Raw genomic sequence first — 137080 nt, forward strand, 5'->3', positions numbered from 1 at the left:
TTCACCCTGCAGAAATGCAGCCTTAGCACTCAGTAGAGGTGCTTAGTGTCAAGGAAAGGCTTACAAAGCCATGTCTCATCATGTATCACACCCTTGTTCCTTCTAACAACTCACAGCATCTTTATGACACCCTTTCAGAAGGGCATCCTCAATTCCCTTTAGTAATTTCCTACCTTACATTCAAAAATGTCCCCCAAAGACAGCCTGATGTCGAGTATGGAGAACATAACAAAATCATTATGTTTAGGATATTTGCACCTACACTTCCATCTGAAATACGCTTCCTTTTAGATGCATGTCATTTAAAACTCCACTTCTCTACATTAAAAGTGTACACGAGATATGTACTGATGTTGAAGAACAAAGTACCTCATTAGCTCTCTGAGCACAGTGCACTGCAGTTTGTCATTATCCAATGCATTCCTTGCAAGCCACTGCGCGGGGATATGACAAGTCTCTGAGTCTGCATTGCAGAGAAATATTATTGACATCCAAGCAGTACCAGAGACAGGGTATTGCCCGAAATTATGTCATTGGCATCTCCTTGAATATTAGGGGTGGAAGGCAAATCAAACAAACAAACAAAAGAACACTGGGGAAGTGGAGGAATATTGAGTTAATTTATAGCTAAAAGCCATTTATGAGACACCTCTCTGCCTCACCTAGGGCCTCAACCCAACATATAGCACGTCCTAGGGTGATTCATGCACCAACATGTGGCAATGTGAATTTCTCACTGTTAACCGGCAGTTCAGCAAAAGAGTAATAGTAAGAGAAAAGGAGAAGTTGTTACTGTAGTTTATAAAGCATTTTAATATGAATTTTGTTCAACTATGATTGTTCTAGAAATGGTAAAATTTCTATCTGCCGCACAAGAAGAGTTTCTGAAATGCCTATGGAGTCTTTGTACATAACTGCAAAGTGATGTCAATAACTGCAGCACCAATCAGGACAATCCTCAGCACTGCAGTGGCAATAAGATTTCTAGTGGATGAGCTGAGAGCGGGCTGACTCCAGAAAGCCCTACAGCATTGCAATCTAATTCCTCCTCAAGCCCTGCTACCTGCTGTGAACTGGAATAAACACCCTCTGCAGGGGTCCTTCTACCCGTGCCACGTCACCCTGTAAAATATGGGAACATGCAAAGCTATTCTGCTATACCTCAATCGTCTAGGAGTTGGCATATAGAGGAATCCACCACAGGAATTCCACAACTGGACATCCTGGGTAACCTTGAATAAACTACATTCTCCTGTCCCTCAGGTGTCACACAGGATAGTGCATCTTCCACTTGTAGGTGTGCTAAGGGGCATTAGTGCTCCCAATAGTAAGATACTAACAGCTCCACACGGCCAACCACAAATATGGGACAGCACAGATATCATGGCAGTACCACAGAATACCCTAGTCCTGTGCGCACAACACAGTACTTGTTTGTAAACTGCCCTTCTTTTAAACACTACTATGGTTATTTATCAGTCCAGTCTCATTTTTGTTTGTTTATTCTGCCACTTTCTGCTGTGCTCCAGAAGCTTCTGGATATAATCAAGCCACAAACATGTTTTGCTTTGGTTAAAATTTTGTTTAATAATTGTTTACTGACTAACTGTATACAAAACTAATCTCACATACTCACAGACATGTATACACAAAGAAAACACTCGTAACTTCAGGGGTTTTTTTAAAAAAAAGACTGTTCATTTAGTAAATGTTGTAAGTAAAATCATTGCAAGAGAAACCCAACCATCACAAGCACAGAAATGCAGAAACAAGGCCTTCCTGGCACAGAGAACACCCACTTTTGAACCAGATTTCCTACCAACAGGAGGGTTCAAACAACGTATTTTTTTCCTCACACATTCTATTTGTGAAATCTTCAGGCATCTGGAAGTTCTGGGCGTCGAGTAGGAAGGACAAGATAGAGTGAAAGAAGTTCACAAGCTGCCTTTGGGCTGGATGCTACTGGTGTCACAGACTGACAGACAAGCTTGTCAAGACATAATTCATTCTCCTAAAGCTTGAATCATTCACTACATGAAAGAAAATGGGTGGGTTTAGGATATTTTTTCAAGCATCCCACTGCCATAACAATTCTTCCCTCTCTTTGTTTTTGGGGGCTAACAAAGGTCAGTCCCCCTCCTGAGTGCTGTAAGTAGCTCGCTCTTTGCTAGTTGAAGTTAATGACCTTTCCATAGCCTCCTGTGACCCCAAGATTTCTCCCCTTGCTCTTTTATGACACTAAGGGCACAGGAAGAGGACTTCCTAACAATGAGCCAGAAAAAGTTACAAGCTGGAGACATACACCAAATCAAACTCTGATCTCCCTTCCCCTGCCCATCTTTTGCCTTTTAATTCTTCTTTAATTAGTAAGCACAGTCAAAATAGACCTCTTCCTTATTTAAATTAGCTTATTTCCTTTTTTCTGGCAGAAGATATGTGTCCTTCCTGCAGGAGAACCAACTTCACTCTTCTATAAATAAAATCCACTTGGGTAGATGGAAGTTTCTTTGAGAGGTTTCTTAACACAGCTAATTTTAAAAAATGGAAGACGAGAAGATGCCAAAGCTAAACTTTTTTTTTTGCCTCACGAAGGTATCTAGGAGCAAAGACATTTATTTGGAACATTTAGGGAACACGTTATTTTATGTGAAGCACAGTATTTGACAAGCTTAGTGTATAACCTATCAGTATTCTAGCAAAGCAAAGATAAATTTGCTAAAGTGCACAGTGAGACAATGTTAACCAAACATTGTCCTTTTCTAAATAAATGATCACATACAAAAATATATCACCTATTGCTGTGCTATGTAAGCAGGTTTCAATACTGAACAGCCTGACTATTTACAGATGCCTGGGTTATAGAAGAGAAAGAGTATAGATGGCCCTTGTCAGCACTATAGAAGGGTTTGGCAGAAGACACGAAGAGACAGAAAAGCTGCTAAGGATGAGCTGAACATACTGGTAGCCCTTTCATACCATATATGAATTGTGAACTACAATTGTGAATTACTTCTTAAATTGTGAAAAAGTTCTTAAATTTCACAGAAATGCTTAGTATCTTGCAATTTTAACTGTATAGTCTTCATTTTAAAGTATGACTTTATGTTTCACAGGGACAAAACAGAACTGTCAATTTCCAATAACAATTGTGCACAAAAAATACTTTAATACAATCTATATATATGCCTCTTTATGCTTTGTAGGAAGGAAGAGGTGGGTGAAATGTGACCATCCCAAACTCTGCTCAGAAACAGCACAAGCTAAACAATTGCACTTGTACACTGAAAAAAAGAAGTCAGTATCGGGCACACAGAACAGGCATACACAGTGAAACAAAAAGAAAATGAATGTCCCTCAGTCTATGGACTGATGATAGGTTTGCTGTTATTGTTTTTTCTCCCCTGGGAGATTATGTCTCTCAGGAGGTGACATCCATTTAAGAGACAATGAACCGTTATTTATATAAATGTCCATCAAGGAAACTCTCTAAACAATTGCAAATATTGACCAACATGCAGCAGATTAATTTGGCTTCACTGTCATCGGGATATGTGGTAGACAGCTATTGTGGAGTGGCAGATCTTTTATATTCACACTTGAGACATCACAACTGAACATGGAATTTCCATCAACAACAAAAGCAGTGTTTAATAGTCACTTTGCTTCCCTGACAGAGACGTATGCCTTCCTAATAATTTAAAGACAAACAGGATTTTTTTTCTAACAAATAGTAACAGGGTCTTTTTCGTCATAATACTAGACTGTACCTATGTAAGCAGTACAATCCCATGCTAACAAAAAAAGTTCCTGCTTTCTCTCCACAAGGAGTATCTCCAGCAATCCTGAAACACAAATCTGTGTTCAGCTACAATCATCGAAACATGAGGGGAAATCAAGGTCTATGACGTGCAGAAGCATTTTCTGTGGTTGCAAGAGTTACTTCAGTGTGGGGCCTGTTTTTATTAATACAGAAAGCCCTTGAATTCAACTGCAAAGCAATTACAACAATCTCAAATCTGAGCTAAGAAAGTGTCTGATGACAACCCTTGAAATAGGGCAAGATAGCACTGAGGGGAGTACATTGCATCCTACTGCTGCCTCAAAGTTAAAGATCACAAACACTATCTCCTCACCTTCACAGCTTCCCTTATGGAACTGTAGCTTTACAATCCTGCAACAAACGGACATTTCTCAGACTCATTGCAAGACATTCATTCCCACAACACAGGCAGAACAGCAGTATTTCAACAGAATGCAGCAGAACAACTAGTGCGCAGTTTTCAGAAACATCAAGTAGGTACAGTGTCTTTGATCTCCATACAGTTTTGGATGCTCAACATCTGAAAACCAGACCATGAGAGGAGCTCAGAAAACAAAATCAAATCAACATTTCATCTTGCTCCAGCTTAGCCGCACCCTTTTTTGGTTTAGTAGTTTTAACATTATGCTCTTAATTGGCATCATACTCATATTCCTATCTGAGATTTAAAGGAAGAGTGTGTGTGTGTGTGTGTGTGTGTGTGTGTGTGTACTTTAGTGTTAAACAGGAGGATGTAGCAGCAGGAAACTGATCATCAAAACATTTTTCCTTTGTAGTGCATTTTAATTTGTCGTCAGGATTTGATTTTGAACAACTTTCAGAGCTGTAAATCCTTGCTTTATTCTGCTTACTTCACCTTTTCAAGTCCTCCAGCAGGAGAGAAGGAAAGTTGTGGTGAAGCAGGATAATTAGAGATTTATACTGTAATTGTTAAAAGCACTGAGCACAAAGGCAATACTAAGACAAGCTGCCTGAAGCTTTTTTGGCTGTGGGAAGTGGCGTTACCAAGGTAATTACTTTCAAACTGTCCAGCAAGACTGAGGAATTCTGTACCAAGAGGGATGTGTAAGCCAAAGCGTACTTCCTGAAAAGGAGAACACAGGCATTCACTGATGATTTGTAGGACTTCCTTGTTTTGTCTTAAATAAGGATTTCTATCTTGCTGAAAGTTGGAAAGCTGAGCTCATTGTGAACATTTAAGATCCTTCCCTGTCACATCCTGGATCTTGCAGTTGATTTGAAAATCAGATGGAGGTAAAGGAAAGTAACTTGAGAATCACTGAGATACTAGCCAAGTTAGATGAAAACAGGTTGGGTATGGCCTATGTATGTACGAATCCTCAGAGGTGAAAATGCGAGGAACACGTTTCAGCTAAACAATTTACAGTACTTGTGCTTTCCTGCCTTGGCCCCTTACAGCAGCCCCTTAGGTGCCAGTGCTATTGTGTGCTGCAGGAACGCAGCCCATCGCTCAGCTGCACTGCCACCCCCCCATGACAAGGATGTGAGCCTGACAGCTGCTGCACTTAACTCAGGGGCTGCTGTTTTATTTCTGAAGATTCACAGGGAAGCATCCAGTCTTCACCAAGACAGCAGTTGTTCCACTAATCTAAGGCCTCACCGTGCTAATTGTGGCACGAACAAGTCACGACAGAGCCATCTCCTGCCCCACACTACCTAGCTGTTATATTGTCCCGTTATGCAAAGCAGACAAAACCACATGCGTCATTTGCAGATGGAAGGAGGTGACACGAAAGGAAGGGTGACAGCAACAACAAAAGGGCAGATGAAGGTTTCCTGACGAGCAGCAAAAGAAGAAGGGCACACTGTTGCACTGGTGGCCCTGTGCTTTTCACATGGTGACATGGCATGACCCCTGCCCGCTGGGGCATGTACATCTGAACTCGGCAAGAGCCTAGAAATTACCCTGCTGCTCCAGCATCCCAATGATACAGCTTCCTGAAAAGGAGCAGAAAGAGTTTTCAGCACATGGTGTTAATGTGCCTCCTCTTTGTTGAGCTTTCCACTTTCAGATAACTATCATGCTCATTATCCCAAGGTATAAAAACAAACAAAAAGACAGCAGAGAGAAAACGCAGTCTCATTTTAGATGATGTTTAGACTTGTCCATTTTATATGAATCAAACTACGTCACAAAATTATCTAGGAACTACTTAGAAGTTTTCAGTTCACTATCAAAATTTGTCATGAGATCCCATTTGCACAGAGCCTGTGGATACAATTACATAAAGGTGGAAGGACTTGCAGTACTTTTCCTCCCATTGCCCTGTATTCAAAGCTAGAAGTAACTGCCTTTATGTACATAGTTTTAACTGTATTTCCATGCTTAGGATGCACAGGACATTTGTCACAATATGTATTTTCTCAAGCCTATGTATCCTAGCCTCAATCTGTCAATCAATCCTTTACCTCAACACTAGAAAGCATCTAGTAAAAATCTGGTCAGAATTTTCTCATCATAACCAGATGTGAACCTCTATGAAAGAAAGGAAGCATATATGAGACCTAAGAAGCCTTTGTTAAGGACATAGAACTTGTCATGACCTGTCTCTTCCTAAATTTATACAGCACCTCAAATTATTTCAACTGACACTATATACAATTCTGCATCAAGGGATAATCCTGCACTTCCAGTAGTTATTTATTTACTTCAGTTCTTTAGAAGTCTACATTGTAAGAAAACTCACAGAGACAAGATAGGCTGTAAAGTTGTGAGTAGTCTTCATTCCTTATTGACAACCTTCTTGAAAAATGGTAATCCTTTAACCTTGCAACATCATTTTTCAGAGAGCTGCTTAAATAAATAGTCTGTTTTGGTCAATGGTAATTATAGTTGCAGACCTCAGGGTAACCTTTTGTGTGTACATTCTGCCTTGCACACAATGCCAATAAAATTCTTGACTGTCATTTCTTAGGTTCATCTAAAATCACATTCTCTTAAAAGATAAAATATTGCCAATACAATTTACAATATAACTCTTCAAACTGCAATACCCAACTAAGATTTATTTCTTCCAGGTCAGGTCAAGAATGGTTGAAAGAAAAAAATTATATATATATATCTCTCTTAATACCTTTAAAATAGAGGAAACACAGATTTAAGGCGTACAGGAGATTGGATTTTTTTCCTTCTCTTCATAGAGGGGTTGTTTGGGTTAGAGTGGGGTGGTTTTTTTGTTGTTTGGGAGGTCTGGGTGGCATTGGGTTTTTTCGGTTGGTTTGTTTTCAGTATCCTGCCTTTTATCTTTGTATGCAGCTAGTTCTTCCCTTGTTGCTCTTATGTTAAGCTAAATCTTTCTGAGGTTCAGAAAAGCACTGATCTTTCAAATATACAGGATAAACACTGTCTCGGGTCATATAATGCCCCTTTATATTGTCATCAGTGTTGTTAAATACAGTAACAACTTTTTAGGAAAAACTAATTTGCAAATTTGCACCAAAAACAAATTGAAAAACTTACTTATGTGAGGAAGTTGCCGAAGAGTAACCCAGGGCATCAGCTCACAGAGCACCAGTTTACAGACTTCTGCCTTCCCATGCAGGATAACCTAGAAAGTTACTCTCTGCTTTGTTCTTCCCTATTAGTTTTACATCAGTGAAGCAGTGGAGGCTGAGAACATTTCTTCCAGCTGTTTCTAATAGGAAATCAAAGTGAGGCCCACTTTTCCTAACAATTCCACTTGACAGTGATTTGAGTACCAATTTCAAATCTCTCATTTAAAGTATTTGTTTTTTACTCTTTAATAACGTAATTCGTCAAAGATAAAGCAGTTTTTGAATAGTTTGTAGTTAACTTTGTTAGATTCTGCTAAACTGTTAGAGATTTTAATACCATTACATTTCAACCCCATTCCCTACTATGCACAAAGAAATACAATACTTTACAGAAGACAAACTTGTGAGTCAAGACAGGAGTCATAGCAAAGGGAGCATCATTTCAGAGCACAGCCCTTCCCTCAATATGTCATCAGAAACATTGAGCACGTTTACCAGTTTCATCCAGATTTTCTGTTGGTTTCAGTTTAACTTGTTACTGCTGGTCTAACATAAAAAAAAATCCTTTCTACACCCCTCTCCAGTAATGCCCTTTGTCTAGTTGATTCTCTGTTGCTGTTTCCAATTAGGATAATAACATAGCATGACTTTTGTCAGCCTAGATCATATTTCATCCAGAATACCTCTATTCGTATTCTTTTACCTCTATTAATTACTGAAACTTTATATTTTAAGAATTCTAAAAACTATTAAGTAGCACAATATCACATAACCCTGGTTTAGGGGATCATGGCTTAGCGAATGAGAAATTTGTTAATGAAATTTATGGTGGTGATCAAAAACAATAGTGTAAAACATCAAAAATTTAAAATGCAAATACAGAAGATCTAACTGAATTAAACCAACAGGTATTCAACTGTTAGCCAAATGATTATGAACATGAAGTAATCTTTTCTATTGTTGAACCCATCTTGAATGCTTTAGCACATTTATTTATCTTTAACACAGAAAACTACTATCAAGTGGATCTCCAAAACTTCCTGAAGTGCAGAGATGACACCACACTACCCATACTATTTGCCTTTGGCTCATTTGTCTTTGGGAAAGACCAGACACTCAGTCACGGTGGATATAAGTATAGAGAATTCATCAAATAATGGGAGGGCATTTTCTGTTCAGTTTTGCTCTACTAAAATCTATCAATCCCTATTGATTTCACCTCTTCACTGAAAGAATTTGAAAATCACAATGTAAAGTTTCTGCTAAACAAACATTTCTTTGTTTTGCCACATGCTGTTTTTTTCCAATAAAATAATGGGCAAACATAGGCAACTATAGAACTTGTAAATTCAGACTTTTGTTTTCCATCATATGGCAATTTTCATTCTCCGAGCTTGACTTTGAAAGATACAGCATATTTGTAGAAGTGCTATAGGTATCAAAGATACAGTCTATCCACTGAAAAATATTTAGGCCTCGTCATTAATCAGAATATCCTACTGGTGCCAAAATTCTGCAGAAATTGGTATTTTTAATTTTACAGTCCTTTGTAGTTTGAAATACATAACCGTATGCCTACATGTATGACAGTAAGTCACCTCTCACTCAGGTGAAGTATTATGGGATTAAAATAAAGGATGCCTTCCAACTTCCAACATGAGACAAATTATCATAAAATCATAGAATCACCAGGTTGGAAAAGACCCATCAGATCATCAAGTCCAACCATTCCTATCAAATACTAAACCATGCCCCTCAGCAACTCGTCCACCCGTGCCTTAAACACCTCCAGGGAAGGTGACTCAAACACCTCCCTGGGCAGCCTGTTCCAGTGCCCAATGACCCTTTCTGTGAAAATTTTTTTCCTAATGTTCAACTGCATTTATATTTCATGTAGTAGTTAAATTTATGTATATTTCAATTGAATTATTATGAATAAATCTGCAAGCCAGAGTAATCTCTTATTCATAACCACACTAGTTTTAAAGGTATTCGAGAGAACAATTTCCCGTGTATTTACACAGATATTCCCAAGTGCTTCGTAGCAATCTCCTAACATTGCTGAGAAAAGCTGACATCAATGGCATCGCTTCCCAGACTGCATCACCACCCATACGACCACAACAATAAGGATCACCTTCTGCCATGTGATCATTACGAAGCCCCAAGGGAGAGCAAACTAACAAGCATTGTCCCAAAAGCGGAGAGGTGGGATGGGGGCAGGAGTCACCACAGCCTCTGCAGTGACTACCAGGTTCACTCCATCTCTCCTGCACAACTCTGTCCGGCACAGGATGAAGACTCTCAGATTCAACCCATGCAACAGCAACTGGAACATGTACTATGCCAATTTTAGAAATTGGTGTTTTAGCACAAACATGGAAACATCACAGAGAGGAGATGAATTTTGTATTAGAGTGGTCAATGTGCTCACAAACCAGAGTGGAGTGGCAGTGACAAAGAGGCCATTGCTCTAGAAGTCCTCACACTTTCTGGTTCCTTCCCAGTTCCTCAAAGAATGTATAGGTTTGACCTATAAGTGACTCGACCACGCGGTTCTCAAGATTACACATTTAGAAGCTCTCTAAGTGCATATTTGTCTACAAGGGGTAAAACATCCCATCCTGATTACTGCTAAACCAACATACTCTTCCATGAGCCACTGGAAATGCAATGCCTGATTTCCTATAGACATGTCCTAAATTTCTTAACCCACTTATCCCCGAGCACTCTCAGCACTCTGTTCAGCCAGGCAGGTGACATATGGGCCATAATATTTTCACAGCTACATGTGTGACAGCAGGCAAACCGGGACACGACCAGGATGCGCGTGCTCATTGACCAGCTGGCTGATGTCCAACAGAGCCACTAGGAGCCAAGATGTAGCTGCCTTTTCACAACAGGGAACATTAATCGGGCTGTTCTCTTTCACTCAACTGTTGATTTTCATTAAATTTGTAGGAACTTAAATATATTTGAGGTATCTCATTGTCCATTAAATTCTGCAGCCAATAGGTTCAAGAGTTACAGCAGACTAAAAGGAAGAAAAAGAGGAAGTATTTTATAGAGAGGGAGAGAGCAATACCTGTTAATCGTGCCACTGTTCAACCACAAATTCTGCATCTAATTGCACGTTGCTATCCTGCCATGCGGACCACTCATTTGGCTACAGCTCTTTGGTGCCACAGCGTCACCTGCACTGAACAGCAGTAACGCAGGAACAACATTGTGTCCGATTGTTGAGGGTTTTGGGGAACAGTTGTCAGCATTTCAATTTCTGAATCTTCCTCAACTTGACATAGGATAGCCTGAGCACAATCTGCCAGTACTGGAAGCTTCTTTCTTGCCCCCATCCATCAAGGTGTACATGCTTTTAGAAAGAAATATTCTAGCATTTAAGCCTGTAGAAAACACAACCCCAGATTTGTGCCTACTACACAGCAGGTGTTTCCATAATATAAAATAATGTTTCTAATATTTCCAGTAAAAGCAGTAAAATTTCCAGTAAAAGCATAAATTTCCAGGATTGTATGAAGAAGGGTTATTCTCTAGAGGTGATAATAAACAAAAAAAGGGCTCACAAAGCTCATGGGGTTCATATCTGCTGACACATGTAACTCTGCCCAGCTGGACTGCTGGGCAGAGTCCAATGGCATGAGGCCAAATGCCGGGTCCTGCACTTGGGGCACAACAACCCTGTGCAGTGCTACAGACTAGGAGAAGTCTGGCTGGAAAGCTGCCTGGAGGAGAGGGATCTGGGGGTGTTGGTTGACAGCGACTGAATATGAGCCAGCAGCGTGCCCAGGTGGCCAAGAAGGCCAATGGCATCTTGGCTTGGATCAGAAACGGCGTGACCAGCAGGTCCAGGGAGGTTATTCTCCCTCTGTACTCGGCACTGGTGAGACCGCTCCTCGAATCCTTCTTATGAGGAGCGGCTGAGAGAGCTGGGGTTGTTTAGCCTGGAGAAGAGGAGGCTGAGGGGAGACCTCATTGCTCTCTACAACTACCTGAAAGGAGGTTGTAGAGAGGAAGGAGCTGGCCTCTTCTCCCCAGTGACAGGGGACAGGACAAGAGGGAATGGCCTCAAGCTCCACCAGGGGAGGTTTAGGCTGGACATTAGGAAAAAATTCTTCACAGAAAGGGTCACTGGGCACTGGAACAGGCTGCCCAGGGAGGTGGTTGAGTCCCCTTCCCTGGAGGTGTTTAAGGCACGGGTGGACGAGGTGCTAAGGGACATGGTTTAGTGTTTGATAGGAATGGTTGGACTCGATGATCTGGTGGGTCTCTTCCAACCTGGTTATTCTATGATTATATGATTCTATGATAATTTCTTTTGTTATTCAAATGTATAACATAACCAAATGCAATTGCTCAACTACCTCTAACAACCTGGACAACTGCAAATAAACTAAAAGTGCAGTTTCATAAACAAATCCATATGAAGATATATCTGAGATGCAGTAGCAATGGTAGATTTGCATAGTATTGTTTACAGGAGTAATACGAGCAAGCCATTTTAAAAAGGCTGCAGAATGTCTGCACGATTGTTTAGAAATTACTGGGTCCAAACTGACTTCAGAATAGGTGTGACTCTAGTAGCCCCAATGTACAGAAGACCAGATTCTCCCGCCTCAAGGATGAAGAGAGTACTCCTAGCTATTACTTCTTTAAAGCCCTAGCCTGGGGTTATGGTAGTTCTATGAAAACATCAGCTCACTGCTTGGCCACCACCAAAACCCTACTAAGTTATTAACAACAGAATACTGAGCAAAAGTAAATAACATTATGCTGCTGAATAAATCCATGCTTTTTCCAGACCTTAAGAACAGTTCAGACTAGTCCCCTTATCTCAGCAAGTGAAAGGTTCAGAAGAGACAACAGAAGTATAGGTCAGCTGGGCAGGTTACGATCCTTCAGCCTGGGAAACTGATGGCGTCAGGAGCTGCTAGCAAAAAAAATAGGAAGGAGGGGGCAGAGAACTCTGTTCATGGGTTCTTCTGATGCTGGAGACAGGGCGCAGCAAATGAAGCCACTGGGAGCCAGTTCAGAACAAACATGCATGGCATTTCCTCACACAACTGCCCAAACTGTGGTGATCTGAGTCAAGCTGTGACCTGAAGACATTTAAATAGACCTGATGTGGTGTGGAGGAGCAAACATACACTTGGAAAGAAGCCTGCCTCAGGCTGCTAGGTAGACAAAGCACATCAAGCTCAAGAAACTATCCTGCCCTGTCCGGGTCTGTTGCTTTTGCTGAAGTAACTAGAAAATGTTATTAATAGAAAGTGTCTTAAACCAGTTAGGAAGACCTGTCCTAGCAATGGCCTCAGTGCTCACAAAAAGCTGAAAACACATAATAAAAAACCTACCAGCCAGCCACTTGAAGTCCTGAAAAGCCAAGCCAGGTATAGTAATAACATTTTCCAAGGACCACGTTGGGTCAACATGCTGCCAGCTAAAATGGGCTACCAGCCTTGAAAAAACAGTTCATCATTTCAGTTTTCAGAAAGTCATAATGATACAACTCCACACACAGACATCATTTACTAACTGATCAGGTCAGATTTGCCACTCTGTTGTTGCAGAGCAAAGCTAGAGCAATTCTGCTGTAGTCTTGGAAAATGTAAAACAAAGCAGTAAAGCAGAGAAGCAGCCCTGGCAACTATTATTTTGAAGGCACAGATTAAAACATAGTCCAGGAGGTACTACAGTATTTCTATTTGTAACTGACAGAATGGAAAACTAAATACTCACACTCATCAACATATCTCCCATGTCAACAATTTCCAGCCAAAGAAACATCATAGCATCACTCAGCCAGAGTCCCTTTGGGTTCAGCATTATCATTCACTGTGCACAGAGCCAGGCTGATGTGGAGTGTATCACCAAGATGATTCTTTACACTACAACTCAAGTTCATCAAAATATTTTTGTTGGTTTACATTAAGTTTTGTATAATCCTTCCTCCGTGATCTGTTGCAGAAACAGAGAGCAGATGTTTCATCCTTCCAGCTGTAGGTTGTTTGCTTTCTATGGTAAAAATCACACGGTTTCTTTTAGGCAAAACCCACGAAGCCTTGTTAAGAAAGCTTGTCACTACTCTAAACCCAGTGAATAACTTTTCTGTATATATTTGATATAGACTCCTCACACTCATGAGGTAAAAATGTTACCAGACACAGCAGGCAGACACAGAAAACACATGAGCCAACAAATCTGTGTCATAAACTTATAAATGGAAATGACTTAATCCTTGACAACCTATTGAGATCCTTTTAGGAAAAGCAGAGAGGGCCAGGTGTGGTCAGCACTTGCACGGGAGAAGTTCCAGCTTTATGTGCCACCATCTGGGTAAGGCCCACTTCTGCTGCACTACATTCATTACTCACAGCATGATGAATATCACAGCAGCTGTGATGTCTGCACAACATCCAATAAAAAAATTATGAGAAGTAAAAAAAGGGCTATTATTGCAGTAAGTCGTTAGAATGAGAATTTTATCATTTTTTAAATGATGTATGTGACACTCAAAAATGTATCAGCTGTTATATTGAAACTCCTCCTGCAAGCTACAATGCCTGCCATGCAGCTGACATCTTTGGAACGTAAAGTAAAATTTCACACTGGAACATTTCACCTTCAGTGGAAGCAGATTACTGCTGTGTCTTCCAATAACAATATCAGCTGATATAGCATGATAGCCTTCATAGGAAATAAGATCTTACCTTTGAAATTAGAAGTAATCAAAAGGCAGCGTTCACAACTGACAGGAGGTTATTTGATTCTTATGAAGACCAATAAGGAAGTTCTTGGTCTATAGAGAAATACAATACAGTATGATATTGCATTTCAGACCCCCGTGCAGATAAAGTGCAAGCTCACATTGGCTGGGGGAAAGAAAAAAAGCTTTTTGTCTGATTTTGAAGATCTCCTAAAGCCACAAAACTGATTTCTAATTGCTAAAGCAGTTCTAACACCATCAGTGCTGTACAGTAGCCATAAGATAACAATAACATGTCCATTCGGTCTTACCATCACAGGAAGAAATGGTCCAGGCCTGCAAAATCTATTTCCTAGCAACAAGCTACAGCTGCATGGTATAAGCTGCTGCAAGTTAGGGAAATTAATCCTTCCCTCCTTAACTACCAGAACCAAACATTGCTGCTTGTTATGCAGCAAGCATTTATTTCCCTTCTTTCTTCACAAGCAACTACAGCGTAAGCCTTCAATTCTAGTTTGAGGGAAGAGATACAGCTTGTGTTCAGAGTAACTGAGAGTGGATGCAGAAACAAGCTCAGCTTTTGCAACCACACAGCAAATGGACGCACAGCAACATGCACCACATCCAAAAGTTTCAAACAAGAAAAGTACAAGAAGCTCTACAAGGGGTTTACCTCACATACATGACCAACAATCAGAAAAGGACTAGTAACAGTCTAATAAACCTGTAACAGACATCAGCCTTTCCTGTCAAAGATCTGTTAGCCATCTGTCCAGGTATGGTTAAAGCTCAGGGGTACACAGACGTGCAGGATGTTTCAAGGTTATTCGTACAATCCCATCTTCAGTACTTGTCAACACTTGAGGTGTTCAGAATTAGCTGCAATGTCTGAAGACAGAATTGCTCGGCCCATAGATGGCGTTAATAGAAGGTGAACAACACTCAAGTCCCTGGATTTCATGTTAAGAAATAAGTTCCTTATCACTTGGCATTTTAATAGGGCTGAACATAGGTATGATTCACAAAGCACGGCGGAAAATTGTGAATATTCTCCTTTCAAAACACATGGAGTCTCCTCTACTAAAAGCAAGGGCCCCGGGCGGGGGCCGAGCGGACGCCGGCCGCGCCGGCGGCGGGGAAAAGCGAGGCCGCCCCGCCGGGCGGCTTCCGGCACGCGTCCCGCCTCCCGCCCTTCCGGCCGCCCGCCGCTCAGGGGCGGCCGGGGATGGAACCCGCGACCTCAGGGGCCCCGGCGCAGGCCCCACCCCCTGGGCCACGGGCGCCTCGGGCGGCGGCCGCCCGCATGGCGGCCCCATGAGGCCTCCCGGCGCCGCGCGACCCCCCTGTGGGGAGGGGAGCGTGGGGCAGGAGGACGGGAGCCCTCCCGTCTCCGGAGGGCGACGCCAAAAGAAGGCGAGGCGAGGCGAGGCGAGGCGGCGCCGCGGGCGCCCAAAAAACATGGGATCCGTTGGGGGCGATGTAGGGAAGGTGCCGCCGGTGGGCCTGTCGGTCACCGAAAGGTTGGTCCGGGCGCGCGGGCCTTGAACTCGGTGCCTTTAGTCCCACCAAGGCTCAGGCTCCGATCCTCCTTAGCCGCCACCGGATCCCCCCGGCGGAGAGCGGGGCGCGGGGCGCCCTAAAGCCCTCCCGCCCAGCGGCCCGCCGCCCCCGGGAGGGACGGAAAAGCAAGGGCCCCGGGCGGGGGCCGAGCGGACGCCGGCCGCGCCGGCGGCGGGGAAAAGCGAGGCCGCCCCGCCGGGCGGCTTCCGGCACGCGTCCCGCCTCCCGCCCTTCCGGCCGCCCGCCGCTCAGGGGCGGCCGGGGATGGAACCCGCGACCTCAGGGGCCCCGGCGCAGGCCCCACCCCCTGGGCCACGGGCGCCTCGGGCGGCGGCCGCCCGCATGGCGGCCCCATGAGGCCTCCCGGCGCCGCGCGACCCCCCTGTGGGGAGGGGAGCGTGGGGCAGGAGGACGGGAGCCCTCCCGTCTCCGGAGGGCGACGCCAAAAGAAGGCGAGGCGAGGCGAGGCGAGGCGGCGCCGCGGGCGCCCAAAAAACATGGGATCCGTTGGGGGCGATGTAGGGAAGGTGCCGCCGGTGGGCCTGTCGGTCACCGAAAGGTTGGTCCGGGCGCGCGGGCCTTGAACTCGGTGCCTTTAGTCCCACCAAGGCTCAGGCTCCGATCCTCCTTAGCCGCCACCGGATCCCCCCGGCGGAGAGCGGGGCGCGGGGCGCCCTAAAGCCCTCCCGCCGAGCGGCCCGCCGCCCCCGGGAGGGACGGAAAAGCAAGGGCCCCGGGCGGGGGCCGAGCGGACGCCGGCCGCGCCGGCGGCGGGGAAAAGCGAGGCCGCCCCGCCGGGCGGCTTCCGGCACGCGTCCCGCCTCCCGCCCTTCCGGCCGCCCGCCGCTCAGGGGCGGCCGGGGATGGAACCCGCGACCTCAGGGGCCCCGGCGCAGGCCCCACCCCCTGGGCCACGGGCGCCTCGGGCGGCGGCCGCCCGCATGGCGGCCCCATGAGGCCTCCCGGCGCCGCGCGACCCCCCTGTGGGGAGGGGAGCGTGGGGCAGGAGGACGGGAGCCCTCCCGTCTCCGGAGGGCGACGCCAAAAGAAGGCGAGGCGAGGCGAGGCGAGGCGGCGCCGCGGGCGCCCAAAAAACATGGGATCCGTTGGGGGCGATGTAGGGAAGGTGCCGCCGGTGGGCCTGTCGGTCACCGAAAGGTTGGTCCGGGCGCGCGGGCCTTGAACTCGGTGCCTTTAGTCCCACCAAGGCTCAGGCTCCGATCCTCCTTAGCCGCCACCGGATCCCCCCGGCGGAGAGCGGGGCGCGGGGCGCCCTAAAGCCCTCCCGCCGAGCGGCCCGCCGCCCCCGGGAGGGACGGAAAAGCAAGGGCCCCGGGCGGGGGCCGAGCGGACGCCGGCCGCGCCGGCGGCGGGGAAAAGCGAGGCCGCCCCGCCGGGCGGCTTCCGGCACGCGTCCCGCCTCCCGCCCTTCCGGCCGCCCGCCGCTCAGGGGCGGCCGGGGATGGAACCCGCGACCTCAGGGGCCCCGGCGCAGGCCCCACCCCCTGGGCCACGGGCGCCTCGGGCGGCGGCCGCCCGCATGGCGGCCCCATGAGGCCTCCCGGCGCCGCGCGACCCCCCTGTGGGGAGGGGAGCGTGGGGCAGGAGGACGGGAGCCCTCCCGTCTCCGGAGGGCGACGCCAAAAGAAGGCGAGGCGAGGCGAGGCGAGGCGGCGCCGCGGGCGCCCAAAAAACATGGGATCCGTTGGGGGCGATGTAGGGAAGGTGCCGCCGGTGGGCCTGTCGGTCACCGAAAGGTTGGTCCGGGCGCGCGGGCCTTGAACTCGGTGCCTTTAGTCCCACCAAGGCTCAGGCTCCGATCCTCCTTAGCCGCCACCGGATCCCCCCGGCGGAGAGCGGGGCGCGGGGCGCCCTAAAGCCCTCCCGCCGAGCGGCCCGCCGCCCCCGGGAGGGACGGAAAAGCAAGGGCCCCGGGCGGGGGCCGAGCGGACGCCGGCCGCGCCGGCGGCGGGGAAAAGCGAGGCCGCCCCGCCGGGCGGCTTCCGGCACGCGTCCCGCCTCCCGCCCTTCCGGCCGCCCGCCGCTCAGGGGCGGCCGGGGATGGAACCCGCGACCTCAGGGGCCCCGGCGCAGGCCCCACCCCCTGGGCCACGGGCGCCTCGGGCGGCGGCCGCCCGCATGGCGGCCCCATGAGGCCTCCCGGCGCCGCGCGACCCCCCTGTGGGGAGGGGAGCGTGGGGCAGGAGGACGGGAGCCCTCCCGTCTCCGGAGGGCGACGCCAAAAGAAGGCGAGGCGAGGCGAGGCGAGGCGGCGCCGCGGGCGCCCAAAAAACATGGGATCCGTTGGGGGCGATGTAGGGAAGGTGCCGCCGGTGGGCCTGTCGGTCACCGAAAGGTTGGTCCGGGCGCGCGGGCCTTGAACTCGGTGCCTTTAGTCCCACCAAGGCTCAGGCTCCGATCCTCCTTAGCCGCCACCGGATCCCCCCGGCGGAGAGCGGGGCGCGGGGCGCCCTAAAGCCCTCCCGCCGAGCGGCCCGCCGCCCCCGGGAGGGACGGAAAAGCAAGGGCCCCGGGCGGGGGCCGAGCGGACGCCGGCCGCGCCGGCGGCGGGGAAAAGCGAGGCCGCCCCGCCGGGCGGCTTCCGGCACGCGTCCCGCCTCCCGCCCTTCCGGCCGCCCGCCGCTCAGGGGCGGCCGGGGATGGAACCCGCGACCTCAGGGGCCCCGGCGCAGGCCCCACCCCCTGGGCCACGGGCGCCTCGGGCGGCGGCCGCCCGCATGGCGGCCCCATGAGGCCTCCCGGCGCCGCGCGACCCCCCTGTGGGGAGGGGAGCGTGGGGCAGGAGGACGGGAGCCCTCCCGTCTCCGGAGGGCGACGCCAAAAGAAGGCGAGGCGAGGCGAGGCGAGGCGGCGCCGCGGGCGCCCAAAAAACATGGGATCCGTTGGGGGCGATGTAGGGAAGGTGCCGCCGGTGGGCCTGTCGGTCACCGAAAGGTTGGTCCGGGCGCGCGGGCCTTGAACTCGGTGCCTTTAGTCCCACCAAGGCTCAGGCTCCGATCCTCCTTAGCCGCCACCGGATCCCCCCGGCGGAGAGCGGGGCGCGGGGCGCCCTAAAGCCCTCCCGCCGAGCGGCCCGCCGCCCCCGGGAGGGACGGAAAAGCAAGGGCCCCGGGCGGGGGCCGAGCGGACGCCGGCCGCGCCGGCGGCGGGGAAAAGCGAGGCCGCCCCGCCGGGCGGCTTCCGGCACGCGTCCCGCCTCCCGCCCTTCCGGCCGCCCGCCGCTCAGGGGCGGCCGGGGATGGAACCCGCGACCTCAGGGGCCCCGGCGCAGGCCCCACCCCCTGGGCCACGGGCGCCTCGGGCGGCGGCCGCCCGCATGGCGGCCCCATGAGGCCTCCCGGCGCCGCGCGACCCCCCTGTGGGGAGGGGAGCGTGGGGCAGGAGGACGGGAGCCCTCCCGTCTCCGGAGGGCGACGCCAAAAGAAGGCGAGGCGAGGCGAGGCGAGGCGGCGCCGCGGGCGCCCAAAAAACATGGGATCCGTTGGGGGCGATGTAGGGAAGGTGCCGCCGGTGGGCCTGTCGGTCACCGAAAGGTTGGTCCGGGCGCGCGGGCCTTGAACTCGGTGCCTTTAGTCCCACCAAGGCTCAGGCTCCGATCCTCCTTAGCCGCCACCGGATCCCCCCGGCGGAGAGCGGGGCGCGGGGCGCCCTAAAGCCCTCCCGCCCAGCGGCCCGCCGCCCCCGGGAGGGACGGAAAAGCAAGGGCCCCGGGCGGGGGCCGAGCGGACGCCGGCCGCGCCGGCGGCGGGGAAAAGCGAGGCCGCCCCGCCGGGCGGCTTCCGGCACGCGTCCCGCCTCCCGCCCTTCCGGCCGCCCGCCGCTCAGGGGCGGCCGGGGATGGAACCCGCGACCTCAGGGGCCCCGGCGCAGGCCCCACCCCCTGGGCCACGGGCGCCTCGGGCGGCGGCCGCCCGCATGGCGGCCCCATGAGGCCTCCCGGCGCCGCGCGACCCCCCTGTGGGGAGGGGAGCGTGGGGCAGGAGGACGGGAGCCCTCCCGTCTCCGGAGGGCGACGCCAAAAGAAGGCGAGGCGAGGCGAGGCGAGGCGGCGCCGCGGGCGCCCAAAAAACATGGGATCCGTTGGGGGCGATGTAGGGAAGGTGCCGCCGGTGGGCCTGTCGGTCACCGAAAGGTTGGTCCGGGCGCGCGGGCCTTGAACTCGGTGCCTTTAGTCCCACCAAGGCTCAGGCTCCGATCCTCCTTAGCCGCCACCGGATCCCCCCGGCGGAGAGCGGGGCGCGGGGCGCCCTAAAGCCCTCCCGCCGAGCGGCCCGCCGCCCCCGGGAGGGACGGAAAAGCAAGGGCCCCGGGCGGGGGCCGAGCGGACGCCGGCCGCGCCGGCGGCGGGGAAAAGCGAGGCCGCCCCGCCGGGCGGCTTCCGGCACGCGTCCCGCCTCCCGCCCTTCCGGCCGCCCGCCGCTCAGGGGCGGCCGGGGATGGAACCCGCGACCTCAGGGGCCCCGGCGCAGGCCCCACCCCCTGGGCCACGGGCGCCTCGGGCGGCGGCCGCCCGCATGGCGGCCCCATGAGGCCTCCCGGCGCCGCGCGACCCCCCTGTGGGGAGGGGAGCGTGGGGCAGGAGGACGGGAGCCCTCCCGTCTCCGGAGGGCGACGCCAAAAGAAGGCGAGGCGAGGCGAGGCGAGGCGGCGCCGCGGGCGCCCAAAAAACATGGGATCCGTTGGGGGCGATGTAGGGAAGGTGCCGCCGGTGGGCCTGTCGGTCACCGAAAGGTTGGTCCGGGCGCGCGGGCCTTGAACTCGGTGCCTTTAGTCCCACCAAGGCTCAGGCTCCGATCCTCCTTAGCCGCCACCGGATCCCCCCGGCGGAGAGCGGGGCGCGGGGCGCCCTAAAGCCCTCCCGCCCAGCGGCCCGCCGCCCCCGGGAGGGACGGAAAAGCAAGGGCCCCGGGCGGGGGCCGAGCGGACGCCGGCCGCGCCGGCGGCGGGGAAAAGCGAGGCCGCCCCGCCGGGCGGCTTCCGGCACGCGTCCCGCCTCCCGCCCTTCCGGCCGCCCGCCGCTCAGGGGCGGCCGGGGATGGAACCCGCGACCTCAGGGGCCCCGGCGCAGGCCCCACCCCCTGGGCCACGGGCGCCTCGGGCGGCGGCCGCCCGCATGGCGGCCCCATGAGGCCTCCCGGCGCCGCGCGACCCCCCTGTGGGGAGGGGAGCGTGGGGCAGGAGGACGGGAGCCCTCCCGTCTCCGGAGGGCGACGCCAAAAGAAGGCGAGGCGAGGCGAGGCGAGGCGGCGCCGCGGGCGCCCAAAAAACATGGGATCCGTTGGGGGCGATGTAGGGAAGGTGCCGCCGGTGGGCCTGTCGGTCACCGAAAGGTTGGTCCGGGCGCGCGGGCCTTGAACTCGGTGCCTTTAGTCCCACCAAGGCTCAGGCTCCGATCCTCCTTAGCCGCCACCGGATCCCCCCGGCGGAGAGCGGGGCGCGGGGCGCCCTAAAGCCCTCCCGCCCAGCGGCCCGCCGCCCCCGGGAGGGACGGAAAAGCAAGGGCCCCGGGCGGGGGCCGAGCGGACGCCGGCCGCGCCGGCGGCGGGGAAAAGCGAGGCCGCCCCGCCGGGCGGCTTCCGGCACGCGTCCCGCCTCCCGCCCTTCCGGCCGCCCGCCGCTCAGGGGCGGCCGGGGATGGAACCCGCGACCTCAGGGGCCCCGGCGCAGGCCCCACCCCCTGGGCCACGGGCGCCTCGGGCGGCGGCCGCCCGCATGGCGGCCCCATGAGGCCTCCCGGCGCCGCGCGACCCCCCTGTGGGGAGGGGAGCGTGGGGCAGGAGGACGGGAGCCCTCCCGTCTCCGGAGGGCGACGCCAAAAGAAGGCGAGGCGAGGCGAGGCGAGGCGGCGCCGCGGGCGCCCAAAAAACATGGGATCCGTTGGGGGCGATGTAGGGAAGGTGCCGCCGGTGGGCCTGTCGGTCACCGAAAGGTTGGTCCGGGCGCGCGGGCCTTGAACTCGGTGCCTTTAGTCCCACCAAGGCTCAGGCTCCGATCCTCCTTAGCCGCCACCGGATCCCCCCGGCGGAGAGCGGGGCGCGGGGCGCCCTAAAGCCCTCCCGCCCAGCGGCCCGCCGCCCCCGGGAGGGACGGAAAAGCAAGGGCCCCGGGCGGGGGCCGAGCGGACGCCGGCCGCGCCGGCGGCGGGGAAAAGCGAGGCCGCCCCGCCGGGCGGCTTCCGGCACGCGTCCCGCCTCCCGCCCTTCCGGCCGCCCGCCGCTCAGGGGCGGCCGGGGATGGAACCCGCGACCTCAGGGGCCCCGGCGCAGGCCCCACCCCCTGGGCCACGGGCGCCTCGGGCGGCGGCCGCCCGCATGGCGGCCCCATGAGGCCTCCCGGCGCCGCGCGACCCCCCTGTGGGGAGGGGAGCGTGGGGCAGGAGGACGGGAGCCCTCCCGTCTCCGGAGGGCGACGCCAAAAGAAGGCGAGGCGAGGCGAGGCGAGGCGGCGCCGCGGGCGCCCAAAAAACATGGGATCCGTTGGGGGCGATGTAGGGAAGGTGCCGCCGGTGGGCCTGTCGGTCACCGAAAGGTTGGTCCGGGCGCGCGGGCCTTGAACTCGGTGCCTTTAGTCCCACCAAGGCTCAGGCTCCGATCCTCCTTAGCCGCCACCGGATCCCCCCGGCGGAGAGCGGGGCGCGGGGCGCCCTAAAGCCCTCCCGCCCAGCGGCCCGCCGCCCCCGGGAGGGACGGAAAAGCAAGGGCCCCGGGCGGGGGCCGAGCGGACGCCGGCCGCGCCGGCGGCGGGGAAAAGCGAGGCCGCCCCGCCGGGCGGCTTCCGGCACGCGTCCCGCCTCCCGCCCTTCCGGCCGCCCGCCGCTCAGGGGCGGCCGGGGATGGAACCCGCGACCTCAGGGGCCCCGGCGCAGGCCCCACCCCCTGGGCCACGGGCGCCTCGGGCGGCGGCCGCCCGCATGGCGGCCCCATGAGGCCTCCCGGCGCCGCGCGACCCCCCTGTGGGGAGGGGAGCGTGGGGCAGGAGGACGGGAGCCCTCCCGTCTCCGGAGGGCGACGCCAAAAGAAGGCGAGGCGAGGCGAGGCGAGGCGGCGCCGCGGGCGCCCAAAAAACATGGGATCCGTTGGGGGCGATGTAGGGAAGGTGCCGCCGGTGGGCCTGTCGGTCACCGAAAGGTTGGTCCGGGCGCGCGGGCCTTGAACTCGGTGCCTTTAGTCCCACCAAGGCTCAGGCTCCGATCCTCCTTAGCCGCCACCGGATCCCCCCGGCGGAGAGCGGGGCGCGGGGCGCCCTAAAGCCCTCCCGCCCAGCGGCCCGCCGCCCCCGGGAGGGACGGAAAAGCAAGGGCCCCGGGCGGGGGCCGAGCGGACGCCGGCCGCGCCGGCGGCGGGGAAAAGCGAGGCCGCCCCGCCGGGCGGCTTCCGGCACGCGTCCCGCCTCCCGCCCTTCCGGCCGCCCGCCGCTCAGGGGCGGCCGGGGATGGAACCCGCGACCTCAGGGGCCCCGGCGCAGGCCCCACCCCCTGGGCCACGGGCGCCTCGGGCGGCGGCCGCCCGCATGGCGGCCCCATGAGGCCTCCCGGCGCCGCGCGACCCCCCTGTGGGGAGGGGAGCGTGGGGCAGGAGGACGGGAGCCCTCCCGTCTCCGGAGGGCGACGCCAAAAGAAGGCGAGGCGAGGCGAGGCGAGGCGGCGCCGCGGGCGCCCAAAAAACATGGGATCCGTTGGGGGCGATGTAGGGAAGGTGCCGCCGGTGGGCCTGTCGGTCACCGAAAGGTTGGTCCGGGCGCGCGGGCCTTGAACTCGGTGCCTTTAGTCCCACCAAGGCTCAGGCTCCGATCCTCCTTAGCCGCCACCGGATCCCCCCGGCGGAGAGCGGGGCGCGGGGCGCCCTAAAGCCCTCCCGCCCAGCGGCCCGCCGCCCCCGGGAGGGACGGAAAAGCAAGGGCCCCGGGCGGGGGCCGAGCGGACGCCGGCCGCGCCGGCGGCGGGGAAAAGCGAGGCCGCCCCGCCGGGCGGCTTCCGGCACGCGTCCCGCCTCCCGCCCTTCCGGCCGCCCGCCGCTCAGGGGCGGCCGGGGATGGAACCCGCGACCTCAGGGGCCCCGGCGCAGGCCCCACCCCCTGGGCCACGGGCGCCTCGGGCGGCGGCCGCCCGCATGGCGGCCCCATGAGGCCTCCCGGCGCCGCGCGACCCCCCTGTGGGGAGGGGAGCGTGGGGCAGGAGGACGGGAGCCCTCCCGTCTCCGGAGGGCGACGCCAAAAGAAGGCGAGGCGAGGCGAGGCGAGGCGGCGCCGCGGGCGCCCAAAAAACATGGGATCCGTTGGGGGCGATGTAGGGAAGGTGCCGCCGGTGGGCCTGTCGGTCACCGAAAGGTTGGTCCGGGCGCGCGGGCCTTGAACTCGGTGCCTTTAGTCCCACCAAGGCTCAGGCTCCGATCCTCCTTAGCCGCCACCGGATCCCCCCGGCGGAGAGCGGGGCGCGGGGCGCCCTAAAGCCCTCCCGCCCAGCGGCCCGCCGCCCCCGGGAGGGACGGAAAAGCAAGGGCCCCGGGCGGGGGCCGAGCGGACGCCGGCCGCGCCGGCGGCGGGGAAAAGCGAGGCCGCCCCGCCGGGCGGCTTCCGGCACGCGTCCCGCCTCCCGCCCTTCCGGCCGCCCGCCGCTCAGGGGCGGCCGGGGATGGAACCCGCGACCTCAGGGGCCCCGGCGCAGGCCCCACCCCCTGGGCCACGGGCGCCTCGGGCGGCGGCCGCCCGCATGGCGGCCCCATGAGGCCTCCCGGCGCCGCGCGACCCCCCTGTGGGGAGGGGAGCGTGGGGCAGGAGGACGGGAGCCCTCCCGTCTCCGGAGGGCGACGCCAAAAGAAGGCGAGGCGAGGCGAGGCGAGGCGGCGCCGCGGGCGCCCAAAAAACATGGGATCCGTTGGGGGCGATGTAGGGAAGGTGCCGCCGGTGGGCCTGTCGGTCACCGAAAGGTTGGTCCGGGCGCGCGGGCCTTGAACTCGGTGCCTTTAGTCCCACCAAGGCTCAGGCTCCGATCCTCCTTAGCCGCCACCGGATCCCCCCGGCGGAGAGCGGGGCGCGGGGCGCCCTAAAGCCCTCCCGCCCAGCGGCCCGCCGCCCCCGGGAGGGACGGAAAAGCAAGGGCCCCGGGCGGGGGCCGAGCGGACGCCGGCCGCGCCGGCGGCGGGGAAAAGCGAGGCCGCCCCGCCGGGCGGCTTCCGGCACGCGTCCCGCCTCCCGCCCTTCCGGCCGCCCGCCGCTCAGGGGCGGCCGGGGATGGAACCCGCGACCTCAGGGGCCCCGGCGCAGGCCCCACCCCCTGGGCCACGGGCGCCTCGGGCGGCGGCCGCCCGCATGGCGGCCCCATGAGGCCTCCCGGCGCCGCGCGACCCCCCTGTGGGGAGGGGAGCGTGGGGCAGGAGGACGGGAGCCCTCCCGTCTCCGGAGGGCGACGCCAAAAGAAGGCGAGGCGAGGCGAGGCGAGGCGGCGCCGCGGGCGCCCAAAAAACATGGGATCCGTTGGGGGCGATGTAGGGAAGGTGCCGCCGGTGGGCCTGTCGGTCACCGAAAGGTTGGTCCGGGCGCGCGGGCCTTGAACTCGGTGCCTTTAGTCCCACCAAGGCTCAGGCTCCGATCCTCCTTAGCCGCCACCGGATCCCCCCGGCGGAGAGCGGGGCGCGGGGCGCCCTAAAGCCCTCCCGCCCAGCGGCCCGCCGCCCCCGGGAGGGACGGAAAAGCAAGGGCCCCGGGCGGGGGCCGAGCGGACGCCGGCCGCGCCGGCGGCGGGGAAAAGCGAGGCCGCCCCGCCGGGCGGCTTCCGGCACGCGTCCCGCCTCCCGCCCTTCCGGCCGCCCGCCGCTCAGGGGCGGCCGGGGATGGAACCCGCGACCTCAGGGGCCCCGGCGCAGGCCCCACCCCCTGGGCCACGGGCGCCTCGGGCGGCGGCCGCCCGCATGGCGGCCCCATGAGGCCTCCCGGCGCCGCGCGACCCCCCTGTGGGGAGGGGAGCGTGGGGCAGGAGGACGGGAGCCCTCCCGTCTCCGGAGGGCGACGCCAAAAGAAGGCGAGGCGAGGCGAGGCGAGGCGGCGCCGCGGGCGCCCAAAAAACATGGGATCCGTTGGGGGCGATGTAGGGAAGGTGCCGCCGGTGGGCCTGTCGGTCACCGAAAGGTTGGTCCGGGCGCGCGGGCCTTGAACTCGGTGCCTTTAGTCCCACCAAGGCTCAGGCTCCGATCCTCCTTAGCCGCCACCGGATCCCCCCGGCGGAGAGCGGGGCGCGGGGCGCCCTAAAGCCCTCCCGCCCAGCGGCCCGCCGCCCCCGGGAGGGACGGAAAAGCAAGGGCCCCGGGCGGGGGCCGAGCGGACGCCGGCCGCGCCGGCGGCGGGGAAAAGCGAGGCCGCCCCGCCGGGCGGCTTCCGGCACGCGTCCCGCCTCCCGCCCTTCCGGCCGCCCGCCGCTCAGGGGCGGCCGGGGATGGAACCCGCGACCTCAGGGGCCCCGGCGCAGGCCCCACCCCCTGGGCCACGGGCGCCTCGGGCGGCGGCCGCCCGCATGGCGGCCCCATGAGGCCTCCCGGCGCCGCGCGACCCCCCTGTGGGGAGGGGAGCGTGGGGCAGGAGGACGGGAGCCCTCCCGTCTCCGGAGGGCGACGCCAAAAGAAGGCGAGGCGAGGCGAGGCGAGGCGGCGCCGCGGGCGCCCAAAAAACATGGGATCCGTTGGGGGCGATGTAGGGAAGGTGCCGCCGGTGGGCCTGTCGGTCACCGAAAGGTTGGTCCGGGCGCGCGGGCCTTGAACTCGGTGCCTTTAGTCCCACCAAGGCTCAGGCTCCGATCCTCCTTAGCCGCCACCGGATCCCCCCGGCGGAGAGCGGGGCGCGGGGCGCCCTAAAGCCCTCCCGCCCAGCGGCCCGCCGCCCCCGGGAGGGACGGAAAAGCAAGGGCCCCGGGCGGGGGCCGAGCGGACGCCGGCCGCGCCGGCGGCGGGGAAAAGCGAGGCCGCCCCGCCGGGCGGCTTCCGGCACGCGTCCCGCCTCCCGCCCTTTTAGTGCTTTGCTGAAGTGGGCCATCCCACTTTTCTCTCCGGAGATTTAAGTGCAGTTAAGCCTTTAATACCACTTATTCACTGGCATCCAGTGGGAGGACCGTGAGTTTTTAGTCTGGGTGGCTCTTTCTGGCGCTGGTGAGCTTCCTTAAGCCGGGAAAATCCCAGGGAAACCCACGCGAGGGCGCGCTGGGCGCCACTGGGCTGTCGACAGCCGGCAGTGGCCGGTCCCGCCCGGGGCCTGACGGGAGGGGGCGGTCCCGCGGGGGATTTGAAGGCTCCGTAGGGAGCCCCGCGACCGGGAGCCCGGCGAAGAGGAGCCCGGCGAAGAGGAGCCCGGCGAAGAGGAGCCCGGCAAAGAGGAGCCCGGCAAAGAGGAGCCCGGCAAAGAGGTGCGGGGCCTGTTATTGTCACGGGGCAGTTTGAGCGGCAGTTCGAGCGGGCAGGGCGAGCCGGCAGGGCGCAGAGAGGGGCTAGGGACTAGCCAGAAGGCACCGCACACGGGGTTTGAACTCGCTGCTTTTAGCACCCGCCGTTTTCTGAACTACCATTGTAATAGCTCCTGACTATTAGCACTTCATCTGCTTTCCAATCTCTGGCTGTTTTAAGGTAACTCTTTGCACTATCTTCATGGTATGGAATTCATTCCATGATATTTGAGAATTCCAAGCCATTATATACCTCTTAAATGTTTATGAACCACTCATTCTTTCCATTTATGAGTCAATTATCATTATTATGAGTCAATAATCTGTCAATTCCTTTTTTTCTTGCAAGTGTAACTGCAGAGGAGTATACAAAATCCATTTTCATTATGGGAGTATAATATGAAATTCAGTACAGGGCGCTTTACTGTCAACTACACATTAATATAATATCATTATTAATAAATTTAGTATGTCTTACATGGAAAAAAATAGAAAATATTTCACTATATTTAAGCAATTGTTTTAATTGTTTAATTGTTTTAATACAATTGGTGCTTTCTTAGTATATAAACTTAAAACAATTGCTTAAATATAGTGAAATATTTTCTATTTAATTGTATTGCCTACTGCAAGTAACAATTAAAGCTCTTTCTTATTCTTATTTCTGACTCATTGAAAAAACTCTGATTAAAGTGCAGACACACATAAAGGGAAGTTTTATGTGCAACTTCAGGTGACTCTCTTTGAATATTTATTAGGCTATAAGTCCACAATTACATTATTGGAGCACTGTTTTCTCCATAACACTCCTTCATTTATTATTTGAGCATTCAGTATTTATTTTTATCCTTTCCAATAAGCCAGTAACTGATGCTTTAGTCACTCACTGTGTCTAAACTACTGAACCCGAAATACACACAAAAATTTAATTCTGAGGTTTCCTGAACATCCTTCACTCTGCATTTATCATATGTTCCTTTAACAGAATTTATTCATATGTTATTTCCTAACTTTTAAAATAAAAAATATGGAACTAATACAAGCCACACTCAGAATAACAATTCCCCTTGAATCCATGCACATAAGTTTTCATCCTCAGGCACAGATCAAACAGAAAATACCGGTCCAAAAGATTAAAAACCACCTTAATTTCAAGCAATACTAGCAGCTCTATTATTAACACTTAAGGATACATGTTGCATATAGTACACTTGTATTTCGCACGCTTCAAAAAGTAGTACTGCATTTCCTGTGCTCCGTGACCAAAACCAAACAACCAAAAGCAAAGCACATGACATAATAAGCAACAGTTAACATACACCTGGATCGCATTTGTTGTTAAGAACAAAGCACTCCCAAAATTCTTCTTGGTAGAGCTAAAAAATTCACTTGTTCTTGGTCAGAAAAGTAGATATGTTTGACCTCACTTTCAAAGAAATACATAATTTTAATTTTTAATTATCTTATTTAAGATATTTCATTGTTAAGAAATCATGTCCTACGATCCTCACTGTTACTCTCAATAAGTGCGCATGTGAACAGAAAATTGTGCCTAGCTCACATTTTGCAAAAGGTTATCTGTCCATAGCTACTATTCATAAGTAGATTTTGTCACGTATTTCATTCTTATAATAATAACATCATGGCAGTGTCTAGTATATAGCTCAGGGCAAACATACAAAAATTCTCCTTGTGCCAGTGAGGTTAATGAAGTGTTAATTAAGATATTTTAAGAGTCAGGTCAGGTCAATCTTAAGAAACTTTCCAAAATATGGGTAGCTTTTCCTTAGCTAAACCTGTTTCATTTCCACTTCATCCTACTGTATCCAAGCTGAAGGTGAAGATTTATAAAGTCTTATCTATATTGCAGCATTTTTCCGCCTGCAAACCTGTCCTTTGCAGAGCCATTCTGAAGCAAGGTCAAAGCTGCCACCGAGGCAGCTAGTTTTTTGTCACAAGGGAAAGCAGAAAACACCCTAAGACTTTGTAAAAGCAGCCCAAGAATTTCTATTCAGGCAGTAAGTTGAACCGATGGCTAAATACTGGTTTTCTGAAATGTTGATTTGCATAACAGTCAGACAATTCAGACATGGATTTACAGTTTCAGTAATTGACGGGATGAACACAGAATGGAAGAGACTATGAACACGTGCTGCACCATGTACTATGCCCAAAGAACATTTCATTTGCAGAACAGCATCTGCCAGGCCTAGGAAGCTCATTCATCGTGAGATATGTGAGTCAGGTGCCTGTTACAAAGGCATTGTGAATCAATCCAGGACTCTGGATCATATTTAAAATGCACGCAGAGCATAGACAAGTTTCTTACGTGTGAGTAAAGTGAGCATCTTCAGCATACAGTCATTATTACAATTTTATTTTAGAAAAAAGGTCAAAAGTAAAGGAAGAAAATCAAGGGAAAGTTTCAAACAAGCTCAGCAATTCTGACTTCTCCACATCAAAATAGTACTAATAATGTGACATTTGTCATTAAAAACAAAAGCAATTTCTCTGTAAGATGGCTGTAAACCTAACATTTATGTTTACATTAAACCCAATTGTGCTGGCTCAGTGATCCCCAGCCTTTGCTAAAAGGAGACCACAGCCCCAGACAAACAGTGCTATGGACACTTTTCATTAGTCTCCAAAAGGTTTACCAGACAATTTCTGTTTCTATAGGATTCATTCAAATATGACAGCACCACTTCCTGGCTACATAGGGGTAAAAGTAATACATCCTATCAATATACTGTATTATTAAAGTGCAAAACTCAAAGCTTCATATCAAGTACTCCCAAATTTTATAATGCTCATATCCATGGAAGAGACTCACCGTTCTCATACACTACATCCTCTCCTAAGGTTCATATTGTCTCCCAAAATATCAAGATATTTTGGCTATGAGAACCAGCAAGGAAGGGCAGGAGTCTGAAGAAACTACTGCCAATTCTCTAGGTTCAGATGACATAAATGCAACAAACAAAACAACATTATCTTTAGTAAAAAAACAAGCTCTCGTTTCATTCCAGGAAAAACTCAAGCTATTCTAAATTTCTACCACATTCACCTAGGACAGCAACTCCTTGTCTGGCACTGCTCTCCCAGCCTACATGCCTAACTGTAGGATGAGATGTTCTCCTGACACAGAGACCAAAGCCAAAGTGCAGAGGCTGTACTTGTAGACTTCCTGAATGTGCCACAGCTAGAAACATAACGGAAAAGCACAAGTCTTATTCAGAGTATTGCAGAGCAGCAACTCAGACCAGTAAAAGACTTCATAACCCCCTGGACTCTTTTCTCCACTCAAAAGAGGCAATCAGCTTTGGGTGGGTATACCCAACAGCCTCCTCAGTAACTACCCCAAGGTGATCCAGGACTTGGAGGTGTTACCACAGCAGGTAGGAACCAGCTGTGTTTAGACAGGTGTGACAGCAGGCTATTGGTTCACCAGCTGCACCTGGACCCCTCACTGCAGGGCAGCAGCAGTGCTATGCAATGTGGGGCAACAAGAGTTCGCACAGAAGAGTCGAACTGGCAGGTATAGTAATACTGCTATTCCCAAACTAGGAAGGTTGTTATTTCAGAAGAGAAAGAAAGGCAGGTGACTCAGAAACTAAATAAAAACAACAGAGAATTTAAATTGTGACTGAAGTATAAGTTAGAAGCAAAAGCAGTTTAAGGAAAGGATTCCTTAAACTAATTTTGCTGCTAAAAAGCTAAGTTTGGCAGAAATGCTGCAATTAATTTTTTATAGTATTGTTGTCCTCTCTGTAGGAGCTACACACCGATACCAGATTATTTTATGCTGAGGGCATCAGGTTTCCTTACAGTGTGCCCGCTCCTCCTTCAAGCCATTGCCACCGGGGAATAGTAACATGCCAGGAGATAGCAGCAGTTGCCTCTCTCCTCTGCAGAGCCGGCCAGAAGACTTTCCCCTTCCCAGAGAGGAAGGGGCAACTGGCAATTGCTAAGAGCCTCACAAACTAATTAATGATGGGCTTCCCTGTCTAAACTCTACAGGTACAAGGTACATTTTGCAGCAATTCAAGTATTCTCATTTCATTCCAGGACAAAGTCTGTGGAAAGTGGGCACCAGACCTCAGATGCCACAGGGCTGAGGCAGCTGACTGAGAGTAGCAAGTTGTTCAGCAAGTAACTCGCTGCTTTCTTCAAACAAATGGTATAAGTTGAAAGAGACAACTTGTTCTCCTTGTTATGAAACAGGCTCTGGAAGACAAATGTTCACAGGACTTCACTCCAGCTTTTCTTTTGATAAGACTGCAAAGGCATATTTCATTCAACACAGACAGGCTTGTGTCAGTTATGAACAACAGGAAAACACTGAAGCAAACAAGATTTTACCTATAAACTTCCCAATAACTGCTTATATTCCTTCAGAATCCTATCTTTCCCTTCTGAATCAAAACACAGGGCAATGAGACAATGTGTGCTTTACGACTTTCTCTCAGTATTTGACCACCACTTCCTTCTCTGGACCACAAAAGAAGTCCAAGTGCAAATTTTACTTAACCTTAAATAATAATTTTTTTAAAATCTCTTATTTAATAGAAGTGTTTTTCTGGAACTGCTATTAGGAACTAAGGGCGTCAAAGCTAAGTGAGGCACTCAAACTTTTCAGGAGTAAAGGCAGATCATGGAATCATAGAACAGTTTGGGTTGGAAGGGACCTTAAAGATCATCCAGTTCCAACCCCTCTGTGATGGGCAGGGACATTCCACTAGACCAGTCTGCCCAAGGCAGAAGAGAAGGCTCTGAGGAAACCTTATAGAGACCTTCCTGTACCCAGAGGGGCTACAGGAAAGCAGGGGAGGGACAGTTCACAAAGGCTTGTAGTGATAGGACGAGGGACAAAGGATGTAAACCGGAGAGGGGCAGATTTAGACTAGGCATAAGGAAGAACTTCTTCACTATGAAGGGGGTGAGGTGCTGGCACAGGCTGCCCGGGGGAGCTGCGGCTGCCCCATCCCTGGGGGTGTTCAGGGCCAGGCTGGATGGGCCTTGGGCAGCCGGGTCTGGTGGGAGGTGTCTCTGCCCATAGCAAGGAGTTGGAAATGGATGATCTCTGGGGTCCCTTCCAACCTAAACTATTCTATGATTCTATCACGTATCCACACAGTGTATATGAGAAGTACCTTCTGAGAGCAATTTTCAAAATATTCTGTGCCTTCAGCATGAAGAAAACAGACATTAAATTGTTGACAGAGATAGCCAGTTATTTCCCTGCTAACAGCTCTACCAAGAACCAAGGCCATATTCATTGCTTGCATTTAATTTGCAAGTTCACAAGTAGCACCAGGCCACACAAGTAAAGGGACAGAGAACACACGGCTCCCTACAGATATCAGTCTAGGACTATTCTCAGTGCTGAGCTGTGGAATCATGGAAACTGCATTAAATATAGAAGGCAAGGAACAAAAGCTGACCTGCCCAGGAAAAGAGAATGTTTGATAGCTCCCTTAGGCTGAGGGAACAGAAGCTGGTTCCCAGTGTTCTTGTCCAGTCGCCATCCTTAAGTCATCTTTTAGATTGAATCAGATTAAGTGGCTGCAAAAGTCTATCTGTTACATTGCATAGGCTGCTTCTGAACAACCTTAGTGTCCATTCCAAAATGGTTTTGGATTCCCTCCAATAAAGCTAAACAGTCTCAGTGGTACTGGAGAACATGATACTCCAGTTGATACCAGACTGGAGCGCTCTCAGTCCGAACAGGCGAATGGTTAAGCGTAACATCCACCACATTTTGCTTTTGGAGATTTGAGGCAAAGAAAACCAAACTGGCTTTTTTCAGACCATACTAAGTATTTGCCTAACTCGGCTGCAAAACTGACAATCATTTCATGTTCTCAGATCCCCATGTGGCCTTAGCCACAAAATTATTATTCTGATATAATGGAGAAACAGTATTCACTGCTGTTCAATAGGATGAATCCTATGCTGTCACTACTAAATGTAGCTATCTTAATATTATGAACTTTTTATTTATTAAAAGGAAAAAAAAAAACAATAAAACCCCAGAAAACAGAACGAGATGCTTAACATTATAAAGCAACAGTCTTTCAATGCAATTCAGAGTATGAATACTGGGGAAATGCAATTAATGTTTATATTGAAGATCAGAACAATGTGCTTGTGTTAGACACACTTTCATTTTTAAGCAAGTGTAAGTACACGAGAATGTATTACCTTAAATAGATTCTGTTAGATATCATAGCAAGTAGATTGGACTGAGTTCATACCATGTAGAGATTTAAAGAAGTACTTTTCTTCCTCTTTCCAAACTATTCTCTACATCCAAAAGTAAACAGACATGAAAGCCACCTCTTACCCAGCTGGTGTTTTATCACTATTATTGTTGTTTCAGTTTCCATCTTTCGCCTATGCAGCAGTTTTCTTTCAGTCTCAAAAAGCTTTTATCACTGGTCAGCAATACTGTTCTTTTAATGATTAACTGAATAAATTAGCACCAGATTCACAGATGAATGTTGTGGAACAAGACACTATCACAAAGCTTTATTTTAAACTATGAGAGCAAACAGTTACTCACAGCTTAGCTGAACACTGGTTGAGTCCAATACAGTCTTTTTTCTAAAAAAAAAAAACCTAAAACTTAAAAAACTTTAATCAGCTTTGCTACTTAAAAATCAGTCTTCCAGGGAAGAGGCAGCAAGAGATTAAAGCACACATAAAAATCCACGTAACAATTCTAAGGGTAATAATCTAATATACGCTCCAGCATCTTAAGGGCAGCTTATTCCTACACACATCCATCAACATAGATTCTAAATGAGACCAGCCTGCATTAAAATAAGATCCACCAAGCAACTTTTGAAAACAAAACAAATGGAGCTGGCTATTTGATATGAAATTTCTGATAAAGTACTGAAAAAAAACCCCCAAGAAAATAGGCAATGCAGCTTTATGAATCTATTGATGTAACTTTATTCATCAATAGACATTTACTGGTGGCCTATACTTCCTTGCACCTGTCCAGCACCAAGCACGATGTGACCAGAGTCCCTAACTGATTTCTAGGGATCAGGATAATGCAACTTTTAAAAATTAAGTTATTACAAAGAGAAGCGACTTTTCTCGTTGTGGAGATTTTATATTTCAGTCTTCAAAACATAAAATAAAGCCTTGCTGTGAATACCTGAATTTCATCTGCCAGTTGCTTGTGGACAATATAGTAATTATCTGAGCCTTCTTTTAGCTGCAGCCCTCATACTGCTCTGTTTCACACCACCGCACCGCTTCTGTTTCTTATTGTTTAATCCAGTATGGTGTCAGAATGTGGATAAAAACTCAGATTCTAGACAGACCAATTTAGCCTTGTTCAACTGGCTCCTGGTCATATGTGTCTAGAGGCGGTACATTCCAGTGCCAACACCTTGCAGGTTTTTCTGTCTGGAATAAGATAAAAATGAGCAATCTTCCTTCCTATAGTTAAGCACGTCCAACCCTCACATCTTGTCTTTCCTTTAATCCTGGTACAGAGCTGGAAGCTAAAGTTTAAACCAGAACTCTGTCACCCATTTTAATTCCATACACGCTGCATGCAGTTCTGCACAGATGGGCCAGATGATTCAACTATCCAGCAGAAGTTATCACTTGGCAACCACCCTGCCTTCACACGCTGCCACAGCCCAGGAGCGCACGACGGCAGGTGCTTCCCAGCTCCTCCCCAGCCTTCTAGGGCTCCAGAGACACACTGCTCAGAGTACACAGCCTTGCAGCCACGTGCAGCCCAAGTGAGATGTTTTGGCAGCTACAGACACCAAGTGTTAATTAAATGCCTTTTTCTCTCCTCTTCAAGAACAGTTCCAGGATGGGGCACTTCTCTCCTTGCCAGTGCTTATACTGCTGGAGCAAAAAGGTGGCAGCCTCTCTCTGGACTGGTTATCATTGCCATATACTCAACTCTGTCCTTTGATGTGCTTCACACATTGTCCTCTGATCTGTCCTGACTAAAAGCTAATTTATACCTTCAGTATAATGGCTTTTGTGTCTTCTGCTACTCTGGAATATATTACATGCAGCTGATGCAGACACTGCCTGCCATCATCTTGTAAAAAGGACAAAAAAGCAGGGATGAGAAAGAGGTCATTTACATTTTTACAGAACTCATTTTGTTTCCAGACCTTCCAGAGTCCACGACACTCACCTTCCTGTTAAATACTTCTTTCCTGTATGCCTCTGGGAGCAACCCAGGGAAGGGTACAAATATCAGAGATGAAAGATATGTGGTATTTCAGATGCAGAAAAACACTTCTGAGTATTAAAATGTCTTCCCTGTTTAGAAAGGGCCTCTAATTTCCTCACTGAAAAAAAAATCCATCCTCAGTTCTATCACTCTAGAGACACAAGAGGGCATAAAGAGTGGGATTTAAAGAGCCTAGCATTGAAATCTTCAAAACAACCCTTACAGCTCAAACCTGTGTTCCCAAGTCACAGGAAAAAACATGGGGGAGGAGAGGGTAAAATCCCCCTTTTCCTGCCTTCCACTCAAAAATTTTGCAACGTGTTTCTCAAACCTAAGTCCTGTGTCCTGTGCCTCAGGCCATGCAATTAATTGTCTCACTCTGCTTAAGGACACACCTTAAGGTTTACGTAACACTATGTGTGCTAACCACATACAAAAGTGAGCTACTTAGAGGCACTTTACGCTGTCATTTCACTATTAAGCCACAGTACTGTATGCACAGTTTACCACAAGAACACTTAACGCCAGCGTGTGAAGGGGTCAACACACCAGAGTGGAGAGCGACCAGGGCAGCAGGACCATCTCTCAGACACAGTGCCAGCCTTTGCCAGCCTAATGCGATCGCACACCTGAGAGTTTAGTGTGCAAGGACAAACTTGACCAGCAGAGGAACAGAAAATAGCTGGATTACCTAACATCCTCATGTAATTTAACTTCCTTTAGGGATTTATTAAAGCTTTCTCAGGATGCCCCGGAGCCATTAGAGCAGCCTCAGGTATCAACAGAGGCCCAACCCTGGGTCCTGGGGAGAGTTTAGGGGTGAAAACAAGGCTGCAGCGAACTTGAGAGACCTCAAACATTCCTGGGTTTTGCACTCAGGTACACAAGAAGCACAACATGAAGTAAAAATGAGCCACACAAAGCCAGAGGAGTAGATGGGCTAATTGAGACTGCCTGCCTCCCATGCGAGGGCAAACAGTAGTGATGCTGGGAGTGTTATTCATCACCACAGACAGTCCAGGCTGAGCACCTGGGCCATATCCTGGGGTCCACCTGCCTTCCCCACGCTGTGCAAGAATGCCTCAGCACTGGCTCATTACTGATTCAGATGATCAGGATGACTTTACGGTTGCTTGTGCAGATATGTCCTTTGTAGCATAAACACGGTGCTGCCACGCCTGCAGGATCCCTGCCAGCTTCGGGATATGGGGAAGTGCCTTCATATTGTTAAGCAGTGGAAAATTAAAAAGGAAAAGAAACGTCACCTCCAGTGTCTTCATCACTCCAACGCTCCACCCACACAGCAGACTAGCGGGGCTCAGCATCACAAGTTACTGGGTTTTAAGAGCAACAGGCGTGCTTCTTCCTGCAGAGGGTAGATTCTGTCTGCTCTTGGTTTCCAGTGGGCCACCTCACTTTTCCTGTCCTAGGGCACACAGGCACGGCATGCCGACTGCTGGTTTTACATACTGAGTGCTAATGAGGACTCTGTATACCACAACAAACTTTTTAAAATGTCCATCATGTGCAAAGCCATTCCTAACCAGTAAACAGACCAGATCTTTACCAGACAGCTCCATGGGCCTCCTGTATTCCTGAACAAAACTGCCAGTCACTGCAACAGAGCAGCCAGTTTCCACAAGAAGTTTGATCCCCCTGGCCTTGCTATTCATTTCCACAAGCCCACACAAGCCAGCGTAACTAAGGATAAGCACAAATAGCTGCCCAGCAACACAAGTTTCAAGCCAAATTCAAGAGGCTGAAGGCTCCTTACTTTAATAAAGAACCTTAACTTTTTAATGCTGTGTTGTCAGGCACTGTGGTGTGCTGCTTAAATCTTAGTGGTTAAATAATAACAAAAACATGAAGTTTCACTTTTCAGACTGAACACAGCAATGTACAGAAGTGCTCTGACAACAGTAAGTTACCGATCCAGCTCTTTGAACACAAAAGGACGTCTGCCACTAATTGAAATAAATCCCTGATTACTGAACTATTAGAGGTCTATCATGATCAGGACTGTCAGAGACAGTCAGCTCTGGACATGGCAACTGCAATATCCCAGAAAATCTTTCAGCCATTTCCTGGTAATTATTCTCTGCCTACAGACCTTGTAGGAAGATACCAAACCTCAACAGGAAGCCTAGCTGTGCTGACATGCTCCTTTTTTAGTAATGGAAAAGTATATCATTTCCAAATAGAGAATCTTTGGCAGTGATCTCAAAGAAAACAAGTTTTATCAATATTTTTGTTATTCTTTTACATGGTAGCATTTAAGACACCATCCCCTGATTAAAATGTGACTCCCTAACTTTCCTATTCTACACTAGTCCTAGATCCTCCTTACTATAGCTCATCACATATTTTGTCAGTTTTGCTTGTTAAGTAAGTTAGTAGCTAGGCTAAGTGTCAGATAGTGACCAAGACGGATAATCTAATGGTTGCCTTTGGTTTTTATTCTTAAAAAAAATGGGAAAAAAAGGTCACTGAACTGAACTGGCTAAAGCAGATTTCACACACAGCCCTTCCAGCCTCTAAGACCTTCAAGTTATTTCAGTATTTGCCTCCACAGTTACATCTTTGTTTATAGCACAGATATCCTGGACTCTACCACGTAACTTCATGTGAGTCCAGGCACTGGTATGTGGGACAAGACAGAGCCTGCCAGTGGTTAGGTCTGAGAGGCAAGAGTGAACTCGAATGAGTCTGTCCTGCAGTCAGCCCCAGCGTGTTCTAAGCCCCTGCCAGTCCAACACACTCAGCTCCTGTTTGCATGACAGTGCTTCACCCACTACTCCTGGGCAGCACTCTGAGCAACCAGCAGGGCACTCGTCTCCTGGAAAAGGTCTCTGAACAGCATGGAGGGAGTTCATCTAAACTAGATGCAGATGAGGAGGAAGGCAAAGAAGTGTTACAACAACTAGATGTCTGTGCTTCAGTCAGGGTTGGTAAGCATCATCACAGCTAACTGGCAGCCAAAAGCACGTAACTGTTGCTGTTAAACAAGAAAGAAAGCACTGTGAGTAGTTTGAAAGCTGTGCTCCGGGAAACCATTAGCTTACTAGGCCCATAGTTCAGATCATCAGTTGTGCTGGAGTACTTTAAAAGCAAAGCTAATAAAAAAACAGTCATTTCATAGAATCATGGAATAGTTAGCGTTGGAAGGGACCTTAAAGATCATCTAGTTCCAACCCCGCTGCCATGGGCAGGGCCATCCGACTAGATCAGGTTACCCAAGGCCCCATCCAATTTCCTTATTAGTCGGAAGGGGGTGACGTGTTAGCAAACATGTAAAGAGCAGCCTTGGTAATAAGGCAATGCAGGTATTTCCTTTTCTTTCACGGACTAGGGAAAAAGATTAGAGGTCCCAGGCTGGCCCTACTCCACCAACCAGAACAACCCCAAAGATACTGGGGAAGCTGTGGTGTTTCCAATACATACCTTGTACTCCCAAAACTACAGTGATATTCCTGAATGGTCAGTGATACCCTCAAATGTTCAAGAAACTGGCTTATCAACAGGGAAGGCAGTCATGCATAGTAATCACAAGAAACCACTAACGACCCTACTACCTAACTAACTCACATACCAAGGGGAAAAAAAAATGTTTTCTAAAAATTAAACAGGGGAACCCTTCTTAAGCAATACATATATCCAGCATCTCCCATCCTCATCCAGAGGACAGAGTCACAGAATCACTAGGTTGGAAGAGACCTCCAGGATCATCAAGTCCAACCATTCCTATCAACCACTAAACCATGTCCCTGAGCACCTCATCCACCCATCTTTTAAACACCCCCAGGGATGGTGACTCAACCGCCTCCCTGGGCAGCCTGTTCCAGTGCCCGATGACCCTTTCCATGAAAAATTTTTTTCTGATGTCCAGCCTGAACATTCCCTGGTGCAGCTTGAGGCCATTCCCTCTTGTCCTGTCCCCTGTCACTTGAGAGAAAAGGCCAGCACTTGCCCTTGAGATACAGGTAATTTCAAGTTAGTCGAAGTCTCTAACTAATCCATTGTGCAGAACTTATCTAGTCAAGTGTTTTTTCCAGGCATAATATTGAGAGCTACAGCAAAGGTGTCCAAGTTTCATTATACTTATAACACAAGTCAGTGTTGCTGGCCTTGAGTTTTTGTAATCCCATGTTTCTGCTTCTCATTCTCTCCCAAGAGCTTGGCTCTCCAACAGTTCTGGCTTGACAAACAGCCCTCTCCTCTCTGCCTAGCACGTCACAGGGGAGCTTAGATTACCCACCACTTATCTTGTCTTGAGGTACATCTTCCCTCCCACCAGAAAGCTCTGTTTAAACAAAAACAATCAGGCCTTATTCACTTAATAAAAGCTGTTCTGAGACAAATATACATTGTACAACGCAGATTGTCACATTCTTGCAATATAAGCCACTTCTCTGATTTTTCTGTGCTCCATCCTTATGTGGGATGTTTAGTACAATGGCCTCATTGTAATCACACAACTTTAGCCTTGTGTTGGAAAAATATGAAGAGAGTTTCCAGAACTGCAGAAAGATCAAAGGTTGAAGCCAGGCACTAATGACCTAATAGGCAGGGGTCTAAAAGTCAGCAAATCCCCTGACTCTGGAGGACAGCTCTTGGTACCCTTGCTGCTCTTTTTGGATTACTGCTGCCTTTCTGTTTCTTCTCAGCTGCCATATCACATTTTTGTAGCAGATCTACAGATTCTCTTATTTGCTTTAAGTGTAAAATCAGGATCCTAGGACTTCATGACTTACCACTCATTGCTCTTTTGCTGCAGTGACCTCATCTGAGGCTTGCAGGAGCCTTCTGAAAAGCAATGTGAAGCTGTGGCATTTCAGCCAACAGCAGCTGTGGTTGCCTGATGCTGCTACCAGCACCTCAGTCAGCCTTAGAAGCAAGCTTATAGACTGCTGAGTACTGCTTGTCATTTTGAACACTGACTATCAGCAACAAAAAAACCCACAACACAGTCATATTGACTAAACCAAGAAACAAATGCCCAGAAATGTCTCTTGTACAGCTAAACTGAAGTGCTCATACAAATCATAACTACATACATGCCACCACTGTCTATTTTTAAGCTGTACAGGAAATAGTAAGCTATTGTTTTCTGCTGCATAGCTTTCTCTGTAATATTACAATGCTAACCTTCTCTGCCTAGATGTTAATGTTCACTGATAATAAGAACTGTGGGGTAGAAGATGAAGCTGTCATAGACCCTGGTTGTTCACAGGGGAGCATCAAAGTGTTTGAATGACCTCATCTCTAAGTTTCCTGAATGCTCCAAACTATTTTGTAAAACAGAGTCCTGATTTTCCCGACAGAATAAAGTGTTTTGGAGAAATTACTGGTTTTATAGCTGAAGTCATTAATTGTTTTATTGTTGCTTTAAATCAAGTCACCATTTTATCTAGATATACAGACATATGTTGTAAAGTCTTTGATTCTACTGCCATAACTAAGATGTATTTGCAGTAAATGCCGATATGCATGATAAAAAGGGGCAAAGTGCTATATATCTGTATAACAGAGAAGACTACATCTAATTTTATAAAAGGAACCTTTTTGAATTAAAATATTTGTAAAAAAAAACACTCTCAAATAATGATCAAGCACACTTTGGAGATGTAAATACAGGTGTATTAGACAGCTGGAAGCATCAGATAAGGAGGGTAAAACTTCTTCTAAGGAATTTGACAGATGTATCCCAGACAGCTGAAGAACAAGTTTAGAAAGTTTCTGCTCGTCATTGTGACTGGTGCTTAGTAAAAATTGGCAGTATCTTAACACAGCAAGTATTAGTGAAAGTACTTGGGCATAACAGCTAGGATAATATTTACACCAAGGAACATGCAGCCATTCCCTCACACACACAACCTCAATCTCTTTGATGACTCAGCCAGTACTTAGCACTTCATCTATGGTAAGTTGTGTATAATCTTGTTGCACAATGGTGTAGCCTGTTATTTCTGTAAGTCTTCTCCTCTCAGAAGTTTTATACAACCATGAAGCAGTGTTGTGGCAAGCATGCTGGCAGCAATACAAAGATCTCACTGATGTGAAAGCCAAAGCCTTTATTATAAGCTGGGTGGTCAGGCTGCCAAGTAATGCTATGCATTAATAAACACTGTTCCCCTGTGCGTGATCTTTAAAACTAATACCATGTTTGATGTAACAATACGTAATAACAATAATAGATAAGGCTTGAATGAAGTAATCCATGAATTGATAGCTATGTTCTGCTACCCTAGGAAAAGATTCTACTGAAATGTAATTATTTACAATATTCAGTGCTAGAGATAGATACAAAACAAGTAGGACTGTTAGCACCTATTAAGTGAAAACAATTTTCAAATCAGATGGGGTCTAGATCTTTCCGTAGGAACACAATTGGTAGGGATCATACTGGATACCCGTGACAGCACACTGTTCTTGTTTGAATTTTCCCACACCTCAGAAGTAGTCAGGGAATTATGAGGCTAGTGGAGTTCAGCCACATCTCACACAATTTTGCAGAAAACCACCAACGGGGACAAAAAGACTAGGAAAATCTTCACAACTGTCACAAAGCAAGTAGTTTCTCCACCTCCTTTCATCCATCATTAATGTCCCCACAGCACACAAGTCTCACTGGCTTTGTACCGCTTGCCTCCATAGACCCAAGGGTCCTGCTAAGGGTGGACACTGGAGGAGCTGGCGACCCCACTGGGGACCAGAGAGCCCTACTCTGAAGATGTAAACATGATGCGTAGACAGATCAACAAAAACATTTAACTTCACAATTTCTGTATTCAATGTGTTATATAAGAGCAGATACGAAAACCTGGCTGAGGATGTAAGTTGCAGACCTTTACACTATGTTCAGGATGATTTTCCAAAGTCTCATTCTCACAAATGGCTGGATGCTGGAACTTTAAAAACATCCCAAGAACTTGGAAAGTTTTCAACTCAAGTACTTTTCAAGCTCAGGTATGAGTTTAGAAAATAGGCCAGTAGAGGAAGATTTTTAAGGTAACATTTATGAATCTACAGTGCAGCCAAGTGGACACGTTTAGAATGTGCTCATCTATTATTCAGCTTGTCACAACAGTGATTTTTGTGCAAGAGATACTGCCATGCTCCAGTGGCAGAGAGTAAATACAAACACACCAGACATATTTGGTTACAATGTGGTTTTGAAATTTCAGTTTCATGCAGAAGACAGCCCAGACCTTGCTCTCCTCCTTGTAAGAAGATTGCAAATACCTGATGCAAATAGAGAATTAGCCAGGGCTGCTTCCCTTCATGAATGCTGTACGCAGATTAAGTCCAAACACTACCTTCACACAACCTCCTGAAGGAAATGCATTTAATCTGCAAGATAGTTGCAATTTCCTCTGCACAATGTGCAGAGGATCGGCTGAGATTTCCTGATACTGCACTTATTTCCTAGGATGTATCAGGAATATCCAGATAAAGCTGCTTAGCAAAATAGTAAAACTATTTTTCACATTTTCATGGTTTCATGGAGACTGTTGTGGTTTACGTTGACTCCTATTTCAGTCATCTGTTTCAATAATGCATAATGCGAGGGAGTAAGGGTACAAGAGTATAGCCACTGTTATTGCAAGAGATTTTTCTGCCAGCTTTCATAAGTATACAGCTGCACTTTTTACCTTCAAATACCATCACCAGGAAGAAAGCCCAAGTTCCCAGAACCTCCTGCTAAAACTGTTGATGCAAACCCCATATTTGTGTATGTGGACAAACTGAGTATTGTTATATATCATTGTGCGATTAAGTAACAGATATGATGTATACATGCTTTTAAAATGTCATGTTATATTTAACTGCTTCGTTAACAACTGTCATGAGAATGTGGGCCACCTTTACAGTGAAAAAAAAGAAACAAATAACAGGATAAGAAAGAATGGGTACAGCAATGAGAATTTAGGCTTAACACAGCCTCCAGAGATGATCCATCCCTGACTTCCTGGCTTAACAACAGACACTACCCTTGTGTCAAAAATAGCATTATCAATGCCAACAGGTGAACTGCTGTCAAAAAAAAAAAAAAAAAAGCATGAGAGGGAACAAGAAAACAGCTAGTTGTCAAGACGTGTCAGCTGAAAAAAAATAAGGTCCAGTTTATTTACCTCTCTATAATATGCTTATGTAACTGTTGTCACCACATCATGCAAACAGGACAGAAGCTGGCACAGTGGCTTATTTACCTTTGCTATCAGTTCACTGAGCAAATCACCAATGGTAACACATTTGTTGAAACCTGGTATTTCTTTGAAGAACTGCTAATTACAATACAAAGTTATTATTAAGTCTCTGCAGAGCTTTAAGAAATGTAAATAGTTAACTAGATCATGTAAACGAGGAATCAACAAAACATGTTTTTGTTGTAAGGACAAATACTGTTACAAACCGCGAAGTTATCTCTACCCAATCCTCCCCAGAAGAGTAAGGACACTTTCAGAATTCAAAAATATTAAGTGTCTTCTTTGCACTTAACAAAACCAAAATTCAGTAACAATAAAGCAAGATCTGATTCAGCTTAACAGTGTTTATGCTTTATGCAATTAAATGCAAATCTCTGGACTGCAAAACACACTGTTTCCCCACCCTGCTTGAGTTATTGCATTGCTCTCTTCTTGATGTTTGTCCTCCAGAGCCAGATAAGTTTCACACTCAACAGCCTTTCACCTCTCCAGCTCCCCAACCATCGATATAATAACAAAATTTAACATTACAGGTACGCTAGTTGAGTACCAACTGGCAGCCAGAGCTAGTTACCAGTTAGATGAATGCTTCCTGTCATTTTACCTTTCCAGAGTTTGCCAGGAAAGGTCTGGCTTCATCACTGGATGAATGAAAGGTGAAACACAGAATTGCCTTCTCAGACAGGGGGGCAGTCTCCATGCAAACACAGCTGTTGGCAGGCTGGCAGGCTGTGGAAATGTGCCATCTCCTGGGAGAAAGCTTTTTTTCTGTAACTATGATTATGAAGCCACACCTTCCTATCTGCCTTTGCTCCTGGACCAGATAACATAGAGGTCAATAACCTGAAAAGCCAGTGTCCCCCATTCCAATTTTCTCTCCCCAAATCAAACAGGCTGATGATAAGGCACACGTCTCTTCTGGTCGGAGACTGAAACACCCAAATCCCCATTTCCACAGCAAGCTGGGAGCTGCTATACTCCAGCCACAGCATCACTGCATTCCTCTTCCACGCAGAGACACACACCTAGCTGAAAGATCTGTGCCAGCAATGCTGTGCTGCAGGTAGAGGGCCTGAGACCACATTTCTTATTGCTGCCTTCTCCCAACCATTTCCAGGGCCACATATATAAAATGAGATGTAGTAAGTTACTACATCTGGTGGTACACCACCTCCTGCCTCATTCCCCTGAGGGAATGAGGAAAGGGGAGAATTCGTAACCTCTGGGCAGCTGTCTCTCTCACCAAAAAAGTTGCACTCATTATTCCTCATTCTAGAAGGGTACGCATGTGCAAGAAGAAAAAAGGAAGGCATTAGCGAAGGAGACAAAATAAAGTATTATGAAGCAAGCACGCAACACGTATACTGCATAGCCTATGTCTGAAGGGCAATTATTCTTCCAATATGTGCTGCCCCACATTTGTTCAAGACCAACTATTTACAGCTCTTCATTTAGAGCACAAAAGCCCCTGCTCGTAAGACGGCCTTTATCTTTGCTGCAGTGCACTTAATGCTGTTACTCTTCCAGCACTAAGATCCATAGAACAGGATCCTAGACTAGCAGCACTGCAGACACCTTACAAAACCTGACCACTCCGGGTTCAATAACCCATCCATCACCTTCCCAGCTCACAGTTAGCCTGCACATACCGTACTGCAACTCCAGCATTTCAGTTCCAGAAGCACTGTAAAAGTTTTATCTACCTGGTGATCAGCCTTCATCACAGGATCGCTTCACATCAGTCAATATAAGAGCTGAAAGACTAGGTCTGAGCCAAGATCTACAGTCTCTAGAAACAGAGGAATCCGTTGTTTTGAACAGTGCTAGCCCCACTAACAACTCTGTTAGTGCAAAGCTACCTCTGATGTCAATGAGCCTCCTGACTAAGCAGGCAGTGGTAACAGTAGTTCAAATCTGTGCTGGTGTGAATCTTGCATACACTAAAGTGGATGATAGTATATGCCTCCTTTATAAAAATCCTCTCACACAGGCCAAGAAAACCACAGACAAAAAAAAGCTAACTTCTGTTTCTACGTAAAATGCCCATAAGGCATGGCTTGTTGGAAAAGAGAAAACATTTGTCTCCCCCAGAGCCCTCTCAATAATAAAAGCATATACAGTCATACAGACTTGGGTAGCAAGTCCTCATGGACAAGAATAGACTGAGTTTATATGTTAATTCAGTGCTGCACTCCAAGCTTACTTCTATGGTAGCACTTAAGAAAGTAAGTTCACATTCACCAGCACCCAAGCAAATACCTTTAAGGTGAAATGCCAGTCATCTGTTGTTTGCAGCATAATTACTGTAGTTATTTAGACAAGTCTGGTCTACAGAGCTATTTAAAACAGGATAGACAATCCAAGCCTGAAAGCTACCAGATATAAACAAGACCGCAGAATGCTGCCGGTATCGCAGTATTCAAATCGGTAAGAAAAGGCAAGTGCCAATGCTACAAAAACATGATTCCTGGCTCCTGCACTGCAGAAAAGACTATCAAAATCAACAAGCTGCTCAGGGAAGAGGAGGCTTCTTCAGACTTTTGCAGAAAGCTGAATGGCCACATGCATTTAAAAAAAAAAGTACGAATACGGACATACATCTGTCTGTATGCAGCACACAAAGCCTCACTGCATGGATTTCCAGGCACAACAGGCGCCCTCTTGGTCCTCATCTCAAATAATATCCGATTTCAAAACATAGGCTGTGATTTTCAGATGTGCTGAAAATAAGAAGCAACTGGAAATAGTTGCTGTAGCTATAGAGAATTCCTAAGGAAAACTTCGCTGCCTCAGCCTATGTATAACAGCTTGATCTTGGATTAGGGCGCCTGTTTTCACATAAAGTTTCAGCCTTAACACGAAGCTCCTTATGCTTTATACTTTTCCCTGCATTGATCTTCGTGCAGCACCAGCCACAGCCTGGTCGATCACATATGGCACATACAGAGCTTTGAGACAGGTACCTTATATCCAGAAGCTAGGGGGTATGTTTTATCATTGCAGCTATTGGCTGCACCAGCTTCCTGCATGGATACTTTTTTTTTTTTTTGGCAGAATGCTTCCCTTCTGTTTAAATTAATCCTCTTCCACAGGAGGTTACCCTAATAGTCCAAAAACATCACTTTTACTTGCACACCTTAGTTTATTCAAAGCACCAGCCTTGTTCAGGCAACCCTTAGATAAGTATGCCCCTTCACTTAGTTAGTCAACAGGCAAACCAACAGCAGCAGGCTTTTAAAAGCCGGCAACAAATTAACTTTCTGAATAAATCCTCATTCTAATTTGAGCGACCAAATTGCACTCACATGGAAATTCACTTTAAAAAAATAAAATCAAGTCTTGTCTGTTCTCTATCTGTGGAAGTTAAAGAACTTCAAGCAAGCAAGTGAAGCAAAGCATTCTCAATTTTCAATTCTCCCTCCATCAGAGAAGATGTTAATTGGTTGCCCTGTCATTAATAACCATTGGGAATAGGAAAATGAGTGCTATTCCTCCACCATATGAAGTATCACACCTAAGAAATGTGACAAGCTTTGTACTCTGAGATAAATGGCCTATCTGAATGCATCAACATAGAACAGTGGGGACATCCTGTGGCCATTTATATTCTTTACACTTAAACGTTCCCATTATTATTATTAATACATTTGTTCAACCACTTTTGCAAATTAGACACAAAGTCACTTAATGTCAGAAGGCCTGAAGGCAACAGAATTTGCCTAGCTAACTTCCCACCTACAGCTTTACGTAATCCCTTCTTAGTAGTTGCTGTGCTCTACTACAGTTTTCAATATATTCTCTTCTTCTGGCTTATATGGTTTCCAAGTCAAAAACCAGAAACAAAGAACACCAGAGAAAGAACAAGGAGTTTGAGCTGGTCTAAGTGGCAACACCAACCCCTGACAACCATACATACAAGTAAAAAGTGACATTCTAATTTAATTTATTTAGATTTATAGCAGTGTTCATAAATGGCATGTAATTCTCAAATCTAGGCATTCTGCCAACAAGAAAAATACTATCAGATGAAATACATGTGTAAAGCACCTGCCAATATTGTAAGCTAAGCAACCACAAGAAAATGAAAGACCATTAACTGTTCTGAATCTGAACACAGCTCCTTTCATCCTCCTCCCTCCAAGGCAGAAACAATTTCTGGATAAATCTGTGAGCAGACTCCAAGGTTGAATGCTCCTCACTGCCCAAAATTCCCTCTGTCTACATACTTACACAACAGACTTCAGCTATACAGCTTGAGGAAAAGGACTCCTAGCCAATTCATGAGACAGTTGTGGCTTCACAAGACCAAGATCATCTCAACTCACTCACTTCTTGTCATGTCGATTTTGCCACTTTTAAAACCAAAGATCAAATTAACTTCAAGAGCAATTCTTTTTAGTGGTCTGTATGTGCATATTTTCTCAACGCAGGAAAGTAGATTTTCTCTTAAATCTACACCTTCAAGCAATTCCCCACCTGTACTTACACTGCCTACAAAAGCTGGGGGTAGCCAGTGCCAAATCCCAGAGCTCACGTCCAAGTGTTCCTGTGAAAAGGCTCTGCAGTTTGCATAGCCCATAATTTGAGTCCATTTAGCGTGGCATTCCAGATGGAAATGCAGCCATCTAGGACTTGCCCCAAGTGTGTTGCAGCTGTATAATCCACTTAGGAGGTCTTTTCTTGAGCATATCGTCTTTAAAGCAAAACAAACATCCCGTCCTTCCAAGCAAGACATTCATGTTTTCCAGTGGAAACAGACTCTGTTATTTGCCAGTCAGAGGAAGCGTCAGCTCAAGCGACACGCTGCAGGCAAAACTGCACCCCACGCCTCAGGAGGTTCACTGGCACAGCAGATCAAAACTCATCCCAGCACACTGAGGTCATACGGCATTTCTCAGCTCCGGATACCCTTGTCCACTAAATTGAACCCTTTAAGTATCACACTTAAACTAAAATGAAAGCAGTCTAGGTTATCCACTGTGTCAAATAGTTTGCTTAAACTGTACTTAGAGCGCACAGGTAAAGGTTATACAGATGTTACAATCAAGGTAAAAAAAAGCTGTTCACCCCTATGTGTCCACAACGATTTGATAATGACACAAATTAGCAAATCAGCCTAAATCTGGTCCCACAAAATACACCTCTCAGCTTCTCCAACACTCCTCACCTACAGCAATATTAGAAATTATGTAACAATTCATCTTGAAAATATTTTTCCTGCATGCTCTTACTAAAGATTTTTTTTCCATCTAATATTCATAAACAAAACTCTTTCAACAAAGGTTTACCTGGGGGCTGAACCTGAGGTTGCTCAAATCCACTATAAAGCAGGCTCAGAACCACCTGCTCCAGAGCATGAGTGTAACTGCAGCCACGGCTGCCCAGCCTGTGCCTGGTTAACATTCCAGTATAAAGATTAATCTCCAGCTGTTCTACAAATCCCCTTCTACTGGAAAAAAAAAAAATACTGTTTTTGTCAGTGCCATTACCTATGAACCAGCTGGTAAAGGAAAAAATCAACTTGGAAACACAAGCAGTGAGCAGAACAGCCTGAAGCACCCTAGTGGAGCAGTGGGTGGGATTTCACAGCCACAGAAGAGGCAAGGGCTTCACTTTATTCCTAAAACCCATGTGCCACACGTAAAGGATTGCTTCTCTACTGCCTTCACGTTCTGCACACCGACCTTCCTTCCCCTCCTCCCCCCGTATCTGTAGCAATAATTAGATCCAAGAATGTGCTGATATTAGACACTCACCCCAACGCATCAGGCTGTGCGTTTCCTTGATGTAGTCCAGGGAAACAAATGAGAAACACCTGTACTAAAGAACACCAGACTAATCCACTATTAGAAGTCATAGTTTGTGCTCTAGCCTGCAAAGGTTTCTACTGAAGAAAGGTGCTGAGCTGCCACTGAATCTTCACTAAGAAAGATAATCTGAACCCAAGACAGCTTAATAAACAACTCTGAAAGGATTTTACAGAGTCCGTGTCTCCTATCATGCTTGTATAAGCTGTTTACAATAAGGGGCTAAGAAAGGAAACCTCAGGGAGCCACGCAAGGGGGCATATTCTTCCCAGAAGAGTTTTTTGATTTTTGGAATGAGGTAATCTGATGCACAGATGGATGAGACAATAAACAGTTTTTGGAGAGGAAAACGATAACAGTGGATTCTGAAACTAAGCACAGCAGGTAGCAAGCTTCCGGATGGGTGTTGAAAAGACTCATACAATTTCCTAAAAGCTGATATGCTTAATCCCTCAGAAAAGGAAGATTTAACTGTTACCGTTACTCCGGAGTGTGACACCAGATCTCATAGGTACAATGCAAACACAAACCCTCCTTGTGGCTTCATATGGAACATGATTTAAATGATCCTTCTATTACGAAGACAAACACTCAGGATTATAGATGCATTGTATCACCATCAATCCACTGGAAAGTATTTCCCACAGCCACAAAAAGAAACCCGTACTTGTTAACACGCCACTGCAGTAGAGACTGCTGTTTGATTACTTCTTTGTAACTTTATCAGAAATAACAGACCTGTTTCTCAAGATTCACCACATTCCCACTGAAATAAGGAAAATGGTTCATGAAGATATGGATCATACGAAATATAAAATAATATTAACAGCTATAGCAGGTTAAAAAATAATCTGTTAATGCTGAGTGTGCTTATCTTCAAGTCAAACTTGAGATAAAACATCATGGAACGACTAGCTCTGTTGATACCTGGGTTAAATCTATACCATATATAAAGACTGAGGGTGCCAGCCTTTAAGTGCTTTCACATTTTTCTCAGGTGAAGTCTGTTTTAGGAAGAGAATCATAGAAATAATAGTTAATAAAACAACACATATCAGGCAGGAGTTACTATAGCCATTTCTATGAGTCATATACAACTAGCCTGTTAAAAAAAATAAAATTAATTAATACAAACTGATCAGAAGGAAAGATGATGATTTTGAAGACTGAAGGTCCTTTCTTGTATTTGTACACACTGGGCTTAGTATACTTGATAAACAAAATATGTCCACAGTCCTAGCGGCTTGAGGATGCTTCTAAAACAAAGAAGTCGGCAACAACAAAACCCACCTCAATTGCTTTGCAGTCTCTGGCAGTAAGTGCTGTACATTTATATGAACCTCACAATCAAAACTTCTGAACACTGAACTCCTCTTCAATGAGAACGCAAGCATCTTTCACCCATGTGCAACTGAACGACTAATGTCCATAAGATATACACTCTGGATCATCCAAACATTCCTTCTTGCAGAACATAAATAATAGCACATGATCTATTACACAACAACCAAGCAAGAGTGCCGAGTAGTGATAGTAGGTACACAAAACACTGCTCTCCTCTGAGTTTTACTTCATGCTGTGGTCTCCCTGGGTCCTTTCTAATTATCCATCTGGATAACATTCACAATTCCCAAAGCAGAGACAAAAAAAAAGAAGTAAATTAAAATTATGAACTTGACAGGAGAACACAAAAACACATAAACATGGGTCAGCCTAATGCCATTATTTTTTTAAACTTCTTATGTAGTAAGGCTGATTTAGAGGAGTGTTTTTAAAATATTCACAGTAGCCAGGTTGTCTCTTACCTAGTACAACCCTTCCTTCCTGCTTCCCGACGTCTTCCCTCCCTTTAACCCGTTCACCTTCACAGCACAGTCATGCCCTTATTTATACAAGTTAGGATCATAGAAACATAGGATGGATTGGGTTGGAAGATCATCCAGTCCCAACCCCCCTCCACGGGCAGGGACGCCTCCCACCAGACCAGGCTGCTCAAAGCCCCACACAACCTGGCCTTGAACACCTCCAGAGACATCCAAAAACTTCCTGGGCAATGCGTGCCAGTGCCTCACCACCCTTGTCATGAAGAATTTCTTCTTAATGTCCAATATAAATGCTCCCCCTTCCAATTTAAAGCCATTACCCTTCCTCCTATCACTACATAGCTTTGTAAAAAGTTCTTCCTCAGTTTTCTTGTAGCCCCCTTCAGGTACTGGAATGTCGCTATAAGGTCACCCTGGAGACTTCTCTTCTCCAGGCTGAACAACCCCAACTCTCTCAGCTCATCCTTGTAAGGGAGGTGCTCCAGCCCTCTGATCATCTTCATGGCCCTCCCCTGGATCTGTTCCAACAGCTCCATATCCTTCTTATATTGGGGTTTCCAGAACACTACTACAGGTGGGGTCTCATGAGAATGGAGTAGGGAGGAATAATCACCTACCTGGACCTGCTGATCACTCTTCTTTTGATGCAACCCAGGATACGGTTGACCTTCTGGGCTGGGAGAGCACGTTGTCAGCTCACGCTGAGTTTCTCATCAACCAGCACCCCCAAGTCCTTCTCTGCAAGGCTGCTCTCAATCACATCATTACCCAGCCTTTACTGAAACTGTGGATTGCCCTGACACACCTGTAGGACCTTACACTTGGCTTTGTTGAACCTCATGAAGTTCACACAGACCGACTTCTCCAGCTTGTCCAGGTCCCTCTGGATGACATCCCATCCTTCTGGCGTGACAACTGCACCACTCAGCTTGGTGTCATCTGCAGAACTGCTGAGGGTGCACTCACTCTCACTGTCTATCTCATAAATGAAAATATTAAACAGCACTGGTCCCAGTACGGACCCCTGAGGAACACCACTTATCACAGATTTCCATCTGGACATCAAGCCCCTAAGCACTACTGTCAGGATTCAGTGAACAGCCCACCCATCAAGCCCATAGACCTCTTTAGGGAGAAGGATGTTGTGGGGGACCGTGTTAAAGGCTTTACAGAAGTCCAGACAGATCACACCCATTGGTTTTCCTATGTCCACTATTGTGGTTACCCCATCGCAGAAAGCCACTAGGCTGGTCAGGCAGGATGTGCCCTTGGTGACAGTCATGCTGGTTGTCTTGAATCAGCTCCCCATCCTCCGTGTGCTTTAGCAGAGCTTCTAGGAGGATCTGTTCCATGATCTTCCCTGGCAGAGAGGTGAGGCTGACAGTTTGGTAGTTCCCAGGATCATCCTTTCTACCCTTTTTAAAACGCTGAAACAATCGCCTTACTCACAAGCAAAGTTGGGGTAAATGAGAAATGCTAAACTCAGATCCACAAGATGGGCTAAGTGAATGTATGCAGAAGTAACTCTCCAGCGGTCAGTGCAGTGCAGGCGGTGCCTCCAGACAGGCCAAAAAAAAAAGCAAGATCAAAGCCATAAGACTCTTGAGCAGCTACGGTGTGACAACTCACGTGTATGAACCCTCCTCTAATTTACGAGGAAAAACTTGTGTGACCAAGACTGTTCATATAAGCTGAAGTAAACAAAACCACGCCCTTTGCTTGTTGTGTAAATCACCACGCACATGCCCGGGGCTCTATAGCACTCAATATTTATTCTAATTTAACAAAAAAAAAGTTTTGCCACGTAACAAGACAAATTTCCAAGAAAACCCTGAGAACGGGATAACATGAGGTGACGTGTCCTTTCTCCTCTGTAGGTTTGGGGACTTTCAGAACCGCCTGGCAGGCTCCTCACCCCGCTCGCCGCTCACATTTCCAGCCACCGACCGAGCGCTCGGACCGGGATGGAACGGGGTGGGGGCGGCGGCGACCTCACCCCGCGGATGTTATGAACCAGCTTTTTCTGCATTTGAGAGAGACAGCGGTGCGTGAGCCCCGCCGGGACAGGCGCCGTGCCCTCTCCGGTCCCTCCGGCGGCGGAGGAGCTCCCGGCACGACCCGTGTCCCCGCGGCTCCCGGCACGTCGCTGCCCTCGGGGCCCCGCTCGGCCCCGCCCGCCCCGTCGGGCACAGGCGCCCGGGATCCAGCCGCGCCTCAAAGCGACCGCAGCGGGGCCGGGGGGGGCTGTGCCGGGGCCGGGGGGCCCTGCGGAGCCACCGGCACAGCCAGAACGCGGCCCCCCGCCCCGCGGGACCGGGACAAGCCCCGAGGGCTCCGAGCGGTTCGCCGGGGGGCGCGCTGGGGCAAGCGAGCGAGCGAGCAGCGGCCGGGCTGCCGAGCGCCTCCCCCGCCCCTTCGTGTCCCGTTTGCAGCCGTGGGATGCCCGCCCTCCCGCCGCGCAGGAACGCGGCTCCTCCTCGCAGCTCCGCATCCCTCGTAGCCCTCGCAGCCCCGCAGCCCTCTCAGCTCCGCAGCCCCCGCAGCCCCGGTCGGCGCGGAGCCCGGCCCCGTTCTCCCGTCCCGCTGCGAGAGAAAGGCGCTTCCCGACGAGCGGCGCGGAGCCGCGGCGGGACAGGCGAGAGACAAAGGACCGAAACAACACCGAGCCCGGCAGCCCTTCCCCTCGCCCCGGAGCCCCCGCTCGCCGAGAGCAGCGCGGCGGCCGGCGGGGCCGGGGACAGGGTGGCGGCGGCCGGTCCCGCAGTCGCTCCGGGGCCGCCCCCGCCGTGAGACATGCGAGTGTAGCAGCCGCAGCGCCCCCCGCTCCGCAGGGTGTCCCGAGCGCGGCTCCCGAAGCTGCGCACGCCGTTCGCCGTCCTGCCGCGCGGGGCCGCTGCTCCCGCGGCGGGTAGAACGGGCTTTCCCGCGGGGTCCCGCCGGGCGGCCGCGCGCACCGGTTGTGGGGGGGCACGGCGGGGTCGGACCGCCCCGTCGGACGCGGGGGGAGGGAGGGAGGGAGGGAGGGAGGCGGTGGCGCGAGCCGCACGACGGGCCCGGGCTCGGCTCGGCGGGGCGGCCCGTGGAGGGGGCCCGCGCCCCCGCGGCCGCTCGCGCCCGCGGCCCGCGCGCTCCCGCGGCCCGCGGCGCGGCCGGGCGGCCCATTGGCCGTTGCTAGGTGACGTGCGCCGCGCCACGTGACCGCTGTTAAATGCCGGCCCGGCGGCGCGCGGCGCGCAGAGCCCGTCCCGCTGGCGGCGGCGGGAGCGCGGCGGCCCGGCCCCGCGGGCGCGGAGCGGCGAGCATGGTGGCGCGGCCCTGAGCGCCGGGGGGGCGGCCCTGAGCGCCGGGGGTGGGGGGGCGGCCCTGAGCGCCGGGCGGGGGGGGGGCGGCCCGTGCCCCGGCGGGCGGGGGCCGCGGGATGACCGGCGTGCTGGAGAGCCTGGTGCCGGACATGCACGCCAGCCAGCTCTCCGCCGGCGGGTACCACCAGCACGGCGCCCTGCACAAGCCGCAGGAGTCCCCCACGCTGCCCGTCTCCACGGCCACCGACAGCAGCTACTACACCAACCGGCAGCACGGCGCGGCGGGCGGGCCGCCCTACGGCCCCGCGGGCTCCTACCCCTACGCGGGCGGCGGCGCCGCGCCCTACTCCGGCAAAACCGGCTACGACCTGGGCTACGCGGGCGCCTACGGCTCCTACGGGCCCTACGGCGGCACGGCCTCTCCGGCCGACAACGATTCCGGTACGTCCGAGCGGCTCGGGGGAGCCGGGCGTCCCCTCGGGGCTCGGGGCGGGCCGGGAGAGCGCTCGTCCCCGACGGGGCGGGCCGGGGCGGCGGGGGGCGCCTCTTCTCACCGGGGCCGGCGTTCGTGCCGCAGCAGAGAAGGAAGACTGCGAGCCGGAGATCAGGATCGTGAACGGGAAGCCGAAGAAGGTGCGGAAGCCCCGGACCATCTACTCCAGCTTCCAGCTGGCCGCCCTGCAGCGGCGCTTCCAGAAAACCCAGTACCTCGCCCTGCCCGAGAGAGCCGAGCTGGCGGCCTCGCTCGGTCTCACCCAGACGCAGGTAGCGCTCTTCCCCCGCGGGGCCCCGGGCGCCTCCCGCCCCGTCGGGGCCGCGGGGCCGGGTGCGGGCGTGGGAAGGGGCCGGCCCCGGGGCTGGGAGGCGGGCGAGAGGCAGCCGGGGTCGGTGGGGACCGGGGAAGCCGCTCGCCCCCGCCCCGCCTGACGCCTCTGTCCCCGCAGGTGAAGATCTGGTTCCAGAACCGCCGCTCCAAGTTCAAGAAGATGTGGAAGAGCGGCGAGATCCCGGCGGAGCCGCCTCCGCGCCGCAGCGCGTCGCCGCCGCCCCCCGCCTCGCCCCCCAGCTGGGACTTCGCTCCGCACCCGCGCACGGCGGGCGGCACCGCCAGCCCCGGCCCCGCCGCCGCCTTTCTCGGCAGCTACTCGTGGTACCCGCCGGCGCCCGGCGGCCCCGCGCCGCTCCCGCACCCCGCGCAGCCTCCGCACCACCACGGCGGCGGCGGCATCTTCTAGGCGCCGCGGAGGCCTGAGCCCGGGGGCACCGGGGCGCGGAGCCGGGGGTTCGGCCGAGCCTGGCTCCGGCGGAGAGGAGCCGCTGCCCGCCCCGTCCCGTCTCGTCGCTCGGTGCCGCGGGGCGCGCCCCCCCCCGCCGCCGAAACGGCTCCGCTGCGGAACAGGCACCCGCCTCCCCGCCCTCCGTCCCTCTTGCTCGTCTTTTTCACCGAGCCACGGGTGCCGAACTTTGGTTAACTTTATTTTTTATTTTTTTAAAGTTGATAGGTGCCTTTGCGGATGACCTCACTTCGATGTTGGGGACTACAGAAATAAAATGTTAAAAAAACAAAACAAAACAAAACAAAAAACACAGATAAATAATTTTTATATGTAGATTTAAAACGAGAGCCTCCCGTGCTTAAGTTATCCTTTTCAGCCGTGAACGAAGCCGGCGGGAAGGGGGGGTCCCGGTGCGGCTCTGCCCTCCCCGCGATGAGGTCGGGTCCACGGAGCCTCCGGGCGCGACCCGTGCCCCGACGGGGCGTCCCCGCGGCGAGCCCTGTGCCCGCCCCCCTCCGTTTGATGTCCAGAGTCGTGAAAGAAAACAAAACAAAATTTAAAAAAAAAAGGGTATTTTTGGTTATTTATTATGAAAAACTGAAACGCTCTTTAATGTTTCTTTTACAACGAGCAGAGATTATTTAAATAAATTATTGTTTCCATGGTGCCCGCTGAGTTTCTTTAGGGGTGTGAGAGGCTGAGGGTGTCGATCCGCATCCCAGAGCTGCGCCCCATCCTCTGCAACCGTCGGCGAGAGCCGGCAACATCCCCCTTCTCCCCCCATCCCTTTCCCATCCACAATAAAAATCTCGCTCCTACCCGTCTCCTCGGCGAGGTCACGAATCACTCAGCGCTGCCGGCAGCAGCCAGAGCCGCCCCCTCCCTCCCCCCCAACCCGCCTGCTGGCGCCAGCGACATTTCACCCGGGACTGGCTCCTGTCGCCTCCCAGACGGGGCTGCCGCACTGTCCCCGCACTGTCCCCGCACCCCCTGGGCTGAGCTCCCTCGGGACGCGCCCCTCCCGCCTGGACAGGCGGGAGGGGCGCGTCCCGAGGGAGCTCAGCCCGGAGGACCGACACCCGCCCCCGTCTTCGGGACGCGAGAGAAAAACGAGCTCACACCCTCCCCGTCGGTTTTCCAAGCGCTTCTCGCTGTTAAATAAAGTTCCCCTCCAACACCTGCCCGCCCCCCTCCCTCGGGTCCCCTCCCCACAGCCCCTCCCGGCACGGAGACCCCGGCCCGACGGGGCGGACAACGGGAGCGGCGGGGCGGGGAGGGGGCCCGAGGGCTCAGGGAGCGGAGCACCCGGCCCGGGATGGGGAGATCGCTGCGGGGGTGACGGCGCTTCTCCCCCTGCGCTTTCCTCGCGGCTCCCGGAGCTTTTCCGGGCTCGGCGCTCGCAGGGGCTCGGGACGCGGCTCCCCGCACCCCCGAGGACGCGTACGCGCTTCTCCTCTGCCTCCCCTCGCTCATTCCCTGCCCCGCGGGCCGAGGGGAGCGGGGCGGCAGAGGGCGAGAGCTGCCCCCGCGCCCTCCAGCGCTCCGGGAAGGGCTTGGGGGGGGGGGGGAGCGGGGGGGGTGCTCCCCGGTGCCCGGCCCGGGGGGGCGGCCGCGGTGAGAGGCTCCCTCTGCCTCCCCGCGCACGGGCGGGGCCGCGGGTCGGTGCGGCGGGGAGGCAATTTACTCATTTGCCCCGGTGAAAAAGAAAAAGCCCGAGAAATTCAATTAAAGCGGCTCTGGCAAAAGGAGTTATTTGAGGCATGAATGTCTCCCCTAAAGCTGCAGCAATCATGTGGCATTAGGCACTTCCGGAATCCTATAGCCAACTTGAAAAATCCCAGACCCCTTTTTTCCCTAATTTTTGCTCTGATCTGTAATTTTATCCACATTTGCACTAGTTTGAGCATTCTGGCTCTCCCATCTGAAAGCCTGCAATTACTATATAATTCTTCGCAATTTCACATGTCCTAATATGGACTGTAATTTTTGCGCAAGACAATTTCCTGCTATTTCAAGCATCAACATTGTCAAAGTTGTATGTACATAATAAATGGGAATATCAATGCATAGTTTTTAGCATAACATCTTGACTCCTCGATAATTATATCCGTTCGGAGCCTACGCAGAATTAGCCTGAATTGCATGGTAACTGCTGCTGCTTTAAAATTTTTAAAATTACTCATAATTTTCCCAAGATTACCAAGATCTCGAGTGCACAATGTCATCAGCGTAATGAAGAGTAAACATTTATGCTAATAATCTGCAATTTTTTTCATCAGCTATAAAGACAGAGGCTATATAGCAGAAAATTTCAGTCATATTCTGCGAGAGCAGAGCTGCAAAAAGGCTGCGGCGCTCGGAGGCAAATGTGCATCTCTGGGGGATCTCAATCCACATTTGCACTCTCAGGATATTATTATTGTGCTCGGCTTTTTTTTTTTTTTTTTTCCTTCCCCCCCCCTTTCTTTTTCCCTCCCCGATCCTCTCCCCGTCTCTCTCGCTCTCTCGTTCCTGTAACTTCGGTAGCAAAAAGCCGCGCTCGGTCCTTTGCTTTTGCTGTAAAGCCGAGAGCCGCGTCCGGAGCCCCGGGAGAGGCGAAGGTAAGGGAGGCGGCGCAGGCTCCGTTCCCGCGGGGGGGCGCGACGGGGCTGGACGGGGGGGGCACCGGCAGCGGCTCCGCGGCCCCATCGCCCCGCGGGGCGAGGGGAGGGAGCGGGGGAAGCGGCGCAGGGGCTACCGGAGCCGGGACCCACCCCCCCCCCCCACCAAACCCCGCGGGCCGGGGCTGCGGGGCGCGCTCGGTCGCGGAGTCGCGGTGTCGCGGTGTCTCGGCGAAGGGAGCGGCGAGGGGAGGGCACTGGGGGGACACGGCGCTGGGTGACGGCGGGAGCGGGGCTGCCCCGTCCCCTCTGTCCAAGGAAGGGAGCGAATTCCCGGTGCAAACGGGCTCGGGCGCTGATATTTGATTTTTTCCAGTTTCAGGGGCCGCTCTGTGCTCTGCAATTAGATTGACACATGTACAACATCCCCAGACATTCAAAGGGGTTCGCAGGGACACTCCAAAGGGATTTTATTTTTTTTTTCCCCTTTTTCTTTTTGGGTGGAAGATATTAAAGAGTTATCTGTTGTTTGGCAATTTTGCTAAGTCTGTCTTCATTACTTCAACATTGTGCATTTGCTAATTTGGAAGCCCCTTCCTATTGACAGCTCTGCTCCATACACCTGCAAGCAATTTGCAGAGCTCCAATATAGGAGAATTGCAGAGATGGCAGCTCGCACCTATTTTATTTTTTTTTTTCTTCGCTTTTCTCAATGCGCAGCAAATTTGGCTTTCAGTGCGTTATCTCTTTTGTTAATGCAAAAAGATTCCCTGGGCGAAAAAATTGCTCATAATTACCAGAGAGATGGGGAAACTGCATTAGAATAAATAAACCTGAAATTACTGTAATTATGTTGTGTTTGATGGGCTCGGCTTGTAATCAAGAAGAGAATACAGTGAAATGATGCTGACCCTCTTGGGTTTGCAGCTGTACGCGCACTTTGGGGTCTTTTTTTGCAGAAAAGAGTCATTTTGATCATCATTAAGCTGTGTGTAACCTATTTCAGAAGTGTTTGAAAATGAGGGGCACTTTCTTTTTTTTCCCAACAAGGAAAAAATATATCCCAAAATTACATTTTGCCATTTACAGGCTCATCCATAAGGTTGTGTTTGCGGGGTGACGATTGTTAAAGGTATTATATTCGAAATCAGGACTTAATCATTGTAATGAGGTATTGTTTCAATATAAGCACCTTCGGATTATTCATAGTTTAATTAATATCCTCATTATGAAAATCTTCGAATCAGATATTTGATGAACTACTCGTCAGCAACAAGGCAGAATTAATTAGGCCTGTATCGAGATTAACATTTTAAAATGTACAATTATAATAGACTCTAACTCGAGACCGCCTCGCTGAGAGAAAACTAATAATTTCTCTATTTGAGCCGTTAGCAAGACGTTATTGAATTAGGAGAAGCCAAAATCTCTTTCAAAGCGCTCCGCTCGGACCAAGGGCGCCGGGTCCCCGCTCCGCCGCCGCGGAAGCTGCGCGGGTCCCAGGCTCCGCGGGGCCGCTCGGCTCCCGCTGCCCCCGCGGCTCCGGGGCGGCAAACATGGAGCTGGGAAGGACCCTCCGGGCCCCGTGCGGGTCCCCGGGGGTAACCGCGGGTGCGCGCACGGGGGAGGCTGCGCCGCGGGGCGCAGGGGGCCGCGAGTCTTGGAGCATCTTGGAGCGTCTTGGCGCACCTTGAGCGCTTCTGAGCGCATCTTGGCGCGGGGATCGTCGCCCTCGGGGGCCGCACAGCCGCGCAACCTGCGCGCAGAGCCGAGCCCCGGCTCCCCGCCGCTCCCGGGCACCGGGGGCTCCGCCGGCTCTCCCGTCCCGCATCTCCCTCCCGTCCCGAGCCGCGCTACGAGGCAGGGAGCACGCGTGTCTCTTTTTCCAAACCATAATTTTACTGTCTCAAAGAAACTTTATAACATATGTACAAAGATTTGCGTGGGTTTGTTTTGTTTTGTTTTGTTTTTTCCTTTCTTTCCCCAGATACAAAGCAATAAGTTAACATTCTCAATATAAAACTAAACTTTGACATATAGAACACTAAACACAGCCGAGCTCAGTTTGTCACATCTTTCGAGTTTCACGAGTAAAATGTCAAGATCTCAGTACACAAAGCATCATGTTTTACAGCCACACGAAACAGAACGGAAATAATAAGAATAAGAATTAAAAAAAAAAAAAAAAGAAAAGCTAAATTTGTGCAACATGTTTACAGAACAATAATAATAATAATAATAATAATAAAGAATAAATTATGTACAGCGAGTAGCTCCTGCACGTCGGGTTTGTGCCTTTCGCCTCCGGGACGGGTCCCGGCGGGGAAGCCTCACGGGCTGCGAGGCTCCCGTTCAGCCACCCAGGGCTCCCGTTCCCACCCTGGGGCTCCCGTTCCCCCTCTCGGGGCTCCCGGTCCCCCCCCGGGGCTCCCGTCCCGCCCTCCGCCCCAGCCAAGCGGCAGCTGCCGCGGTGCCGCTCGAGGGCGCGGAACGATGCGCGTTTATTTCCTTTGTTAAACAGGCGAGAAATGCGAATCGTCGGGACCGAAGCGCTCCGCACGGTATGGAAGTTCTTGTAAAAGTTAAAACCGAGCTCCTTGTCTCGTGGTGGTTTATTGGGGGGGAACGGGACGGGGCCGAGCGGGTGCGGGTTGGTTCGAAGGGAGCCGCGCGCACCCCGCGAACCGCATCGTCCGTTCGTTTCTAGCGCTCTCGTAGCGGTAATTTAAGTCAATAAATAAGCCCCCCGTCTTCCCCTTTTAACAACAACAGAAAAAAAATATACAGATGGATAGCGAAAGGTACAGAAAATGTGGAGGGGAAGAAGCTCCGGGAATCGTTCGGCTTCCTTCCCCCTCGCGGTGGGAGAGACCGTCGGATCGGGGTGGTAGATAAATGACCTACATTTCAACAGACACAGACAGACAGACAGGACAGAGGAGAAGCTTCCCCCCCGCCAGACGTGTTTCTCTGCTCGGCCCGCAGCCGCGGCCGCCGCTCGCCCTGCTCCCGGGCTGTTGCGCGGCGCTCGGGCCGCTCCGGCAGCTGTCGCGGTGGGAAGCGGCCCGCGTCGCACCTGTCCCCGCAGCACCGACCCGCGCCCCAGCGGCTGATGGGCCACGGACCTCCTGTTTGTTTGTTTGCTTCCGTTTCTTTTGTGTTTTTCCTCTTTCTTTCTTCCCCTTCGTTGTTTTTTTTTTCTTTTTCTTTTCTTTCCTTTTATTTTACTTAATTTCTTCTTTTTCTTTTTTTTTTTTGTTTTCCTTTTTTTTTTTCGTTGTCATGATTTTAATTTTCGGAACCGATAGTGCTTATGGCGGGGGGGGGGGGAACGGGTTTCTAATCACATGAGCTGCGGCTGCTGCATAGCTTCTTGGTGGGCTGAAGGGTACCACGACGTGTAGCTGGGGATGTAGGTGCCCGGGGTCCCCGAGGAGGCCTTACCGGGGCCGGAGGGGCTGTTCCACACCGGGGGCACGGGCGGCGAGCTGCCCGAGAGGGCTCTGCCGTTGCTCAGGGCGCCGCTCTCCAGGGCGGCCCCTCCTTGCTTCATCAGCTTCTTGAATTTGGAGCGCTTGTTCTGAAACCAAATCTTCACCTGGAAACGGGGAACGGAACAGGGTTCAGCATCCCTCGGGCCGGCCCAGCGTCCCCCACCCCGGGGTCGGACGGACTCCCAGCTTCTCCCTCTGTCCCCACAACCCGGTAGGACACCCCACACACACCCCCCCGCCCGCCCCGTCGCGCCGGGCCCCGGTGTCTCGCGTGGGGTGTCCCACGACGGCCGTGGGGACAAGGAGGGGACACGGGCTCCCCGAAAGCCGTACCTGGGTCTGGGTGAGTCCCAGGGACGCTGCGAGCTCGGCTCTTTCGGGGAGAGCCAGGTACTGGGTTTGCTGGAACCTCCTGTTCAAAGCCTGCAGCTGCAAACTGGAATAAATAGTCCTGGGTTTGCGGATTTTTTTCCCTTTCCCATTAAAGCGAACTTCCCCTCCTTCTACCACAGTGCTTTTCTCCGATTCGGCCCCTACAAACCACAAACGATGCAGAATAAATAATAATAGTAATAGCGGCGACAGCAATAATAGCAGTAACGGCAGCAAGAGTAACAATAACAGCAGCAACATCAACAATAACAATAATGACGAGCGAGAAAAGTGAAGCTCGAGTAACGCTAACAAAGGCTCCGGGCGATTATGGCAGCCCAGGCTTCTTCCCAGAGAAAGTTTGCTATTTTTACAGGCTGCAGTTTAGGTTTAATTACCCTTAATTGCATACATTGTTTATAGAGCTACGCAATAAATAATTACGAAGACTAATACGTGCACATCTGGGTTGATTTCTTTTCCAGCCGGGCATTGTGTGCTCTGGGTACTGCTCCCCTGTGATCCTCAGCCTCTCCTGACTAATATTTTGCAATTTAATTTAATTTTTTTCCCCCGATAGATTTTTTTTTTTTTTTTGACACGATCACCCTCCCTCCCTCCTCGCCTTCCCTCCCCCCCCCTCCCTCCCCCTCCCCAAAGCCGAGTGCACCTACCTGTCTCCTCTAACCGGGTCTGGGTCAGGCTGGAGCTGTTGGGGTAGGACTGCACTGAACTGATGTAGGGGTTGGTCGAGTGGCTGCTGACCGAGTTGACATAGGGGTAGCCCAGCGGTCGGGAGAAGGACGAAGCTGTGCTGTACGAGCTGTCGGGCTGAGAGTGGCCCGCGGAGTGTAAACAGTGCATGGAATAGTGTCCGTGGGACATGGGAGAAGGAGACATTTGCTGGCTGGGCGGCCCAAACTCCATAAAGACAGCCTTCCCCGAGACGGGGCTATTTAGACTCTCTGGCATGGTGGTCATGGTCATTTCTTGTCGCTTGGTCTGTGTGTGTGTTCTCTCTTCAGCTTGCCTTTTTGGGGTCTGTTGTGTTTCTCAGGACAGGAAAGAACCCAATTTAAGCGGAACAGGGTTTTTCACTTTCCATTCATAAGAAAATGGAGTTTGTCTCTTTGAAAAGTCTAAGCATGATGCTGTAGATCTACACAAACTCGCCTAAAAGCTTTGACTCAGCCAAGCCTATGAATATTCATGAGCCGCCGGCGCTGATTGGTTCGCCGTCTCGCATAATCGCTCGGGATTGGTCCGGGGCGCCCGCGGCTCCGCGGACCCCGGCGAGCGGCGAGAGCCGGGCGGGCAGCGCCTCCCCGGCCGCAGCCCCGACGGCACCGGCCGCGGCCTCCGCTCCGAGCCGCGCAAGGGCCCGCGGCCGCGCTGCCCGCACCGGGGGGGGGGCCCGGGGGGGACCCGAGGGGGGGGCGCCCGCCGCAGCGGCCCCGCTCCGCGACCCGCGGGACCGGGGAAGCGCGGGCGCGCAGGGGCTCTCCGCGTTCTTCAAAGCGCGCGTGGGGGGGAACCCGGGGAAACAAAAATCACCCCAAACGGCGCGTCTGAGCTCAAAATGAAAACTTCCGCGTGCGTGAGCGGTAAACGAGGTGGGACTCGGGAGATCCTCCCCACAAAGCCCGGCGATGAATCCCAAATTGCTTTGTTAGATAATTAGAAAGTGTTGATAATTATTTCTTTCATAATTCGGCGGTGTGGCTGTAACAGGAAAATGATCTTGTGAAAGTTCACACGTGCAGATGTATTAGTTACTGATTCATTTGATTAAATGCTAGTCTCAAGTGCTCTGATCCACAGCTGAAGGCGGCCCCATTAGCATAACACTGATGTTTAATTTTCATACGCATAATTAGCCATATATTTAACACTAATAGCAACATGCAGCCTTCCAGCATTAAACAGCCTGGGATTTGATCTGGCCTGGGCTGAACTTTCCCGGTTACACCTCGGCTGTCGAGGGTGCGCAGTTAGCGCGGCACCGCGGCGCTGTCATCGAGCGCATCTTGGCAAAGGGAGAACACCGATAACAGCAACGTTCAAAACAAACCGCGGCGCTGATGTCGTGAGCGGTATCACCGCCGGGTCGCCTTCCCCCGACGCCGCCGGCGGCTCCCCGGGCTGGGGCAGCCCCGGCAATGGGGCTGGGGGCTGGGACACCCCCGGCCATGGGGCTGGGGGGCTGCGGGGCTCAGGCTCCGCTCGGCCGGGCAGCGGCGGCCCCGGAGCCCCCGGCTAAGGACCGAGCAAAGCTGACGAGACCGAGTCCCTCTGCTCTCCCCGACTTTTTTTTTTTTTTTTTTTCTTCTCATTCGTGGCTCTGTCGGTTTTAATTGCCCATTTCCTAACGCCTCTTTTACTTCCTCCCCCTCCTTTTTTTTTTTTTTTGTTTTTTGGTTTGTTTCACGCCCTCGGCGCGGCTCGGGGCGGGACGGGGCAGTGTCCCCGCACTCACCCTCCGGCACCCGGCTCTGCCCCGCGGGCGATGGCAGCGACGGCCCGAGGCGGCTCCGCGCTCCGGTCCGAGGACGGGACGGGGCGCCCGAAGCCTCCGCCGCCTCCATCCCGGCGGCTCTGCCGTGGGGCGGGCGGTCCCGGGGCGCCCCGCGGTCCCGCCGAAGCCCCCGAGCCCCCCGGAGCCGAGCAGCGATCGCCCCGTCGGGGCTCCCGTCGCGGTCGCCCCTCCTGCGCGAAGGGCTTGTGCGAGGCGCTGGGCTCAACGTCTCGTTAGGCTCTTTCATAATTAGGATTACGAACGCGCTCCGGCAGTGCCCGCGGTCCGGTCCGAGTTCCAGGGGGACTTCGGAGCGCCGGGCGGGAGCTGCCGGCAGCCCGCGGACACCGGGCTGGGGGGGTCCCGCTCCCCCGCCCCGCTCCGCGGTGAGCACGGGCCGGGAGGCGGAGGGGCAGGGCACGGGGGGTGCCTTCCCGCAGCTCCCGGCGCCGTCGGCTCCCCCGGGAGCGTCCCCGGGAGGCGTGGGACCCCCGGCCACCCCCAGCGCCCTGCGGCTCGGCAGGCGATGCCCCCCCGGGCGCTGCTGGGGGTCCCCGTTTCACCTCCCTCTGCCTGTAAACTCGTTGGCTGCATCGATGGGTTTCGCAGGTTTTAAGGCCTTCCAAGCTCCCCTTGGGGAGGACAGAGCTGCGGGGTTAGCCGTGTTCTGGAGGGGCGTCTTGGCTTTTTAAAAGATGCTGTTAGAAACTGTTAGGAGCCGACAGCTCGCTGTACTCCAACGAAAGCAAACAGCAGAGTAAAACTGTAAGAAAGCGGCTTACTCCTGCCCTGGACCTTTGAGGGAGCCGGTGCTGAGCAGCCCCGGTCACCTGCACACACAACCGGCCGGCACTCGGCACGGAACCGCATCTGCTGCCACTCGGGGTGTTATTGGTACCAAAACTGCATCACCGCTGCTGTGGGTCTGGGCCTCTTCTGGATGTTACTTCTTTTATCCTCAAGGCTACCCCGCATTTCACAGGACCAGGTCCTGCTCCGGGAACCTCCAAGTACCAAGGGCAGACAGGGCAGGCTCGACAGGGCGGTCAGCAAGCAGCTAATTCCAGCCCAAAGCCTCTGTCCCTGGCAGGCCCGGGACAGGAGGGCACCGAGCAGGAACCCGCAGCCCATGAGGACCATCGGCTCCAGACTTCGGGCAGGAGCTGGGGCTCATCTTCCAGACCACAAACTCCTCTGCCTCTGTTAAACACTTAAATTGCAGAGTGCCTCGCCCTTAACTAACGTGGGCACCGCAGAGCAGTGATTACCCCAAACCGGCTAATTCTTCAAGCAGGGCAATTATTGATCTCTAGAGAAGCCCACTTCGCATCTAATTTTTAATCACTTTTTGTGCTGTGTAAAGAAAAATTAGCCGAGGCAGGAAGAGGGAGAGATGGGATGGCTGCAGGGAAGAGGCTGCAGTCTCTGCCTGCCACCCTCCGGAAACTTTTTTCCGTCATAGTAGAAGTTACAGCCTGGGAAACAGCACTGTGCTAATTGCAGTGAGGACAAATTGACTCCATACCTCAGCTATAAAGGGAAAATGCTACGTTCCTCGGTCCTCTCAGCTGCACTGAGACTGTGTCATCCGATACGTGTTTGTCCCACATAGGACCTGGGAGAGAGGGGCTCTCTGACCCTCACCCCAAATAACCCAAACCCTTTGCACTTGCAGGCTGTGCATGGCAACTGCCAGGGTCACAATCAAGCCAAGGAACTTTTTATTAAATACTCACCAGGTAACACACAGAAAGGACTATGTCCACAGCTGATTTCTCAATCTGCTTTTTCTGTCCCCTGAAGTGGCTTACACAGCACCCATTCCCCACAGAAATTACAGAAACTCCTCTCTGTCCCAAGTGAAACTGGAAATCTCAGAAGCCGAGTGAGTCTCTCCACCTTGCTCAATCTTTAGGCTTCTTCCACCACTTTAGAGAGGATTTCTGCTCCCTCTGAGGTAATCACAATGGTATGTTCAAACTGCGCTGATCTGAAATGCACATTTAGCAGTTAGTTATTAGGGGGTAAACGCAGCCACCATGCCTGTAAAACTCACCCTCCCCCCCGTGTCGTCCCCCACCCCGTCAGTGATCAAGAAAGGTTGAAAAATAAAATCAGGCACCTTTTATTGTCTACAGAAATCGCAGTCCATTTATCCTTCAGAATCTTAAATTCGGGAGATCCTTCCATTATTATTGGCTCTGCAACAAGAGAAACAAAACATTGCCTAAAACTAGTGGGGCTGCTGTGAGGATGTGAAGGAGGAAAGGCAGGAGCGGGGGTCCCACAGGCAGCTCCCCCTCTGCACGGGTCCGTCCACCCTCTTGCAGCACTAAAAGGTGAACTGAGGAGGAAGATGGAATATCAAGGTGGGAAGATGGAGTATCAAGGCAGGAAGATGGAATATCCAAGTAGGAAGTTGCCCATTTCTCTTTTGTTAAAGCGGGGAATTTTAATCAAGCTTTAATTAGGACCCCGTGGGTAACAACCAAAGCGCCAACCACACTTAGAAACGGCAGATAGCTTTAAATATTTGAATTTTTTTTTAACAATTTCCTCATTTCCCTCTAATTGCCGCGCCGTTTAGTCAGGCGGTGAGGACGAGGGCTTCCCCCGAGCTCCCCCGGTTGTGTTTATCGCGGTTCCCGGCGGGCAGCGAGGGGCAGCGGGGACACCGGAGCCACCGAGCCCCGCGGGGGCTCCGGGCCCGAGCGACCGGCCAAAACCGCGCGCCGGATTTGCGATTCGCTGCGGTTTATAATAAACATTTCGTTTCCTAAACCTTATCGTTCCGAAGCTATTTGATCCCGTCGGTTCCCTAAGGCTCTTTAAAAGTCGGTATTTTAAGCTGCTCGCGAATCGGTCGGTGTCACCGATGCGCCCCCCCCCCGCCCCGGTGAGGAGCCGGTGCGCCTTCTCCCAGCAAACCCCGCAGTCACTCACCTATCGTGAACGCCATTCCCTCTTCCATTAACAAATCGCTGTCATTGGCTACGAAAGAAAACAAAACCGCGTTTAGGGCTGGCGGGGCCCCTTTTCCCCTCGCCCCGGCGAACGCCAGCAGCGCTCGGTCTCAGCCCCGCAGGTGCCGCTCCCACCGCCCGCCCCGACGGCGGCTCCGGCTCCGCGGCCCCGAGCGCTTCGGCTGCGATTTTCCTTCGCCCCGCGACGGGCTCGGGCAGGATGGGGGCCCTGGGGGTGCGGGACGGGAGAGCTGCCCCGACGGCTCCCTCCAATCAGCGACGCGTCCCGAAAAACAACCCGAGCGGCTTTCAGAGGACGAGCCCGGGGCTGCCCTCCGGCTCCCGGGGCGGCCCCGCCGGGGGCAGCGGCCGCGGGGCTGCGCCCGCTCCTCCCGAGCGCGGGGGCCGCTCACCGTGGTGCCACACCTCGGGGTGCCCGTGGAAGTACGAGCCGATGCCGTGGCCCACGAAGAAGGGGCAGACCTGGAAGCCTCCCTGCTGCGCCACGGAGCTGTGGGGCAAAGAAGACACGGTGAGGGAGCGCGACCCGACCAACACCTCCACTAGCCGGCCCCAGCCCCAGCCTCGGCCCCTGCCACCCCGCTGGCACCCGCAGCAGCATCGCTCGGATCCTGCAAGTGCTCACCCCCCACCCCAGTGCTGGTTTGCCACTTTGCGCCCGCTCCAAAAGACAGCAACCACCAATGAGCCATCGTTAGGTTTCAGAGTTAACAGGCCTGTCGGCAGAGGCTGGTAGCTCCTGAGACAGCCCTGCGGTGTAAGCACGCCATCTCCCTGTTCGGTCACCTTTTCCGTGAGCTCACCAGGAACTCATTTTCACATGGGACAGCTAAATGACAGCCCAGTTGTGCAGCTGGGGCCCCGGCACATCACCGCCCACTCTGGGCTTCCTGCAGGAGAAGAGGGTCCTGCAGCTGAAGGGGACAGTTAAGAGCCTTACTTGTTCCTTTTCAAAACACTGCAAGTGTTCCGTACCGAAATATATTGGTCATGCCAATTAACAGCATATTTCTAATGAACCGATCACAACAGCAGTGAAACCAAATCATAACAGTTACAGCAATTCAGTTCTGCTTGGGAGATGTGTCCTGTTCTTTGCGGCCTGCTCCAGGGAGGGGCGACTCCAACAGCTGCCTGCAGGAACACAGCCCAGCACCTACCCTCATCCATGTCAGGAAAGCAAAGTCCTATCTCAATCCCTAAAAACTGGAAGACCTAGAGATACATGGAGTGTCCTTTGGCTGCTGGGCCTACCCATGCCTGCAGGCTTCGCTTTCGGTCTCTGTCCTTCCTCAAACAGTGTTGTCGGGAGTGACACGAGGCAGCTCACCGGGAGGGTTGGCCACATCCACAACACAAATGTGTGGAGATTTGGGGGCACCTGGAAGTGGATTAGAAATGACAAGGAAGCTGCCCCCACCCCTGTGTATCATCCCCAAGCTAATTCTAAAAGCAAACAGGAGCAAGACAAAAAGGCACTTAGCCTGCAAGATTTCACCTTTCAGCTTCATCTGTTCGTTTTCATCAAGGCAGGCACTTATAAACTTCAGGTTTGCCTACATTTAGACCCTAACAAATGCTTTCTCAGAGTTGGACTGCAGGCAGAAAAGTGGGGAAGTTGAGAAACTCAGACAAATGTGTAAGCTCTCACAGAAATTAAAGCGCGTTAAACCCCCCGGGAGGCCCTGATTCAGGTGTAAAGTGGCCTCACCTTGCTGTAATCCCTTTACACACCAGGCTCCCCAGTCCCTGCAGCGCTGGCTCCAGGGCCCGTGGGTCACTGTCCCAGAACTTAATGCCACTGCAGCTGAGGGACATGGTGCTCCACCAGAGCAAATCGGTGACAAGAGGGAAGAGTCAGGTCAACAGTTAATCACGCTGCAGCACTCAGACCTTAAGAGCATGTTTTAATAGGGTTTGTGTATTAGCTTTTACCTGCCCATTGCCCTGACAGAAAAATTAATCACATTTCATTCATTAACTCTGGAGAAGAACTGAACTTTCAAGTCTGGCTGTCTCCATACTCCTTAGCACTGGCAGAAAGGATAACTAATAAGGCTAGAAGTTGGGCTCCACTTGGTTGTATTAAAAATCCAGAGTTGTACTTCATACATCATTTATGTGGAAAAAAAATCATGAAGGTTTTTGCATTGATAAGTCCTGCTAGCGATGGAAAAGACTTTCTCTACTGCCTCTCTAACATACTACCCACTCTGGGTCAGAGACTTGGCATCCTGGCTATGATGAAGCTGAAGGCCAAGGAAGAAGCACAGGGAATACTGAGGAGTTAGAAAGCTGTATTGCTCAGAAACATACACGAAATGGAAGATCTCTTGTGACAAGCCCAGATCAATGAAGATAATGATTCCCATATGGGTGAAGTGATTCTTTGAAGAGAGATAGGAGAAGCCGTCCATGCAACATGTGATAAGCTTTTCTTGCACCTTCTTCTGCAATTCTTTTTGCAAAGGCATGAACAACCCCACTCAGCTTTGCTGCTGTCCTGACACGGTATCCCTGCCCACTGAAAGAGCACAGTCATTTTTTGAGATGTTTTGCATTATTACAGGATTTTCATCCCCCAGACCTCCACGTTCTGTAACAAGATGGGAAGCTGTTCTTCGAACACCACAGCTACATCCTCTCTCGCGGGCAGGGGAAGCTCCTCTCCCCCAGCACTCAGCTGGCACCGAGGTGGTGGCAGCAGCAGCTGCGTGTTGGGCGCAGGGTGAAGGAGTGCCAGGGCACACAGAAGGCTGTGTTGAAGCAGTATCCCATCCTTATGGGGTGAAAGAATTTCAATAGTGAATCCTGAGACTTTCTTGCCAAACAGCTTGAAAACAACTCTGTTGGCGTGAGTACCTCAGTGGTTACCGTCTGTGATCAAAATAGGGGATCTTTGAGCTCACAGGGCTTTGACATCTGCACTGACGGATGCCTGTGCCTCTTCTCCTCCTCCCCTTAATGTCTACAGACAGAGCTTGAGTATTCTTTACATAAAATGTAATGTGGCCAATGAACCTGAAGTGACACAGAGAAAACCTGCAGAGAAAATAAGCTGCAAATATAAAACACAGCCACGTTCAATCTGTGTTTACTATTTGCATGTGCTTCAGAAGCACCTTATGGGGAATTTAACTCCACAACTACTATCTTTACTTCGGAGTACTTAAAATATACTAGTGACCTCTTACATCCTTGCAGGGTTACAGTAAAATATTCAGCTTTCATAAAAAACCAAAGCTACTAACCCTAGCTAAAACTTGCAAAGGTAATCCTGTACACGTACACGTTGGCTGTAAATGCTGGCTGGAAAGACTCAAGAAGAGGGAATGGAACTGTTGATCTTGGTCAGCCTGTCTAGACTCCAGGACTCCCCGGCTGTGGAATCTGGCTAAACAGTCAGGATGTCATGGAGCAGGGCATTTTTTGCCCAAGTTTGCCATTTGCTGCTGACAACAGCTCAGCGTTTGGTCTCGCTGTCTCACTGCCCAGCTCAGGATCTGTCAGCGGTGGCCTTTCTTTCCAGCCTTTCCTGGAAGGCAAGATTGCAGTCCCAGCTCCATGCGCTGCTCCTTGTGGACAGGCAGTGTAAGATAAGCAGATGGAGGATTCCTAAATGCAAGCAGGAAAGCAGTGATGGCATGAGGCTGGAGTCGGCATGGCTGAGCCGGACTGCCTGGCATCTGCTGTGGGAAAGGAGAGCTGCGTCCTGGGTGGATGTGCCAGTCTGCCAGTTCCCCTTGGCCATGGAGCTTCCCCTCGCCAAATCTTACACTTCCAGAGCAAAGGCTGGGGTAGCAGAGCTATGCTGCACTGACAGCATCAAGAAAGAAGAAAAGAATTCTTCAGAATAATTTCAGTGTTAAAAATATTCATTGATAACATTTAGCCTCATATATTTTATTCTTTGAGCCATGTTGCATGCTTGGGCAGAGGTGAATTGGGAAGGATTAAAAGCATAATCATTTAATGAGCCCAGTACTTGATTTTATGTTTTGCTGCCATATGTTCCAGCCCAGTGGCTGCAGAGTCAAGTACTGGCAGTGCTGCTCCTCTTTTGCTGATGACACAGCCAAGCAAAGTGTCTGGTGTCAGGATGGACCAGCTCAGCTGGTAAAGGAACATCACTGAGGGCTAGGCTGTCCACCTAAAGCCACAGGTCGAGCCTCTCCTGTAGCAGCATCTGGGAGTGGGCAGAGACAGGAGAGATGGGTGTCAGTTCCCTGCTGAGCATCCTCTTCCTATGCCAGACAACAGCTAATTCTCCTAAAGGAGGGATGTGTGGGGACACACACTGCAGTCCTGTCAGCAGCCCAACAGGGAAAATGCCATGAAGCAGCAACTGGCAGGACCAACTCCCTCCAAAGCTCTTCCTGATACTCTGGAGCCTCCCCTGAAAGGAGTTTTTGGGTGAATGGGATAAATCCCTCCCACAAAGAAGCTGGAAAGAATTTCCTTGGGGATCTGGCCCTGTGCAGACAGCCTCTAGGAGTGTCTACAGGATAACAGGCATCCCAGCTCCAGAGGAAAAGCCATCTATTCAGTTTTTGGACTGGAACTCCCATTTTTTGTGGGGGAGAACTCGTACCTCAAACCCTGCATTTTATTTTCTTTTGTACCAAATTCTGTTGCTTTTTCCTCCAGGCAGGTCTGGTCTGGTATTCTAAGCCCTCACTGAAACAAAGTGAAACAAATCCCGTTTTCGGCACTGATAGGAATTGCCTCTCTTGGTGGCACGAGGAAAGACAAGACGGCATAGGCCACTCACTACCCAGGCTGAACATCCTGGTGAACTGATTCCCAGCTAGGGATGCTTCCCCTGAAGCGCCAGCTTCTCTCCCCAGGGATGAAACTTCCTCAACAACAGCCTGGTAGAGCAGCATGATATGAATGGCTGAAGTTGCTAAAGAAACCTGTCTTCCATTTCTGGGCAGTGAACACGCTTGGGAAATGCTGAAAGCAATAACAGACCTGTGATAACTCTTTTCTTACTTAAGGATCTATATGAATGCACCTTTTTTTTTTTTTTGTTAGCAAAATGAAAACATATTTGCATTTTTCAAAAAATTCTTGAAAACAGCATCAGTCCACACCGGATTTGCTTATGATAAAAATCTCTGTTTTGAATAGTACCATATTATCTAATTTGAGAAATTACAAAATTCTACTGAGAAAATATTAAAGTATTTTTCTCTTAAAAAGAAATCCTAGACTGAGGGAATGCACAAGTTCAGGGATTCCCTATAATGACAATAAATGTTGAGGTATAATTAGTAATATTTTTGAAAGCCAACAATTGTTTTTTGAAAGAAAGGTACATTTTAGTTTCAAACTGGAACACAAATTACTGTATTTTTCTTACAATAGTGCTGAACTTTTATTTGAGGTTCTCTGTTTCTGAAAGCAGACATGATGGATTGAAATAAAAGATAATTTATTGCAATGCTTACTTTCGAGTGCAGAGAGAAGCAGTGTAATTGTAATTTACAGTAGCTGTCAAGGAAAATCTATCACAGATGACATTAAAATGACTTATTTTGCCTGAGCCACTTATTGTTTAAATGTGCATAATCTGATAGAAACAGATTTTTTTAAAATCCGCTTTATATTGTTCTAAATTAATATCAAAACATATACTTATGAGTTAAACATTTAAAACCATTTATTAATACTTTCATCACTACTATTTTTTCCTAGGAGTTGGAAATTGGTTTTTTTTAACCATATCACATCTACATTTTTTAGCTTTCTATCCTTACAACACTTCCATGTCCCTAAACTCACCGTCTAAAAAGTAGATTTGAAACTAGAATCATTTCTGTATGAAAGAAAAGTGTCAGAAACGGCAGAAGAAAATGGAACACGGGGTCCAACTCTGTTTCCACTGGAGCTGACCAATGGTTTTGCCACCACCTTCAATCAGAACAGGTGGCAAAGATTCAAATCTTTCTAAGCAAATTAACTCACAAATCCATGCAATTTTTTATTTGCAACTTGTAGCCGATGGGAGAAGGAACTGCTACCCATGAAATACTGCCAGCTATCGAGTTTCCATAACAAAGACTATGTTAGAACACTGAGCACAAACTTACCTCTGCAACATAATTATTCCTAAACCTACTGTAGAAAAGAAATATTCTGATTATTTGTGCCTAAGATATGTTCAGCGTATCACTTGAGCACTTTTATAGGAACATTGAGGAAAGAAACCTAGACACATTTCCATTCTGATGCGCCTAAAGGTTTTCAGCTTGTAGGTGGTTGTTCTCAGGTATTTATGACATCTAAATCTCCTGAAACTAAAAATTTTGACGTATGTGTGTATTATTTATGTCTGTCTGCATGCAAATGTTGAATGATGAATAACCAGAAACACAGTTTCACCAAACCAAGGCAATCTTTCAGCAGAGGCAGTGTTAAAGTAGTTCTAAACAAATCAGCACATTTAAATCATTGACACAATAAAATCTTGAGAAATAAACTTAATGACCTGCTGTTTCATATGTAGTTTTGAACACCTATTAGCTCTGATTAATCTGCTTTTCAAAGGAGGTGCTGACTATAAATTTACACTTTGCAAGTAAACTGACCTCTGTAGCAACACAGCAAAAATCCAATGTCACATTCATTCAATTCTGTTCTTTTTCCTCTTCATCTCTCATTTTTTTTTTTTTAATACAGCTAGAATTAATGTAGTGAATCTGTAATGAAATGCATTATCCTGCATGGAGATTTATCAAATTTTCCAACTGAATGCCATGCTTTCCTAGCACTAGCTGGAGTTCACCTGCATGTTGGTGTGGCGTGTGGCTCTTTTTTGTAAAGAGTTAAGTTGAACACAAAAAAAGGGAACAAAGGTCAGCACCCAGCCGCCACTTGAATGTGAGATTTTTCTTTTTATTCCCCTTGATGTATACTAGGCTCTGTGTTATTAGTCTTAATGATGGAAAATTGTAGTGTTGATACAAATCTTTTTTTCAAAGTAGTAGGCGGGAGCTCCATTTGTTAGTAAGTTTTTTTGTGACTAAAAGCCACGGACAGTACATTTATGTAGCAGTAAAAGGCCTAGATGCTCTTTCCATAGCAGAGCTAATTATTCCTACTGTGACCTTACTGATCTACCCTGTTCCTAGTACATCTCATCTGCACGCCTGTTCCTCTGTGTAGATGGTGTCAGAGAATATGAAAAACCCTATAATGAAACCATTTTCATGATGGAGAAAGGCTACTGGAGTTGCACTTGCTACAAAGAGGCTCAATTATATGAGTAATTGTGATAATTTTCTACATTCATAGCCTTCAATGGGGAAAAAAGAATGAGAGCCACAAAGGAAAATTACTTTAACAAGAAAGTACAGAGAGTAAAAATGGAAGAAGAGACAAAAAGGGGGAAAAAAAATAACCAGAAAAAAAGTTTAAAAAATAGATCTGGAGGGAGGAATAGCAAGACAGGGAGAACAACAGAAATGCTCAAAAAGCCTATGTGCAGCTGTGTTGCACAATTAAATTGAATTTTTTTTTCTGCAGTTGATGAATGTGACTACTGCAAATGTGCCTCTGTAGTTAGCTATCATTTGTTGTTCCGTGACAGGAAAAGGATAATTACCTCTCAGAGAGAATCAAAGGCTGACATGCCCTTTAGACACAGCCATGAATGCAGAGCTCGATAGAATGCTTGAATAAGAATCCAGTGTTCTGTGCCCCCTTCTACTCAAGAATAAATTTTGTTAAAATGCAAGAGCACCACCAGTAAATTTGTTGAACCCTAGGTGTTCAAAAATATGAGGTGCATCTATCGACTCATCCCATTTGCAAAAATAAAACTACATTTTGAATTCACTTCTATTATATTCATGGACAGTAAGATAGCGAGATATGCATTAAATTTCTTTTCCCAGTAGGGGTCTGATTCAACATTTCCTATGAAAGAACAGAAAGACACTATCCTTTTTCTCCAGGCTAGTTAGCCTATAATTTAAAACTGTCAAAAACACAATTTTATACAAAGTCTTCAATAAAAGCTTCTCAGATATAACCCAAAGAGGTTTTACTAAAGTTTGATTCAGACTCTGTTACAATATTTTTAAAGCTATAAATACATTTAACTGATATTTTGCTGTACTCTTTTTTTTTCCTTAAAGTATTTGAAGGTTTACAAAGAAAAAAAGCAGCATCCTTTCAAGGTGACTAAGCCTTGCAGCTTTTAAGTAATCAGAATGTATTCAATAGCAAGGTAGGACCATTAATAGCTCAGTGAAGTATCGCTTAATGAAATGTATACGATATATGTCTATTTTTTTTGGTAAACATTTTAAAATAATCCATAGGTACCTTCAAAAAACTAAGCTGTATTTTTATTCACAACTGCCAGCATCAGAAGACTCATGACTGCATTTATGTGAAGGCTAGAAGACATGCAAAATAGAGAAAAATATCTGAACGTGAGCTCTTTTTTTTCCCTGTGATGTTAGCGTGAACTGCTCTTTGTAAGATCAGAAGCTCTCAATTTAAATTTTTTTGTACTTTTTAAACAAAGAGACTTATTTATGTTGACTAATTCCTTTGTAACATCCGTTATTTCTATACAATGAAAACAATGGTTTCTAACCTTCTTACATCATTTGCCAGGTGTGGTGCAGTTTCACATAAAAATAAGAAATAAACAAAAACGCAGCACAAATTACATGTGTTAATTTAAATCCACCTTACGAATATCTTTGACTTTTTCTACGGTTATCTTTGCTGACCCTAGTGTAATTCACTTAAAAAAAAAAAAAATCTCTCTTACCAAAGGAACAACATTATAGCTTGGCAGTTCACATACTGATATCAGACTGAAATGATGGTTTTGAATCATAAAACATGTCATCAGCTTTATACCAAACCACCAATAACCTTTGTCCCACTTGCCAGCCCTCCCTTTACTTGTCAATATAAGGCTTACCTGATTGTGTTTCCAATTACAGAGAAGGGAGCCCCTGGTCTGCAAGCTGCAATTGCTTCATCTCTACATTTCCTGGCAACCTCCACTAACTTTTGACCAGATTTATCCACATTGCCCACCAAAAAGGTTTCAGAAGTGTCACCATGGTAGCCATTGTAATATACCTAAACGTATGCAGAAATGTAAAGACATTTTCTTGTTTTGCATTCAGAAACAGTTTGTCTCCTTAATTAAATCCATTCTTTGTAAGATCAAGCTATGTACTGCAATAGATAGACCACGGCTAAGCTGCATTTGTGAGAACAAGACGAGAAAAGCAAAATATCGTTGAGTAATAAAAAAAAAAAAGACTGCAAGGTGCGCAAGAAATGCAACAGTTGTGCACCGCTGCCCAGCCGTGCACCAGACGACAGGATCGCTCAACCACAAACCATAAAGCTAAGGGGGCTGTATGTGAAAGGATAGGTGGGAGCCACGCATGAAGGGGGCTGTGGGGGCTGTTGGGCGCCCACCCTGGGGCCAGGGACCTGCTTGTACCCTGCAGGGGCAGCACATTGAGCCCTGGTGTTGGCTGGGGGTGCTGGGAGACCCACTGGCAGCGGGCAGGGAGATGGGCTCCTCTGCAGACAGCGTACCCTGGTGTGGTTTCGAGGTGACGCTGTGCACAGCTGGTTGAGAGCTATACCCGGCTACCAGTTTCCAGAGGGAGCTGCACAGAAAGCAGAGGCCAAATCCACTGCCAGCTACTGCACATTTTCTTTAACCTCATTTTTAAATTGCAATGTTGCATTAACATTCGACTTTTCTTCTGATTTCTAGTGATGAACTTTGAAAGAGAATAAATGTGCTGTTCTGGCACTGAAAAGTTTCATTTTCTGAAAACGTAGCACCCTGTTGAATTAATTGTGTATGGAGAATTTTTTTTTCTTTTGACATTTCATAGGTTTTAGATCTCAGGTCTCCAAAAATTCTCTGCCAGGCACAGGGAACCCTGGCTATGCACTAGGTAGCTCTGCAATAAGCCATTAAAATGAGGTTTGCAGCTTAGCAGTATGGCAGGCAGGAACATAATTGTTAAGACCAAGCCCAAATTCTCTACAAAAAGACAAATTGAAATGGTGCACAGTTTTTATCTCCTAAAACATTTTTTCTTCCCCAAACAGTGGGCAACTATCCTTCTCTGACTAATAACTCACCATGCTTGAAGCACTGAACTTTTGCCACTGGTGAACTATTTGTGAAAGACAGACTCACATTCTTTGTGGTCGATTCCAAACTGAAAAAAAAAAATGTCAGCTACAGACAGTTTATCCCAAGGCCAGGTTTGTTCAGGCCAAGATGTGAAGAAAACACAGGCAGTTTGGAATGAGGGATATTTTAAAGAACAGTGAGTGCCAGCAAGGGCCCAACTGTATTGCCACTGCTCCAGCAGAGAGCGGCTGCAATCTCCTGCTCTACACCTTCCTCTGCCAACCCACACTGCCAATAAATCTTTTTGTTGTTGTTGTTTGGTTTTTTTTAAATTTAATGCCCATCAGACAGCTTTTAATCTAGCTAGTTCATATTTAAACTGAACTAGATTCTTTTTAGCTCTAGCAAGTATAACACAGAAAACCCCAGCATTAAACATTATCATCCTGGAAAAGCAAATATAGATTTAAAACATAGGAGAGCTTAATAATAATAATATTTTCTGCAGCCCATCAACTGCAGTTATGTATTTTTGATGCTAATAAGCTACAACCACAGCGACTGTTACCACACTAATTCTTTAAAAGTCAATGAAAGAACCAAGTTGTAAGAAATGTTAACCTGGTAATGGCAGGCTGAAAATTGCTATAGATATAGATAGATATAGATAATGCTTTTGTTTCCACACTAAAATAAATTATAAAGGTCACATGATTCAAGCCAATAAAACTTGTATTTAATCTACGAAATTCTACCACCTTAATTGTGTAAAAATGGATTTTTTTCTTCAAATAATTTTTACAGTGTGAAGTATACACTTAATAACTAGAATATTATTTAATATTTTTATAGGATGTGTACTTAATTACAAACAATTTGTTATGAAATACTTAGTTCAATTTTTATTTTGTCCACCAGTGAGATATCCCGCTTTTGCTCATTAAAGATAAGCTAAAATATAAATAGCAACACTGCAAAGTAACATCCTTTCCTTACATACTTCAAAACTGAGCAGTTATCAAACAGCACAGTTTAGTTTTAAATGATAAAAAAATCTTTACAAAGATAATCAGCAATTCCTATCCTTGTAGGAACATCCACATTTACAAAACCATCAAGATTTCTTTTATTTTGAGGGTAATCAGAAAACAAATACAAATATATCTACAAAAAGACCATTAACATTTAGTCAGACACTATTTGTAAAGTAGAGTGGACAAAATACACACATCACATTAATATAAAGATGTTTGTGTTAGTTTATCATGGAAAGTATCTGTGATATGAACATTTCATTACGTTTTTTTAAATCTAAGGAGTCATTATTATCCTGACAGATAAAATGAACACCCCAAATGAAAAATACAAAGAAACTAAATGTTAGATTTTACACCGTAGCAAATGGACTTAGTCTAATAAAATGAGAAAAGGTATGCCAGTTCACCAAAGTAAAAATTTAACCCAAAAATATACTTAAAAAATGACACATCGCACTGTGTAAACCTGAATTCTACAATTGGAAAGCATGGAGATGGGGAAGAACTAAGTAAGATTTAGAAAAACCCAACAGACTCAGTTCTGGATCACACGCAAGTATACCAAGGGAAAAAGGCCACTGACCCTCATTTAAATAGAAAAAATATTTTAGAAAGCTTGAACCTCCTGCTCAGAGGTAGGTCTGCTGCAGATTTCTTCACTTCTGCCAGTATGAAATTCGGGCCCATGGAAATTAGGATCAAGTTACGAAGTGTTTCTTTAATGACTAAAAAAGCTTTTCCTTATGGGATGTTACTCCCTTGCATGTGATATGCTACTGCAAAATAATGCTGGGATTCAAAAGACATCTGTGCTCATATTAGAAATAAACTTCACTTTTGGAAAATAAAAATATACACAGTAAAAAGAAAAAAGCTTCTGCAAGAGAGGAATATTTTTTTCCCAAATAAGAGAAGAATTAGCTTTCCAGTTTCCGTACTTTATTGCTCCTAAGAAAATCCAGCCAGTGTTTATTTAAATAGCTATAATTAACCATTCTCTGGAAATATTAAGTCACGGTTATATCACACTATTTCTGTTTCTGTGCAAAAGGTTCAGGGCTTTTATACCAGAAATGGAAAACAACACTACCTTTGGGGATTTTAATAAATGTAGGGAACACTGCTAGCAAAAGAGTTGCTGTCCAAATAGACTGACATACACAGGCCAATGTAGCCTCTAATGACAGAGTAAGATAATGACAGGCCCCACTCAAAATCAGCAGGAAGAGGAAGATCAATCTTGGCAGAGTGAAGGAAAAATGCTGGCTTTCTTCATGTTAGCTCATCTCATACATATCTATCTTCAGCTGCTGCCCAGTACTGTGGTGCTCTGCATTAACTACACAGTGGATCAATAACAATTACACCTTCTCAAAAACATGACACATAGCAGGATTGGGTTGACATTTCACTTAGGCCAACATTGATCTCAGTGCATCTGATTCCAGTCCTAAATTCAAGTCAGGCCTGGGTCTAGCTGGAATAAACACACAGTTAAAAACAAAAAAAGAAACCAGCTGCTTGCGCCTTGGCTCAGAAGTAAACAGCACATCCATCTGTGCATCCCCCATCTCCAATCCACTATTCTTCCTGTTGCTACTAGTGATTCTAAACTTGATCAAAGACTATTTTTTTATATGAATTACTCACCGTGACATCAATGTTGATAATATCTCCATCCTGAAGAGGTCGACTGAAACATAAACAACAACAACAAAAAAATGGAGACAGGCAGTTCCCAACAAAGGAAATATAAGAATAAACACCTAATGACACATACATAAAAAATCAGAGGTAGATATTTTGTGATGGAGGAAGGCAGAGGCAAACAGAATAACCATTTTTAATGTTCAGCTCTCACTACTTGGAGAACAAGTGTAGCTGAATATAAAATAATGAGAAACAACTACCAGAAAAAAACATATCAACACCTGAAAAATCTAGCATTATATTTATTCTTTTTCTCTCACTAGGGTTCATATTTTACTTTGTGAGTAGCTGAATGTATTGCAAATACAAAAACCCCACATAAATTCAAATCTATTTATTCCTTACCCTATACTTACTTTGCTGGAGGAAAAAAAATATCAGCTTGTACTGTTTTTTTTTTCCACACACTAAACTCTGAAGGCATTATGCTATTTTTTTTTAAGTATCTGGACAAACAGTATAGTATTTTTTTTTCTACTTCACATACATTTTTGTAACATCTATCAGCACAGTGTGCTAACACGATATGCATCTGCAGTAGGTCTACAGATGACATTTAGTCAAGCTGAAGTATGTTCAATATTAAACACAATTTATTAATTTCAGTTTGACGTTTTCATTTCTGGTGGTAAAATGTATATTACTGGGGAAATACCTGTCAGGAATACCATGACATACCACGTTGTTTACAGAAGTACACACAGATTTTGGAAAACCTCCATAGCCCAGAGGTGACGGATAGGCATTCTGTCTGATTATTTCATGATGAACAATGGAATCTATTTCTTCAGTTGTCATGCCAACCTAAAATATCAAACATAACATCCAGTTAAAAAAGCAAAGATAGTTTCTCCTATTTAGTGAATGTGATTGCAGCCAGGAGTTTCAATGAAATCCTGGGTGTTTCAAATACGCTGCTTTGATACAAAACACTAAACTGTCTGACATACTCTATTGATATATTGGATCTTTTTTTTAAAAGAGAAAAAGCTTTTAAAATAAAGCATGCAGTAGAAACAAGCACTTAAAGGTTCCTAGAAAACTTAAAATACTGTCTACTTCCTTGCTGTTCTTTTTTCCACATTTGCTTTCTCAAAGACACCAGTTTTCCATGGCATCTTGTTTAAGTGGCTGTTGTAGAAATGTCTGGTTTCAATGATTTCACTCTTTTAAAATAGAACATTATTTTCCCTTTTTATTTGTAAAAGAAAGGATCTTAATTCTTGTAGTCTCCCATTACACTTATCATGATGTACTTGTACATTTTATGAAATCGTTTCCCAAGTATTCTTTAATTTTATAATTTAAATATTTGGCTTCATATTTTACTTAGAGTTGCCATAGCCTGGGTGATCACAGTGAATCTGCAAGTGCTTACTCATCATTTTTAGAAATCTTAATTTTTATGCTTGACATTTTCTAGATTAATCTTTTTCTCACAATTTTACATATTAAAAAAAAACCCTCTTATAAACCATTCAGCCATTTTCTGAGTATGCATGAAGTGGAAAACACACATGCTTAAAATAACATTCTTCTCACTTCTCTTTTAAATTGTCTTTGTCTCTGGAATGGTTCGAGTTGAAATTTGAAATTTGGTAGGGAAACCTCCCTCATTGAGAAGAAGTGCCTTTGAGGCTTCCTGTGCAAATTGATTTTGATTTGAATGAGTTTTGAGTCTCTGAGAATGATACTTCGTACACATATGCTACAGTGGCTGTGATTTTGGAGGACTTTTTAGAAACACGTGGAATATAGGTAGGCTGTCGTGCAAGAGGCATACTTGTCCATATATTGAAATATTCAGTGATCACGCACGGTGAATACAACACAGTGCGCTTGTCTACTCTGCTGAGGGTATAACCAGGCCTATTTTCTCAGCTTGCACATTGTTCAGCATGAAAATGTGGCTGAGCAGGTGAACAGCGATGAATCCACTCAAGACCAGGATTTGGGGTTACTCTGCAACCCCCCAGCTGTGCAGTAGCTGTTCCAGCCTCTGTGCTGGGATGGTAGCCGCAGTCCTGGCGTGCTGTCTGTATTGGATACTGCAGCCATTGGTTCTGGATAAATACAGGTTTGTTGCTCCTGCCTATACTTGCCCATCTATCATCTTCAGCCTATAGACTGGGTGCTGTCTGCCACGGCTCTTTGCAAGGAATTTGATGAGGCTTTTGGACACTAAGCAGACAGATCTGTGCTGCATGGGAGGCTTATACGCTGTGAAAAGTTCTGGTTTTAACAGTACCTGATTTACTTTTCATGGAGATTTTGCTCTCTGAGGAATGTTAGAGAGGGACCTACGTGAACCTCATCCCTTATTTGGGATGGGGCAATGTGACGGTATCTAACGAAATACTTCCATGTCATAGAACTTGCTGGTTTATTCCCAAACCTTTCCCTCAACCTGAGTAAATGCTATCATATATAGTACCATGTTTTATTTTTAAGTCCCATGGCAATATCAGAACCACGCTTGGCCCAAATTTCATCCCTCTGCATCCTTGCATTGCAATGCATCTTTGTTATACTGGGGGATGTTACTGCCATTAGCTAGAGCACAGGTGAGAGCTGGTTCAGAGGGCTGCAAGGAAGGCAGGCCCAGCAAAACAACAGGAACAGGTGGAGTGATGAGGCTCTTCAGAGAAAATAGGAATGCAGAGTTTACCTTATGAGAACAGCCTAAAAGAGCTTGGTTTGTTTCGTCTGGTGCACTGAAAGCTGTAATAGCTCTATTACTGCATGAAGGGACAGACTCAAGAAAAGGCAGGAAGCTTTTTAAATTAAAGAGCGGTGTTGGCACAAGAGCAAATGGGTATAAACTGGCTACGCACAGCATCAGGCTGGAAAACAGATGATGCTCCCTATCAATGAGGGAGGGGTTTGGAGCATCATCCTAGTCAGGGGAGTCTTAGCCAAACACTTACTGGTGCAAAATGGAGCTTAGTCCTTGCCTGCGACTGACCTGGACAGCGGTCTTGGCACTGAAACTCCAAGGGCCACCTCCCTCCCAGTCCACAGCTCCTGGTCATGTCATTCTTACCTCATACACTTATTGTTCAAAAATGTTCATTACATGTATGTAGCAGTTTGCTATTATGTATGATTTGGCACATACTGTGAACTATATCATAAGCTACACTGTGCTGCATACACATGCATTTCACACGACAGCAACCAAAGAGTATTAATGAAAAACTGGTCTCATTCATCATCCACATTGCATCCTGATCCATTAGAAACATGCATATGCCCTTAAATTTACATGAGTAAGTCTTACTGTACTAGAAAATAATTGCACATAAAGAAGTTAAACAGGCACAAGCATATGTCAGACTAAAGCTTGAGGCAGTTCTGTTATTGGCCACCCCATCTCCAGAATTAAACATCTGGGAAAGTGTGATGATAGCTGAAAGAAAAATATATGGTAAACTGATAATTTTTTCCCCTTTTAAGTCAATGTCATTGACCTACAGTCCCCGTCTATCTCTGCATCTCACAGCCACTCAACCCATTTTACACTATCCAGTGTGCTATTACATGAAATATCAAGCCAAGGCTAAAAAAGCACTCCTTCATCTGCAAAACCTTGTATCAGGCTCCTCCCAGTGCATTTTAACTTGGGAGGCATCCCAAAAGTATGCTGTAGAAACATCACTGGAAACCATGAGGCTTCATTATCAATGCACTCTGGAAAATTGTGTGGAATTTGGCAGCTGTTTTTTCCAACAGTAGCTCTATGACTTGTGTCGCGTCAGACCCCATGGGACAGCGAGGGGCTGAATGATGGACAGGAATAGAGGGGGCAGCCCAGTCCTCCAGACTTGCCCACATGCAGAGCCAGAAAGCAGGACGTACAATGAAGATGGGCCATGAAATGAAAGGAAAAAATGTAGTGTGGGCCTTATGAGAAATTCATGTGATTTGCACAGTCTGAACAGGAGACTGCAGACATGTGACATGTTACACTAGAGGCAGCAACTCACTCTAAGTACTACACAGGTTCAAAATACAGAAATAATTTAACAGGTGTATCATGGACTGAACAAATGTTAGTAAATCCTTCTTTTTTTCAGAATCTAACTTAAAGTTGGATGCACATTAAGGTAAACAAACAAAAAAGAGTTGAAAAAAACCCCCAAATAAGTGAAAGCATAAAAGACATCCAAGCTGTCACGGGATTTCTGGAATTGTTACCTTTAAGGCCTTCCCAGTCAGAAGCAGGACATGACGGGCCAATTGACAAGCTTGACGAAGTCCTTGAATCTGATCTTCATTCTTAATTTCTATGTCGTCTCCCCAGTCTGGTACAATGCCTGTCGTCACATAGTCTGGCTTCTTTATGTGCTTGGAGAAAAAGGATTGAAAATGAAGATCAGAAAACTGAGCACGACAATGGGATCATTTTATCAGATACTGCCTCCTGCTTCATGGCAGCTTGCCCTTTCTGTCGTAGTATCGACCTTCCTAAGCCATCAGGGCAAACCCTCAAGGCTGCCTCAGTATTTCTTCCACTGCCCTTTTGAACTTAACATTGCCAGTTCCTACTGACTTATACAGTCTGTTAACCTTCCAGTGCTGAAACCCCAGATACTGCAGCTGACTTCCAGCACAGACAGTTGCAAGTTTTAAAAGTGTGAGAAAGAGACTTAAAACCTCTTTATTTTGTTTTGCAAAGAGGCATGTTTTCTACAAAAGGCATCTAAACACTGGAACTGACGAGACAAACATATCGAATTAGGCACAAATACAAAACTGATAAAATCTATAGTTTCTTGCTCAGAAAAAACTCTGTTAACTTACATGAGATTGTTTTTGACTAAGAATTTAATTTATTTTAACTTAGAGTTTTCACTTATTAAGCTGGTTTGTGTGCTGCCTACCTACAATACTATGCAAGGGTATCCCAATTTGCTGTGTCAATGAAAGTGTATTAGACTTGTTTTTTTCACACAGGAAGTTCTTAGCCCTCGTACAGAGGTAAAATTTTACTTCTCTTTTTTTTCAAATCACAATAATTTATTGACAAGTGCACGAACACAACAAACTAGTAGTACTGGTAACATCTTACACATAGATGGAAATGCACTTTCTCTTGGAGGACCATGGGCTGTTTCACCGGGAAGGAAAAGTTCCCCCAACACAGCCAGGTTGATTCTTTGCCACGTCGGCCACAGGGCAAGTTTTGCACTGACTTAACAAAATACAGAAGCAACTGACAGGCAAAAAACCAAAGTTGGCATTTGGACTGTACACAACAAGACCATTCAACATCAGAGAGCAGGAGTAAAGAGCAGCACAACCAATTAACTCCAGTGGGAATTTAAATAGGGAGATTACCGTTACTCCTACAGGCATTTCATTTCTACTCTGATAAAAAAGTGGAACTAACTTTAGTGGATTCAAGTCAACAGAATTTTGTTCAAATTGATGGCATATCAACCCTAATAACATCCTATTGCAGTAGTTCGATACTTAATTTAGAATAAAAAAAAATACTTTTGCTATATTAGCAACTCCAGACACAGCAGCACCCTTGCTTTCCCCTTGGAGGGCACTTATCTAGTAAGTGCTGAGACCTGACCCTGCTGACCTGTAAGATCTGTTAAGTTAGAAGCCCAAAGCTGTGAACATACAAGTCTATGGATTTGTTTTCACAACAGCATTTTGAAAATAGACCCATACTATTTCAACGTGATTTTTTAAATACTCTGTATAAAGTAATAACTTTGCCCTCAAGCTTTCAGAGTTGGAAAATTGGACTGATTTTTAGACAGTTCGAGAACTCTGAGATCAGTGAAGACAACTCTTCAGTATGATAATACGTTTTTCTCTTTTTATCCTAAAAGAAGCATCTAAATACAGAAAGAAGAGTTTTCAAGTTCTACAGTTTTCAAACCTTTGAAAATACATAAAGCATGTAACCCTACGTTCTCCCTGCACACAGAGCTTCAACAGACTCTTAGGTATAAGAGCCCAACATCTGCTTTCCTGTCTATCAACTTTTTAGTATTTCTGGCCCATGGAAATACTCTGTATTTTGCATAAGGAATCTATAATTATCTAAAACTATAATCTATAAATTATTGATTCATATAATCAAATGAAAAAAAAATGCAACATGTACTTATACACATCCTGAAAAGCACTGTTTAGAGAGGATACCTTGGTTTTCTTTTGGCTAAAGGGAGGATAATAAACTGCTAATCTGTAGGCTGTAATGAAACAGAAAAAAAAAAAAAAAGAAAACCAAGGAAAATAAAAAGAGAAAGGGGGGAAAAAATGAAACCAGAAATTGAACATGTGTTAAAATTGCATGAAAAAGTCCTTTTGGCTCTAAAGTTAATAAGAATAAAAGTATATGTTGCAAGGCAGAAGTTACTCAGGAACACTAAAGATGAGTTTAGAACGTGCAGTGGGGTTGCAGGGCAGCTAACAGCAGGTATTGTAGGCTTGCTTCCTAAATCAGACATAACCAATTAACAAAACTTTCAATAAAATATAAATATTGTTATAATTAGAATGCTTAAGATTTATACAGAAAATTACTCAGATGATCACAAATGATTCCTACTGACTTTTCACAGGACCATCTCTAATTGTCCAAAATGAGAATCTGGACCCAGAAGTGCTAAGTGCTGACAGATGATTACAATATTCCATGTTTATACAACCAGAACTGAACAAGCCCCAGGTTTAAACTCCCTAATAACTACATACACCACAGTGTTTAACATGGTAGGTAGCTGAAAAATGCTCTCACCAGCGCTCCTATTTCAAATACCAGAGCAAGCTGCAGGACAGTGATCCAAACCCCAGCTGTTGGACAATGAATACACTTGATCATACCTGCAGTCGAACTCTGTATTAAATGAAGAACAGATTAGATAACAGAAATTGCGGTACCTTAGGAACTGGGTGAGCTGGAGAAACCATGGCTGGCCAAACTATACTATAAGCAGTATTTCTTCGTCCCTGAAAGAAGAACGATCTTCGCTGCTGATTGTTTGGCTGCTTGTGCAGGTGGATACGATTGCACCAAGAAAAGATTACATGGTAGCCAGTCACAGGACCTGTTAACAGATAAGTTAAAAATGGTTAATGTCTTCTTCTACTACCACATCACAAAATACAGACTACAGAAAAAGAAGAGGATCACGTACAACAAACAGAACTCATGCAGTAGGCAAGGGTAGTTCAAACTGTTCAAATCTTGTACTGTTAAAGAAAGGACATTAACACCAAGAAGCAATCAGAACAAAAAACTCCCCAAACAATCCATTGAAGCTTTATAAAGTACTGGATCTATTTTTATTCGATGCATTAAAAAGTGGCACGGGTAAATTCTTCAAGGCTTACAGCCGGGAGCGATGCTCCAACTGGCCCCTGCTTGCAGCAATTTGCACGGCTAGAAGCTGCACTGTTCAAGGCAATGGGAAACGGTGAATAAAGGACAACAGCAAGAAAAGAGGAGAGGAAAAAAAAGATTTAATGTTGATTTCAGGCAATATTTTCACCTGCATTTTTGCTGAACTGGTCACAGATTTGAGCATAACCAAGTTAACATTGCTCTCGTCATTTGTACCAAGACACAAGGAAAGGGGTTCGATTTGTTCTGCCTGGCAAGGCAACAGAACCAACTTCAAGAGATATTTTTAATCTTGAACAAAGTCAACTGAGGGGATTAAAATTTGTTATTCACTTGGAATATTCTAATCAGGTTTCCATTTAATTCACATGGGAATTTGGGACAGCAATTCATCAGAGTATTCATTGTGCAAACTTAGTTGTTGGGCAATGACACATTTTGCCTCTCTTAAGAAAAAAGGGCAAAATAAGGGCACTGAGGTCCAAAGGTTTTCAGAGACACCAAACCCAAAATAACACATGACAAAAGACAATGCTAGCATCAAAACCAGGAAATGTACTAAATTCAAAAGGTTTATTGACACTGGCCAATTAAATTGCAAGTAGATGTGGCGCATACTTCCATGACTCAAACATTCTACAATCTAAACAGAGGGATTTTGTGAAACATAACTTTCACATAATAGTGAATTTGCTTCTGAAAAATATCATAAATATACAAACACAAGGGCAGTCTTTTGTGGCAAATAACCTATACGAATAACTACTTTTTAGTAAAAAGAAAGTATTTTCATTTAAACAGAACTAAACATATTTATATCACAGAATTAAGAAATTAATCTACTGCATATTTTATAACTATGGGTTTTTTTCAGAAGAATTTCTTCTATACTTGTATTTTTGTATTGTACCTTCCTTCAGATTAATTTAGCATGTCCAGACGCAGAAATTATCCTTCCACATGCACAAAACAGAGAGTACTTTTACAACATTTCATGATATCCAGGAGATTCCAGTTACACAGTGTTTTTTGAGCCTCAAGCCCCTGAATGAATGAAACAATTGCATGGGGTTTGCTTTACAAGTGTTCTTGACTGTCTCTTTGCACACTGATTAGTGCTATGTTTAGTGAGCAATACCTGAATTTGTATAACACCTCAAAAGTTGCAGAGACTTTTACTCAATGTGAGCAAATTTTTACTATTTTTTAAGTTGTTTATAAGTAATTTGGCAGAGTTGCAGACTGAGGCTCAGACCAAGCTCTCAGTATAACCCAGGTACCCCAATGGAAGCTGCCTCCTTCAAGTGACTCCATGGAAGTGGAGCTGCCCAATTAACAGAGTGTGGATTGGTTTGGTGATATTTTAATTATCACTTAATCAACAACCTCATAATCTACTGTTTCCCCAGGGTCTCCTTCACAAGAAAAAATCATCGTTCAATTAAAAAAAAATAATCTGGGCCATCTAACCTGCATAACGTGTAAGTGCATCCAAAGAACCCATCCTACAAACTCCCTGGCTTGTTTGCACCCATTTCTGGAAGCACAAAATCTGCCCAAGCAGCAACAATTGGGTCATCAGAAGAAGCAATCAGCCTGCCAGTATAAGCTAAGATAGCTCTCAGAGTGCAGTGGAAGTATCTTGCTCTGCGTGCAGCTGAAGGTACTATAAATATATTGAAAACCAACATTCACTGATGCGCTCAGCTAAAGTCCATGTGGACAGCAATACATGAACGTGTATTTCAAATGCTCTCCTTGATGCATAGCACGCTGCCCAGGCACTGAGTTTACTGTGTAAAAGTCTAACTGGGGAAGGAAAGGTGCAAGTGTGCTTGTTGATTATTGAACAATAAAACTCCAAATGTCCCAAATACATGCTCTTGAATACATTAAACCAGTTTATATTCATGGGTGCATGCCCATCGACTATCCCACATTCAGAAAGGACACCTTTTTATTTGGAATAAAATATTTACCTCTCTTCTCCTGAAGATACACTGTAAGTGTTGTCACAAGATAACAGGATAATAAGGTACTGTAGTCTGTTGTTATTCTACTAACTACTCATTATAAACCAGACACATACAAAAATATCTACTTCTTGAACACGTGAAATACGACAACCAAATAAATATCACTATACTATAACACGCGTCCTAAAATACATCACCAGTATTATAAACACAGGACAACTAAAGCTTTATTTGAAATGTAAAAAATCACAACAGAAAACATTCTCTTACAAAGTAAAAATAAAATAAAATAAAGTGGCATTAAAATATAATGAGGTTACTGTTTTATAATGAAAATCTGGACTGCATCCACACACTTCGTTCCTTAAGAAGGCCTTCTTAATGTCTCCACAGCACCTTTTATTTTTTAAGCTCCCATATTCACTGCTAATTTGATATAGCAACATCATCAATCACCGGAGACAGGAACAAGTCTGGCTCTGATATTCCCTCCTCCCCATCCCTTACATCTATCAAAGCTTTTCTCGGTGCCTTATTTACTGCTGCAACACTGGCACTCAAGCACATCCTTTTCTGTTAAGCTTTCTGCATGTATTAGTTACTACAACATAGTTCATAAGTGCAGCATTTGTGCAGCTCCCAGCGGAAACTGCAGCCATGGGAGCAAGCCCAGAGGTTGAAGCTGGGCAGCTGGTAGCACAGCAGCACTGCCAGGGTGCAAAGCTGCCCCTTTACACGCTGCTTCCCTCCCCCAACGACAAGGCTACATCACTTGCCACGAGTAACAGAATATTGACTATCAGCTGCCATAAGGGGAATTATTACCAGCGTTACTCAAATCGCATCAGCAGATACGATGTGCCGAGCACCGAAAATTACAGTCAGCTGCTCCTCTGACTCGACACTGAATCACACTGTGCAATCCGTCTGTACGCATGTCCTGCCAGAGCCGCCGGACTCCTCAGCAGAGCTTCCACACCTTCATTTCTATTAATAATATAAATATGCACTGTGAGCTTTTGCGAATTACCAGATGAATTTATCTCGTGTGGAAGTTACATTTTCTTTTTCTTTTAAACGAGTCAGCCAAAGGAGCTGAAAACAGAATTCAAGTACGATGATGGGTGGGAGCATTTTAAGTGATTGATTTTGCAGCACAATGTGCCCTATATTTATTAGCCTTTTACTCTAGGTCTATTTTAATTGTTATCTGTTCATGCATGCTACACCATATAATGAAATGCTCCCATTTCACTAACAGAGCAGAGAGTTTTTTATGTGTATCTCTATTAATGACCCTTAATTAAGTTGATTTTAGTCATTTAGTCATGATTTTCCTCTGGTCAAGAAGTATTTTTAAAGGGAGATACTGCAAATGAACTCTCACATAAGCTGTTTCCTAATGCTTCTTGTTTAACAGTTACAACAATTTATGAGCTGTTTTCAATGAATGAGGTGTGGGGTGGCCATGTAAAAAAAACGCTCATGCACATGATTCATCAAATGTAATTGTTAACAACCTTTTTTTTGTATTTATTTAAGAAAGTTTTCTCATTTCCAAGCAATTAGCAAATGCTACCAAAGTAAATACTTCATGACAGTTCTATGAAACAATAAATACAAGAGTACATCTTAAAAAGAGCCAAGAAATAAAACAAACGTATTTTGAAGTAATTTAGTCATAGTATAAACAGAAGCACAGTACTAAAATTATTTAGGGTCACTAGAATTAACATCCAACTGATGTAGGAAATAAAATCAACTTGCTCTTGATAAAGTAAATCTTACGTAATATATATAAACAATTAAAGACAAAAGCGTTGTTCAGGGAACTGATTTTAAAACAAGTGATTTAATTTTTTTTTTTTTGACCTGAAAAAAGAATGACCATGAAAATTTTCTCAGTATATATGCATTTGGGGGTAAAACACTAGAGATCTGTAATTTGTCTTGTCAGGTAATTTTAATGTTATATCACAGTTTTGCTTCTTTCAGCAAATATTCATTTTGCTGAATCTTCAGAGGAATAAAGTTTAAAGTGAGGTACTAAAAATCACTGTGAGTAATAATTTGTGGAATTCAATCAATGTGACCAGGTAAGAATACACAGCTTTTCACTGTTATTTACCAAATATTCCCATTTTTCAATCCAAAGCAATGGTTTGAAAGACCTGTACTTGTAATTACAATTCTGCCTAATAAAACACTGACTTTGTAATCCCTTTAAAGATTACAGCTTCAAAAATAAGATGGGAAAGATTAAAGGTTCTCTCCAACTCTGTGTAACCTGTGTAGCAGAAGAACAGCTCACATTTCACAGGCAATAACCTGTGCATTTGCTTAAAAAAAAAAAAAGGGGAAAAAAAAAAAGAACAACATAGGGAAATGCCTGAGGCAGAAGTTGAAACTGATTGGGCAAAGTAGAGGGACAAGAGCCCTTGAAATTAAACAAAAGCAAATTCATTCTGTTGACAGATGTTGATTACATCAAAGCCACTAAAAAACTTTTTTCCTTTTTTTTTTTTCCCCCTTTTTTTGCAACTAATACCTCTGTGTTTCCTGTAGGTTAAGGATGTAACGTATCTTAATCAACAAAACCCAACATATAATAATTTTTAAATTTGGTAAAAGTATATTGTAGCAAGGTCTTATCAACAGACTTCTCCAAACAAGAGTGTATTCAGATGGTCATGTCTGCATACCCTTGCTGGTCACGGCATCATCAGCCCCTTACTTCCAGGGGTTAACTGCTCTGGCAGCCAAATAAAATACAGAGAGAGCTGTGTAATTATGGAGACAGTCAAAGGGCAGACTCTATTTTGAAATCTATTTGCACAGACAAGGTCTTCCAATTTCGCTTACAGGAAACAAGCTGGTAAAGGGGTTCTCCTCTCCAGATGCTTTCCACACTTTTTTCCCACATCAGGAAATCATGGACATGGACACCATGCAGCTCTGTTTCCTGCATTGCAGGACTCTGTCATTACAAGAAGAGCATATCCATGCTCGTGAGAAATATTTCCTCCTAATTGCCCATATTAGGGGAAAGCAAAACCCACGAGGACTACTGAAAATGCAACTATGAGCAATTTGTAAACAGGACGCAGCCACAGCTGTCACGATGGTACTGGAACTGAGAAAACAGGAATGAAAGGGTAAAAACACTCTGATTTTAATAGCATGATTGGGGAAATGAAATATTCATCAGGATAAATGTGACTTCAGTTACAACAGCAACACATTGGTGAAAACCTCAACGGCATGCCCACTACTGTACCTGGATAAACCCAAACACAGACCAGCATCTTGCAAACGTCACAGTCTAATTGGCATTGTTTTATTTAATTATTGAAATTAATTGGAAATTAACAACCGAAGTTGTTTAGTTAATAAAGGCATTAACAGAATTGCTGTTATTGTTATTCTCATTTGAGCCAATATAGCGAGGCAACGACCAAACGCCAACTGACTCCGAAGGAGCAGAGTCAGCTCCTCTACTGACCACTTGGACTCCTCAACAACACTGAAGAAAAGTCCAGTTTGGCTCTCAGGACCAGTTATGCTCCCTGCTAATTAAAAATCTGCCCTTACTTCATGGAGGGTGGAAACCCCAGGAACTTGTTTGCTATATGCTAATAAAAATTACTTTTCTAATCAGTTGTAAATTCATAAACTATATAAAAACATGTTCTTGTTTAGCTTTACTTATTATGACTTAGTCTAGACCAGCACACTAAAACAATGAATCAGTGCCTTCTGGAACAGTGCTGTTCTTTCAATTCATTATTCAGTCAAACTTAGGGCCAACAAAATAGCTGTTCTGCAAGTTGGTAAACTGGGAAACCACAGAGAATCAGAACCTCTTCTATTTACAGGAAGGATGGCAGCCTAAGGGTACTTCATCCCAATAATAACAACATTCAAGTAATGGTGCCCAGGTCATGACAAGCCATGACCCTCCCCATAGCTCCTGCAGAAAGCTGGCTCGGTGCCACCTTTTATCAGCAGCAACCGACAGCACAACTTTAACAAACAAGAAGAAAAGGAAAAATTAATTTTATATCCTTAAAAACCCCTTTGACCAATCGAGGAATCATATACACATAAACACACAGAGGCACACCAAGCCAGTATAAGAAATAAATTAATTGACTGAGTAAAATTCTCTTTCCCATTTTATTCTAGGATTTAAAAAATATAGCATAAAACCTAACAATATCTTAATTATATTCATGCACGTAAAAGGAAATTAATTGTCTATTTCAGAAAACAGGACTGAGCTGTACAGGTTTAACTTTGGGAATAGGGCACTGTAGTTCTCTAATAGAACCTTCCATCCTACTGTTATTCCTACTACATTTTCTCTCTCTGATAAAATAACACAAGTAGAAAATAAAAAGAAAGTGTTGCCTAAAGCAGTATCACAGCAAAATGAAAGAAGTCAGGTACAAAAACTGGACAAAGCAATATTAATAGTTTCACACACAGTTAATACCAGGGGAATTTAGGCTCCAGATCACAGCATCTGGCAAGTTTCAACTTCTATGTCTAGCAAGAGAAACACTCCTCTTATGTTACTGCATTCCTGTATTGAGTAAATTAATTTATCATAAAGTGAATAGATTAGAATGAGAAACATATCTCCACAGGCTTGCATATTTAAATACACTTTCAATCACTTTCTATCTACTTTTAGTTTTTTTAAAAGATCAGAGAGGAATTACTTTTGCTTGAAAAACTGGTTATTGATTTCACTATTTTGGTTTTGTAGGGAAGTAACAACTGTTGGAACAAGTTACTCGGTTTAAAATACAGCAGTTGTTTCAGATCAAAATAATAAGCTATTCAAATAGTCCTTATACATGCACACAATACCGAATCTTGTTGTTAATATGCACCCACCCACAGCTTTAACATTCATTGAATCCTACTGGGATAAAATCTTTTCAGGTGCTCTGTGAAACAACTGTTTTTCAGCTGGCATGGTTATGTCCTATATACACGCCTAATACAGTATTAAACATTAAAAATAAGTCCTATTTTAACCTCTTAAATTTCCACCTGAAATGGAAAAAATATGCCTGAATCACCACAAAAAACATTTCCCACAGAAACCCTGCCAGTGGGGAGCAAGGCTGCTGAAATAGGAGCAATCTCTGCACAGAAAATTTAGAAGTGTTCCTGAACGTCGTATGGGGATTTTCTGTGTACCTTGAGACACAGGAAGAGAACAGGCAGTCGGGAGTCTTTTCCCCACACAAAATATAAGACCCACTGCAATAATTACTTTCAATACACCTGCAGCCAGATCTCTAAGCATACAAGGTGATTCCCGAACAGTCAGCCAGTCTCATCTCAAAATTGAAAAAAGTGTACACTGCTAGCAATTTGCAAATGAATACCTTAATAAAATAAGATTACATTACTGCCCATTTGATAAAAATGACAGCTAGCAGTGTTTCTTGTCTTGTATTAAATGTTAATTACTTATATTGTCCTGTTTTCAGATGAAAACACAAGTTACATTAGGTCAGCGAGTCTTTACTGAGAAAACACATACATGTCCTGAGCTAGAGTGAATAGTGTAAGGCTGAGGAATTACATCCTATAACCCAGATTTCAAAATATATGAACAGGTAAGTGTTAGAGACTACAGCTGTTTCTACTAAGATATTGTGGTGGTGGTGGAAACAAGCTCTTATTTTTTTTTCAAGATGATCTGCACAAGGAAGATGTTGCAGTCAAGGGCTTGCTGCAGATAACTTCTAGTTATTAAAACATTTCTTTTACAACCTGTCAGTCATTACTATGTGCTATTAATGCGTAACTTGGAAGCTTATTTACAAATATGTGACATTTGAGTCACTGAACAAATTATAATGACAGGATTATGGATCAAATTTGGAAGAGTACGGTACAATGTTTGGGAGCTGGTGTAATATTGGGGGGGGGGTTTAAATACCTTTTGCTTATCTCCTTCCTTAACATTTACAAAGACCTCTTTCTTATCATTAAAGTCCCTGTTTATCAAACAGCGATACAGGAAGAAGCTGTTTACATTTTCAGAAGTACCAACATACATCACTTATGACAAAAAAAACAAGCACTCCATAAGAAATTCTCAATCACTGCCAATCACACGCACTAAAATATACATAAACCAAAGCACGTGGTGTGAACTATATTAGGTTCAAACTGAACATAGAATTACAACTATAACAAACAAAACCCAAATAATTACAAGTGACTCATAGGCCTATTTACACATCTCACCAAACTGCTGGAAAGATAGGTAACCATAGAAACCTGACAGCCTAAATTCAGTACTTTAAAATTTGTATTTAGTTTAAAATGCTGAAAATGATGTTTCTATTTGACAAAATCCATATTTTTAAAGGCTTCAGTTTAAGCTTTGGTACTTAAATAAATGCTTAAAATATTTCATGTCTTGATTACTTTTAGATTTGATTTTATCCAAGTAAAGATTACAGTTTACCCTTTGTAATATAAAATGTTAATGCATTTTAATGCTGCAAATCAATATTTCTAACATTTCTTTAAGGACTGAAATTAAATAATGATATAAACCAAACACTCCTGTACTTACTGTTAAGTGTTTTGCATATACACTTTTTCAAGCTGCACGCTAACAAAAAAAAAAAAAAGATTACTCAAATTAACTGTTAAAGCTGAAATGCTAATAGCCTTTTCAACTTATAGTTCTTTTTCACCGACAATTACAATCTGCGTGGCTTAAAATTTAATACTATGATTAGTACTAATGTCCTATATTTTACTTCATAATCTAAATGAGTAAAATAGTATTTTTGTAGTTCACTGGCTCTTATACTTAGGCTGTAATGTTCAGTGTGTATTTCATTATGCAGATGAGCAATGGATGTCGTCTAACATGATTTAAATGGGTCAACAGTATTTTCCTATTCACATTAATCATCCAGACAGCCACAAAAAAAAGCGGGGGAAAAAAAAAAAAAGCCTTGAAAACTAACCTAGGAAATCTCTTTTTATCAGTGACTCTTCCCATTAGTCAAAGCACAGCAAACCCCTGCTGCAGGAGAGGGAGCAAAGCGGGGAGCCAAGGCTGGTGCTGTGGCTGGTGCTCAGCTCCCACGGCAGCCGGGGCGGCAGCGGGCAGTGCTCCTCGGGCTGCCCGCGGCCCTGTGCCAAGAATGATTCTCGTCCCACAAAGTTCAATGGGAGCTGTGTGTTGACAAACTGAGCAAATTTGAATCGGCAAAATTCTTTCTTGGCAGAGGGACATGCGACTGTGCTGAATGCAAAGGCGTGCTGCCTGCTGACGCCGCGCTGGCAGCCGGGCTGCTCCTGCCTAAACACGCTTGTTGGAAAACTCCCACTGAAGTCAAAGGACACTGGATCAGGCCAATTACTTATAAAGCACATTAAAATTAAGGGCTCCATTCTCAAGCCATGTAACCATCATCTACGGCCCATTTAATATACAGTATATCACAAATAAAGCGGTAATTTATAAATAGCAGTGCTTCTGTGGAAAGGGAAGCTGCTCTAATAAATACCAAAGGGAAAGAACGTAAGTACAAAACAGGCAGAAAACAACAGGAAGTTGAGGTACCAAATATTCAAAATCACTTATCCAACGAATATAAAACTTGGATTAAAAAAAAAGAAGGCGATCGTGATTCCCTCAAACATGGAAGTATTGCTGTGGTACAAAATCTCTGTAAAGGCAGAGGTAACACAGTGCAACGGGGCTGGCAGAGCTTGTCTGAGAAACCCCACACTGTTCATGTCACAGGGCAGGTCCTGCTGGACAACACAGGGAAGGTCCAGGCTTCTCAGAGAAAGGATGCATGAGCTGCGAGGCCATGGACAGGCAGGCAGCAGGACTCCTTACCTCCTCCCTTACTGCTGCTCAACAGTGGCTTTACCAGCGACCACTCTTTGCATCCATCCTTGTTTAGAGACACTGATATCAGCACAACCATTGATAATTCCATTTATTTTCTAGGAACAAATTTTAAACCTTAAAACTTTGGCTGTGGCTTCTGTTGGAAGTAGCTGTTATTTACTAAATAGGTATCAGCGATACAGCACGCCACACCTCTTTCCCAGAATTGATACTGGCCACTCACTTGCTACCACAATCTAAATTTCTGATTTTGAGACATGAAAACCAGTAACATGGCTTGAGCACTGGCCACTGGCTTTCTCTGAGAGCCTTCGCTATGCTTCCTTTTCCAATCTACAGATGTAAATGAAGGGCAGTAGGAACTGAGCTTCAGCTTTTAAAGTAATCTAATTGACATATGGCAAAGTAGGAGGTTTCCAAGTATTCAGACCTCACAAGACTTCATTTCAGCTTTTCTCTGCACAGATAGTAAATCTAGAAGAAGCAATAAATGTTTTGCTTTCCACAACATGAAGATGATCTCACTTGCCAGCCAAATATGACAGGCATTTTTTTCAGAGCAGACTTAGCTGCTTTGTCTGTGAGGCTGGGCAGCAATCCGTTAAATTCTTCATGGAGATATCCCACTTAAACAATTAGTATTCACAAACTTAACTCATAATTTTTAGATTGTCTTGCACAATTCATCAAACATCCACCTCAGCTCTCTTTTTTTCTTCTTCTTGTTGTTGCTGCAAGTTTGTGGTTAAACACACAGATTTGCAATAGTATTGCTCACTGGAGAGACAGAGCAGTGTGGGGGCAACCTGAGCCTGCAGCTGGATCTCCCAGTTGCTCTGACGGGAGCCAGTTGCTTGCAAGTGAGGATAAGTTTCAGCCAGAACACAGCTGGAGCTTTGGTTAGATAGAAAGAGCTCCAGAGGCAGAACTGACGCAAGAGATAACATCTGTAAAGATACAAATTGCATAAAAAGAAGAATTTTTGCAAAGGCTTCCCATTCAATTTGACACAAAAAGAGAGCATTTTTACTTCTAAGCAGCATTTAACAAGAGTGGAAGAGAAGGCTGCACAGCTGCTTGTGTGTCATGCAAGACACAGGCACATATTGCATTCCTCATGGGAAGGACTGAAAAAACAAATAAAAATGGGCTAGTAGTAAAGCCATGCATCTGTCAAGAAGCACACATTGATGCTATTAAGAAAGCTCAGTGATCCTGGCAGCCCCTGCTAAATCTGATAGTGCAGATCCATCTTGACAGTGCTTTACTAAACCTGTGTATCTGCATAGACGTCTCTATTTTTCTGGTGATTTCAGCTGCAAAGGCACTACTTTTCTACTTTAAAAGTCAGGTCGGTGAAGTTGTTCATTAAACCTCTATACAGATGTGATTCCTGATGCGCTATAAATTATTCTGATGATTATAAAGTAGAGCTGGACAGAGAAAGTATAAAACCCTCAGCTCTGGAGTGAGCACTGGTGGTGCTCCCACAACTTTCTGCAGAAGCCCAGCTGCAGAATCAGGCACCTTCTGCTTTCAACTTCATATCTTTGGTCTGTCTCTTGGAAGACTTTGGTCCATCATCTGGATAAATTCTAAGTGAGAAGCTTTGCTGCTAAAATATATGAAAGATGTGATAACAGAAGGTATATGTTACAAAATTGTAGCTGAGACATATACAAGAGGGGGTTTCTCAACTCCTTTTGACCCTAATTTCATTCCCAAATCAGCAAATTCAGTGAATTGTGCGCTAAGAATCCCACTGCATATTTTCATAATGGAAATCGTGAAGTCCATTTAAACCCATGCACGTGGCCGACTGCAAACTGATATAACTGTGAATTTGAAGACCCTGGCCATGACTTTATAAATGTCAGGGCTCCTGATTCAAATTCACTGTGCAGACAGCTACAGCAAAGTTGACTCTGACTTGGCTGCCGATGCTGCAGTAGCACATGCAGCAGAAGCGATGTGCCTGTGACTCTGCAGTGCCTGCTCACGGTGCAGTGGTTGGCCGTCCTTCGTCACCACTTGTCACACCAGAGGGGACACAAGAGAATTGGTGCCTTTACTCCAGCCACCTCAGCAGATTATTATTTTCAGCTGGGTGAACTTCCAGCTGGCAACCTCCCACCAACCCCTCTGCAACATCCAGGTAGGTCCTACAGCTGGGATACTGTTCCAGCAAAAGCTGCCAAGGTTTGTCTACCAGCTACTGTATTCCATACCTGATTTTGTGAAGCAGTTTTTACGAGAGAGTCACGTGGACAAAATAGACTCCAAATGAACAAAAGCTGGACTGTGTTTATCAAGCAGGTGTCGGAAATGGCGGCTTCTCCTGCAGTCTTTGGGTTGCACTGCAATTAAACGTTTTGCCACCAGACACGTATTAGCTGAGGAGAGTACTCTACAACCCAAACCTGATAGACAATGTGACGATACCACTCAATAAAACACCGGGACACAATTATACCAGCAAAGTAATTCTTGCTGGTACAACTTGATCTTTTAGAGGAACTAATTTAACCATTCCCAGGAAAGAACTATTCTCCTGACTTTCTGCTGAATTAGTAGGGTCTGCAGAGCATGAACAAATCTTTTTAAATGCAGCAAGACCTACCATTTTACTTATTCCTTTAAAGAACACCCATTTCCTTCAAGTCACTGTCATGAGCCATAAGAAGTATGTTAATAATCATCAGTGCAGAACAACCAGCAATAGTTGTTGGTTTGGAAATGAGACCTGTCTTGTCACCGCACCAGGGTTAGTTAAAAAAGCACATAGTAATGAAATTAAGACTCATCACTGCCTGCCATTTCATCCACAGTGCAAGAATGTGAATTGATTCTCAGATCTGCACAAATCACTGTGGGAAACGACTCAGTCCCTTGTCAAACCAGGACATCTTTGCAAGATGACTATCTACTTTGTCCAGCAGAGAAGGACTTCAACTCAACAGTTCTAGACAAGTTTACAAGCACATTCAAGTGCTATGCACCCAAGCAGATCTGCGTTGACCACATCATCTAGTACATAAACCACCTCATTTTTATGTAGAAGGAGGTTAGAAGCTCACTGCTGCTTTTCTCCAACTCCATCTTCATCTGTGTCTATCAGAAAATCTGAGACTGAAGAGCTGGAATTTATGAGAGAAACAAACAATTTCTTTGCCATATTCTTTCAATGTTATGCCACATCTGTTGACTTTCATAATTTTATAAACACATAGGGCAGGACCTTATTTAGGTTTATATACAACTAAACATGAAACAGATAATTAGAGAAGTGTAAACTTTTCTTTAGAGAACACCTGATATGCCATTAGTATTAATGTATAAATGTAGATGCTGTTCATTACTGCAGTAGTCCTTTAGTTCAAAATAAGCTTGATCTTTGAAATAAAAATAAGCTTGATCTTGAAACATAGTTTTAAACAGGTATTGTAACCATAAATAAATAACTGAAAGTAAACAGTCTTAAAACATGAAAACTGGAGACTTTATACAGCTGGTTAGAGTGGCTGGTTATTTATCATCTAAACTCGAACGAGAACAGTGCGACTGCCAAGAACACTCATGAAAGTTTTCTCAGGCTGCACACTACAGAGTACGCCTGCCAAAAGCCCTCTGAGGAGCTCTGAAGAGCCTTTTATTCCCCTTTTTATTCCCCTTTATTCCCCATGCAGCAAGGCAGTTTGTTGAACACTTGGTTTCTAACATTTTCCTCTTTGTTCAGAAATTAAGAAGTAAGCGGAAAGACATCTACTGATTTAGAAAGGACGATGCCTATAAAAGGAGAGCTCCCCAGGGAACTGGTCATTTAACAAGATAAACAAACAAACTTTCTATACTTTGTTTCCATGTCATAAAACATTTCCAGACTGTTTCCCCTGCAAATAATGTTTTTAATATGAACTAGCTTAAAGGAAGTAAAAAATAAATTAATAATTTGAGCTTCCCCTATCCAGGAGCATCTGTAGTAACCACTTCCAAGGAACAGCTGGTAATCATATGGTTACAGCCCTTTGCCAATGAACAGTTCACCTTATAAATACTACCTTAAATTATTTCTCCTAAATCCTTTTAAAGATATAGCAAAATAATGCAATAACTAAGACAAAACAGAGAATTCTGATACTTGCTATCACGATAAACATAGCGCCATACTATATTTTCCTGCCTAAACTGCATCCAGTCAACTACAAGACCTTACTCTGTGACAGATAATTTTTCATGCTTACTCTCTCACATTTTACTCCTACAATTAAACATGCACTATTATGGTTATGTGTCACACCTTATAAAGTGAATGGGACTACACTTCAGTAATTGTGAATCTTTGTAAGACGGGGCATTTGTTTCTTTCACATCTCTAACGTGATACAGTAAACCAAGATCAGGGTCAAAGTATTTTATTATCCACTATTTATATAGCGCAGGAGAAGCCTGGGTGCAGGAATGACCAAAATGAAGGATGAGTAGACAAAGGGCTGATGAAACTTGTGCAACATGGCAAGAGCTGCTAAGCAGAAGCAGCGCAAAGAACAGGAGCTTTGGTGATGACTGTGCAGACTGACGGAAAGGTCAGGGAGAGAAAAGTTACCACAGTCCAGACAGAAACGTAAGAAGGCAGGAAGGCAGGAAGCATTGGCAAAACAGGAGAAGTTAGAAGATCTGGGAATTTGGCAAACAAAACCCAAGACACACAGAGAGGGTAAGAACTGACTGATTGAAAAGAAACCCTTACTAAATAATAGCCTGGTTTCGAACGTTAAGAAATGGTTCCTCTTAAATAATAGCCTAGAGTCTGTTTTCACTCTAGATAACACCATTGGACCAATGATGTGATCTGAACTTCTGAACACAACATACTAGTGACTTTTCTTAAATGGAAGCTAGAATCTGACTTCATACAGCGCCTTTCATACTTAGTGTGTAAGAAATTGCTTTAAATACTGGCAGGCAAACAGCCATTATGCACTCAAGAGCTCATACATAATAATACTTAGCATTTTTATAGTGCTTTTCATCTTCGAAGTGCTTTACAAACAACTCATTAATTTCAACCAAGGCACCTGCAAGGTAGATAAATATCTGCATTGTAGGTGTAGAAAGACACAGAAAGTTCAGTGGCTTATGCAAGGCCATGCACACCACCAGCCTCAAAATCCCCTGGCTCCTAGTCCCATAAAGGACCTGAGCCCCACTCTGTGTTGAGATCATGCCTTCTCTTCAGCTATGTAGCTGCAGGAGAACTTGTCTTATTGCAAGAACGGCAGCAGACTAGCAGGAGAGCCTCCCTATTCCGAAGCAGATGAGCTCCCAAGAACTGCTAGGTCTCACCAGGACCACCGACCCCAGGAAGTAGGATGCCCACAAGACACACATCATAGGTTCTCATACTGATTCACCACCAAACAGCGAGCCGAGGAAGCCTTTGCACTGGTAAAGCCCTCTGCCTCTCTCCCCTGTTTATTCCGCAAACTGCTACACAGTCTCCGGGGCAGGAGACTCCTACAATCCTGACAACAGAAACCTGAAGCCTGTGGCCTTGGAGTGTGGCCACAATACAAGAAAACAATTTAAGCTTCACTTCTCAGGAGTTCTCTATCAAAAATTCAGAGTGAACTTTGACTAGCAATAACAATAACTTGCTCCCTCGCTGGTGACTGGAAAAAAAATCTTAATGTGATGATACCATGATCATACATTTACATTTTTTGAGGTTTAAAAAAACCCGATATGAATTTTTTTTAAAAAAAACTTCAGAAGTGTCAAACCTGGAGCAAAATGAAGCCGGGAAGACATGAACTGTAATACAATACCTGTACTGTGATGCAGCAGACCTTCTATTCCCTTACACAGAGAAAAAAAACCTATAAATTTTTAGTAATAATATTTTCATTTCAGATGTTTGTTAGATTTAAATAAGCAAACCTGAGAATCTTTATTTGATTAGTCTTCACATTGCAAACCTAGAGCTTTACAGGTTCTCAAGCCACTGTAGTTACTTCCAGGGCAAACAGCTCGTGTTTATAAAAACAGGTCAGTCAGATAAACTCTTAAAATAACAGAAAAGGCAATTTCTTCCACACTTTTTCTTAAGATATCAGGGAAAAAAGTCTCTCTACAAGTAGCTGCATAAAATATTACTGAAGTAAACGTAAGCAGTAAAAGATAAATGAACAATGGCAAAACTGTATGTAGCTAAAAGAGTAATTAACATGTTCTGCCTGCCTGTCCAGTCCAGCTGGACATAAAACCTAGAATAGGAGGAAAGAAGCAGCTTCTAATTACTCTTCCCCATCTCACTTTTTTTAAACTCACAAAAGAAAAAAAAAAAACCAAACAAGATCACACAATCCTAAGCAACATGAAGAAACAGCTCCTGATCATTAAGTGGTAACCATGTTTCCCACATTTAGAAGAATTTTAACATAATGATTGCATTTACTTTGAAGTGGGCTCGTGCCTGACTGCCAAGTTCACGCTTTATTAAGAAAAATGTCAAATTTGAAATTTACAACTCCTGACAAAAATAAAGCATATTAGGGCAAACTAAAAATAAAACATATAGGAAATGTAATTAAATTTAAATAGATTGAACACTCACTCTGCAAACATAATAAAATCCTAAAATTTTCCGAATAAAAAAAATCACCGTGATAGTATCCTGTAGCTAAAATGTTATACAATGTTTATATAATGCAGCTTTTCTAATGTAATTAAACAGATTAAAGAGAAGCATACAGGGACTAAATTAAAATATGCAACTGCATCCACTAAAATCTAGAAGCATAAAAATAATAACGTAGTACAACTCCTCTCCCAACATGATAACACCAGTGCTGCAACAGGTTTTGTTATTTTGTTTAACAACTTGTCACTTTATTGGTAAGCAGTAATCAAGAGATGTCAGAGTAACTTCTTTTGCTTCCTGTGCTCTTGCTCTTCCCTGCTTCTGTTTTCAGTCTAAGTCTAAAAAGAATCTTTTTTCCTAATTACTAGCAAAGGAAAACCAGATCTTACTCACGGTGAGGTACACCTCTCAGTAGTACAAGTCAATGCTACGTAAAAACAACAAAGAAAGTAATAAAAGTAGGAGGCGAGGCTTGAACAGTTTTCTTTCAATTCCCTTGGGAATTGCAGTACTACAGGGTCTTGGATTCCCACGCAGACGGGATCATGTTCATCAGTTACAGCAGCTCCTCTGGGCCTAAGTCCAGGTAGACTGCTTGTCTAAACTTGATGAAATATAGGCGCCATCAGGTAACAGTAGTGGTCAGGGAGACTCCAGAAATGTGTAACTGAAAACTGAAAAATGAAATTAAAACACTGCTCTAGCCAAACAGGCTCTTTCTACAGGATGCAATAACTGTAAGGCAGAGAGTGTACACCATACAGACAGCTCCATGCATACTTTCACTTGTTTTTTTCACATATCTAATATGAAAGTTACACCAGGCACACACGTATATTTTAATAAATACCGATTTTAAATAAAAATATCTAGGAAAGAAACAACGGCAACAAATACACACAGCTTGATCAGGCACAATGCCAACAACAAAAAAAAAAGAGCAATTGCCCTATTACCTGCTCCCCCTTCCACTTCATTACTTCAAAACATTTTCAAATTAAATTTTAATGCTAATAAATATTGCTAGATTGACAGCAGTGGGATGTGGTGTCTAGAAACACTGCAAGCTATCCAGAGTTGGCACATCACCACGTCAAACTGTCAAAGAGAAGAAGAGGCAGCGTGTCTGTCTTGACAGAGGAGCATTTCCAAGTGCTATAGGAAGGTACTTGTTTGGCGCTGGGGGAGAAGGAGGAAGGAATGAATAAAAGAGGGAATATTATACAATTCTAGGTCGAGAACATCACTGTAACTAGGGGTCCTACAGGTACCGTTAGCACAGAGAAGAGCTTTAACAGACTGCACACGTGAACGAGCACCACTCTGAAATCTTCGTTTGTAATAGACCACAACCTCACCCTCTCCCCCTAACAATACAGAGAAAACCACACAAGATACGAGGTGCAGCATGTCAGACCAGCTCGGTTCAGTTCCCCCTCCAGAACTGGAGAACACCCACAACACACAGCGTCCAAACTTCACAACAACATTGTATGTCACGTTATCTAAATGTAGGAAGCCACTACACCTATGTCCACTGTTAAACTGTGTGTTAGCCTGCTAGCGTAGGAGCAGCCTCTAGGCCCCGTTTCATTCTGTCAGTGCCGCATGGCCATGAGACCCTCCACAAATTACTCCCTGAGCGATACAGTTTCTCCATCCATCAGCTAGTGCTTACGATTTCAGCCCCTTTTGTCTGCTGTAGCTACCTGCGCTGCGAGCTCTTGGAGGCAAAAATGTTATACTGTACGCTTACAGGGCAACTGATACTGTGGTCTTGGTTAGAGGAGCTGTGTGCTCTAAAATATAATTCATAATTTGAGGTCCAGAAATTCTTTAGGGGTGATTCAGTCCCTCATTCTTTCTCTTCAAATGCTACATACTACAGCAAACAAGCCTAGAGACCACCAGAGACCTGTGATATACTCGACCACTACTCCTGATGTTTTAAAGTAGTGGCATATGCAAGAACCAAGAAGCCAGAGACCTCGCTTGCAGTTTGATCCTGTACATAGGCTTGGCAGGGTCATATTCTGATGTAGATTTTAAGAGTCTGAATCATTCTTTAATTTAATCCCTAAAGATTGGAAAGTGGTATCTTTTATTTCACTGATTTGCTGACCAGCACCACACCAATGGGCACCTTCCCACAAAGCAGAAAACTTTTTATGTATGGAAATGAATGGCTACATGAGTAGACATGGGTCAGTAAAGCTGTCGATGTGGCAGCAGCTTGAAGTTTCAGCAGCTAGCTGCCACCTAAAAGCTCTCAGGTGACGCCTAACATCACTTACAGGGATCCCTTAAATGTAACTGCACATGAAAACACCGCTGCTTTATAAGCTGCTCTCCCTTCTGCATCAAACCGAATCGTGGAGCTGCCAAACCGAGCACAGCCTCCACTATGGGGACTTTTGATCTACTAGATCAACAAGTTGGATCCAACTCATGCCACAGCTGGATATCTGCGAAAGATTTTCTTTTGTTTAAAGGCAAACTTCGCTAATGTTGATTGGGAAACCTAAGGTCACTGAGAAACCACACCCTTCAAATCCACCCATAGCCAGAAGTGATAGATCTTGTCAGAACAAAGGGGCTGTGTGCTGCCAACAATACATTACCTCTCAACTGAAAGAAGAAAACAATTAAACACTTTATTGAAAGGGGAATATTTTTTCCTCTTGTGCCTCAAACCATGAAAGTGCATGTCTCCTCCAGAGTTACTCATTGCTGCACTGTTGAAATGGGAATAATTCCTTGTCTGCCCGATTATTTTCAAGACAGGCATGAAACTACCTTAGGATCAATTGAAAAATGTTGAAAGTGTACTACAATCAAATGGTTTGAACTTCCACTGAGCGTCATCTGCAGCTGATAGCGCTAATGTTAAATTCTGGAGACATGAGTCTGTCTACAAATTAATGGAAAATGTGAATTAATATTTTCTTCTAGCTAATTGCCCAGCTCACATATTGCACAGTGCAGCCAAGCACCATTTGATATTGAAAACTCTAGTGAAAGTTTTCAATCACTTTTTCTCATCAGCCAAAAAAAAAATAAAAATCAGAATTACAGGACATGCATTTCATTATCATTCTGAAGTACCAGGAAACGTGTAAACAAGTCTCCCCAAAACTGTTCTCTGTATATGCTAATGTTAATTTTTAAAAAAAGCATTAGCTACAAGTATTGAAGGTTACCACAAGTGAAGATTAATTTTTTCAGCTGTAAATTTTTAAGTTTCTTTTTAGCGGTGATGAAGATGTGGATGAAGAGATACTTTTGGCATTTGAATATTAATAGTGCTAGGATTTTTATGAGTAATTCCTGGCATGAGAAAAAATTCATATAAGTTAAAGTTTATGGTTAAATACACTTACCAAAGGGCAAGCTACAAATTTTTTTTAAAAAAGAAATGTAACTCCTATTTCAAAATGCGTCATCAAAAATATGGAAACAGACTAATTCAGTAGCATATGGCAGTTAAAAAATCTGGTACGCATGCTTTGATTTCAGCAAAAAAAGAGAAAATTACCTTATTTTGAATTCTTCTTTCACTTCCTCTTAAAAATATTGAAAAGTTTGCAGTTCACGAGATCATGAGCATTATTAAGGGCTGCACAGTAACAAAATGATACGGACCCTGTGTACCAGAAATATTGCTTAGTAAAAGATTCAGTAATGCTTTTATGGATAACTCAAGAGACAAGAGTCTTGTACTAGACAGTCATTACCACTCCATCTTCTAACACAAATTCACTCAGTTTCTTAAGTATGGTCATGTTTTATGTGAACTTCTATTCCAATGCAGGAGTGGAAAAAAAGAGGTATCCATTTGGTTAGAATGCACAAGCAGCTTAAATATTGATAATTATAAGGATCAACTCCAAATTAAGCTTAAGGTAACGGAAATTACATGTCCTTAAAATACAATTCAGAACCTTATTTTTCACAGGGGTGTCCCCTGCTTCCACAAGGAACTGTAAGCACCCTTAACGGCATTCATGAAACAAAGCTGACTGCAGGTGTTTGATGAATTCTGGATAATAAATAAATATTTAACGAATAAAAGTAAGAGAAACATCTGAGAGATGTATTGCACACTATCAGTTTACAGCGACTTAACTTTGAAACTCTGGACAGTAATATGCCAGAAAGATTATTACAGAAAACTCATTCATAGTTAGAATTAGGGAAGCAAGATCAGAAATCAGATGTATCAGTATTTAACACAGTAAGTATCTCAGTTTACAAAGGAAGTCTTCTCAAGAATTATTTTCCTGTGGCTTAAAGTCCTGAAATGTCATTACAAGAAATGAGGGGCTTCTACTCCATAGTAATGTACTCACCTAAATGAATAAATCAGTAAGAGACTACGATGCCTTAAACCATCTAAGTTTTATTTGTAGACATGCAGCTCTTTCATGTCTTCTACTTCATTTTATTACCAATGAAGTAGCACAGGTGCAATTACTGCAATAACTGAAACTGTCACAGTTTACATTTACAAGACAATGAATCACTATATAATCTGTACTCTTTGTAACTACAAACTGTGACATGACGCACTGATTTCATATGTCAGTGTTCTGGATGCTTCTTAGTTTTATTTTACAAAACAGTAAATGTAATTCACGCTTCAATGCATCACCTGTAAAATCCTTTTCAAATACTCTTCAGGTGAGGGTGGCAGCTAAAATGCAACTCAGCCCACTGCAAGGCCACTCTGAAGTGCGGTGTTTGAGCACACAGAATTTCACAAAGCTTTGTGGAAGCCACTGGCTCTTACAAAGTTGTGTCCCTTCACCTTGGGCTGACAGTGCTGCAATTCTGACACTAGCAAGGAGAGAACACTGAAATGATTTCCCAACATGCCTTCTGAAAAGGCACAAACTGTCTTTTTACCTTCCTACAATGTTTCATTCAACTTATTTTCTTTTTTCAAATATAATAAAGATTTTTTAGGCTAGCAGAGGTCCTTCTAATAGCTGGAGGAAATATTTAACCAGTATACAGACTTGCAAGATCTCTGCTGTTCAAACACACTTAGCTAGAAACAGTTTCATAATAAACAGAATTTTCCTTTCATCATTTATAAAAACATAACTTCAGAAATATGAAAAAATATCACAAAAGAAGCTATAAAAAGTAATTTTCATTCAATTTAGGTAGAATAGGTTCCCTCAGGTGAACAGAAATCTAATTTAAATCACTTCTGTCTTTCAGCATTTGCAAATTAAATTATACTGAACTATCCAATTCAGAGAAAATTGGATTTAGTTTAATCAGTCTTGTCTGAACTATGACAGTTTTACTTTTGCAACTTCTGGGAATGCATATCCACTAGGGAAGCTGAACAAGGTTTGATGCCTGGTGGGTATAAAAGCTTAACAAATTTGCATGGTTTGGCTCTCTTAGCTGGATGACAGACATCAGGTTCCTAGGTGTGAAGGGGGCTGGAGGCAGCGGTAGGGCATGGACACATGACCAAAACAATATCCAGAGCAAAAAGGTATCAGGCATAGAACTGACAAAGTAAATAATGAAGAACAGTATGAGGCTGCACACTAAATTTCAATTCATTTGAGATTCAAACAAAACCTGCTTCTGTTTGCAGGTGTGTTATATATTAAATGCTGTGATTCCCTTCTACACTCTCCTACGCATATGAAAGAGTGAAGGTTTTGGTAGCTGTTAGAAATTAGACAAATAAGAGACTCTGAAGGCCAAATGTTGCAGCTCTTCCCAGAGTTCATCTGGTGCTCAGATTCAAAGAGTTCAGTCAAATTGAAATTTCCTTATGTATATGAGCCTTCACAATATTAAAAAAAAAAAAAAAGTGGCACTTTGCACTGCAAAATTCAGGATTAACTCTGAAGAAAAGGCCTTTACATTTTCCAGTGTTTTTCAAGAATTTCGGATAGAATGAAAAACAAAAGTACAGCTGAAGATCAGGATCAATAACATGAGAGAAGGGATTGACATCTTATTATGTCAGCTATACAGCACTGCAACGTTACGCTTTAGCTAAAAGCACACAGCATTCATTTCAATGTTTAAGTTAAAATCCATGTAGGATCGGTGGGGGCATAAAAGATTCCACTGTTACACATATGCTGGGACAAGCGGCCGATGCCTTGGCATATCCATGATATTAGCAGCAAGCACAGAGCAAACGGCTGGTGTTCTCATGCTTGCTAGCTTGTTGAGTCCTTGGAATCTTTACCAAGACCCGTGAGTTAATAAGAAAAGAATGCATTAGATGGAAAACATGAAGATAAGGGGCCCATTGGTGGTAAATAGTCAGTTGCACTCTATCACTGTAGCTGTGGGATTCTTAGAAGTGGAAAGTCACTGGGGTAGCTGCTGACTGGGTGGAGAAACACTATATAAGGCTTTGCGTCCACTCCATAAAGTGATCTCATTTGTCACCTCAGAACGGGGTCCATGCCTCAATCGCTACAGATTGGTCTAACCCCTAGTAATACAAAGAGTACTTAGCAGTCTTCAAAAAAACCCTAATCATACAAGTCTTTCACCAAAATCATTTTGAGATGTTTTCTTCTGTTCACACATTTAAGATGTTACAGCAGGTGCTGGAAAGAAACACTCGCAGAATGGTGTGCCCCAAGAGCTTCCAATATTATTTAATGTGAGACAGTGAAACACTGAGGGGAAGGAATAAGAGGTAAATAATACAATGTCAATAACATAACAGGCTTTTGCAGCAAAGGACGGCATCTTGTACAACTGTTCTTACGCATCAACAAGATAATAAGACACATGGGTGTGATTGACCTGTGACAGGTGATGAGGTAGAAGCGGTGCTTTTGGGAGGACCTTGGAGAAAGAGGGACTCAACGAGCCATTGCACACCCTGGAGTGCCAACTGCTGTAAAGTTCTGCGACAGAACCCATTGGTAGAGGAAACACGCATACTTCCCCCAGGTTACTTTCGCTGTCAAGCACTGAAATGATCACAGCAAAACCAGCGCAGGACATCCCTGCACTGATTCCTGCCATGGGGGCCTCAGGACTCCCCGTCACACCTGCTGCCATGGGTGCTGACTGGGGTCAACGAGCGTTGAGCAGGCAAACCAAAAATGCTAACAAATAAACTCTCTAAGACTTGTTTTTGAGTTTTAGAAAGTGAGCATCGTTTACCAGGCCTGAGCAACACGAGGGAGCGATCCCCATCAACTGCACGCAGCCAGACAAGAGCTGGCAGCAGGATGTACTCCTCATTTACAGGAATGTCTATAAATTTTCCCAGAAATCTTTATGCACATTCTGTAAGTCTCCGAGGCCTAACTGTAATGTTGTTACAAACTTCACAACAGTCAAAACTCTCGCTGATTCGGGGCTGGCTCCAGCTCCGCCCGACGGTGCCACAGCGACAGGGAACGCTGCAAACAGAGGGGGTGACAGGAGAAGGGACACCCGCTCAGCACAGACCGCGCTGCACACGGGATTTTCTCGTCTCCAAAGAACGAGCAGTGTCGGGAAAAACATTGCTGGGGGGGGACATTCCGTCTAACTTTCAAAGAACACAGCGACTGAGGTGAAACACGCATGGTTGGACTCGATGATCCAGCGGGTCTTTTCCAACCTAGTGATTCCGTGCTACTCAACTCTACTTGAGCTTCAATCGCAAACATCCCACGTTCATAGAATCATAGAATAACCAGGTTGGAAGAGACCCACCGGATCATCGAGTCCAACCATTCCTATCAAACACTAAACCGTGCCCCTTAGCACCTCGTCCACCTGTGCCTTAAACACCTCCAGGGAAGGTGACTCAACCACCTCCCTGGGCAGCCTCTGCCAGTGCCCAATGACCCTTTCTGTGAAGAATTTTTTCCTAATGTCCAGCCTGAACCTCCCCTGGCGGAGCTTGAGGCCATTCCCTCTTGTCCTGTCCCCTGTTACTTGGGAGAAGAGGCCAGCACCCTCCTCTCTACAACCTCCTTTCAGGTACTTGTAGAGAGCAATGAGGTCTCCCCTCAGCCTCCTCTTCTCCAGGCTAAACACCCCCAGCTCTCTCAGCCGCTCCTCGTAAGACCTGCTCTCCTGCCCCCTCACCAGTAGCGGTAGCGAGGACACGCGTCACCCACGTGGGGGCTGCGCGTGCCGGCTGGTCCCCCGGCTTCCCCCGGGCGCTCCGACGTGGCGGAACCACCCCTCACCTTCCCCGCCACCCCCGGTGTATTTAAGCTCCTCGACGTCGAAGCGAGCCCCGGCCCCGCGGCGGCGCCTCCCCGCCCCTCGCACTCACCCCCGCCCCGCAGCACGCCGGCCGCCCTGGGCGCCGCCATCTTGACCACGTGGAGCGGGGGTCACGTGGGGCGCGGGGTCACGTGGGGCGCGGGGTCACGTGGGGCGCGGGGTCACGTGGGGCGCGGGGGCGGGGTGGGAGTTCGCAATGAGGGCGGGGGGGCTGGAGGGTTGTGGGGAGCTGGGAGAGGTGGGGCGGTGTAGCCTGGAGAACAGGAGCTTGAGGGAGACCTTATCGCTGTCTACAACTGTAGAGATTTCGGTGCTGGTCTCTTCTCCCAAGTGACAGGACCACAGGGAACGGCCTCAAGTCGCACCAGGGGGAATTCACGTTGGACATTAGGAAGAATTTCTTCACCAAAAGGGGTATCGGACACTGGAACCGGCTGCAAGGGAGGTGGTGGAGTCACTATTCCTGGAGGTGTCTAAAAGATGCGTAGATGAACTGCTCAGGGATATGATATAGTTAGTAGTAGACAGGTACGGTTCGACTGGATGATCTCAAATGTCTTTTCCAACATAACAATTCTATGATTCCGTGATTCTACGACACTTTCTTGCCAGCTGTACACCAGAGATGTGGCACAGAGACAGCACTTCCCAAACTGGGACTCAAGTCTCAGAACAGTCGTGACCGTGCTATGCCGTGAGGGCTGGAGCTCTCGTGGAGGGTGCTGAGGCCCTGGCACAGGCTGCCCAGGGGAGCTGTGGCTGCCCCATCCCTGGAGGTGTTTGAGGCCAGGTCAGATGGGGCCTTGGGCAGCCTGGGCTGGTGGGAATGGTCCCGGCCCATGGCGGGGGCGTTTGAACTAGGTGATCCTTAAGGTCCCTTGCAACCCAAACTATTCAAAGTAATTGATTCTATGAGCTACGTCATAATTGCTTTGTTTTATTTTTTTAATAAAACTTCTTTTTGTGTGTGTGAATCAAAAGACGAACTACTCATTATGAAGTAGGTTTTTACTGTTATATTTGTTGCAAAGGCCTTTGCAGAATCTGAAGAATAAACCTTGAACCCTAAACTTCAAATATTTTTCTAGCTATACTCATTAATTCATCTGCACAGCCAAACTTTGTGCACTTAGAAAAGATCTAAAAGTGCAAACTTCTCAGTAGAGCAGCATCTTGCCAACCTCTCTGCAGTACAGGTATCACCTTACATCAAAGAAACATCACACAGTGTTGGTGTGGTATGTTTCCTTTGCAGTCAAATAAAAACCAAACTAAACTTCAAATGTCCTTTTACCATTTTCATCTTCCACCTTTTTGTTTCCTTGCCTGCATTGGCCTACCTGTATGAACTCTTTTTTTTTGTAAAGCACGTTTTGCAGTTTTGAAATTGTGTCCTCACAGCCAGTCAGAGTTTGTGAAACACTGTTAGAGGATGTAAATCCAACAGCTGGCAGGCAAATATGCTTGAAGGAATCAAGTCACTAATGAAAAAATGAACACAATGCATTAGGGTAATGGTTGCAAGAATAGAGGGAAGAACCCAAAATGTAGAAGTCATACAAGTATCCTTTCTGATATCCTCACACACATGTAATGACTGTTCTAACCTTACGCAAGCACGTGCATACACATTGGTAACCTGTGGGAAAAGTACGCAAATTCTCAAATAAGAACTGACACTGGTTGTGTATCTCCAGATATATTTATCTCCTGGGAGGACTGTTAGTAGTTTTTAACTTCAGATGCACAAATTTTACAATTTGGTTAATAAGAATAGACTCCAAGGTCAAGGCAGATGGGAATGCTGATGTCATTTACCCCCCCGTACTCCAAAAAAACGTACCCCCAAAAAAATGTATGAACTTAGAAGTTACACTGCGACTAGTTCTGCCTTTAAGGAGCAAATTCCAAGCATTCTCTGATTTAAAAAAAAAAGAAAAAGAAAAAAAAAAAGTGCTTTGATCCTCTCAGTGGTCCTCTATAGACAGTACTAGCAAAAGTGCCTCACTGAATCAGCTGCCGCAGTGCAATAGGCAACCTATCAGTGAGCTCATATCTAGACCGCATAGTAGTTTAAGGATCAATACAGTACTTTGCACTGCCTCCAAAAAATAAAAAAATCCACTTCTCATAGCCACATTCTGCACCAATTGACATGATTCATCATTGTTACTCAGTGAGGGGAGAATGCTAGGATTTTAACAGTAGAAAAATAGAGCTAGAAATAAATTAAGAAACAGCATTGCTATAAGCTGACTGGTTACACCCTGGGAGCCTGCTGCTCACTGGTGAGAGGTATGCATCCATCTCATCTGCAGGGCAGAAATGCACGTCTTCACTTCGTTCCTAATTCTACACTACAGTAGAATTCAGGAGTTTGGATCTCATCAGGCATCATTTTATCTCGCTCCTTTTACTAAGAAACGTAGATAACAGATATAAGTTTGTTAGGAGTTTATACTAGCAAAATGAGGATGAGTAATTCAGAAAAGGAGAGATACACTATTCTAATACAGCAAACCTGAAAAATCATACTCTGCCATGCTCAAGTGCTGTCACCAAATGAAATATGTCACCCTTTCTGCATGTATATAATTATTCAGTGGAGCTTTGTCCTATGTATACATGAAATCTTATTTAGAGCAATCTAGAAATATGCTTCTAGTTTAAGTACAGTGGCTGGATACTTCTGGGATTAGGCTTAGACTGCTTAGACCTTCCTGTCTAAGATTGTCTTAAAAGATGATTTAGTTCCACAACTGTTTTTGCTGATGAGGTTGGTGCTGTTTGAGTCCTGCTCTAATCGCAAATGGGTGGGGTTTTTTTAGTGTTAGTGTTCATCTGATCCTGAACTTTCTAAAAAATACAAGCCTCCTACATCAGTGATATAGAATATATATAATCAGACAAAGCTACACTGAAATGTTACACCACAGCTCTAGGGAAAGTAAAATGACGTGCTGGTGGTCCCTATGACATTGAACACATGCCAGGCAAAGATTTTATCTTTTCCATGAAACTCTGAAAGTTTTAAAATTATGAACACCACATACAGTAGTAAGGAAGGCTTAACTGGAAGACTGACAAGCATCTAAAAATAGCTGCTATTGAACATGGAACACCTCCCTTATTGCTGTACCATTTAGAAACAAAAAAGGAGATGTCAAGCTCTTCCCATTCATCTAGATTTCTGTTACATTTTATCACTTCAGCTCACACTGTGCAACAACTGTAAATGGAGCATGTATCTCTTATATGAGGAATGTTTACAGCATTACATTTCTGTATTTGCTAAAGAAAGAAGGTAGTGCTACTCTGGGAATAAAACACCACACAGTACTATTCCTGTTATATAGATTTTTTGTAACAGCTAAGAGGGAATTCTGAAACGCTCTTCCTAAGGCTTTGTCTTCATCATGTCATTATCTGAGATTCCTTCAATTTGGGTCAGAGCCTTACATCTGAAATGAGCTTGGAAGGAGGACTCCCACCCCCTTTCTCTTTGCTTCTCTAGTCTGGAGAATTAAAAATATTTTGAACATGGAAATCTGGAAATCATCAGATTAATAATCCTTTCTACATTAGCTTTTACCTTTATAGGTCTAAAAGGAAGAACAGATGCAGAGTCTGCAATCTTGTTTCTTGCAATGCCTGTTACTGAAGGCTTTAGCTCAAGGAACAAAGAACACTGTAAGCGTGTGTTTCAATGAGTAGTTCCGAGTATTTGCATTATTTTTCATTTTACATAGTAAAAAAGACTTGAGTGATGGGGAGGCAAGCCCATTCCTACAATTTTCCCTCCACAGATAGCGTGTCCTGCCTGAGCAGAGCTTGCATCTATTTGTACTGCTTTGTGTAATAGCCTTCTATTTCTACTGGTTGCATGAAATTTTTAGCCTCACATTCCAATTACTGCCACTGGTGTGGTTAATAACCTTTTGTAAAAGAAACATTTTATTAGGACTCAGGATTCAATTGAAATCTTTCTGATCATTGGAGAAAGAACTAGTGGTGTAAAATGGCTGGAAATACTGATGGCATGGGGAAAAATTGTCCCCCATGACTTGAAATTGATTTTTTTGAGAAAACTGAAATATCTGCAACAGATACTTGCTTATGAGGTACGGATTTTAATATTTTACCATGCTGTCTTTCTGTCAACTTCAAGTCCAAATGATCCTAGCAAGCGATGTTTCACAAAGCAGTAGCATTAGATAATAATATTTTTCAAATTGAAAGTTGAGATTCCAAGCTTCTAGGTGATAGACTTACAAATATAACAGGTATTTCAAGCTCTAACAGTTTGATACTGATGAAATCAGGTCAGAACTGACACTGGGAGAAAAGGTAAAATGGCAAAATATGCAACATAAGATTTTCAAGCCTTCTAGTGTCTGACAGTCATACAATATTATAAAGGAAAAGTACAAACAGGAACAAAGTCTAAGTGAGAGACAAAAAGGAATAGAGAAAATGATCTATATAAGCAGACATAAATCCTTCATATAGACCTTATGGGCTGCTTACCCTCCTGCTGACATTGCAGAGAGAGACAATAGGTCAGTCTTCAATTGCCTGAACTGCCACATAGCAGCTTTGTGTGCTTGTTCATAGGAGGCACGGACATTTACTGCCCAAGATACTGCTTCGGCTAAACCCCAGGGCATTGTGTGAGTATATCCCATGCCCTATCATGCGCCACGCCTTTGGGAAAAATCAAACAGTACAACAGACTGTTAGAAATGACACTGAAGGCAATGGTTAGCAGGAATTTCAAACATCGGGATATACACTTAGCAAAAGCCACCTGGTTAGTCAACATTAGGGGACCCACCAAGCAAGCTGGCCCTGCCCAGTCAAACCTTTTATTTACTGTAGAAAGGGATGAAGTCCCTGTGGTGCATGTAAAACATGCTGGGCAAAACAGCCTGGATCATTCCTGTTAATTCATTGTATTTCACTTGTTTTGTATATTCTTTATTAGTAGTTGTATTCTTAAATGGGACAACAAAGTAACACCACATAACTGTCGTCTTCTCAACCCTCAATTTTCACTTAACTTCCCGATTGTCCTCCCCATCCCACTGGGATGGAGGGGAGCAAGTGAGCAGTTCCATGATAGCTGCCGGCTAAGGCTAAACCACAACACAGCTTCAACTACCAAATTCCTATACTCCTAACATCTAGAGATGAAGAGTTGCTACTAGGGCTCAGTGTTTATTTGTTAGCTCACAAATCCACAAAACAAGATCCTCCCAGTGTTTAATTGCAATTCAATGTAGACAGCTGTTACCAGTTCAGTATTCCTCTCTCAGCATAAAGAGGTCAGACAATACTAGTGACAGCTATGCTGTTTTCTATACTACACTGCTAAGTATTTGTTCAAAATACAGGAAGAGGTCCTGTTCTTAATTACATTAATGCACAAATATAAACGGGAGTTACACAAAATTTAAACCTTTATAAACAGTGTTAAAATTTATTTTATAAAAATGACTTGCTAAACTGCTGGAGTTGCTGCTAGGCATACTTCAGAGACAAGAGTCCTGCAGCTCATGTGTAGGTTGAAAAATATTTTTTATCCTGTTGGATACCATGGAACAAAATATCTGGGCAAGCAAAGTAGAAAGCTAGGAGTTTCTCTAGTAGTATCCACTGAAAACTGAGTGTTCAGTCAACTTGACCATCAATACTTAGTGTCTAAAATGTTAGTCCAAACAGACTTGTCCCCAAAGCCTATCAAACTAATCTGGCACATACTCCTAAGCAGCTTGCTCTCCAGCTGTTATACAAGAGATTATTGCCTCTTTCTGTCTGCCAAGGGAAAGGATAGTCCAGACACTTCTTAGACCACTTCAGGCACAGTCAGCAGGGCTAGCTTAATTTGCTGATGAAGGTTGTTTCAGATAAGTGGCTTAATTAACTGTAATGGATTAGGGAATACTCACATGGTCTTTCCCAGAAGCAGTGATGCAGAAGCTGTAATCTGCTACAGGATGGAAGGATTCAAAGTTCTAGATCTCCAAGAGGCTGTTTATTCACAGCTTTAGTGTCAAGAATTAGTAACAAGATAGTTCCTGGAAGCCAGGTGATAAGCACTGCTGCCCACAGGCACATCCCAACAGCTTAGGATGTTCCCAGCCCATACTGGAATGAGAAAACATGCTCAGCCTAAAACTACCTCTCCTCTCTCAACAGTGTCAACAGAAAAAAGAAAATATATTGTTAGGTTATGAAAAAATTAATCTGCCCTAATCACTGTGTGAGAGAAGTGTCATTGTTTGTCCTTCTGGCTCAGTGGCTTCTTTCACTATCCATCCCACACCACCAACAAAATATGGCAACCTTCGTTATCTCTAGCATCAAGCCTCCTTTTCATGACACTTCAGACCTTTTTGGACACTTCTGTAACCTGGGGGTGACAGCAGACAAACCTCCTTTTCCTTCCCACATCAGGTGTTAGCAGGATGAAAAACAGATATACCAGACTCTTCTGCCTCTTTATGCTCCGCCCCCACTCCAGCCTCAAGAAAACCAGCTTATGAAAAGGAAAACAACATTCACTCTCCCTAAGCAGGCAAACAACCCATAAGGCAGTGTTTTTCCTTGCTAATCCTAGTTCTTAAAAGGCTTAAGCTTCTCCCTGTGCAGCTTCAGCCTCAGTAATGCAAATGCTCAGGCAATGTATGTTTAGGCTTCCCCAGAAGCACAAGAAGTGATGTGGACCTCCATGTAGAAACTAAATTAAAGCACAGTTCTTCAGTTCAGCTTTCCCCCCTTCTTCCTTAGCACCAACACCTGAATAGGTTCAATAAGAAACAAAATCCAACAAAACCCACCCCAACCCCCCAGATCCCACAACTCACCTTCAGGCTTACTACTACAATCTGGAGAGATATTTTTAAAATTATTATTAATAACAGACTCTGATACTACAGTAGATGAATGACATACCATACAGACAAGATAGCCTAGCCAGGAGAATTTAAGTTTCTTAAAATAAATTTAATAGAAAATAGAAAACAAATCCACAATAGGTTTTAAACATTTGGAAAACATGACACTGCACACCATATCAAGATGGTAAAAGACAATTGTCAATCTACAGACTCCAGTTTTGAGAGATGGACTATGAAACATGGCTAATCATTTTCATTGATCCTTTTTCAGACTAAGCCCTCTTGATTACAGGCCAAGACAAATCAGTTCCTAAGTCTGAACTACAAGAAAAGATAGTGTAATTTATTCCTTTGAGGAAGGAAGGACGGCATATTTAAGAACCTACCTCAAATCTGAGAAGTAACCAATAGCAGAATAGTCAACAAACTATATAAAGGCACTTGTTTCCTACAGCTTTGTTTCTTACACTAACTAGAGAAGTGCTTTAGAGAGTCCTTACAGTGCCTTGGCCATTTCCCCAACTGAGAGATATTATCCTGAAATCAAACCTGCAAACTTGGAGGGCTAAAAAAGAACATGCTCAAGGCCTTTTAGAGGCTTAACCATAATGGGTCTGAAAGCTTATGGGAGCAGGATCCACTTTTAAGAAAGGCTTAAGAGCCTGTACTTCGGAAGTGCATCAGCCAGACCACAGAACCAGTCTTCTAACCTGTTCATCAAATGCCATTAAACTAAAGACTGCACAGGCCCTACACAGTACAACAGATCCAAATACAACAGCCTGAGGAGGATCAAAGTAGGAGAAATTTGAGAGAAGCAATGATTGTAGTCCTTCAGTTTATGTACTGGCTTGCTATTCGGATTAAGTTTTGAGGCAAAACATAAGGGTAAAAGAAAATTAATACAATTGAAGTGATACTGTATTTGAGAATCTACATTGTTTATTTCAGCAATAAGTGCCCCCAAACCTAAAGTACAACATTTAAAAAATCTACAACACAAAAATAGAAAATATTCAAAATGCACAGAAACACAAGTCACCCTTAATGTGATTAAAACGTCACATGAGATTTTTTGCAGTTAAGTGGCAATTAAGGATGTGCTTTACAACACTGTTTAGAAATATGCAAGTTTCCTGTGCAGGCAGGATCCTCATGCTTGTGCAAGTCGTTCTAGGACTCTTCGGTAATCTGAAACAAGTTGCTGGAAGCTCTCTTCTAGTTGTTCATGTTGCATGTTTAGGTCTATTTGGTTCAACTGATTTGTCAGCTCCTCTGGTCTTAGACATCTCCTCATCTTGGCAAGTTCTCGCTGCTTTTTCTAAGCAATCAAAAAACAGCAGTTTGAACACAACCAATAATGATCAAGAATACGGTGTTTCATTATATTTATTCAATTTCAGTATCTAGCTCTTTATGATGTCCCTAATCCTAAGAAAAGCAGTAACAGTGTTTGGTTAAGACATCTTGTATGTTAAAACCTCATTGTTACCACTGAACCAAAACAGTTTCCAAGTTTTTCCTTAACCAAATAGATTAGCTCTAATAGTATTTCCGCTGCTGAAGGTGTGTGGTATCAAAAAACTAAACTAGAAAATTAACAGCCACATGGTAACTTCTTCATAACAGACTATCAAAAATTAATTTTAAGCCTTCTGTATATAGAAAACATTTCCTGACTTGTTACAAATTACACAAAAGTTATCAGGAATTAACAGTAACAGCACTGAAATGCAGTTGAGATGGTTTACAACTATAAACATTTGTACAGCAAAACTGTTCAAACAAAGCTATCATTAGAGCATGCAGTAGCATTCCAAGTCCTTTATTAAAATTTATTCCCCCTGCTCCAAATAACTACATTGATTATAAGTTAGCTTAATTGCAGTTCCAAAAAGTTTTCATAAACAGCACTATGACTAAGGTTTATTGGAAACATTTAAAGTGAGTGCTTGAGTAAGCTGTTTACTAAGTAGAACTACCATAACCAAGATGGCTGTATTTCAGAACAGAAAACTTAACATCAGGGAAAGGGTGTTGGCTGCTTTATGGTTTCTTTTCAGTTCTCAAAAACTGAAAAATTTTGAAAAGCACTATTCTGAAGTAGCATCCATTATCAATGGGCTTATTGCATGCAAAGACTGCAGTGAAAACAACTGCTAGAAGCACTAGAATTGAAGCACTAGAATTAGCTCCTTAAGGAATCTTGGATTTCCCCTATAGGACTCCAGCACAGTGTGAATGAATTGAGACTAAGTAACAGTCCTGTCAGCTTAAAAAAAAGCCACAGCCTTGTCTGTAGTGGACACAAAGTAACACTTGGCAAATGACACAGGACACTCATGCAAGAGAATACTACCTGTTTTGATTATGGTCCTGCCACTCAGCATGACATGGTATTATCTGCAGATCAGGCAAGTATTTAATACAGTGCTGGATTCTCTCTAAATCCAGCAGGAGTACAATTGAAGTTTTGCTACTTTGGTATAACAGAGTAAATACTATTTAGGAAAGTTTGCAAGCTAATCGAGGTTCTTCTCACACTTTGCGAAACCTCTCCACAACAGGGTTTTGGTTTGCTTAGCAAGTATTTAACTGAAGACAGTAGCTAACATACCAGTTAGAGACAAACCTAGATTCATTTGTGGCTTTTTGACTGTTACTACAAAGACTGATACTATTAGCAACTAGGATTTTTTTTTCTTAATCTGCATCTCAGAAGGTCATTTTATGCAGCACAAATCAGCTACAAAGATCTTGACAAGCATACTTAACAAGAAGTAAGAAAATGACTCTGCACTAAGTTTAGCACTTGCTTAAACTTTACTGCTGAAATTGTTTTATATTCCACTGCATGGAGTTCTATGTTGACACAGCTGATTACTCCTAGGAAGCTGTTGAGACCTAATTAACAAGCAGATCAGGAATTTAAACTATACCTGGTGTGCAGTGTAAACTTACTAGAGCATTTACCTCTCTTGAAATTTACAGCTTGTCCATTTAAGGTATTTTTAACCTTTTCAAGAAATTCTTCCCCCTCACCTCCCAAGCCTACCTGGCCATAATGTCACTTGTAGATAGATAAGATGAGATAAGCTTAGTAGTAACTTCCTGATGGAATTGGGTAGGAAGCAGCAGAAGCCAAACAGGATCTTCAAGCACTGCTATACTTGAATGTTCTCTGCATCTGTATACATATCAGTTGAACACCGCATAACTTAATAGTAGCTGATTGGCAACATAATTGGCATCAGCTACATTTATGGAAATGAAAGTAAAATCAAGTATAATTAGCCTTGAAATAAGCATTAAATGATACTTAAGTCATATACACCTTGTAGGGGCCAATCAGTCTTCTTTTAATGTCCAACCGATAGCTTCTGGACTGTTCTGCATCACCCATATCCGTTGCACGCAATCGGAGAATTTCATAAACTCGTCTTGTGTGTTGCTAATGAACAGGAAGGAGAATAAAAAACCAAGTCTGAATAAAAAGGTCACTCAGTAGAACTCAAAGCAGAGAAATACTGAAATATTAGAATAGTTCATCAGCTTATTGGAAGACAGTCAGAGGCACAGACAAAACCTCTGCCAAATCTACCCTTCCATCTTGGTGGGTTAAATGAATAAACATACTCATTTTTTCTTCAAAAGCATTTTCCCCCATGAGATCAAATACTGGCTGCAAAGTGTTGCACCAGCTGTAGAGGTACTTCAAGGACTTGAAGAAGGGCAAAATAATCATGTTGCTACTATATTACTATTAATTGTTGCATCTGTATGAAAACGGAATTTAAGATAGAGTATTCTTTTGCTGAGCAACACAACAAAAACAGGATGGGTTTTTTGCCACTCTTAGCACATGTTTAGATACTGTATAAAAACCCAAACCAACTTATCCTCTCAGGCTGAAGGTTTTTGACACTGAAAGCTGCAGATGTAGTTTATTTATACAAGCAATACCATTTTCATGAACACACCCCCATTCCTCAAGTATCAAAGTCTTCATTAAATCACATTCAAATGTATTTTTTAATTAAGCAACTCTGCCTTTTCACTGCCACACTCACTAATGAGTTTAATCATCCTGAGATTACCAGCAAATTTAACTGTTCAGTTGAACTGTTTAGTTCTCTAAGCGTTCAGAGCTGTGTTACTAGCAGTTGCTCACAGCTTTAGCATTCTGCATTCCCCAAAAAGCACTTACTTGTACAAAATTATTTGGAAGAAATGGAAGCAGTGCCAAATTCTATTACATCAACAGAATTAGTAGGCAAAAAAAGCATTATTTAAGACCATGAGCTAGATAACTCCCTTTCAGATACATCCTAAAAATCTGTTGAAATAAGTCAGCATGTGCAAACTCCAGGTCTCCACCTCCATGTTTAAACTGTTATTCTGCTAGCTTTATAAGAATATGTCCAACAACAACTGTTCTGATTTAGTACCTTATTTATTTTAAGTTTTTGTTGAGCTTCCACCACCATTTCTTGACTGAAACCCTGCATTAACTTTCCTGGGGAAAAGCAAAGTAAATCTTGACAGAGCTTTACAAGAACAAAGTCTCTGAGCTTCACGTAGTTTTCAGATGGATCTTCAGCTAGAAACAGAAAAGTACATAGTTAACATGGGCATCATTTGTTTCCTCATCTCTGGTATGTAATTACAAAGAGCTATAGAAAAAAGCAGATAAAGTGTTAATCACTATAAATAGCTGTGCCTAACCGTAAATACTGCTATCGAAGTTTCAGATATTAGACAGTAGACACTAAAGAGATTAGTGAAAGAAACTTCTATTTTGTATATGCAGTACTGTACAGTTATATATACACATTTCTAATAGACTGACAATATACGTTTAATCCAATTTAACTCCTCAGGAAAAGAAAATTACTCTATGTATAAAACCTCTTTTCTTGCACGTTCCATGTTTTCTAAATTTCAGAGTGGTAGAACTATGAGAGCACAAACTTACTATGTGTAGAAAAAAAAAAAAATCAACCTGGTGAAAGTATCCTACTGTATCCAACTAAAACCTGAAGACATGTATTTACCATCAGTGAGAGTCTTTGTTAGCAACAAACACAGGGAGAGGTACAACGACCAAAGGGTCAAGCATATCCAAAATGAAAAGAATGGAGCCCTAAGGAAAGGCTGATCACAATTTCAAGTTACTTTTACTTAAAATGGCAGCATAACTATCAAAACTGGTGCTTTAGACAAAACATCAAAATTGAAAACTAGCTTTGGTGAACATCAACATGATCCCATATGCAAATTTTTTCTCACTGATGAACTACACACAAGGAAAACGTTTACAATGCTATGAACATACTTCTTTCTCCCTCCCTTAAGTAGATACTTATTTCCTCCTTTCAGAGAGGCTAAAGGCTTTACTTCACAATTTTAGATGCTACATAACTAAATGTTCTGGCCATATCAACATTGACCAGCTTGATTTTCCCCTCAAAAAGGACAATAAATAGTTGTTGAAGCCTTTATTTTTTACAACTTAAGTGCCACATAGAATATTGCAAGTTTTCTCCTGTTTTATTCCATAAAGAAATTAAAGAAATTTTAGTCCATGTTCACTGTTTGCTACAACCCTGCGTTTAAGACACGGATCCATGAATATCACATGATTTACACAGTGCCATGTTAAGATCTCGTTTATCCTCAGCTATAAAAGCTATGTAAAGCCTTGTACTATTAAAAAAAGTAAATGCTTGATTTGAGGTGGATTACTTGATGTTGGAGTTCTCCTGCAGCAATGCATGATGAAAACGTTCAATTGTATTTTAATTAGAAGGGGTGGGTTACTTCTAACTAAGAAGTTCGAGATACCATCTAGAACTGAATGGTCAAGTTTGAGCTGCACTCCTTCCTGCATTGGACTTGAAACTACAGGACAGGTGTCATGTTCATAACTTTATTATGCAAGTATGCCTCTTCCCCCCCACCCCCATTTCCTCAATAATTTATTTTTTAAGCATTTGTGCCTACATCTAATTTAATGGGTACATGTTCCTGCAGCAGAAATTGTCTACAGATTTTTACTGTCTAAATTTTGGCTTGCACACTGAATTAATATGCTATTTTAGCTTGTGTCTCCCCCTGCAACTTAAAGTTTTGGCTAACAGGAGCAAGTTGAACAAGGAATTTGACAAAGCTTGATCTCTTGGCAAACTCAGCTGTGTATCTCACAATAAAGCAGCTAATTAGCTGGTAATCCCTTCATGCTAGGGATTGAATTTCCCTGGTGTGCTGTTATCGAAGTAAAGAATTTAAGGAGCTACATTGTATATACAGTTCTGTAAACCATGGTACTATTAATCCTGAACTGAGCTGAAGCTAAATCTTCAAAAAGGCCATTTAATTCTGACAAATGAACACGGAAGTTACTTTCCAGGCTAACAACCTGTGATCACTACAAGTTGCTTATTAAACAGGTGAACTGAGTCAAAAATTTGACACAAACCTGTTATATCAAGTACTGTAGGAGAAGACATATAGTATCTATGAACTGTTTCAAGAAGCTGAGCACCATGGCCTTCTCCTTGGAATGGTGGCAAGATCAGCATCTGGCTACAGACAAAGGAATGTATTTTCAGCTCAAATGTATGCATTGGCAAACATTATAATGTAAAGGCTTAAAAAAGAAACTATTTAATTTTAAAGTATGTGTAACAATCTTCATGTTAAAATACAATTTTTAAGTAAGTCTTAAAATTGCTAAATATTCAAAATTTGAGATTCCCTCCGCTTCAAGGAGGGAACAATGATATAAATCAGTGCATAGCCAGCGAATAATGGGGATTTTTTTAAACAAATCAACACCATTATAAACAAGTATTGGGAACTTCAGCAGTTCCCTCTTCTGAAATAAAAGGCAAGGCACGAGTTATGCCGCCAATTACCTTACACGTGGCCGGGTTTTGTCTGGGTACACATAGTAATTATAGACTGTCATGTAGCCTACGGTCGCAAAGAGTGTAGCTCCATCCTTATTATACTTCTCAAATCTGCAGATAAAACAGAAAGCCAAGCAGGTCAATTACAGTCGCGCTCCCATGCAGTGTCCATTTTCTCTTCCATTCTCCAACTGAATTTTCAGTGTCAGCAAGCTACTCTGTGAGGGCCCAATGGGTACACCTGCTATGTTCTGAATGTACAATTCACTTAATTGGTGTGCAGCAACTTGGATAAATCAGGCCTCTTTACAGCACTTCAGTGCACTTGCCTATTATAAAGATGAATAGGTGGCAAGTAAAAGAAAACACAGGCAAAGCTCATTTTACTGTTTAAGCCTACATTCAGGGCTCTAACAGACAACAGCATTTAATTCAGCTCTATTCTCAAGGTTTCCCAAAGCATAATGGAGGAAAACTCAAGCCTCATAAACAATGGTCTTTCTTTCCTGGGAAAAATATCATTATACTGCTCCAATAATTGGCCAGCCACAATTAAAATGCAGGCTTTGTGGAGGTAATAAGGTCCACTGTTGCTTTAGAACTGTACTTACACTAGAAAGTAGTTCCATCTTTCATCATCTACATCAATAAAGCTAGCAGTTTCAATAAACCACATCAAGAACGTCTGAAGCCTTTCATGATATTCTCGAAAGCCTGGACATGTCATGTCAGCCTAGGGAAAAAGCCAGGAGAAGTCAGGTGAAACCTATCACAGATATAAGAGGAAAAAAAATATGCAAAACCCAATTAAATTTTCCAATACAAAAAAGCATGTCTATAATCATTAAAGTGGTAAAATGATAGTATTTATATACTACAGCTGAAAGATTACTGAAAGGGCATCACTGTCAAATTAGCTTTAAAACTGCTTAAAAGTAGAAGTTTCATTTATTTTTCATACCTTATATATCTGATATGTTATATCTTCACCAGCTTCCTCATTATGGACAGAATATGTGTGTAGCAGCATTCCAAAGGGCTTGAAGTTGACCTCCTTCTCCAGCAGGGACACAAAGTCATCTGTGTTTGTGCAAAAGCCAGGAGGAATGATTTCTCTAATTTTACTTTCAACATCATCTGCCTGGAGATTATAAAATGGGGCAGGATCAGTGGCAGATTAGAAAAAGACAGCATCGATGTCACTATTGTTCTATAATAAACAAATACAGAAGAAAAGCTATGGCCTAAGAGTAATTTACAAAAAGGAAAATAAAGACAAAACAAGCATTCCTGTTGTTCACTAGCGACCTTCGCGCAAGTAAGGAGCTGCACTGGAAGGATCCAGGAAGGTCACAATCCAGCCACTGTAAGCATCGAAAAGCTTGTAGTTACGGCATAAGTTCATGAACATATTTATGTTTAGAGATGATTACATTTGTCCAATTAAGTCTTAAGAGTGTTGACTGCTATTCTGAAAGTGCAGTGTATTCAGAAGACTTTGCAGAACTCAGGTTCCCAAACATGCAGCTTATAAGAGGTATTAGGTGATGCAGAACTAAGTGGAGGAAAAAGGGACAAAAGAAAAACCCAGTAGCTCCCACACAGGAAAGTGACAGTCAGCACACTCCTGCATTCTTATGTCTCCCTGTTTGAAACACCTACTTATAGGATCAACAGCAAAACACGTTACAAACTCAGAAGACAACACCCCATACTGTAATTAAAGAACATTTTGTAAACAAAGTTTGACACAAAATAATAAAAATGCTATTTAAGGATACCATCAACAAATCTGACCTGTAGTCTAACATACTGAGAAAGAAATATTCTGACACCAAAATTAAATTGAGACTAAAATTACTCCTTTCAGATAACCAAAGTGACTATCAGCAGAGCAGACTTCATAATCCTTTTCAGACTCCAAAAAGACCACTTGATTGAATACATTTACTACTTCTTTTTAACCATGAATATTTGATGAAGTTCCACAATAACGTATTACTGCTTCTCACCAGGCAATAAAACTTAATGAATTGGTCTCAACTTAACAAAACCGTACTCCTCAATACAACCCCTAAAAGCCTGACATTATATTCAACAAAATGAGCTTACGTTCAATTCAAACTTTCCTCTGGACAATGAATCCAGGTTTTCACTTAATGGAGTTTGCCGTGAGTTCAGCTGTAATGTTTGTATTGTATCTATTTCCACAAGGACTGACACAAGAACACTTTGTGTTAACTTACTAAGCAGCTCTTTCACACCGTTTACATGCATGATGGGTATTAGTTCAAAACCAAGACCCTTGCTACTTAGCATTCAAAACAGGGAAATTAAGACGCTTAGAACAAAATACACTACAAAAGGCTAATACAACATGCTACTAATTCCTGTCCTTTCAACCACAGTCCCTTAAGTAGAAGCAATGCACCTGCAAATGAATAGCACTTTATCATTCAGTTACATTTTTAGTGTAGAAAAAGATGGATGCAGTTCAGCACAAACAAGTTTTATGCTTAATGGTTTGGTACTACCAACATTTATATTTATATTTGTAGAGAGTGCTATTAGGCAGTTAAAATATAGCTCTACAATACTTGGTGTAAGAACATGCCTACAATCTTTACATCCATTTCATTCTCAAAACAAAGGAGATGCATTTACTGAAACCTTTGCTATTCTTCTGGAAGCAATACTAGTTGAAGGTTTTCTTTAGACTTATTTATCTGCATTACACAAAAATCAGTACTTTTTCAATGAATTAATTACAATCAATCAGTTACTGAAAAAACTATATGTATGGAACACATTTTAGAAACGACTTTTTTTAAAGCTGTGCATGTGCATTCCTTAAATAGATCTTAAGACTGCACTGCTCACAAAGCTGTAGGAAACTGCAACTAAGAATCTCTAGTGACTTTAATTTTATACAGTTGAAAAAAGCGCGTAAAGCCAATGCAAAATTAAAACTACTTCCAAGCATCAGTTCAGTAACTTGGACTATGAGGAAGATATGTAAAAAACTCACTGGCTGTCAGCACAGAAAAAAAAATAAATCTTGTTTTCCATAACATAGGAAGAATTACATAATGAAAACAGAAGCTTAGTAGATAAAGCAGTAGATAATCCTTCTTAGTTCTATATGACTACACATTTTTACCTACCACCTCCTAAAAGTTCTCTTCCCTTGAAATGGGGCCTGACATAAAAGTAACTGAAGAATACAGTTTCTTAAGTTAAGGTTAACAAGATCTCCCTATCTTACAGAGGAAAGCCCAGAATCACCTTCTGAGTGGCAGCACGAGTTTAAGTGATCCAATTTTCGGTTAAGTCCTGGAATACAGTAATCTTTAAATAAGCCCCAGCATACAGTCATCTTGAAATATCAACAGCATACAAATGATTTGTTTCATTATACTCGTACTTGCTAATTGAAACATACATTAGACAGTAGGCACTTTCCAACTGCTTCTGAGGTGCTCAAAATCCAAGAAATTAGGAAAGTTTGTTTTGTGCCTTTCCCTGTGCATTCCTTTGATATTGGCAAGACATTTCTTTTATGAGAGCAAGGCACACATCTCTTAACAACGGGCACTGATGCCCACAACAACACACAAATTTCTGTTCAGAAAAGCAATCCAGTTGACTACCACAGCAGTGTTAAACACAGGCAAAGTGACCTACCATAAAGCATGCAAAAGCCTGAAAGAAGCCAGCCAAGCGTTGTTGAGCTTGGGCTTCATAGAAGTACTGCCTGTACTGCATTGCATTCATAATCAGAATCATGTAAGGCAATGATGGGGAATTTGGTATAGGCTTGCAGCTAAGCTTGATTTGTAGTAGGACTACTTAAGTGAGCAGGGTCTCTTTGTACATTGCATTTGACACCGGATAATTTCTACAGAGATTACTCTTGTACTAACAGGCAGTTATGACATTTGTATACCACAGAGCTGCTGTTTCAAAGGGTCTTAACTTAAAGTAATCATAGAAACATATTTGAAAGTTGAATTTCTCTAGCAAATATATGTATTAATTCCACTGGGGAGCAATGGAGTCCTCAGTAATATTACTTAAAAAAGGGCATCCGATATTAAAATTACACTTTTTCATTAACTGCTGTAAAGTAAGTGTAATAGACCAGCTGCAAAACTACACACATTTATATACTAAATACTATTTCAGAGGTTAATGAAATACTTTCCCCCACCCCATCATGAAATTCAGATGAAAAGGATACATGAACAGCTGCAAATCTCAAAGTAGCAAGCAATTCTGAGGTCAAAGCTATTAATATTTACTCTAGAAGAAAGCAGCCCCTCTTCAGTTATTTGAAAGAATCAATTCCACCCTAGGGATAAATTCTGTCCATTTTTATTAAACAAAGTGCCAACTTCCATTCAAAACATGATCATGCTTTGCTGAGCCATCCCCACTAGCATGGTTTAGATCCATTTTTAGGGAGATGATATTAAGATGCTTAAGCATGAACAGAGCACTGGCTCTTGATAGCTCAGGATCTTATCTTTCACTTCATATTTGAGAAGATCTTGGGAGTAAAAAAAACATAGTGGCATTGGGATGAATTTCATCAATTCCCAGCAGCTGCTCTAGCAATGATGGAGCCAAGCTTAATATCACAAAATAAAACCACCTCCTGTTGAATGGGCTTGTGTAGGTATATAGATGCAAAATCCTAAGCTTGAAATAACTTCACAGAGCATTAAAACTAACTTTTCACTTGTAACCAGTTATGTTAAAGGCAGAAACTGCTGTCCTTTCCTGAACACCATCTATTCACAGCGCAAAGACTACCTGTAATGTGTGGCAGATAGTCTACATCTTAGTATGACTATCCTGAACAAGCTAAGATCAGTAAATTAACAGTTAACTCAAAAAAAGTAAAAGTTAATATGCATTTAAATTAACACCCTCCTGTAATGACAAATTATGTTTTGATCTCTGCAAATGCATCCATATCTCAAGGTGGCTAAACTAACAGCAAATACAAATGCAGAACAAGATTGATGGCCATCCTATCTTTCCTTCCTACATAAGTTTTGATATAGCCAGATGAGCAGCCTATCTGGATGCAGAGCGTTAAAAATACCAAGGGAAGCACAGCATAAGCTACCACATTCTTCCAATGCAGTCAAAGCCCGTAAGTACTCTGGAAAGTACGTAGAAGCCTCGCTAAAAAGATCCTCTTTTTTGTCACCATCTCAAACTCTTAAGCAACCGCAGAAGCAATTCAGCAGAGAAAACAGGGCCTGAAAAAAGCAAGGATTCTGAGCAATTAAAAAAGTTGCAGTGTGCTTAGGGCAACACAGACCTTGCTTACATTCCTCACTCATATCTCCAGAAAAGGAAAGTGGCTTTGTTATCTGTACAGAAAATAGACTGTGAGTAGAAAAGGTGTTACGGTGTGGATTCCTGTTGTGATGAAATTTTGAAGTTACATTGGTGAAAGATTGACCTGTTTTATTCTAATACAATTACTACTTTGCCAACAGGCTTTCCCTTTTTCCTAAAAACCTTCTAAAGATTGAAAAGTATGACTGTTCACTAAGATACATTTCCCTAGACTCAAAATTATTCATATACATGGAAGCACATAGCCCGTTGAACTAAGTACATTCTAATGCAACTTCAGAACGAGGGCAAATCTTTTAAGATTAATTTAACAGAGTAATCCCAATACTTTTTCCTTCAGAAAAGACCTTTCCTTGAAAATATTATTTAGATAAACTCTGATGAATCTGGAGTTAGGAACTTAAAATATAGCTTGAAGTCATAAAGATGTTTACTTCTGAAAATATCTCCTCTCAGGCAGAGTAATTTATGAAGACTCATCAATAACCATATCAACAGCTCTTTCGGAAATAAGTGAATCAATTTTTTCTTCTTTTTACTTCCAACTAAGTAGAACTAGGATGATATTAGGTTCTCTTAATGCATCAGAGACTAACCTGAAGCAGTTCTCCTGAATAACAGTATATGTACTTATACAAGCATTTAACAGTGAAAAACATTAAGAAGATATTTTATTCCTATTTGTAAGTTCCATATACCTTTCTTCAGGTGGCTGAAAGACTAAATAGCTTAGCTTTTGTGGAGTTATCTCAAAAATATTCTGAGCATATAGGCAGAAGAATAAAAAAAGCTTTGCTGCAAGGGTTCTATAAGCTTGGAAAACCTGCAGGCGGAAAGAGAAAAAACCCAACCACAAAACCAAAAAGCCAAAAACCGAAACAAAATATGCTGCAGGTAATTGTATTATTGTATTCCATTAAATAAGACAAAGCATACGATACCTAACCAGAAGTTTTTAATCTAATCTCTGCCTTACTTGTTTTCCCACATTAGACACTGTCAAATATCATACCTCACAATGTTTACCATAACCTCCTTTCCGTTCTTATTGAGTTTTCTTTAATAAAAAAAAAACACCTTTGCTAGTTCTCCACCTGCAGACAGTTAACATGAATATACAGACTTGCTAAATTGTTGTGGTTTATTTGTGGAATTGGCCTGGGTGTTAGCATCTCATGTTTGACCATAGCGCTTAACACAATTTTGGTGTTACTGCAGCCACAGGAGGAACAACGGAAAACACAGGTGGAGTTCAAAGCTTTTTTTCAGCTTAGCAACAAAGGAAGCTAGCTTTGTTTGCTTTTAATGTAAATCATGCTTGGGTGGGCAATTACTGAACGTAGCATTCTTGTCCATATCCCAGCTAAACCTTCTCAATAATACTTGAGCAGTTCTGAATCTGTCTTTACCTCCACACAGTCAAACTTTTCATTAACTTTAGACGTATACTCGATGCGGAAGAGCGTTGACAGGTTACCAGCGATATAGTACAAGAGGATCTTCAGTCCCTTGTAGCCAAAGGCAACCTCACTGAGGAAGGAGAAAAGAGCAATCAGGAACTCCAAGTTTCACAGCAAAATATTCACATCACAGAGCTTTATTTCAATAAGCTTTGAAGTTCACATCGTCTTTCCCAGTGAAGTATATTAAGCTTCTTAATAGGAAAAGAGAGTCAAACTGGATGTGCGCTACCTAGACTAAGGCTATTACACTATTTCTGCCAGTTATTTTGCTCCTCTGGTGGAGAAATCGAACACGTTCCTGAACTCAGTAAGGTAGTTTCTGTGCACTTACTGTGACAGCTCAAGAGAAATACGTTAAACAGCTAATACTGCATTTTTTAATATCTTAAACACATTAACATTTAAATTAACTGATCAATAACTTTTATTAAAATTTACTTTGCAGTGTAGTATATTATTTTTCAATACGCTACTACAATTTATACTGTATAAAACACAGACAGATCATAGAATGCCTTGGGTTGAAAGTCACCTACTCCAACCCCCCAGCAGCAAGCAGGGACATCTTCAACTAGGTCAGGTTGCTCAGAACCCCATAAACACGACCCTGAAAGTTTCCAGGAACGAGGCATCCACCACCTCACTGGACAACCTGTTCCAGTGTTTCATCATCCTCAGCATAAAAAACTTCCTCCTAATATCTAGTCTAAACCTCTACTGTTTAGTTTAAAAGAGATAACCAGTCGAGGCAAAAAGCATGATTTTCATGGACAGTTTCTAGGCTCTTATCCTATCTAACAAGAATCAAGGAAACAAAAAAAAGAAAAGGTATGGAATACAAAAGTCCTTTACATTTTTGAGTTGCCTGAACAAACTCTATACTGAAGCACAGGAAATTTCAAGGAAAAAAACTGTAGAAAACAGTAACATTCAAAGAAATAGGCTCCTTTTTTTCATTACTTTAATACATAGTTAATTTGGTTTTACTGACACTTCCTTTATGGTAGAACATTTATAATGTAAAATTTGAAGTGCCACAACAAGAATGTGCTTGTTAGTGATACTGATAGATCAGAGAGGTTTCGCATCACTAAAAGTATAATTATTGTCAGTGACAACTATAGTAGATGTGTAATAGTGTAACATATTTTATTACAGTTAATACAGGTGGCTCATCCTACTTGAAGTACTTAGAATGCTTTTTAAAGAAATTAGGAATTGGAAATGAAGAAACTTAACTACTTTAGACAGTCCACAGATGCATCTGCATGGATTTTCCTTAGTAGTTTGTTTTTTAAAAAAAAATAAATGGACAGGTTGTTTAATTTCACTCTACTGAAAATATAATTTGACACTTTATCACTAGGGACACAGTGGCTAGCTTCCCTACAATATAAATGAAAGCCAACCCACTTAAAGAAAAAATACTTTAGTTTCTGTATCCTCTGCATGTCTAACTTGTTAAATACAGTTAACATGCAATGATAAACTGACATTGACTGTTCTATAAATTAATCCTTGACTTCTACATTTTATTCACCAAGAATCCCAAGTAGTAGCACAAAATAAAATCAATATCCTGTTGCTAGATACTGTTTTTAATACACATCACCATGAACATTATTAGTAAGAATTTATAATTCTTTCTTAATCTTAGAAAAATGTCATGAAGACAATACCCACTTAAACAAGTAATTCTAACTGCAAAATCAGGTATTTCAATCTTCACTAATCTACCTGAAAAATAGCATATAAATCAACTACAAGCTCAAACTCAACAAGCTATACACTGAGGGCACTAACAGTCATAAAATTGAAGTCTTGCTGCATCATTTAAAATAACTTGAGAGAGCAGGATTTCTTGTTTTCTAACAATTTGGAAGCAACTTTCCCCTTCCAGACTATGAATATTTTAACTTACTCGTCTCCAAATACTTGGTGGCTAAACTCTGGATTAAATGTTGTGTTTTCATCCTCCAAATCCTCAGGAAAGCGAACTGAGGAGAAAAAAAGCAGAAAGAAAAAAAAAAGAGCATGACTAAGTCATAACGTTCGGTTTGTTTATCCATGGATACCACACTAGACATTCACGCATTCTTCCACTATAGAGGCAGACAACATCTGTTACGAACCTGCCTACGTCAGGCTGGCATACAATCAAAATAGAGACATCTTGTGCAGTTTAGACACGTTATTTGATCTGACAAGATCAAATCATTAAGCAGAACGAAACTTAAAAATTGACATAGATGCATGTATTTCATATAAACATCTCCTGAATGTTACCGTCTTTAACTTCATTTTGAACACAGAGGACACTGCCCAGCCCGATATTCCCACAGTAAACCAGACAGACCCTGTAATCAGTGTTGCCTTCTCATTCTGCCATTCTCTTGTATGCAGGTGAGAACACTTCACTGTAGTGGGTTTTCACGGACTGATGAACGGAAAGAAATGTTTATGTGCATTTATGTTCAAAGTTTTGGAGAATCAGCATGGATACACACAAACCAGCTGCACCAATACTACACGCTGGTACTTGTACCAATCTTACCAATTAGCTAGTTTTACCCTGAATCTGCTTTCCCTCAAAGCCTACCATTAAACAAGGACTCTTCTGGTAACCAAAAATATTTGCTATAATGGCATCTACCCAAACTCAGTAACTACTGAAGAAGCCTTTTATTCATGCTTATGGAGTTATAGCAGTTGCTCCACAGTAATTGTGACAGTTATTCCATTATAACTTATATGATTTATGATTAGTGGATTAAGTTACAGATTAACGTATGATTTTCAAGGAAAAACATTAGAAGACTGAGATACTTTATTCTGAAACTTCATCTGTGTATTTGCCATTTTGAAAATAACCTGAAATTGGGAGGGGTATAACTCCAACTTAGGCATTAAAGTGATAGTTCACCCACATAATTGAGACGCAGCTAGCTCAAGACATCTACGTATTTTTAATGTTGAATAAGTCAATACTGCATTAGCACGAGCATGCAATGTTTTAGGAGTCAATATTGCTACTAAATCATTTTTTTAAAGCATGTTAAATATTAACCTACAACTTCATTGTGCCTTTACTCCAATAAAAGGAGAGCTGAAGATTTTTTTTTCTGATAATATTAGAAAGGAATCATTCAGAGAGAAAAATGCAAATGAAGAGTGTTCCAGTGACCAGATAAAAATTTAGCCTTCTTAAAAGCAACAGAGAATGGCTACTTTTGTCCTCTCAGGTTTAATTCAGAGAGTAAATGATTCAAGTCAAAGCAGCAGTGCAGCAAAAGCAACGAAAAAATATACAAACAAAAAACGTGTGATTTTGAATTGTCACCACAGAAAAAAATAGGACCCCAAAGAGGATAGCATATGAGTACTTTTACACGCACGTGGGAAATACTTGTTTAGGTTTTCTCAGCAGCACCACTTTGGAGCTTCTCATATTTTCTCTTAATATAACTGCTATGTGGAATATCTAAGCTCTCCAAAAGAGAGCTAAATTTATTAGCAGAAATGGGCAATAGGTGACTTAATAAAAATCCCTACAGCAGTCTCCCTGAAGCCTCCTCAGACTTCTAGACAAAACTCATTTGGGTATCATTATTGCTCATTCTTCCCTTCGGTCTTAGAGAGGTGGAAGAGAAAAATAAAACATTACATCTAGCCACACAACCATTATTTGAAGTAACATAGAAGTGGAAGAGAAATACTTTATAATAACAATTGCTTAAACACTAAAGTATTTTGGTTATGACAACATT

At 45.3% G+C, this 137080-nt stretch overlaps 22 protein-coding genes across 26 annotated transcripts in view; 19 read left to right on the plus strand and 3 right to left on the minus strand.

Annotated features, from left to right (window-relative positions):
* Positions 1 to 15122: 15122 nt before the first annotated feature.
* On the plus strand, positions 15123 to 15974 carry LOC138722534 (basic salivary proline-rich protein 1-like). Its single transcript, XM_069860797.1, has 2 exons — positions 15123 to 15581; positions 15651 to 15974. Exons 1-2 carry the CDS (start codon positions 15123 to 15125, stop codon positions 15972 to 15974), a joined length of 783 nt encoding a protein of 260 aa, XP_069716898.1.
* Positions 15971 to 16573, plus strand: LOC138722535 (basic salivary proline-rich protein 4-like). The gene is made up of 2 exons (XM_069860798.1): positions 15971 to 16180; positions 16250 to 16573. The coding sequence occupies exons 1-2, from the start codon at positions 15971 to 15973 to the stop codon at positions 16571 to 16573; spliced, it is 534 nt and encodes a 177-aa protein (XP_069716899.1).
* On the plus strand, positions 16570 to 17172 carry LOC138722537 (basic salivary proline-rich protein 4-like). The gene is made up of 2 exons (XM_069860801.1): positions 16570 to 16779; positions 16849 to 17172. The coding sequence occupies exons 1-2, from the start codon at positions 16570 to 16572 to the stop codon at positions 17170 to 17172; spliced, it is 534 nt and encodes a 177-aa protein (XP_069716902.1).
* Positions 17169 to 17771, plus strand: LOC138722541 (basic salivary proline-rich protein 4-like). Its single transcript, XM_069860805.1, has 2 exons — positions 17169 to 17378; positions 17448 to 17771. Exons 1-2 carry the CDS (start codon positions 17169 to 17171, stop codon positions 17769 to 17771), a joined length of 534 nt encoding a protein of 177 aa, XP_069716906.1.
* On the plus strand, positions 17768 to 18370 carry LOC138722542 (basic salivary proline-rich protein 4-like). Its single transcript, XM_069860806.1, has 2 exons — positions 17768 to 17977; positions 18047 to 18370. The coding sequence occupies exons 1-2, from the start codon at positions 17768 to 17770 to the stop codon at positions 18368 to 18370; spliced, it is 534 nt and encodes a 177-aa protein (XP_069716907.1).
* On the plus strand, positions 18367 to 18969 carry LOC138722584 (basic salivary proline-rich protein 4-like). The gene is made up of 2 exons (XM_069860912.1): positions 18367 to 18576; positions 18646 to 18969. The coding sequence occupies exons 1-2, from the start codon at positions 18367 to 18369 to the stop codon at positions 18967 to 18969; spliced, it is 534 nt and encodes a 177-aa protein (XP_069717013.1).
* Positions 18966 to 19568, plus strand: LOC138722586 (basic salivary proline-rich protein 4-like). The gene is made up of 2 exons (XM_069860916.1): positions 18966 to 19175; positions 19245 to 19568. Exons 1-2 carry the CDS (start codon positions 18966 to 18968, stop codon positions 19566 to 19568), a joined length of 534 nt encoding a protein of 177 aa, XP_069717017.1.
* On the plus strand, positions 19565 to 20167 carry LOC138722588 (basic salivary proline-rich protein 4-like). Its single transcript, XM_069860926.1, has 2 exons — positions 19565 to 19774; positions 19844 to 20167. Exons 1-2 carry the CDS (start codon positions 19565 to 19567, stop codon positions 20165 to 20167), a joined length of 534 nt encoding a protein of 177 aa, XP_069717027.1.
* LOC138722594 (basic salivary proline-rich protein 4-like) lies at positions 20164 to 20766 on the plus strand. Its single transcript, XM_069860934.1, has 2 exons — positions 20164 to 20373; positions 20443 to 20766. The coding sequence occupies exons 1-2, from the start codon at positions 20164 to 20166 to the stop codon at positions 20764 to 20766; spliced, it is 534 nt and encodes a 177-aa protein (XP_069717035.1).
* LOC138722595 (basic salivary proline-rich protein 4-like) lies at positions 20763 to 21365 on the plus strand. The gene is made up of 2 exons (XM_069860935.1): positions 20763 to 20972; positions 21042 to 21365. The coding sequence occupies exons 1-2, from the start codon at positions 20763 to 20765 to the stop codon at positions 21363 to 21365; spliced, it is 534 nt and encodes a 177-aa protein (XP_069717036.1).
* LOC138722597 (basic salivary proline-rich protein 4-like) lies at positions 21362 to 21964 on the plus strand. The gene is made up of 2 exons (XM_069860938.1): positions 21362 to 21571; positions 21641 to 21964. Exons 1-2 carry the CDS (start codon positions 21362 to 21364, stop codon positions 21962 to 21964), a joined length of 534 nt encoding a protein of 177 aa, XP_069717039.1.
* Positions 21961 to 22563, plus strand: LOC138722598 (basic salivary proline-rich protein 4-like). The gene is made up of 2 exons (XM_069860939.1): positions 21961 to 22170; positions 22240 to 22563. Exons 1-2 carry the CDS (start codon positions 21961 to 21963, stop codon positions 22561 to 22563), a joined length of 534 nt encoding a protein of 177 aa, XP_069717040.1.
* LOC138722599 (basic salivary proline-rich protein 4-like) lies at positions 22560 to 23162 on the plus strand. The gene is made up of 2 exons (XM_069860941.1): positions 22560 to 22769; positions 22839 to 23162. Exons 1-2 carry the CDS (start codon positions 22560 to 22562, stop codon positions 23160 to 23162), a joined length of 534 nt encoding a protein of 177 aa, XP_069717042.1.
* On the plus strand, positions 23159 to 23761 carry LOC138722600 (basic salivary proline-rich protein 4-like). The gene is made up of 2 exons (XM_069860942.1): positions 23159 to 23368; positions 23438 to 23761. The coding sequence occupies exons 1-2, from the start codon at positions 23159 to 23161 to the stop codon at positions 23759 to 23761; spliced, it is 534 nt and encodes a 177-aa protein (XP_069717043.1).
* Positions 23758 to 24360, plus strand: LOC138722601 (basic salivary proline-rich protein 4-like). Its single transcript, XM_069860943.1, has 2 exons — positions 23758 to 23967; positions 24037 to 24360. The coding sequence occupies exons 1-2, from the start codon at positions 23758 to 23760 to the stop codon at positions 24358 to 24360; spliced, it is 534 nt and encodes a 177-aa protein (XP_069717044.1).
* On the plus strand, positions 24357 to 24959 carry LOC138722604 (basic salivary proline-rich protein 4-like). The gene is made up of 2 exons (XM_069860954.1): positions 24357 to 24566; positions 24636 to 24959. The coding sequence occupies exons 1-2, from the start codon at positions 24357 to 24359 to the stop codon at positions 24957 to 24959; spliced, it is 534 nt and encodes a 177-aa protein (XP_069717055.1).
* Positions 24956 to 25558, plus strand: LOC138722605 (basic salivary proline-rich protein 4-like). The gene is made up of 2 exons (XM_069860955.1): positions 24956 to 25165; positions 25235 to 25558. Exons 1-2 carry the CDS (start codon positions 24956 to 24958, stop codon positions 25556 to 25558), a joined length of 534 nt encoding a protein of 177 aa, XP_069717056.1.
* On the plus strand, positions 25555 to 26157 carry LOC138722606 (basic salivary proline-rich protein 4-like). The gene is made up of 2 exons (XM_069860956.1): positions 25555 to 25764; positions 25834 to 26157. The coding sequence occupies exons 1-2, from the start codon at positions 25555 to 25557 to the stop codon at positions 26155 to 26157; spliced, it is 534 nt and encodes a 177-aa protein (XP_069717057.1).
* Positions 26158 to 54500: 28343 nt separating this feature from the next.
* Positions 54501 to 55746, plus strand: DLX2 (distal-less homeobox 2). 2 transcript variants are annotated; one of them, XM_069861792.1, is made up of 3 exons: positions 54501 to 54861; positions 54998 to 55185; positions 55365 to 55746. In XM_069861792.1, the coding sequence occupies exons 1-3, from the start codon at positions 54537 to 54539 to the stop codon at positions 55653 to 55655; spliced, it is 804 nt and encodes a 267-aa protein (XP_069717893.1). In that variant the 5' UTR covers positions 54501 to 54536; the 3' UTR covers positions 55656 to 55746. The 2 variants fall into 2 exon arrangements, with proteins under 2 accessions (XP_069717893.1, XP_069717895.1); XM_069861794.1 differs by having other exon boundaries at positions 55001 to 55185.
* Positions 55747 to 61577: 5831 nt separating this feature from the next.
* DLX1 (distal-less homeobox 1) lies at positions 61578 to 63345 on the minus strand. Its single transcript, XM_069861795.1, has 3 exons — positions 62838 to 63345; positions 62125 to 62324; positions 61578 to 61895 (listed from the first exon to the last, which is right to left on the minus strand). The coding sequence occupies exons 1-3, from the start codon at positions 63148 to 63150 to the stop codon at positions 61641 to 61643; spliced, it is 768 nt and encodes a 255-aa protein (XP_069717896.1). The 5' UTR covers positions 63151 to 63345; the 3' UTR covers positions 61578 to 61640.
* Positions 63346 to 66287: 2942 nt separating this feature from the next.
* METAP1D (methionyl aminopeptidase type 1D, mitochondrial) lies at positions 66288 to 112770 on the minus strand. 3 transcript variants are annotated; one of them, XM_069861123.1, is made up of 10 exons: positions 92755 to 93367; positions 87454 to 87620; positions 84745 to 84894; positions 81203 to 81351; positions 80488 to 80530; positions 76610 to 76773; positions 68055 to 68152; positions 67622 to 67669; positions 66801 to 66879; positions 66288 to 66668 (listed from the first exon to the last, which is right to left on the minus strand). In XM_069861123.1, exons 1-10 carry the CDS (start codon positions 92858 to 92860, stop codon positions 66590 to 66592), a joined length of 1083 nt encoding a protein of 360 aa, XP_069717224.1. In that variant the 5' UTR covers positions 92861 to 93367; the 3' UTR covers positions 66288 to 66589. The 3 variants fall into 3 exon arrangements, 2 of the variants coding, with proteins under 2 accessions (XP_069717224.1, XP_069717223.1); XM_069861122.1 differs by lacking the exon at positions 92755 to 93367 and adding an exon at positions 112717 to 112770 and having other exon boundaries at positions 66301 to 66668; XR_011337740.1 differs by lacking the exon at positions 92755 to 93367 and adding an exon at positions 112717 to 112770 and having other exon boundaries at positions 66600 to 66668; positions 66801 to 66905.
* A 7720-nt stretch (positions 112771 to 120490) lies between these two features.
* Positions 120491 to 137080, minus strand: part of HAT1 (histone acetyltransferase 1) — an 18774-nt gene continuing 2184 nt past the window's right edge. The window contains exons 3-11 of one of the 2 annotated variants that reach the window (XM_069861141.1): positions 135235 to 135310; positions 133260 to 133380; positions 127439 to 127618; positions 127089 to 127210; positions 126484 to 126588; positions 126045 to 126151; positions 124015 to 124166; positions 122901 to 123017; positions 120491 to 120887 (exon numbers count right to left, since the gene is read on the minus strand). In XM_069861141.1, coding sequence (XP_069717242.1) covers positions 120720 to 120887; positions 122901 to 123017; positions 124015 to 124166; positions 126045 to 126151; positions 126484 to 126588; positions 127089 to 127210; positions 127439 to 127618; positions 133260 to 133380; positions 135235 to 135310 — 1148 coding nt within the window. In that variant the 3' untranslated portion in view covers positions 120491 to 120719. Of the gene's footprint in view, positions 120998 to 122900; positions 123018 to 124014; positions 124167 to 126044; positions 126152 to 126483; positions 126589 to 127088; positions 127211 to 127438; positions 127619 to 133259; positions 133381 to 135234; positions 135311 to 137080 lie in introns of both variants that reach the window. The other variant, XM_069861143.1, reaches the window with a different exon arrangement.

This window comes from Phaenicophaeus curvirostris, chromosome 7 (assembly GCF_032191515.1).
Source record: "Phaenicophaeus curvirostris isolate KB17595 chromosome 7, BPBGC_Pcur_1.0, whole genome shotgun sequence".
NCBI lineage: Eukaryota > Metazoa > Chordata > Aves > Cuculiformes > Cuculidae > Phaenicophaeus > Phaenicophaeus curvirostris.

Excerpts from the sequence above, each read along its gene's own strand:
- LOC138722541 (XM_069860805.1), top strand. The coding sequence starts at position 17,169 with ATGAGGCCTCCCGGCGCCGCGCGACCCCCCTGTGGGGAGGGGAGCGTG. Across the intron at positions 17,379-17,447 it reads TGTCGGTCACCGAAAGGTTG|CCGCCACCGGATCCCCCCGG; the intron begins GTCCGGGCGCGC and ends GATCCTCCTTAG.
- LOC138722586 (XM_069860916.1), top strand. The coding sequence starts at position 18,966 with ATGAGGCCTCCCGGCGCCGCGCGACCCCCCTGTGGGGAGGGGAGCGTG. Across the intron at positions 19,176-19,244 it reads TGTCGGTCACCGAAAGGTTG|CCGCCACCGGATCCCCCCGG; the intron begins GTCCGGGCGCGC and ends GATCCTCCTTAG.
- LOC138722600 (XM_069860942.1), top strand. The coding sequence starts at position 23,159 with ATGAGGCCTCCCGGCGCCGCGCGACCCCCCTGTGGGGAGGGGAGCGTG. Across the intron at positions 23,369-23,437 it reads TGTCGGTCACCGAAAGGTTG|CCGCCACCGGATCCCCCCGG; the intron begins GTCCGGGCGCGC and ends GATCCTCCTTAG.
- LOC138722601 (XM_069860943.1), top strand. The coding sequence starts at position 23,758 with ATGAGGCCTCCCGGCGCCGCGCGACCCCCCTGTGGGGAGGGGAGCGTG. Across the intron at positions 23,968-24,036 it reads TGTCGGTCACCGAAAGGTTG|CCGCCACCGGATCCCCCCGG; the intron begins GTCCGGGCGCGC and ends GATCCTCCTTAG.
- METAP1D (XM_069861123.1), bottom strand. The coding sequence starts at position 92,860 with ATGCAGGAAACAGAGCTGCATGGTGTCCATGTCCATGATTTCCTGATG. Across the intron at positions 87,621-92,754 it reads CCTTTACCAGCTTGTTTCCT|GTCCTGTGACTGGCTACCAT; the intron begins GTAAGCGAAATT and ends ATCTGTTAACAG. Across the intron at positions 81,352-84,744 it reads TGACTGGGAAGGCCTTAAAG|GTTGGCATGACAACTGAAGA; the intron begins GTAACAATTCCA and ends TTGATATTTTAG.
- LOC138722599 (XM_069860941.1), top strand. The coding sequence starts at position 22,560 with ATGAGGCCTCCCGGCGCCGCGCGACCCCCCTGTGGGGAGGGGAGCGTG. Across the intron at positions 22,770-22,838 it reads TGTCGGTCACCGAAAGGTTG|CCGCCACCGGATCCCCCCGG; the intron begins GTCCGGGCGCGC and ends GATCCTCCTTAG.
- LOC138722597 (XM_069860938.1), top strand. The coding sequence starts at position 21,362 with ATGAGGCCTCCCGGCGCCGCGCGACCCCCCTGTGGGGAGGGGAGCGTG. Across the intron at positions 21,572-21,640 it reads TGTCGGTCACCGAAAGGTTG|CCGCCACCGGATCCCCCCGG; the intron begins GTCCGGGCGCGC and ends GATCCTCCTTAG.
- DLX1 (XM_069861795.1), bottom strand. The coding sequence starts at position 63,150 with ATGACCATGACCACCATGCCAGAGAGTCTAAATAGCCCCGTCTCGGGG. Across the intron at positions 62,325-62,837 it reads GACCCGGTTAGAGGAGACAG|GGGCCGAATCGGAGAAAAGC; the intron begins GTAGGTGCACTC and ends TGTGGTTTGTAG. Across the intron at positions 61,896-62,124 it reads TGGGACTCACCCAGACCCAG|GTGAAGATTTGGTTTCAGAA; the intron begins GTACGGCTTTCG and ends CCCCGTTTCCAG.
- LOC138722537 (XM_069860801.1), top strand. The coding sequence starts at position 16,570 with ATGAGGCCTCCCGGCGCCGCGCGACCCCCCTGTGGGGAGGGGAGCGTG. Across the intron at positions 16,780-16,848 it reads TGTCGGTCACCGAAAGGTTG|CCGCCACCGGATCCCCCCGG; the intron begins GTCCGGGCGCGC and ends GATCCTCCTTAG.
- LOC138722604 (XM_069860954.1), top strand. The coding sequence starts at position 24,357 with ATGAGGCCTCCCGGCGCCGCGCGACCCCCCTGTGGGGAGGGGAGCGTG. Across the intron at positions 24,567-24,635 it reads TGTCGGTCACCGAAAGGTTG|CCGCCACCGGATCCCCCCGG; the intron begins GTCCGGGCGCGC and ends GATCCTCCTTAG.
- LOC138722606 (XM_069860956.1), top strand. The coding sequence starts at position 25,555 with ATGAGGCCTCCCGGCGCCGCGCGACCCCCCTGTGGGGAGGGGAGCGTG. Across the intron at positions 25,765-25,833 it reads TGTCGGTCACCGAAAGGTTG|CCGCCACCGGATCCCCCCGG; the intron begins GTCCGGGCGCGC and ends GATCCTCCTTAG.
- LOC138722588 (XM_069860926.1), top strand. The coding sequence starts at position 19,565 with ATGAGGCCTCCCGGCGCCGCGCGACCCCCCTGTGGGGAGGGGAGCGTG. Across the intron at positions 19,775-19,843 it reads TGTCGGTCACCGAAAGGTTG|CCGCCACCGGATCCCCCCGG; the intron begins GTCCGGGCGCGC and ends GATCCTCCTTAG.
- LOC138722598 (XM_069860939.1), top strand. The coding sequence starts at position 21,961 with ATGAGGCCTCCCGGCGCCGCGCGACCCCCCTGTGGGGAGGGGAGCGTG. Across the intron at positions 22,171-22,239 it reads TGTCGGTCACCGAAAGGTTG|CCGCCACCGGATCCCCCCGG; the intron begins GTCCGGGCGCGC and ends GATCCTCCTTAG.
- LOC138722594 (XM_069860934.1), top strand. The coding sequence starts at position 20,164 with ATGAGGCCTCCCGGCGCCGCGCGACCCCCCTGTGGGGAGGGGAGCGTG. Across the intron at positions 20,374-20,442 it reads TGTCGGTCACCGAAAGGTTG|CCGCCACCGGATCCCCCCGG; the intron begins GTCCGGGCGCGC and ends GATCCTCCTTAG.
- LOC138722542 (XM_069860806.1), top strand. The coding sequence starts at position 17,768 with ATGAGGCCTCCCGGCGCCGCGCGACCCCCCTGTGGGGAGGGGAGCGTG. Across the intron at positions 17,978-18,046 it reads TGTCGGTCACCGAAAGGTTG|CCGCCACCGGATCCCCCCGG; the intron begins GTCCGGGCGCGC and ends GATCCTCCTTAG.
- LOC138722605 (XM_069860955.1), top strand. The coding sequence starts at position 24,956 with ATGAGGCCTCCCGGCGCCGCGCGACCCCCCTGTGGGGAGGGGAGCGTG. Across the intron at positions 25,166-25,234 it reads TGTCGGTCACCGAAAGGTTG|CCGCCACCGGATCCCCCCGG; the intron begins GTCCGGGCGCGC and ends GATCCTCCTTAG.
- LOC138722595 (XM_069860935.1), top strand. The coding sequence starts at position 20,763 with ATGAGGCCTCCCGGCGCCGCGCGACCCCCCTGTGGGGAGGGGAGCGTG. Across the intron at positions 20,973-21,041 it reads TGTCGGTCACCGAAAGGTTG|CCGCCACCGGATCCCCCCGG; the intron begins GTCCGGGCGCGC and ends GATCCTCCTTAG.
- LOC138722534 (XM_069860797.1), top strand. The coding sequence starts at position 15,123 with ATGGAGTCTCCTCTACTAAAAGCAAGGGCCCCGGGCGGGGGCCGAGCG. Across the intron at positions 15,582-15,650 it reads TGTCGGTCACCGAAAGGTTG|CCGCCACCGGATCCCCCCGG; the intron begins GTCCGGGCGCGC and ends GATCCTCCTTAG.
- LOC138722584 (XM_069860912.1), top strand. The coding sequence starts at position 18,367 with ATGAGGCCTCCCGGCGCCGCGCGACCCCCCTGTGGGGAGGGGAGCGTG. Across the intron at positions 18,577-18,645 it reads TGTCGGTCACCGAAAGGTTG|CCGCCACCGGATCCCCCCGG; the intron begins GTCCGGGCGCGC and ends GATCCTCCTTAG.
- DLX2 (XM_069861792.1), top strand. The coding sequence starts at position 54,537 with ATGACCGGCGTGCTGGAGAGCCTGGTGCCGGACATGCACGCCAGCCAG. Across the intron at positions 54,862-54,997 it reads TCCGGCCGACAACGATTCCG|CAGAGAAGGAAGACTGCGAG; the intron begins GTACGTCCGAGC and ends TTCGTGCCGCAG. Across the intron at positions 55,186-55,364 it reads TCGGTCTCACCCAGACGCAG|GTGAAGATCTGGTTCCAGAA; the intron begins GTAGCGCTCTTC and ends CTGTCCCCGCAG.
- LOC138722535 (XM_069860798.1), top strand. The coding sequence starts at position 15,971 with ATGAGGCCTCCCGGCGCCGCGCGACCCCCCTGTGGGGAGGGGAGCGTG. Across the intron at positions 16,181-16,249 it reads TGTCGGTCACCGAAAGGTTG|CCGCCACCGGATCCCCCCGG; the intron begins GTCCGGGCGCGC and ends GATCCTCCTTAG.